This window comes from Camelus bactrianus, chromosome 12 (assembly GCF_048773025.1).
Source record: "Camelus bactrianus isolate YW-2024 breed Bactrian camel chromosome 12, ASM4877302v1, whole genome shotgun sequence".
Classification (NCBI taxonomy): domain Eukaryota; kingdom Metazoa; phylum Chordata; class Mammalia; order Artiodactyla; family Camelidae; genus Camelus; species Camelus bactrianus.
The window spans coordinates 12,825,955-12,960,041 of NC_133550.1; the positions used below are offsets into that span (position 1 = coordinate 12,825,955).

General features: G+C 41.8%; 2 protein-coding genes and 1 long non-coding RNA gene across 7 annotated transcripts; 1 reads left to right on the plus strand and 2 right to left on the minus strand.

Moving 5' to 3' along the window:
* Positions 1-9,361: 9,361 nt before the first annotated feature.
* NEUROD4 (neuronal differentiation 4) lies at positions 9,362-10,357 on the minus strand. Its single transcript, XM_010964434.3, has one exon. It carries the CDS (start codon positions 10,355-10,357, stop codon positions 9,362-9,364), a length of 996 nt encoding a protein of 331 aa, XP_010962736.1.
* A 21,795-nt stretch (positions 10,358-32,152) lies between these two features.
* LOC141579366 (uncharacterized) lies at positions 32,153-41,647 on the minus strand. Its single transcript, XR_012510572.1, has 3 exons — positions 41,014-41,647; positions 37,559-37,827; positions 32,153-32,307 (listed from the first exon to the last, which is right to left on the minus strand). It is a non-coding gene; the product is annotated as an uncharacterized LOC141579366 (long non-coding RNA).
* Positions 41,648-45,709: 4,062 nt separating this feature from the next.
* Positions 45,710-118,549, plus strand: TESPA1 (thymocyte expressed, positive selection associated 1). Of its 5 annotated transcripts, none has more exons than XM_074374703.1 (11): positions 45,710-45,921; positions 54,829-55,035; positions 55,948-55,990; positions 63,021-63,070; positions 63,949-64,002; positions 64,745-64,781; positions 65,058-65,156; positions 66,814-67,022; positions 68,756-69,579; positions 70,627-70,788; positions 116,780-118,549. In XM_074374703.1, the coding sequence occupies exons 2-11, from the start codon at positions 54,873-54,875 to the stop codon at positions 116,789-116,791; spliced, it is 1,653 nt and encodes a 550-aa protein (XP_074230804.1). In that variant the 5' UTR covers positions 45,710-45,921; positions 54,829-54,872; the 3' UTR covers positions 116,792-118,549. The 5 variants fall into 5 exon arrangements, with proteins under 5 accessions (XP_074230804.1, XP_045379580.1, XP_074230805.1 ...); XM_045523624.2 differs by lacking the exon at positions 116,780-118,549 and adding an exon at positions 80,246-80,436 and having other exon boundaries at positions 45,714-45,921; XM_074374704.1 differs by having other exon boundaries at positions 45,717-45,921; positions 70,695-70,788; positions 116,780-118,540.
* The last annotated feature ends 15,538 nt before the right edge of the window (positions 118,550-134,087 follow it).

Here is a 134,087-nt window from a genome sequence, read left to right on the forward strand (position 1 = left end):
TTTCAACTGGCCTGTCTGGCTTTGCCTTATAAATTTTTTTTATAGTCAAGTTTTTGTTCTGTTCCATGGCATAGTAGACACTGGGCAGACAAAACTCATGAAGTGTTTGCAGTCTTTTTCACTCACACAAATATTGGTGCAAAAATCACTGACAAAAAGCCATCACTCCCTTCTTATGAGTTGAATAGATTTGGACAATATCTGAACCTCCTTTCCATCATTTGTAAAATGTAAAGAAATAATGCTTTTCCCCCCAGAGTTGTATGAGTTCATGGGAATGTAAAGCTAACATCACAATTCCCAGCACATGATCAAGTGCTCCGCAAAAGGGAAAAAAAAATTGATTTATCTTCTACTTACTATGTGGAAAGGACTGCACTGGGGGGTGCTAATGTAACAGGAGGATGAAATGGCCTCTCTTCTCAAGGAGCTTGTAAACCAATAGAGGAGACATAGGTGGAAATAGTAACTTTACTTGTAGAATCAATTATCATGATTCCCTAAACATCAAAAAGAGGGAGGCAGAAATTAAATAAATATAAAGAAAGAACAGGCAATAATATAAAATAAACATAAAGATGAATAAATAAATAAATAAATAAATAAATAAATAAATAAATAAATAAAAAAAATAAAGAAAGTTGCAATAATTATTATAGGGATATTCAGTAAAGGCTTTATCAAAGAGGAGTTTCCACTAGGCTTTGAAGGATAGATAGAATTTCCCTCAGTCAAGATGGAGGAGGGAGCCCTCCAGAGAAGGAACAAGGCAAGGGAGCAATTTCACTTTGTGTTGATTAGAGGAACAGTAATCTAGAGAGGCAACACATGTGTAGATGGGGTGGCTAGATGGTGGGGAGAGTGGGACGGGTGGCTTCTGAGGAACTGAGGGGAGAATTAGTGATGTGTATATATATATATATATATAGACACACCAAGACCAATTTTGGTTCACGGAGTTTAAATGTTAGGCGGGGAAGTCTGAACTTCATTCTATAGTGGTTGAGAAACCAATGCAGGATGTTGACCAAAGACATGACATGGTAGTCATGACTAAGATAGTCAATCTATCTATCGGAATGGACTTCTGAAAGGAGGAGTCATTGTGTGCAAAGAGTTTAAAAGAACACTATTGCACGAGTCCAGACAGATGCTGAGGGCCCGACCCGGGGGAGCGGCGGTGAGGGTGGGCATGCGCGATGGGAGAGTGAGGAATTAGGAAGGGGGACCCGGTACGCGCATGCTCGTGCTGTCTTGCTCTATCTCCGGGTCTGTGTCGCCCTCTCTGTGTGGGCCTTCCTGGAACTCTGACTCTCCCAGATTCTGTTTCTTTCCATACTCATGTTTACTTCCTCTTGTGGAAACCCAGACACTGGGTCAGTGCCCTTTCTCAGAGTATGTGCTGGCAGTGAGGGGGGTCTGGGTTCTTTCTCCCAGAGCTTCTGTTCAGGTGAGAAAACAGCTTGCCTGGGAGCCGCTTGAAGAAAAGGAGACTTTAGAACTTCCTTTTAAGCCTGGCCCATTATCCAGACCTCTCCCAGCGCTTGTCTCCTTTGCTCCTCCAATGCTAAACAGTTCTGAATCCCCCTGGTCCTCCATCTGTCTGCATGTGTCCTAGATCTCTCTGGGCAGGGATTAGGTAATTGTGCCATTCCCATCAGCGTGCCCAGGGGTCTGGCAGGAGGGAAGCTGCCGGCTGGCAGCAGTGGGCTGAGCGGGAGCCAGGGGAGCGTCTGCTCCAGGAGTCCCTGAGCAGCTTGCGGCTGTGCCTGGCCCTCCGCGGGGCAGCCACGTGCCCGCCTGCCCTGGATCTGCCTCGGCTCGGAGGCCAGCTCGCAGAGGAGAGAGCGCTTACCTTTATCGGGCTGCCCCTCCAGGTCCAGCCCGGCAGAGACACTAGACCCTCCCCCTCTTCCTTCCTGCCGCTCTGCCTCGCCTCCTCTCTCCAGTGCTGCCTCGCCTCCTCTCTCCAGTGCTTAACCTTCTAGCTCGGTTAGTAACACGAAGTTAATGAAGGAAAGAACTCAGGCTACAGACGTGCCAAAAATCAAACGATCCAAAAAGTGTTTCTGTTTGACTTTAGAGTACATTCAAATGTGTGTGTGTGTTCTCAACATGTACCAATATGTATGTGTTAAATATACATATCTTTGGTAGGGGAGGGATAAATTAGGAGTTTGGGACTAACAGATACACATCACTATATATAAAATAAACAACAAGGACCTACTGTATAGCACAGGGAACTATCTTCAATATCCCATAATAAACTATGATGGAAAAGAACCTGAAAATGAATGTATATATGTATATGTATAACTGAATTTACTGTACACCTGAAACTAACACAACATTGCAAATCAACTATATTTCAATTAAAATCTATATATACCTTTAAATATATATACACATACATACATATATATCTTGATATGTTTATTTAAATATAGATACATTAATATGTGTGTATAAACACACGGCACCACACACACACACACACACACACACACACACACACCCCTAAAACTTGGAATATATTAACCGTCATATATGAAACAGGCTTCATATGAAATATTTTTCATCAGTCGTCTGCAACAGGAATTATTCATATGGATAACAGAGAACATGCTGTATTTGCAATCAAGTGAACAACATGACAACATCTTCCTACTCTTTCCCAGTTAAGGGGGAGGGGGCAGGGGATAACTCTAAGAATAACACAGTTTCTCGGTTTGACTGTTGATAAATTTACCTTAGCTCAGGGTAGATTCTGGGCCTTTCAGTTGCCAGACATGTTGCAGTAGTTGTCTCTAGAGAATAAGTTCATTGCCTATAAAATTGTCATCTAAATGGATAAATTGAACACCCAGTTCCTTAAGACATAAAGCACCCAACACCAGCTTGATTTTAATGTTACGTAGTCCACTTTGGCTTCATCTATTAGCTTTTATTCAATCACCACTCATTCACTGTTTTTCAAAATATACATAATCTGTCAGAGAAAATGGGCATTTGCTGCTCATGAAAATATTAAGATGAGAGAAACTTCAGGTGTCTAATGGCATGATCATCTCATTTTACAGATGAGAAAAAGTTCAGAGGGTTTACATGGCTTGCCATGGGTTCATGTTTAGTTACATATTTCTACACAGGTTTTTATCTGGGACTTCCTTCAAATGGCTTATTTTGAAGACTGACTTAATATTGAGAACCTAGCTTTGCAATGTATACCTGGTTTGTATGCCCAATAAACAATTTCTTCTTCCTTTCCTTGAGTCTTTAGCCATTGTTTTCAAAAATTTCCGTTCACATTTAGCAAGTTAATCCATTCATTAACATACATACGAGATACTGACCAAACATTTTATTTTAACGTGTATTACAATAGCCATAAAGGGATTCCTTTGATTTTATCAACCACCTCCCTATTTACTAGGCATCTCAACCTAACCTTGGCTACAATTTTCTTTGCTTTATTTAGTACTTGTAGTAATTAATTTTAGCAATTTTAGCAAAGCGACTGAGGCTCTGAGGGGGTAATTCATTTAACCAAGGTTAGTCAACCAGTAAGTTATCCAGAATTGTCATAAAAATCCACTAATCTCATTCCAGAAAATGGGTTTTATTTAACCACAAACAGAGCAGGACTTTACTTATCTGAAACAAGCCAAGAAACAGAACATTGTAATCAGATAGTCTCTGTCTTAACTTCTAACTCATTGCTTGACCAAGCTAATCAGTAAATGTCTCGAGTATCAGCGCCTTCCTCTGCCAAACAGCGTCTGTAATATTTGAACTGCTTGCTCCACATTGCTGTCGATATTGAATGATAACAGGGTAGAGATGCTTTATTAATTTACACACTGTCAAACTATAAACCTACAACGCACGGTCATATATTCATTTCTGAATTCCCAACACTTGGCTTAGTGCCTGGCCCATAGGAAATGCTCAGTAACTATTTGCAAAATTGAATTGAAAAAAATATATGTATGTATATGTCTGACTGAAACATTACGCTGTACACCAGCAATTGACACAACATTGTAAACTGACTATACTTCAGTAAAAAAGAATGTAGATTTTTAAAAATAATAAAATAAATAAAATAAAATAAAATAACAACAAAAAAAAGAAAAGAAATATGTAGTACTATGTATTTGGGAGATAATAGTATTCTTTTCCTCCATAGTCCTAGGTCAGATGACAGCAAAAAGCTATACCACAAGCCTTCTTTTAGCTCTATGCCAATTTCTAGAAAACAAAGAAAAATACAATGCTGCTTCTTACCCAAATTCAGGAAGTTTGCCTTTGAGGGTTTCTGTGTAAGATGCCTTTATGATGAGTTAGAAAATAGCACATTCCAGTGGAGGGAGTTTTAGTCAAAAGCCTTGGATTTTGATATTGGCCCCAGTCAATGATTTACTGTATAAATTCAAAGGATCTTCTTTGCTCTCTTGTTCTCAATTTCCTCATCTCTTCCCAGCTCCTCTCAGTAATAAAAATTATAACAGTAGTAAATTTCTTCCCTTGTGCCAGAACCTGAGATAAACCTTCACTGGCATTATCACCGCCTCTAATTCTCATACCAACTATGAATTTGGTGGAATTTTTATGCACTTTTTGTAAAGAAAAAAACTGAGACATTGTGATGTTGAGTAAATTGCCTAGTTAGCATCTAACTCAGCCAGTTAGCTTCAAACCCAAGTCTGATCGACTCAACTCTCTTAACTAAAGAACTCTATGGATTCCCTAAACCTGCTGCAGTCCCCATCAGCACTTGCCAGACATATATTGGAGACAGAGAGAAAAGCCAACATGAAGGTAATCAAATAACAATGAGTAGTCACATGGATGGTAATAAATACCACTTATCAAATACTTACTATATGCTTTGGGCATATATCTCAATTAATTCATCAGCATAACCCTGTGAGAAGTCATTACTATTATTGCCATTTTAAATTTGAGAGAACTGAGGTTTTGCAAGGTTAATCAATTTTACAAAAGTTATTCAACCAGTAAATTATATAACTAAAATATCATTTATTAGCTCCTGAAGTCAATGCTTGCCATTAATGCACCAAACTACACTCCAAAGTTAGATAGAAAAGAAAAAAATCTTGAAATAGGATGCTCCTATGTTGATAAAAGATTTTATTTTCATATTTATAATTCCTTGTTAAATTTTTTTTTCTAAAACTCTAAAGCTATGTGAGATGACAGCAGTGAAATGAATTTAAGCCTTCTGGCCGATGGGCACTTTTAAGGAACAAAGCATTGATCTGTGAGCTAGCCTGTATTTACATAGTCTATGTAGGCAACATACAATTGAAAGTTGAGCTTTTGTCAATAGAAAGAGGGTCTTCTCTCAGATTCTAATTCAGAACTTGGGTATGGGCCAGACTGGGTCATACACACCACAGGGTGTCATATGTCACATGGACAATTTGAGGGGTGTCGGAAAGTACCTCCACTTCCACCAGCTCTAGCCTTGTGCAGATGTGACATCGTTATGTACCTACCAGGCAAACGACCACTGAGATTCATTTCAAACCTTTTGGATAAACCAACTAGTTCAAATCCTGGCTCCACGATTCACCAGCAGTGTGACTTTGAACAGGTTACTCTATACCTTAGCTTCATAATTTGTAAAATGAGAATGATAATAGTGTCTCTCTTATAAGGATTGTGTGAGAATTGAGTAAGACATGTAAATCACTTAGAAAAGTGGCAGAGCATAGTAAGCATTCTTTAACAGCTAGATATGATTGTTGTTGGTACCTATCAGTTTATCTTTATTCCTCTAGAATGTTCTCTGCTAAGTAAAGTTTCTCTTAATACACATAAATGACGTGTACATTCAGTACTGCAAAAGATCAGAAAAATCTAAATTTTGTCATTTAATACCATAATTTATGGTTTTTGACATGGAATTTAACCAGCTATAACAAAGAATTAAGAAACTTTGTATGACATATGAAAATACCTAAATGTATGTGTTGAGGTAAACAAAGTATGCAGAACTGTGTTATATTATGCTAAGAGTGATAGAAGGAAAAAGAAGAGGATAATGTAACTTAATATTGGTACCTAATGTACCTAATGTTAATATTTGCTTATATATGCATAAAAGATCTCTGGTAAGTAGTAAACTAAAAATTCAAAAGTGGTTTCTAGTTGGAGAGTGGGTTCTGAACAGATGGAGGATGGGGTGGGAGGGTGACTTTCATTCTGATTTTTTGTTTCTTAAATATTTTAAACCAATTTTCTCCCTTGATTAACCAATTCTATTTTATTAAAGTTAATTTTTATCATCATTATTATTATTTCTTTATCATCAGTAGTTTATGCATGTAAGAAGGGTCCCTAGAAAATTTTAACTAGAGAAATCTGAAAGAAAGAAACCTAGAGAAAAAGATATTAAGAAGCAGTTGCCAAAGAGCATGCTTGAAAGTTGTTTGAAGAGTTGATTGGCCCACTGAAATTTTGGGTAACAGTTCATCTTCCTGTGGTTCACCCTCTCTGTAAGTCATCTAAGTAATATGTTTGATGATTTAGAATGCCCATAACCCTAGATTTCTGTAAATGAGATTTTTTTTCTCAATTCCAGATTTCACGGTTGATTATGTGAGTGGCAGAGATCAGTGTTTCTAGGCCTCTAGCTACTTGGTTTAGGCCTTTCAAATCTTCTGGCAGGATCAGTTGAAATATGAGATGTGCAAATCCTCCTGACGGGCCAGCTGGTCTTCTGCTGCTGCTTATGGGACTCAGAGTCCAAGAAAATTAATAGATGAGAGTCAGAAAAACTTTGAAGACTGACAATGCAACACAATGTCTCGTAAGACTCACAGCTTTATTTCTGCTAGGAAAAAAAAGGAGGAAAAACTTTTTTTTTTTTTTTTTTACAAAATGTTTAAATAATTGCTTTGCATTATCGGAGAAGGTCCCCCAGAAGAATAAGACCACCCTGGGTTGAAGAGTGGATTCTCTCCAGTTATACCGCATTCCCAAATTTCATTCAATTATAAATTGTTGCTGAACAATTCCATGCTGGTTCATGGGTACCATACTCCCCACAAGTATAAACAACAGATTCCCCCAAAATAACTGGCTCATCTTAGAGTGAAGGAAAAATATCTAAAAATATTAACTTGCATAGCCGTTCAAGTTATTGCTGTTTTTTATAAAATCATTACAAGTAACTCTGCACTTTCTCCTTTGCCCTCACCCCACAACTCAGGAATTCCAAGCCAAATGATGAGCTACTTTTCAAATGAAGTCTTAGGGAGGGTTTGCAAGCACATGTGGAGAACCCAAGGAATTTGCATGAAAGGAAGGGAGAAATAAATTAAATAAATAACATCTAATAAATAACTCAGACAACACTCATTATCTACACACTTAAATGCCGGAAAATGGTAGCTTCAAAGAGAGATCGCCCCGGTAGACTCTCACAAATGTAAGTGCCAGTGTATACTCAGAAAGCACACACGATGGCTTCATAAATCATTTCGCTTGTCTGTTCCCTCTCTAGGACAAGTCGTGGTGAGGAGAACCACTTTGATGCCTGAGGGGGTTTAAGATCTCTCTGCAAGGATAATTTCAAGTGGATTTATAAACCAAGGGTGCAAAATACAACAGGGTAGTGCTGCAAGCAATATGGAAAGAAAATGACTTAGACTATAAGGAGACAATAAATAGGAGGGTAAAAAAAAAAGTCAAGATACACAGATAGTTTGGCAGGTTTTAGAGGATAGCTGAGCTGTCGAAAATGACATACTAATCTGCCTTATCAATTTTATTCATTGGCCCTATTTGTGTACCCTGCCTGCTTCCTAAACTTATCCTCTCTGGCAGGAGCAGGATATGATCCACTATCATGTAAACCATTTAGGTTTTTGGTTTGTTTTAAATAATTGTCCTGGCAGGTTGAACAGGACAGGGAAATTTCTCGGGTCATATTTCCCTGGAAAAAAACAAACTTGACAAAATGATTGCTGATATAAACGAGAGAGGAGTTACATGGAGAAAAATAAACATCCTGCAAATCAGGATAAACCTGGGATGAAGACATAACTTGGTAAAAGCATTCACTGACCTTGGACTGGATTTCTGCATCCCTAAGTCTGGTCACTTGAAATGTTATCTGCAGTTTGTAATAACGTATTTCAGAAGTGAGGGAGAGGTAACAGTCAGCAGGGAAGGAGATAAGTGTTGGATATATGTAGGAAACATTCAAGTTTGGTCCATAAATTGATTGGCGCTTGTGCTTCTAGAAGATATGATACTAGTGTCACAAAGGGCAGTGGTTTTAACCATGTTTTCTTTAACCAAATGAAATTCATCTTGCCAAAGAAAATCCAGCAGTTTTCCTATCAGGGGTGTGAGCTAAAGGGAGTCCCCAAACTATAGTTAGTTAGTATCCAACAGCCATTGTATTGCTCTCGAATGTGACCTGGTGGCTTGCTGATTCCAATAGCAGCACCTTGGCTTCTTCAGAATTTCCAGGGCCCTCTGGTTATAGAGGCCAAGAAATGGTTCAGATGACTTCTCTAAGTCCCATTGGTCATAGGAGTCTGAGGTTTCAGTGACTTGCTTGCCCCACCTCAAGTACTGAGCAAAGTGCTTTTTGAAATGTTATTGAGAATCAAGTTGGTACAAGATCTCTATTAAGGTTCTCAAATTACTAAGGAAGATGAGTTCAGCTTTCAGCCCAACAAGAAATAGAGCCAATCTCTTAAAAAACATTATTCACAGTGACAGCCACATTAGAATTTTAGCCTCTGGAAGCTATTTTTAGGTTGATGCAAAGAAGTCCCATCACTAAGTCCCCAAGGGACACGCACCTTATCTCCTTTGGCAACTCCATTTGATCATTCCACACGCAGTGTCCATGTCATGTTATTCCTCCATCTTTCCAGCTTCACTAAGTTTATAGGAATAATCACCAAAGTCATAGAATTTCAGAACTGTGAAGGACTTTGGAAATTATCTAAACGTAGAACTGTTGCCTGATTTTACCAGTAAGGAAACAGAGGCCAGAAATGAAAAAAATTGGCATAGATCATTCAGTGAGTTTTTGGCACCACTATACTAGGATCCAGGGCTTCTGCTCTATTTTCACTGATTATAAACATTCAAATAACTTTACTTGAGGACCCTAAATAAAGGAATCAATGCAATTTGAGAAGGCGATGAGAAAAGAGGGCGCCAGATGTTGGAGGGCCTAAACAGACTAGGACTGTGGTGTTTCATGTATATCTGTAGGGTTCCATTAAGGTCGCTGAATCTTCAGCTCAACCACTTGAGTTATGGGCAGTGTGTCCACATCATGCTTTGAAATGTTGGCCTTACTGCCCTAATCAGTGAAGATTGTATTGAGTTGGGCTCCAATGCCATGGTGGGGGTAGGAATCATAGGACATATCTATGGGAACATCATAGCGGGGGGCACCAGCCTGAAAGGGGGTTGAATGCACATGCCCTGAGCTTAGACTTGCAGAAGGGTAATGTGGCATGAAGCTGTAGGATTTATCCAGGTCAGGGGAGCCATCTTGCTTCAAGGAGAAGTTCCCACTGATGCTCAGGGGTGGAGTAAGTGGGCCTTCATAAGGTGGTGTACTGCAGTCAGGTGGGTGGCTTCCAAAGGATGATTCTCCCAAACTCTTGAACACAGGGGGTTTGAGATTAATAAGATGTGTTTCCATGTGGCCATAAGGAGGGCTGGGGAGCCCAGGGGACTGATAGTTGAAGTTGTGGACAGAGATGGCAGAGTCACAAATAGGAGATTTCTCCTCATGCTTCTCCAGGAGGACAGACTGAGAGCCCAGCTGGAGGCACCCAGCCACCAGGTTGCTTGTGGGCTGAGAGAGCCCTTTGCAGAGCATCTCCACGAAGCCCTTTCCTTCAGGTGTTTGTCCAGTTTCCAGGACCTCAGACAAAGCCCAAATATAGTTCCTGGCCAGTCTAAGAGTCTCTATCTTGGAGAGCTTTTGGGTCTTAGAGTAGCACGGCATGACCCTCCTCAGGTTGTCGAGGGCATCGTTCAGGCCGTGCATCCGGGTCCGTTCTCTAGCGTTAGCCTTGACTCTTCGAGCCCTGAATCTCTCAAGGCGTGCTTTCGTCATTTTCTTTTTCTTGGGACCTCTTCTCTTGGGCTTCTCCCCATCCTCTTCCTCCTCTTCTTCCTCCTCAATACTGTCATGCTCTTCAGCCAAGCTGCCAAGCAGCCCATAAGCAGCTGGTCTTCTCTCCTCCTCCTTCATCTCATTCTGAGACCCCAGACCCTTGTCCATCCAGGATGCTGTGTTGACCAACTCTGTCATCTCCTTGGGTTTCACATAAGTTTTTGCCATTTCCAAACCCTGGAAAAGGAAGCAGCAATGGTTAGTGCCTGTTAATTTCTGATTTGATTTAAAACTAAACTTTCTTTTTATATCTTTGATATAAAGCACAGAATTTGCATTGGAATTCAATGTATAAGTGTCTAGTCTTAGTCCTCCATTCTAAGTAACTAATCTAAGACTCAAATAAATGCCCAGGTCACTCATTTATCTATGGCATATTATAAGAAAATCAGCTATAGAGAAAGGAAATTGACTTGATTATTCATTGTAGAGCCAGTACCTAATTCTTTTTATTCTCAGGTTCTTTATCTCATGGATATTTTATGCAAAAATAACTGATATACCATTCAAAACATATTTTTCTTTCTTCCTAGAATTCAGATCATAAAGGGAAATAAAATGAGCATATAAATTATTGTCCAAATAGAAAAACTAATGAAAGGGAAAGAATATGCTAATGTAGCTATAATTAGATGATATGTAAATAATAATTGTAATTATTGAAAAAATTTTTAAAGCATACCAAACAATAAAATAATTAAACTGTTGTATATTTACACCACACACACAAAAGAAAAACTCTAGTGAGATCATTCAGACTACTTTGTATGTCTTCTACAAAGGATGACTCAGTCTCTATTAGGACGTATCACATACATCTAACCTCTACATCCCATGTTTCCCACTGACTCTGCCAACTGTTGGCTTCAGGCATCTCTTAGGAAAGAGCTGTGCCACAACGGGCTGGTACACCACCTGATCGTGAAATATTTCTCTCTCCATCACCAGGAGAGCATTTTGTTTTTTCAATAAGCACCTCGTGCTCTGTCTAGTATTAGTGGTGTTAGAGGTGTTCGTGATGTGGTGTCTAGAAAGAATCAGGAAAAGAGAGAGAAGTTGCCGCTGATCATCTTTCAAATTCACCCACGTGTTAAAAGGGAGAACTCTTTTCATTGAACATGCATCTCACACCCACCATCAGACAAGTATATGGCAGCAGCTAGAATTACGAGCCAGAGGTCTACCCAACCTACTTAAGACTCTTTCCATGCAACTACTATCATAGTACTTCACTGAAAATAAAAAGTCTGGAATAGGTTTTGAACTTAACAGAACACAGTGACTGCAAACATAGCAAGGACTGCTTTAGACAAACGCACAAATAGTCTGACTGCTTTCATTCACTTGCCTAAAGATACTGTTTAATCAGAATTTTTCTACCAAAAAATTTGCAGTTTTGGCTTATTTGAAAACCAGAAGAGACTGGTTGTTTAGTCAACATTTTGCATTTAATTCTGGAAGAGTCTGAATTGTTTTGAGATTTGTTGAGAGATTTGTAGGTATATAATTTACCAAATAAAAGTATCTGATAAACTCCATCGGGGGCATCCAGGTTCACCAGCTACTCTCTGAAATGTTAAACCCCCATCACCTTTGTATATCAGAAAGGGGTGAGCATGATAAATGTTTTTTGATCCACGAGGCTTGAGCCACAAATCAATGAATGCAGGAATTAGTACACAGCTTTTGAAAATATAAATATAGGATTTTATTTGTTTCTGGTAATCTGAGCTTGTTTTCCTTGTAACCTCATTTACCTCCTATAAATAATTAATGTTACTGCTTTGCAAAAACAGCCTAGGTTTCATGTTAATCAGCACGGAAATCATGTCAGCTTGACTTACTCACTTAATAAGGCTTCCTGGGTAAGCAGCTTTATTGAAAACACACGTTGGAACCTATTGGTCAACTGGCTGCCCAGGCCAAGTCAGAAAATCCCACTTTTAATATGGATGATGGGGCTTGTGTGCTGAGCTGCACTTCTAACTCAGGCAGATATCCAGAGGGAGGGTGAAGGACCTAATTAACTTTCTGTTAACGTAACACTGACCTTTCAGAGGCAGGTGCACTCCAAGGCCAAAGACGATGGAGTGGGCTTGGGAAACCTAACGTTCCACATGCAATTATAATAACATTTGTGCAGCCTTATAGCAAAACTTTGGGAAGATGGGAGTGTTATGCTCATTTCATTGTCAAGGTCAGCGCAGGTCAGGTAGATTAAGTTATGGAAATGCAAAGACATAGAGCTGATAGAGCAGGACACACAACCAGTTTTTCTGAATTCAAATCCTAGGTTTTACATTCTTTCTCCTTTCTCCTCTCATCACAGCCATAGGAAAAAAGAAAGGCACTTTGACACTGGGAGCTGGGGCTCAGTGGTGCTAAGTCACCAGGAAGTGATCATTATCCAAAGGGAGGCTAGCGTACGTTTTCTCTGCAGTGCTTTTTAACTCATATTCCAAGATTCTTCCCTCTTCCAAATTTTTTTCTTGCTACTTTCACCCATTTATTCCTCTCTCTCTTTTTTTTTTTTACTCTGTTTCCTTCTCCCTGTCCTATTCCTTCTCTTTCTCTCATCTCTTCATCATCATCGCTATCGCTGGGTCATACTTCCACTCATGGAGAGGAAAGAAGAGTCTCCTGAATTGCCCCTGAAACCGGACACCAGCCTGGCCTCTGTATTTCAGCTTTTTTATCATCTTTACCTCCGCACCTCTGGACACTAGCCAAGCTCTGTCAATCCTCACACCCATCACAAAGGGGGATTATAACAGAGTAGACTACCCTTTGCCTTTAATGTAATTTGATGGTTTCTGTAAGAGTCAAAGAGCTGCTTTCAAATCAGCAGGTATAAAGGAAAAGAACCAAATGACTTTGGCAAAAAATAATAAAAAGGGCAACCAGTTTTCATCTTTGTTCTGTTACTAGCTATGGAAAGGATGTAGATGGCTCCAGGTGAATGTTCTCTTTTCCCGTAGGTGCTGGTCCATTAGCTCTGTGAGAATCCCATGAATATGTAATAGTGGTTTCAAAAGCATGGAAGCTGGAATAACACACACTCTCGTCCCAGCTGTTTGCATTCCTGCTTGTTAATCTCAAACACATTACATAAGCTTTCAGATCTTTCATTTTCTCTTTGATAAAATAGAAATAAGATATATTTTACATGGTTTTTGCAAGACAAAATATGAGAAAGGATTTTTGTAAACTTTAAATGCTATAAAACATTATCCATATATTTATTTGTCTTGTGTTTATTCTTGGGTTTTCTTATCTAATCCATTCTCATGTTTGCTTACTCAAAAATAAAAATTATTTCTCATGAGTGAATAGTAAAAGGAGATTGTATTAATTACTGTGCCTCTTATTACCTGGACAGAACCTCCTCTGACTGGCTCAGAAGAGCATCTGATGATTGCCTAATAACCTTCTCTTTTCTCAGGTGTGGCTAGACAGCACAGAGCCTGGAGTAAGATTACCTAAGTTCAAATTTCAGCTTAATTACTTACTAGCTATGTGACCTTAGGCAATAATCTTTCTGTGCCTCAGTCTCCTCCTCTTTAAAATGGGAATAATAATGGTCTTACCTCATTGGGTTATTGTGACTATAAGATAAACTACTATATTTGAAGACTTTGAATAGTACCAGACATCATAAATGCCATGTAGGTGTTAGGTATTATTGTTCCTAAAGTTCACCATGATTTTTTCTGGCCACATGAACAAAACACGTATAATTACAATCTATCCTTAATGTTGATTTTATGCCAGCAAAAGCCAATGGCTCTATTTCAATATCCATTTCAAAAAATTCTCTGATAAACCCACTCCCCCCAAACTCCTAGTGAAATTAAATACCAAAGCTCCCATTCTGTTACAAAGGCTGGGGAAGCAGAGCTCTATCTGCTGCCTCTACTGCACTGACTAAAACCCTTCCGCCACGTTCTAGAAGGAAGTTAGCCTCTTTCATTTGGTTTCATAATTGGGAGACAGTGGTTGGCCAGGCTCTTCCTCAGTCGCATGAATTTTCAGGTTCATGGAGTCTCTGGTGGAATGAAGACGACCCTCAGCACTTGAACATTTTTCATTTTGTCGCTCATTAAGCAATATTGGGGATAAGACTTTCCTACCAGAATCAAGTGCCAGAGGTCTGAAGTGGTGTCTCTCAAATAGAAAAAAAAGCCAGAACTCCTCAAAGATAAAGAAAAGAACTTTCCTTTGACTTTTCCCACCTAAATACCTTCAATGCATCAAAAGGTTAGTGGGGGAAAAAAGACAAACATCCAGTTTTCGACTTGAGAGTTGAAAATGTGTGTGGTGCAGTTCTGAGCTTTGATCAAGGAAACCAGCCTGAGTCTCTCCAGAACAGGTACCTAATTCTGCCATGGCCCGTAGCCTGTTAATGAACCAGCTCAGAGGTGTATTGAAAGAAGCATGAAACGGAAACCCTGTTCCATCACTCACTTATTAAATGAACAAAAAATAATTATTTTAATTCTTTTACCCTTGGGGCAAAATGGAAATAATATTTTTATCTTTCATATCTTATTTAAAAGTGTTTATGAAAAACAAGGAGACAGTGCAACACAAGAACTTTGTAGAGTTATTATGCAAGGGTAAGGGTTGAGGATTGTTTGATAGATGCTTTATGACAAAGTCTATAGCACTATTTCACAAAGTATCATGTTGAGATTTCCACAATCCCTAGAAAAGAAATTAGCTCTCAAAATATACATGAAGCAGACTCCAGTATGACAAAAATCAATAAATACTGGCTCTGAAGGCGCAGTACAACCCCCCCTGCACCCCCCCAAGCACATTCTGATCTTATAAAGTTCATTTTATTCTTTGACCTTGGAACCTGGATTTCCTTATGCATCTATACAATATAACAGAATGTTTCCCTTTCTTTAGGATCCTTTTGTGAAATTTCAAGATTAGCGAATTCTCTCAAATTTGAAATTCCCTTCCCCTTTTTTTTTCATTTTTAATCTGTTTTAGAAAAAAAATGCTTGTGTAGGCAAGGATTATGACTACCCATACTTTCATCACTGGGGCTGAGGTCACTGGGCATTACTATGGTGTGGAGCTGTCCTGGAATTCGTCCTATACTTTTCCTAATTTTTGAGTTGCAGAGAAGTTTCCACTGGTGAATAAGTGAGTCCGGAGCACTTGTGTGTGTGTTTGTGGTGATAGACAGTGTCTTTTCTTGTGAAAACTGATTGTACTAACTTCACCTCCTGAGCCTATGGCTAAATCCTATATACAACAGGAAGAGGACTATTCAGCCCAGTTTCTAGGGACCCTAAGGACCAGACAGACCAAACGAACATCTTGCTTGGAGTTGCGGAGTCTGTGCACTAAAGACAGAATGCAGACCAAGGTGCTTACAAGTTGTGCTACCTGGAAGCAGCCAGGGGCCGTTCTGTGCTCGTCCTGTTCAACCTTATATACTCTGCTGCTTCCCTCTTGATCACACACACACACACACCCCTTATCCAGCATAGACATATCATCCTTCAATTTTCATAGCCTCAGATCCTAACGGTTAACTCTGTAAACTGAAGTTACTCAGTCCTTCAGTTTTCCCTCCTTTTTCTTCAGCATTTCATCTCTGGTCCCTCTGTCCAAAAAAATGAGGCATGGGGGAGGGTATAGCTCAGTGGTAGAGTGCATGCCTAGAATGCACAAGGTCCTAGGTTTAATCCCCAGCACCTCCATTAAAAAGATTAAGAATTTTTTTAAAAAAAAACCTAATCACCTCCCCCACCGCAAAAAAAAAAAAAAAAAGGTAGAATGTCTTTTTTTTAAAAATGAGGCAGGCATTTTACATTTTTCAGTATTTTTCTGAATACGTTTTGTGGGGTGGGTGAGTGATGAGAGGCAGAAGAGGCAAAAATAGACGTGGACAATCTTTCTCTTCTGATTTCCCATCTGAAAAAGCTGAGGAAAAGGAAATGTTCCCTCATCCTATGCCAACTATCTCAGGATTTTGAGCAGACCAAATGAGGGCAATGGTAAGAATATATCCCCATGGTTTTTCAACACCTTCTCTCATTCCCTATTCTATTTTCATTTCCCTCCCCGCCACACAACACCCTTCACGCCTCGTGTAGCCTAAAATGCTGTGAGCAGAGTGGTGGACTGGCTCAATTCTTCCAACATATTTGCTGAGCCACCTTGGGAAAGCAGTTAAACTTTTTGGCTATTTTCTTCTGCATTAATAAAGTGGGAGAATGGGTTTGACGGGAATAGGGGTATATATAATTTGTAATCTCTATTTTATAAAAATGATCGAGAGTATCTCAGCTTTACTTTGGGTGATGGGTGCATTGGGAATTAGTGAAATTATTAAAATTTTAATATCTGCCCCTAAGTGTTCTGACTCTCTCTACTTCTCTATTCAACTTTCGTAAATCCTACTCCCTCCTCACTTAGCCCAGAAGAGACTTACCTCACCCCAGCTTCTCTTCTAGGTCTGTGAGAACTACCCACAGAAACTTTAGGAGTCCCCGTACCACCCCATCCGCTGGCTCACCTCTGTCAGTGGCAGTCCCTGGCGTGAATTCTGTGAATCTGTGTCCTGGAGGAGACTCAGAGAAGCCAAGTCTCCCTGAGCATCCAGATCATAGGAGGAGATGCTTTTAGCGATCCATGTTAAACCGGCCACTGCCTCTTAGGAATGTTTTCTCTGACTGCTACTTATTCTGCTCCTTCCTTGGAGTTCTGTGTTCTCCTCCAGGACGCCTTTGGGCTGATACCCCGTTGCAGCTGGTTTGGTCGGTCTTCAGTACCTCCTCTCTCTGGTTAGTTCCCCGGAGTGGAGCTTTCAGGACCACAGCCTCTGGGCAGCTCCTGCGCTCTGGCTGGAGTCTCCGAGTTGCAGCAGTTTTGATTGCTTTCCCAGCTGTCCAGGGCGGAGTAGTGCTGCCCGCAGCCTAACTCCTCCCCTCCCCAGCCGAAAGACACGCCTACTTCAAAGGGCTCCTCTGGTCAGGTCCAGCTTAGCCATTTCATTCGTTGGTTTAAATGGGGATGAAGGTTGATAGAGGGGAATACGGGAGGAGAGTTGTTGAAGTTGAGAGGTAAAGAAAAAGAGAACTGGAAATCTTTGTAGTTAGAGTGGTAAGAAATGGGAGCTGATCAATGTGGACAGGATGGAGAAAGAAACTTGGAGACAGACTTGGAGAAAGAGCTAATAAAGGCAAATGAAAATATTGGTCCACATCTGAAGAGTCGAAAAACGAAAAAGATACAAGCCCAGGACACAGCATCACTGACTGTTGCCTTACACATGTGGACTTTAAAACTTCCAAATTCCAAAAGTAGAAGGAATAAGAGTCTTCCTCTCTCTTCTTTTCAACCTGTCAAACTTATTCCCATTTAAAATCCTTTTATTTTAATTAGTGAGTATAGACAACGTTATAGCTGTATTTATTGTACTATTCTTTCAATGTTTCTGTTTGTTTGAAATTAAAAAAAAAGCAAATGAATGAAATCTTCCATTCTGAGGATGTTTAACTCCTCAAATTACAATCTGGGGTCTACTACTGTTTTTCAAAAATATACCATTAAGCATTCAGGTAGAAAAAATTCACCTGAGTGGTCATGAACTGGAAGGAAAGAAGGGTCCTATATAATTCCTAAAACTCTAGTGGCATTATGAAGTAAAATTAAATTGCTAGAAGAGAAAAAAAAAAAACTACATCTGAAAAGATTGAAAGAAAATATGTGTATATGCTTTATTACAGAGCACCGTGGACCAGGCTACCAAGTCAAAGTGTGGCTTCTTCACTGTAGAGGTTGTCAGATTTGGAACACTGCCCTGTGTGAAACTTGACCAAGATCAGATAAATACTTGTGAGTTCATTTTAAGGTGTAAAGGATTTTGCAATCTTCTAGTGATTATGAGGAGGAAAGGGAAGGGTGATTGGGTTAAGTAATTGATTGCTTGATCATTAATAGTTCAACTTCACTTTCAGCATCAATTATCACATCTGTAAAATGACCCGATCACTTAAGGTTTTTCCATCAGCAGCAAGATAGAATTCTGAGTCCAAGCTCAACCTATTTTTGAAACTGACTTAAGGCAATTCTCCAGGCTTTTTGGAAATCATGCACTCTATCAGTGTAGCTAGCACGTGTGTCTAATAGAGATGAAGAATTATAAATACACCTTGTTGCAAGGAAAGGTACAAAAGGTTAAAACAAAAGAGAGTGTTACTGCCAATAAAGTTGAAAGGAATAGCTTAGGTTTAAAATAATTAACTTTTTTTCTAATTCTGCAATGTCATATGACTTGTCCACAGAAAACCAGAAAATAGAAATTAATACTTTTTTGTCAGTGTTTATAGAAAGTTGTTCATAGGAGAATCTCTAAGCTCTTACTAATTTTTTTTGCATCCCTATCCAGAAAATATCCGCTCAGCAAAATAAACTTCATTTTCAGAGTCATTTAATAACACATGCTAGGAATGGTGGATTTCTAAAACCCGAATCAGAATCCACTACTGAGCCAGAGGAAATTTATCTATGGAGTAATTTGTGTTTAGAATAGAGCTGCAATGAACACGGGTAGAATGGATGACTCCCCTGTTTGTGTCTTTGACGTCACCGCCTTGGACATTTGAGAGTTGATGATATTGGTGTTGTTGGGATCCTGCCTGTGAAATGTTCAGAGGGCAGGGAGGAGTGGATTAGCAGAAAGGTGAACATATTAAGACAAAGATGAGGGTGGGGACAGAACATTCTGTGGGGCTCCTTGCTTTCTCGGGCAGATGTAAGGGACTGGACACAATAGGATTAGCTCTCAAAACACGTTCAATTGGGTCTGCGTGTGTGCCTGCGCGTGAAGCTTCGGTAGGGAGGCGAGGAGGGCACTGAATTTTCCTTAAGAGCTGCCTTTTTCAGAGGGACTGATGGACTCTATTTCATCAGGGTCACCCTCATCACAACTTCTCGATGGTTATACAGTTGGCTATTCAACTCCGAGAGAGCAGGAAGGGCGGGGGCGGGGTGGGGGAGGGGTGCCATCCGCAGAAGCAAGGGGGTGGGGACTGAATGCTGGGCAGTTGCCCTCAGTCTCCTTCCCCCACTGGGTTCCTAGGCCAGAGGGCCAATCCCCAGTCCTTCCTTCTTTCTCGGCTGCTTTTTTGTAAAGCTCTGAGCTAACCTGTTAGAACCATCTGCTGGGCGGGGAACAGGCAACCAGCGCTCAGTTGCCGGCCCACAGGCCTGACGCCGGGAGCCATTGAAGCAGAGAGAAGGGAGGCAACAGGCAGATTTATGGGCAGCAATCTGTTACCCTCCCCCCCAAAGCCCCTCTGCCAGGAGACAGCTTGATAATCCATCAACCCCACTAATGAATTAATTAGTATTCCCCGTAATCCCGACCCCCAAAGGAGACTGGCCTGCGGGCCCGTAAGGGGGCTGGAAACCGCCTTCTTTGACCAGACACTGAAGACCTGGGACCAATGCCTGACATTAGGCCCCAGGGTGCTGAACCGCCAGTCACAGACCCTGTTGTTAACGACCCCCAGATGTCCTTCCTTCTCACCTTCCCTCGGGAGACCGCTAGCTTTTGCTGAATTAAAACCAATACCACCAACAAATGGAGTCCAGAGCCATAAATTAGGGACTCTGGAGAGTAGGATGGTGAACTTCCAGAGAGCAAGGATTCAGACTGCCCATATTCAGGATAATGCAGGCAGATCTTAAAGCTGTTCTCCAAGGATTAGTACAGGGTTGGGGTGGGATAGCGATGAGGGCAGAAGGTAAAGAAACACCATTCCTAACCTCAAGAAGCTCAGTGCCTCGGTAGGGAAATGATACAGGGTCAAAAATCGTTGTGAAACAGGTTGGAGCAAAGTGATCTGTGACATGAATCTCTACTGAGTAAAGACAAGAGTGAAACGGAGGTGTCAGTTGAGTTTCTGAACAATCTGGAAACTGACATCTGGGAGATTCAATAACCCTCCCTTGCAACAGCAAACTCCTTCGTCCTTTCACAAAACTCTGTGACACAGTGGGGTGAAAAAAGCTTGGAAGTAAGGAAACTCGTGTTTTATTATTATTATTATTATTATTATTATTATTATTATTATAGTATAGGCAGTTTACAATGTGTCAATTTCTGGTTGTACAGCATATTGTTTCAGCCATATATATACATACATATATTCCTTTTTATATTCTTTTTCATTATAGATTACTACAAGATATTGAATATAATTCCCTGTGCTATACAGTGGAAATTTGTTTATTTATTTTATAATTAGTAGTGTCTGCAAATCTTGAACTCCCAATTTATCCCTTCCCACCCCTTTACCCCCTGGTAACTGTAAGTTTGTTTTCTATGTCTGAATCTGTTTCTGTTTTGTAAATAAGTTCATTTATGTCTTTTTTTTTTTAATTCCACATATGAATATTATCTTATGGCATTTTTCTTTCTCTTTCTGGCTTACTTCACTTAGAATGACAATCTCCCAGTCCCTCCATGTAGCTGCAAATGGCATTATTTTATTCTTTTTATGACTCAGTAGAATTCCATTGTATAAATATACCACAACTTCTTTATCCAGTCATCTGTTGATGGACTTTTAGGTTGCTTCCATGTCTTGGCTATTGTAAATAGTGCTGCTATGAACATTGGGGTGTGTATATCTTTTTGAATTAGGGTTCCCTCCGGATATATGCCCAGGAGTGCGATTGCTGGATCATATGGTAAGTTTTTAGTTTTTTAAGGAATCTCCCTACTATTAGGAAACCTGTGGTTCTTAAACCTTGGTCTACCTCTGACTGTGTGGTAACCATGAGTGATCTAAGCCTCACATCATCAGTCAATAATCAGGTTGGATTATGACCTCCTGGGTTCTTTCCAGCTCTACCATTCAGCGATGATGACATAGTTAAATGTTACAGTTCTGCTTTGAGGGCACCTGCATTTGTTGAAATCTGTTGGGAAACTTCTGCATCTTTGAAAGCTCTGTGCCATCTGCCTCCAGCATCCTTCTCTGCTCTTGGTCTCCCCACTTCCTAAGAGCAAAGACCTCTAGGATGAAGCTGAATCCTAACATTGCCGTTTACAAACCATGTGACTTCAGACAAGTTATTTATCTCTCTGAGCCTCGGGTTCTTCATTTGTAAATTAAAGGTAATAATGCTTATCCAGTAAACTTGCTGTGAGGAGTATATTAAATTTGCTCTGAAGAATTTATATCTCATTCAATATGAGCTAACGTGTGCAAAGTATCTTATGTAGAATCTGGTACTTAGCAAATGCTCAGTAAGTGGTAGTTATTATTGGTACTTTGTCTTAACCATTTAAATAATTTAAATCTGGCTTTAAATTACTTAGAAATAAGGAAAAAGTAAATATCAGATTACTTTATAGAAGTCTTATCTCTGCGCTTCTACCTCAGTACAAGTAACCCTTTTTTATAGTAATGACCACACTATGTTCATTTATCCAACAAATGTGTTTTATGTGCATATAAAGTCTTAGGTGCTGTACAAGATTCTGGGAATACAGAGCTGAATAAGATTTCTCATTCTTTTTTTTTTTAAGATTTATTTTTTATTGAGGTAACATCGATTTATAACATTATATGTTTCATGTGTACAACATTGTATTTCTACTTCTGTATACCCGACAGTGTGCTCCCCACCAAAAATTTAGTTCTCATTCATCACCACGCAGCTGATTCCCTTTACCCCACGTCACCCTCCCCTCCCCCACCCCATCCCACCCCACCCCCACCTCACTCCTTCCCCTCTGGTAACCACCACTCATTGTCCGTATCTACATGTTTGCTAGTGTTTGTTTCGGTTTTGTTTGGTTTGTTCGTTTATTGGGTTTTTTGTTTGTTTGTTCATTTGTTTGCTTGTCTATGTTCCACATATGAGTGAAGTCATATGGTGTTTGCCTTTCTCCATCTGACTGATACTATCTAGCATAATACCTTCGAGGTCTATCTATTTTGCTGCAAATTGCAAAATTTCCTCTTTTTTTAAGGGCTGAGTAGTATTCTATTGTGTATGTATCTGCCCTCTTTAACCATTCATCTGCTGATGGGCATTTAGGTTGTTTCCATATCTTGGCTATTGTAAGTAATACTGCAGTGAACATAGGGGTGTGTATATCTTTTCAAATTAGCATTTTTGGCTTTTCTGGATTTATACCCAGGTGTGAAATTGCTGGATCATATGGTAATTCTATTTTTGCTTTTGGGGGGAACCCCTCTATGCTGCCTTCCCTAGTCATACCAAGTTACATTCCGAGCAACAGTGTGTGAGGTCTCCCTTTTCTCCTCATCTTCACCAACATTTGTCATTTCTTGCCTTTTAGATAACGGGTGTAGGGTGATATCTCACTGTGGTTTTGCTATGCTTTTCCCTAACAATTAGTGATGCTGAGCATCTTTTCATGTACCTGTTGGCCATTGTATGTCTTCTTTGGAAAAATGTCTGTTCAGCTCTTCTGCCCATTTTTTTAATCAGTTGTATTTTGTTGTTGTTGTTGTTCTTGAGTTGTATAAGTTCTTTATCTATTTGGGATATTAACCTCTTATCAGATATATCATTTGCAAATATATTTTCCCGTTCAGTAGGTTGTCTTTTCATTTTGTTGATGGCGTCCTTTGCTTTGCGGAAGTTTTTTAGTTTTATGTAGTCCCATTTGTTTATTTTAGTTTTTGTTTCCCTTGCCTGAGAAGACATATCTAGTAAGACATTGCTAAGACCAATGTCAAAGGTCATATTGCCTACGTTTTCTTCTAGGAGTTTTATGACATCATATCTTACATTCAGGTCTTTAATCCATTCTGAGTTAAATTCTGTGTGTGTGTGACATAGCGGTCTATTTTGCATGTGGCTATCCAGTTTTCCCAACACCATTTACTGAAGAGACCATCCTTTCTCCATGATAAGTTCCTTGTTCATTTGTCATAAACTAATTGTCCAAATGTGAGTGGGCTTATTTCTGGGCTCTCAATTCTTAGTTAAGTTTTCTCATTCTTAACCAACTTTCAGTGTAGTGTCAGAGGCAGAAAACCAAATTATATCATTTTATATTTCAAAAATTCCACTTCTCCATTTCTTTCGAACATAATTACATATGTGTCCAAGGAACTGTGTACGGAGCAGAGATGCTCATTGCAGTATTTTTTTTATAGTGAAAAAGTACTTTGTGAATATATTAAGAAACCAATGATTTAGCCAAATAATGGAATACTATTTAATTTGCATGAGTTGGTCTGTTTATATTAAAAAGAGATTACTTTATGTATTAACATGCTGTGGGGGAAAATGTAAATCAATTTTTAAAAATACAGGTTCAACCTGATACAATTAATTTTTTAAATGTACACACATATATTAAATAATAGATATATTACACACATACACACAAATTGCTAACTAGTAGACTAAGATTAGGTGGTTATCAAAGAAGATTATTTCCTTTTCATACAAGTATAGCATATTAATGTATAACTTATGAAAGTAAAATTGATATTAAAATATAATATGCTATCTTTAAAATCCCATCCTGCACTCATAGAAAAACATTTTTGGAAGGATCTAATAGCCCTCCTAACCCCAAACACTGGAGTATGTGGTGCTGTGACTCTTCCATGGAAAGATTACTACACCAGCTCCCACCAACTCTGCCCTCATATACTCAGCCCCAGGAGCACCTGTCCAGTCTTAGTAGCAAACTTTAGGGTGATTTTATGAGGCTTCCGTCATGTGATTCTTAAGCCCTGAGAACTATCTGGTGGAAACAGTAGGGTTTCCTAAGAATCCAGCTTTAATTTGTACTCCTTGAAGAGAATTAGAATAATGAGATGAATAAGACGAAGCCTTCTGGGAGGACCAAGCAAAGCACTGCCCTTGGCATGCTCAGATCACAGCCAAAGCTTGGTTATGCTAAGTGGACACTGTGCTGTTACAGAAGTTATCAGTCTCCCTGCATCCATAGTAGCTTTCAGCGTTCTGCTCCGTTAGGCCAGTGCACCAAGCATGTCACCTCTCCTAAGCATTCATCTGCTGAGTGAGGTAGAAGTCAATGAGAAGAAACTAATTAGTAACTGTAATTATCACAGCTAATCCTTATAGAACACATAGCTTATGTTAGATGCTCTTGTAAGTGCTTTGCATATGTTAATTTATCTTCATCATCACAGCAGCCTTATGAGATAGGTTTTATTATTATTATTTGTTGTTGTTTTAAAAATAAATTGATCGGGGGGCAGGTATAGCTTAAGTGGTAGAGCTCATGCTTAGCGTGCACAAGGACCTGGGTTCAATCCCCAGGGCCTCCTCTAAAAATAAATAAACCTAATTACTTCCCCTACGAAAAAACAAACAAACAAACAAAAGGAATGTCCTTTAAAAAAATAAATAAGTAAAATAAATTGATCAAATACAGAAAGGTTAAATCACTTGCCCAAGTTCATGCAGGAAGTGATGGTGTACTAAATGATATGGTCCTGGAATTTGGATACAAACAGTCTACTTACACCACACGATACTGCCTTCCTAAAGCAGAGAACTGATCTTTAAGTATACACCCAGAGTCTATCCCCTGGATGCTCCAAGAGGGACACAAAGTAAAATGACTAACAGTGGCCTCCCTGGTGTCTCAGCCTGAAGCACCTGGCAGGATGGCATTCTCTCCTGGTTCCACCCTGTCCAGGATATGTTCAGAAGAACCATGTTTTTCCCACAGTACACCTGGCTGAGATTTAATTTCAGGAGAGACTTTTTACCACTACAAGTGTTAACACAATATGAGGAGATGGTCGTATCTTGGTCCCTAGAAACCCCTACAATAGGAGAGAAACTCCCCACTCACCTGGCCTTCCCTGAGCCCCACTCTATCCCAGATCTCATGCTCTGAGACAGTACTTTATGAATCCAGAGCAGAAAGAATAACCTCTCATGAAAATAAAACCATTGTGCTAACCAGAGTATCGAAAGAAGACCATTGTGGGCGCTAGCGGTAGAACCAGGCTGTATCCTCTTCACCAGCCCGAGACCTGCCTTCCGGGTGGGGTTTTCTCTTTCTCCCACTAATTTTAAGGGAAAATAGCAAAAGAATACCAGCAACATCCACATAGCCCAGTTCCCAAACTCTAGTGTCTCCTTCTGCAGTAAATGATTTTTCAACCACAAAGGTCTGGTTGAACTTCTCAGACATTTTCCCCTTCCTCCTCCTCTCCTATTCTCTCATCTACAGTGACCTTTGTTTCTGGATGTTTCAATTCCTAGTACAAGCTAGGAAGGCAGGGAATCAGGCAACAGAGAGAATACAAAACTACGCTGGCCCTTTAGGGTTCAAAGGTGAGTATTTTAAGACACCAGAATTATAATGTGGGGAAAAGGTAGGGATAAAGGAGGAAAATGACAATTGCAAAGTGTCCATACTATACAGTTGTTGAATCAGTAGTCTGCATATATCATCTCCTATAGAAATTCTCACAGCCAGCATTTTCTGAATGTTCACATTGAATTGAGAATTTTACCTACATTGCTTCATTTAATTGCTGCAACTCTTTGGTATAGGAGCTATTGTTATCACATTTTTTTAACAAATGAGGAAAATGAGGTCCATTAATTCATGCATTCAATAAATATTTGACTGCTTCTTACATGCAATAGACCCTGGGCTATATCAGCGAGCAAAACAGAAAGGACAAGTAACCTGCCCAAGATCACACAGCCAGGAAATGGACGCTGTGCTCTGAAAGCCTGCTTATTGTTATGTCCCTTTTATTTTTATTAATATTTTATCCTTTTAATCCTTAAACACTAGAAGGATAGATTTGAATGAGAAAGGAATAAATTAAGACTCCACCTCCTCCAAGGAGTCATATTGGCTAAGTAAAGAGAAGTAATGGTTTTAGGCTGTTGCCATAAAGATGCTCTGTGATGAGCTGAACAGTTTCTACATCCTCCCGTGCCTTCCCCTCAAACACACGCATGTGCACACACACTCACATGGAGGCAATACACAACTATAGAGTTCCATGCCAATTTATTCATGTCCAGGGTGACCATAAGTTCTGGTTTGCTTAGTGCGGCCACAGTTTGCATCTGATATAGAACAGTTAATGCCTGTTAATTATTTTGCAAGCCCCTTTCACATTAAAAAATATCCCAGCTTTGATGTAGATTGTTTGGTCCCTCTACTCACACTCTATATTGAAGCTGCAAACTTGCGCCTTCCTGGACTTTAGGACCTTAGTTCTCCCTGTTCGTTTTCCTTTACCCCATCATTGAAGTGGCCAAGGCTCCCCGCCCTTCCCCAGGCTCAAAAGATCACCATGCAGGGAGGTGGAGTGTTGTAGAGATATTGGAGGGTGGGGGCTTTATAAATAAAAGATGACTAAAATGAGAACTGGGAAAGGTGAAGCGAGGGAGGAGAGGTTAAAAAGCAAAGACAAAGACGAAACCTCTCTCTTCTCCATCCAGTGACCCCATGAAAAAATATCCCCAGGCTCAGCCTCTCGATATTCGGCCCCCACCCCTCCCACCTTCACCCAGCTGAATCTGGGAGTTAGAAGCCCCAATCCAGCTTTAAGGGTGGGAGCCATTTATTCCCCTAGGCTAGAAGGGATTTAATGTCTTTAAAGGCTAAATTAAGGCTCTGAATATTTTCTGTGGATACCAGCTGAGGCCAGGCTGAAACCACTGTGCTGGCCTCTAAGAGCCTCCCACAATAATTGGTGGGGAGAGCTGCCACCTATTATTAGGGGTGCTGATGGAGTCCTTCTCTAGGTATTGCTTCTCCCCTCACCCACCACCCCAGACAGTTACCTATTGGTGGTATTGAAAATTTAATCTCACCTAGATTTGAGAATCATTGAAATGCTCATTCAAGTTCCCTGAGGTCTTGGGATATTATGACGCTCTGACCACACCCCAGCCCACCCCGTCCTCATCCATCTTTCCCCTTACTCCCCAACTCTTCCAGAAAAACACTAGCCTCCCGAGATGCGGCTTCCTTTCCCTTTTTCTCTCCCTCACTAGCTCGCTCTCTGTCCTTCAGGCTCTAAGAGGGTCTCCCTCTCACTCTCTCAGCCCCTCCCTACTGTGTGCCCTCCTCCCCCTCCCATCTTTCCTCTTCTTTTTGCACATGTTCCTCAATTTGATTTACTTCTGTACATTGTGTAGCTTTGCAACGGTTGGTCCTTAGAGAGCCCTCAAAGGGAGCACTCCATCTGTCAGCCTTTCGCCATCCCCTCCCTGGCCTCCAGCCATCGCCCCCTCCCCCTCCCCCTTCCCAGGGGCAGTTTCTCAGGGAGCTGGGAAAGATTCAGGCAAACTTCTCTTACCCCATTTCTTCCCACCTCAGCCTTCACTTGAGCGTTCTCTTTTCCCTGCCCTTCCTCACCCTCCCTCAACTTGATTCCTGCCATCCCCTCAAGGAAGGCCTTTGAAGTCACAGAAATCAGTGAGAAGATAGGATCCAGTGAAGTCGCTTTGCGCCCCCTCTCCTACTGGGAAGCCTGATGCTATATAATTAAGACTTGCTGCTCCAACAATACATTGGGTTATCGGTAAATTCAGGATTAGGCACACCAACAGTAGGGAGCAATGGTGCAGAAAATCCCAAACTGCAGATAATCCAAAATTATATCCCATTCAACAAATATCTATTTGTTCAAATCCTATAAGGTGCCAGAGACACAAACATGAACAAAACAGGAACACTCCAGGGATTCCAAGGATTCATAGTCTAATGGAGGCGATTCACACGTGAATAACATTAATCAAGAAGGATGTTGAGGGCAAAATATGCTCTAGAACTCTGGGAGAGGGGGTCCTGTGGATCAGGGAATGGTTGCAGTAGGAGGTGGAACTTGAGCTGTGCCTTGAGACAGACAAACTTGGCTTTTGAGTGTATTCCGATTAACGTAGCACCAAATGGGAACTAGGCACTTACGTGCATTTTTCCCTAAAGCACCACATAATCTGTTTTATACACTGTGTCTAAGTAAAATCTTGGAGATTTATCTGTTTCAGGTGAAACTCTAAAATATTTTACTTGTTTTGTTTGTGATTGCTGAGGAAAATAAGCAGATTTACTCATTCTATCATTTTTGACTGGGGTTAATAATTCAGTAACTTTTTCCTGGAAGATGGGTTGCATGATTGTCATAGCTTTTAAGATTCTGACAGTTTGGAGCCATAGAGAATAAACAGCAAGCTCATATTTACAGAGAGCTCTAAATATCTGCCTTATTTTTTCCTCCCTTGGGTAGAAAGGCTAAATTATTTTGTACATGGGGGAAAAAAAAGAAAAGATAAAATACCCGTAAGGAGAGTGAACTTGAATGAGGTTGTCCACTGAGATCGCTTGACTCTGATGACTGGAGCTTATCTGGAAACAACCAAAACAAAACCAAAAACCACTTGCAGCCACGTTAGCATTCAGATCTGACTACAATTCTCGGATCCCATCATCTGTTTAAGGGAAAAAAATCTCAAATCAGAAATATCCTTGTGTATAAGTAAATTCTTCCCTGTGTTATATATATATATATATATATATATATATATATATATATATATATATATATAGGTTAAAACAGAAAATAACTCAATTGGGCTCAGCGGAATAATGAATTCAATTTAGGTAAGTTTGTGAGATAAAACTGCAGTTTTACCTGGTATTTCAAGGTTTTGAAGAGATAGAAAAATGGCAGAAAGTGAATAAAAAGAACATAAGATACAATATGTACACAATGTGATCTCAGTTCCCTGCAAGGTATGCTAAGAACTGAAGCCTTTCGACTTGACTTCCCTATTCAGGAAGCTCTTGCCCAGGAGGGCAGTTGTTTTGAATAACTTTACTGTTTATTTCAGAAATTTTGCTGGGGAAAAAAAAATGCCTAAGTGAACATTGAATGATAGTATATAGTGACTGTTTACCAAATTTCTCACCTCATAATCCTTGTCTTGCTTTCCTTCTCAATCCTGCAGTATTGTACCATAATCTTTATCCGGTCATCTTCGCACCTCATGTTGAAACACTCTTCTTAAACTATACCTCCAAATTATAAATATCCTGACGCCTGTGTCCCTCTAAAAACAAAACAAAATCCTCTTAAGATTGACAAGATAGTAATCTTCCTTGCCATGGAGAGCAAAAAAGTTAAGATTTGCCTTATAAACAGAGGAATCTAGCATTTTCAAATATTCAAAGAAAAAAGGCAAGAAAGAAATGCAACAGGTAACTTGGTTATCCCTTAGGCTATGTTTGATTTTTATTTCCTTTATTTTTTATAGTAAAAATGTTATGTTTACCAGTTTAAAATAAGTTATTAGTCATATGTATATTTCTTATAACATCCCTCCAATTTTCTTGAGATATGTTCCACACCATCAGGGCACGGAGCACATATGATTATTTTGAAAGGAATCCAACATGGTGGTTCAAAATACAGACTTTGAAATCCCAACACTTTCTAGCTTCCTTTTATAATTTACTTTTCTGACTCTATATGAACTCTACTAACACTAATCTACGTCTTAATCTCCATGATTATTCTCTAAAGCCATCTTTGCCATGGTGATGTCCAAGTATGTATCTTCAGTCCAGACCATCCTCTGGACTCCAGACCCACAAATCCGACTGCCACCTCAATATCACCAAGTTACGACTCAGAGACATCTCAAACTTAGCTTGTCCAAAGCTGAGTCCTTATCTCTCCCTCAATCTCGTCCTCCACCAAACTTCCACATTTCAGTTACCACTGGCAAAAGCCCTCTTTCCAGGCGCTCTAGCCAAAGAGCTTAAGGTCATTCCTGTGTCCTCTCTTTCTTTTACACTTTCATCAATCAACACATTTCTGTTGGTCCCATCTTCCAAGTGTAATCAGAATCCCTCCTGTTCTGCTACTACCCAGCTCTGAGTCATCATCAGCTTTATCTGGGTCATTGCCATAGTCTCCCCTGTGGTGGCCCTGTTTACATCCCTGATCGTTATAGTCTGCTAGTCTGTTCTCAGCCTAGGAATGAAGTGAATCAAGTCCACTATTTGCTCAAAAACCTCTAACAGCTTCACATTTGACTCACGAAGTCCTTCTAGTGTCTCACACATCCTCCCCACTTCCCTCCTCCCGTCCTGTTACCTCTCTGACCTGGTCTCGGTTCCCCTTTGCCTTGCAATCTCTACTGCAGGATGACTGGCTTCTTTGCAGTTCCTCAAATACTCTGATCTTCCCATGCTCCCTCCTTCAGCTCCTCCAACCCTTATTCATATCCGAATTATATTCAGATTAGATTTTTCTGCCTCCCAATAAATCATTCTCACTCTCTGTTAAAACCCATTCACTCTCCCAGTGCATGCCACCTCCTTAATGATGTTCCTTCTGAGACTGAACCGGCCTGTCCTTCCAGTAGGTAAAAGAAACACTTTTTATCTCCATCATAGCACTATCGTCATCTGCTGCATTATCACAAGTCGTGCTGTGTGTTCATTTCTCCTGTAGAATGTGTGGTCTTCTCCTGCTTAAAACTTGTCTGACTTTTCAGTGTCATCTCTGTGGCACAAAACATAGTACAGTTATTACACTTGTTGAACAGAAACTATGAGAGTTTATCTCAAGAATCCAGCATTATTGGCCGGACCACCTGACATTGTTACATAAACTTTGACTAAGCACCTATGATCGCCAGACACTGTTCCAGCCTAGGGATCTAGTGGAGAACTGAATTAACAAGTTTCTTTCCAGTTAACATGATATTATTGTTTAAATAAAAACTAGAACGTTTTTAAAAGCTAGTAAATTTAATTTCACAAGTGTTCTAAGGAATAATCTCCTGATGTTTAAACGCAGGATGCTCTACCGTGGTTTCAACCTGTTGTAGATTTTTTCTGCTCTGAGAAAAAGCTTATTTTTCTTTCCAGTGAGAAGTTCTTGTTGAAAGGCCTTGGGTTTCAGTTCTGAACTTTCAGTAACTCGCCCCATGACCTCTAACACCTCACAGCACCTCTCTGGGCCTCATCTGTGAATTAAGGACCATGAACAGTATGATCACTAACTTCCCATTTCTGATTTAACTTGCTAAGATCACATTGAGAGGACACTGAATAAAGAGATTTAAAAAATGTGAGCTGAATTGTGAAGACCGGCCTCCTGGAAGAGGTGACGCAGCAGAGCTAACAGCCAGGATCCAGATGAACCTAGGCTCTCTACTCCTCCGCACACCGTGCTCTTGGATAACTCATGCTCTGGCCGGGTGGATATGTGTTGGGGGAAGTGGCCAAGAAGAGCAGTGGAGGGATGAAAGGGGCCCAGACAAAGCAGCAGGTCTAGTAAACTGCAGAGGTCTGCAACATTTTCAGAGTTAGGAAGAAATGAATTGTATGTTCCTGTCATATTCTGAAGGCCTTGCCAGTTAACTGAGCACTTAATCATTCACATTGTTTCGCAGTTTCTCGGTGTTGTTGTAAGTAGCTGTAATATTCATCAGCCCTTTGTAAGGTAGTTTCTTGCAGAAACATATTTGAACTGCCTTTATTTACTCTATTTACAAGCAAACTGTTGGGTGTCTGCTCTGTCTCAGGTCCTGGGGACATGGTTACAAAGAATTCTCATGAATCATCTATGCTCTTAAGGAAATGGAAAGGAAATTAGCACATCCCTAGGCAACTTCACACCATTTTCTACTTTAATATTTATTTGTGATAGTTAATTTTATGTGTCAATTCGACTGGGCTAAGAGATGCCCAGACAACCTGTGAAACATTTCTGGGTATGTCTGTGAGGGCGTTTCTGGAGGAGATTGGTATTTGAATAAAGAAGGAAGAAGATCATCCTCCCCCATGCAGGTGAACATCCTCCCAGTGCTGAGCACCAGAACAGAACAGAGCGGTGGAGGAAGGACGGATTCTCTCTCAGCCTGAGCGGGGCCATCCATCTTCTCCTGCCCTCAGGCGCTCCCCTTTCCCGGGCCTTTGGAGCTGGACTTGGACTTGAATCATCAGCTCCCCTGGTTCTCAGGACTTCCATCTTGGGCCGAATGACACCATCAGCTTTCCTGGTACTCCAGCTCGCAGTCAGCAGATCGTAGGACTTCTCCACCTTCCTAATCACGTGAGCCAATTCCTATAATCAATACATAGATATAATTGGTTTTGTTTCTCTGGAGAACCTTGACTGCTACAATATTTCAAAAAAAATTATGAAGAAACATTATTTCATCTTATGTAGATAAGGACGGAGCAGTCAAGAAGAAAGTAAATAACCAAATGACACGTGTACCTATTCAGTACCATGGGGACCGCTAACCCACGCTGACCTGACTGCAAAGTTCATAATCTTCTAACCACCTGGAGAGGGTGAGAAGATAGATAAGGCCTGTGTGTGTGTGGAAGTATGAAAGGCGACTATAACATAAGACACATGCTGAGGAAGTGGCAGCATCCTCAAGGGCTATGGAATTTCAGACCCACAGCATCTCGTTCTGATACAGTCAATCACTTATGCTGAAGGAGGGCCTTACAAACAAGGGTCTGGCTGTCCAGTCGCAGCCTTGATCTCACGCGGACCTGCAGCTCCCTGCCCCACTCGGACAAGTCCTTCGACCAGCACTATGAGTACCAGCATGTCACGATGGTACCCAGCGCACTTCCCACACAAGCACCCCAAACTCATCTGATGTCTGAAGAAGAGCAGAGGAGACTTGGTGTCTGGACAATCCTGTTTGGGGTCCTCACATGATTCATGAGCCAGAACCATGTGTTCTCTTTAGACCACACCTAAAAGATCAACAACAAAAGAAGTACATCTGGGTGGGGGCAGTTAGATCTTTTTCAAATGTAATGTACACGTGTGCAGAAGATAGTGTTCAGAGAACACTTGAAAGGTGCAAATAGTGCATCCACACCTGTGTGTGAGCTGCGCTCACAGCAGCAGAACTCAGCTAAAGGCAACTGCAAGCAGGTTACCGTAAGGTGTTTAAGATCAATTTTCTTCTAGTCAGTTCTCTTAACGTAAGTTTGACTTAATATCAAGCCTGTTCAAATTTACCTATTGCTTTTGTTAAATAAAGTCTGTACGTTGCATTTATTTAAGCGTCTGCTCGGCCCACTGTCCCTTTCTGAGAATAGTGGCTCATTCTCCCTAAAGTTACAATTCAGGCTTCATCTGAAAATTGAAGCTCAGCAATGGAGCCGATTGTACCAAGGGTCAGAGGCAGACTTTGTGTCGGTTACGGGTGAAGGACGTCAGTCCCCTCTGAAGGGCCTGGGGCAGAACCCCAGTGGGACGCTTCATGTCAGACTTTGGTGAAGAGATCCAATCTTATCCTTACTTGGGGGATTTCTGTGAGTTTTCCCTTATTACCTGCAACACCCTCCCTGAAGCAATGGTAAAGATAGTTAAGCAGGGGGCAGTGAAGAGGGCTCAGGGACAAGTAAATGGCATGAGTCTAGGTGCATGACTTGGCCAACAGAGCCTGCTCAGAGTCTTCATGCACTAAACTTACCTTCCCATCTCTCCATTCATTCACCCCATCAGGTTCCACATGCACACTGCTGTATCAGCTGTCGTGCAGAGAGCTGGGCATATGGAGATGCATAAGACAGAGTCTCTTTCCTTTGGGAATTATATTTCCCTGGAAAGTCCAGAGAGGATGCCCATGCCAGCTCTACCACAGGAGAGCTGTAGGAGGCCATATCGGCCACAGAGAAATAGCCATTTACCACTTTCCTTTCCCCATATCACACTTACTAACAGCCCAGGCCACCGTTTTTCTGTGGTCAGAGGAGCAACCCTCATAAGTGAAGCACAGCAGCACATCTTAGTACCTGTCACTACCTGATCCAAGCACGTTTCATGCCCGTAATTCACTGCTTTATTGACGAACATTCGATTCTATAGCTGCAGGAAACTCTGCACACTCCCCTGGTCCATTCATGCCCTTTCTATATCTTTGTGCCCCTTTTAATGTTATTTCTTCCATAAGAACGTCTTCCTTCAGAGATCCCTTTTGACTAACTCTTACTTGGTTTTCTTAAATCAAAATTCAGTTTAATCACACCTCTAGGAAACCTCGTGATGCCCCTGGGAAGAGTTAGGTACTGGATGCAAGTCGAATTGTGTTCCCTTCAAAAAAGATGTGTTGAAAAAAAAAAGCTTCAACACACACACACACACAAACACTGTTGAGTGAAAAAAAAAAAAAAAGAAGGGAAATATAAATGAAAGAGAGCATGCATAATTGAGAAAAAAATGTGTTGATATCTTAACCCCCTTAGTGCCTTAGAATGTGACCTTATTAGGAAATCAGCATCATTGAAGATGTAATTAGTTAAGTTCAAACGAGGTCATACTGGAGGGGGTGGGACCTTACCCCTTATAAGGAACCCCTGGTGTCCTTATGAGAAGACGGCCACGTGAAGACAGAGATGCGCAGGGAGAACGCGGGGTGAGCGTGGAGGGTGGGAGGGATGCGCATCCAAGCCAAGGAATGCCAGAGGTTGCTAGCAAAGCACCAGAAGGTAGGGGCAGAAAAGAAGGACCCCTCCGCTGGCTTCGGGGGAGCTCGGCTGAGCTGACACCTTGATTCTGGACGTCTAGCCTCCAGAACTGTGAGACGATACATTCCTGCTGTGTTAGGCCACCCAGTTTCAGTGCTTGGTTACAACTGCCCTCAGAATCAAGCACAGCGCTTTCCCTCTGCACCCTCACCACACTCTCTTTTTAATTATCTCTGTTTCAGTCTATCTTCCTCTAGACGGAATTCCTCAAGGGGAAGGACTGTCTTACTCATCTATGCTCGATCATTTCTGGAAAAGTGCTTGATAAAGGGAAGGGCCTGGGAAGGTATGTGCTAAATGAACAAATGAATGAACGGAGAAGTAGAGATTGATGACTACGTGGGAAAACATCTGTGATCCAGTCAGAGGTTTTTGCTTTGTTTTCATCTTGTTTTATTTTATTTTTAGCAATTCTCCTGCCAGAATTTTTGCCTGCAGTTCTTTAGAAATCTTAGCTTCCTTTTTATAAACGCATCTCTGAAGGAAATAGTCATACGAGAATAGGACATTTTTTGTGGTGGGGACGGAGAATTATTACAAGCAAACTTGTGGAAGAAAGTTGGTGGCAAAGGAAAGGACCCCAATGAGCGGACCTCAGGTCAATGAAACGCAGTGTTGTTCCCCCTGAGCTAGGAAGACGTGGAGTGGGGGCCCCCAAAGATCCAGAAATAAAACATTCTTCTACTTCTCAAGACTCATCCTTCCAGCCAATGTTTTTGGCCTTATTCCTCACGCTTACAGGTCACGAATGTCAATGCCTTTCTTCCCTCTATATTCTCTGACTTCTCTTCCCAGAATTAGTGTCGTAACTTTCATGATTTTTCTGAACAACTTTTCAAAACTTCACTCAAGGGTCCCCCCTGCAGTAATGCCTTTGCTGACGCCTACCCCCAGCCTCTGCACCGGCGCTGCATCAGGCACAGATTTCCTGAAGGACTTACCTGCACATCTATGTGCAGTTAGACCGATCATGAGGCCCTGGTCTTCTTCAAAGCAGGAGCTACACCTTGCCCTCTTTAACATCCCTCTCACTATGGGGCGTGTGGTGAGTGCACATAAGTGTTCATGGAATAAGGAAATGAAAGGCTGGCAGACTTTGTCTCCAGGCAATTTGAAATATTTGTTATGCTCCAGCCATGAATGAGGAGAGACAAATCAGAAGGATAAGCTGCAAATCAGTATTCTGTAAGGAACGTAGCATCCTTTTCCATGAGACAGAAGGAAAAGGATTTAGCAGCAATCATTGCTGACGGGTGACAAAGACTATTTGGAGAAAAGACTTTGGAGGGGGGACAAGGGGAAGGACTCCCAACGGTAGGCGTAGCATCTCCTTCTTGGGAAAGAGTTCCGTGCCATTCTTTCTTCCTTGGCCTGCGGAGGGCGGCCAGGCACAGCTGAGCTGGCCGGCAGGAGGATAGATGGATTGAGGAAGGTCCTTTGAGTAAAACTCTCTTCTCTCATTCTGGTCTAATCTAATTCAAGGGGCCCAGATTGGTTGGGGAAGACAAAACCACCCAGGCAAGAAGAGTCAAATATCCTCAGCAAATATTGGCAGTGCTCATTTACTCCTCGTTGGCCCAGGACCCCAAAGGTGGGGGAAGAGAATTCCTGGCCCAAAATATAATTAGTCAGCCTGCTGGTTGGGGCTCTAATTTAATCTGGGCAGCTGTGCCAGGAGCCTGTATTAGCATGACACTGGGAGGCGGAGAATATAATTACTGAGCAATAGAGTAGGGGAGGAGAAGTGGGATGGTGACCGGTTTGTGCCTGTGTTAGAGGATGGGGGTGGGAGGGTGATGTCAACGGAAAGTGCGGATTCCCCTGGGAGAAGGGAATAGGAATGAGGCTTCTGTCAGTGGATGGACGGTGACTTTAATTTGGCTTTTGAGAAATTATGTGTGTGGTGCGCAGGATGTGTGTGTGCGCCCGTGTGTTGGTGTGTTTTGGGGGGGCCGGGGTCCTTGTAGCTAGTGGCGAGTCCACTCTGCATGACAAAGGTGAGACTGAGAGTTGATGGATGGGCCTTGTTGGTTACTGCGCTTGCTTGCTCCGGAGGGGAAGGGGCGAGGGGAAGGGAGTGTAGGAGCAGGTTACCGTTGAATTCAGGGCAAATCTTCGAAGATGCTTTTTCAGTGAGTCTGTCTAAATGGGGAAAGCAGAGTAAGGATTTTCAGTTTGCACACTCATTATCTCCTTTTTGTCTTAGGCAAAAGAGATGTGATTGAAAAAAGCATTTCTTAGGCAATTTCATTGAGACCAAAAAGCTACCAGCTACTAATTTTACTTCCAGGGTGCCTACTTTGTGCAGAGCTCTGGGTCAGGCAGCTCGTACTTTAATGTCTTAAGTTGTCCTTAGAAAGCTCAACAAGGTGTTTGGTATTATAATCCCCACTTAAGAACTGAGGAAACCGAGGCTAAGATGTGAATTACAGTGCACACATTCACACAGCCAGTTAAGTGTTGAAGGTATAATTTAAATCCACTAACTAAACACTATGCTATTAACCAACAACCCAAGATAGGCGTTATCCTCTCCATTTGTATTTGGGGAAACTGAGGCTCAGGGTGGTGACGTAATTTGCAGTAGCAACATGAGTTAGAATCACAACCGGAAACAGAACTTGGCTCTCTCACGAAGTTGCCTTTTTGCAGAGAGGGCGCGTGGGGAAAGAAGAAGATGTATTTACCAGGAAAAGAACTGGGTATCTTGAAAGATGCAGAAATAAAAGAATGGTTTTCCTCACCCTCAACCCAACACTCCTTTCATTGTAAGTAAAAAGTGTGATAATAAACAACCGACTTCCCTGCTCACTTACCACGCGCTAGGCGGTGTTCTAAGCTCTATGCACCTCTCATTTCGCTCCACAGCACTAGAGATGGGCATGATTGTTGCTCCGTGCTCTGTGAGACGACTAAGGCTTCGAGGCTGCGCGGTTTGCCCAAACTCAAGGAGCCGGGGAATGGCAGAGCGGGGACTCTATTCCCAACAGCCCCACATGCTCTTAATCCCCATCCCTCCACTCCTTCAGGCATCATCACATCCGTCCTTCCGTGTTCCCAGTGGACCAGCCAGGTTTATCCACCCCTAAAAAGTGACATAAAACATCAAAGATCCACAGAAATCTTCCTTTATTTCAACCCTAAGCCCGTCCCTTTAATGTTTCAGCCTGTTATTGGGGGAGTGGGGAGACATACAGGTATTTATCAGGTATCTTTTTTTTTCTTCACTCTTGGAGTTAATTTTCCCATTGGCTTTTGACCTTTCCCTTCCCCTGCAAAGTACCGCCAATTTGTTCTCTGTCCTATCCCTGGGGCCTCTTGTCTTTTAAGTGAAAAACAGAGGAGAAGCCTGGTTCTTCCTTTCCTTTTGTGCTTCGAGGTTCCATCACTCCTTCAGCCCTATTTTTCCCAGCAAAGACTTCCCACTGGGGCCTTAAGAGCCACTGGGATTAAGAGGGGAGAGAAGCCAGCTCTCGCCTCCCGAGGGAGGGAAGGAGGGAGGCTAAGCTGGAGGAGGTGGCCCTGCCTGCCTGGCCAGTCCTGCTTGCTCAGCTGCTCAGCATCTGCCCTGCACCCAGGAGTGGGTCTTCTCTAGGGTCCCTGCCAATCTCCTGGGCTCTGGCAAAAGGAGCCAAGGAGGGCGCAGATGTGTCCTGCATCCCAAAGCCTGCGGGTACCACAGGGCAGCTCGAGAGCCCACGTCCAGGAAGCCAGAAGAGACAACTTGACTTCAGAGGTCTCCCCACCCCTGACGTCCTCCCCTACTGCAGCTTGTATTCCCCACATCCTCTTGCTCCTTCCCCCAAATCCTCTCCCACCTCCTCAGAAGGCTCATGTTATAACGAGAAAAAGCTTTTGCCTGACAAAGAGGTTCGTTTTGTCACTAACTGTGTGGGCAATATCTTCCCCTATAAAGTGAGTCAAACGGCATCTGGCCTTTATTTCCCCCGAAGCTGGGAGGACAATGTGTATTAGGAAGCTGGTTCCATCAGTTACTGAGGCAATGACAAGGGTTTGCTCCTGGTATCACCATGGCGATGAGCGGAGTTACAAAGCAGCAGAAATGAGTCAGGTTCCATAATCAGCCAGATCAAGGGTGAGATCCTGGCCTCCCTTGAGGCAGCTGGAACTCAGTTTCTTCATCTACACCTTGCAAATAATGCTGCCTGCCTTGAAGGGTCACTGCAAGATTGAAGCGAGGGGATGTACAGTGAATCATCTAGAGGAGAGGCAGGTGGAGAGTGAGAGCCTGACAATGTTTGTCTTCTTCCAGATTCTAATGCTCCCCACGTCCAAGCCAGAGCTGCAGGCTCCTGTGCTTATCGCTGCGCGGGCTGTGCCTTGCACGGGGGTGTCTGCCCGAGGGAACACACACAGCCGAGGTGCGTGCTCTGACATCATGCAGCACTGGCCTGGAAGAAGGGTGTCTTTTCCCCTCTAACCTACCAAGGTTGTCATGTGCTGGCTCAAGGTTAAAAGATTTCTTAAGGCAGGTGAGGACTTGAGTACCAGACTTCTAGGCAGAAGGAAGGCAAGGTATAGGAGTTCGAGATAGTAAAGTCACACACACACACACACGCATAGTCTCAACTTCCAGAATATTTCTAAGCATGTCTCTGATTATACCCTACCCTACTCCGTGTAGTTTTGATGTATTTTTGACTCTCCATCATTAAGAAAATATAATACTAAAACTAGTAGGTGAAATTTGAGAGTTTGAATATAAATAGGGTATTTATATAGGTTCAAAATATTTAACAGACTTATTAGTTAAATAGGAAAATTATAAATTTAACAGTAAAATACAAAACAAAACAAAAAGAGAATGCCATCTTATTTTACCAATAATGGGGAAATTGATGCCACATGCTTCCCGACGTGGAGCACAGAGAAGGATGCCACATCACACGCCTCATCCTGATCCACACGGGGTTTCTGACCCAAAGTTAATCACATGAGCTGCAAACAAACCACCCTGAGGGACCCTCCTCAGAGCAGAAGGACTGTACTCTCCCAAAGTGTCAAGGTCACGAAAGAGAAAGGGAAGCTGAGGAGCAGTCCCAGATAAAAACAGACAAAAGGGACATGAAATCTGTGTGCCGTGTGCGATTCTGCACATTGTGGGGAAAATCATGAAATTTGAATAAGGTCTAAGTTAGGCGATAAAATTACATCAATGTCAAATTTCCTGATTTTGTACTAGACTTGTGAAAATCGTTATCTTTAGGTGAAGGGTAAAGGGGCATGACATTCGCAAACTATTCTCAAATGGTTCAGGAAAAAAGACGGTGTGGTCAAGCAAAATACTGACCATCGTAAATCAGAGTGGCAGATGTCCTGGAGTTCTCTTTACTCTTCTTACAGTCTTTCCATAAGTTTGAAATTATTTCAAGAGACAAATTTACAAACCAAAACAAAGTTCAAACCCTGAACTGTGACATCCAAGGATTTCTAATCTAGCCTCAACCTGTCTTCACCATCTTGTGGTCCACTCATTCTTTGCCATACAACTCACTTTGCACAACTTGAGTTTTCCCAAACATAACCGGTATGTCCCATCTTGAGATTTATGCTCACTCAGCCCTGCCAGCACAGCCTTCATTTTATTCCTTACCGTTTTGAGATCTCATTCAACTTTGACCCAAATAAAATTTTACCTAACCTGGGGAAGAAACCCTCATTTACCCAGTTAACCCCTATATCCATCCAGTCTCGTTTGGGTTAGGTCAGCCTTCTAAGCTGTGGGCTAGTCACAGAGCCCACCTAGATAAGGAACCACAAGCAGAACTCAGAGAACCGGTATAGGCTGCCACCTGGTGGTCTGTAGGAAAAGAACAGCTTGAAGAGTTCATCTGTGAGCACAGGGGTTTTTGCAGGATGGGAAGCAGCAGGACACGCAGATTCTGCGTAATGTCTCATTTAATTCATCTGCGAGTTACAAAATCCACTCTGTAGATTGCTTTGGAGACTAGAGATAAGACATTCACTCAATAATAATGGTAGCTAGTACTGTTAGAAGCGTCAAATATTACACTGGAAAGAACCTTAAAGACCATTTATTTTCATCTAATCATTTTATAGTTAAGAAACCTGAAATCCAGGAGAGACACGGAGCAAAGCCTCAAAGACAGGTTTTTTGGCTCCTCAGCCCTGTGCCAAACGTAGGTCAGAAGAGACAAGTTCATTGTGAGTTTAGCAAAAATTACAGTATGTAACTGTAGAGCACTTTGGGATAAATCTCATTCACACCCACCCCCTCATTCATGCCTACCTTCAAAGGTAGGCCTGGCCGGCTGCTGGCTCCGAGTAGGTAAGGGCAGCAGGGGCTCCAGAAGAGGCAAATGTGCCCTCAGGGAAGGAGGGGGAGGAGCAGGTGCCTTTGAAAGATGAGTGTTTCCTCCGTGAGGTCGACCAGAGCCTTTCGAAGTTTGGGTGGTTACCCTCCAGTTTTAGTTTCTCTTGCGTGTGAATCACTTCCTTTCACAGTCTCTCTCTGGGCTTCTCTCTGGTTCGGTTTCTCTTCTTTCCTCTCCTCCACTTCTTCCTCTTTCTTTGTCTCTAACCCTAACCAAGAGAACTCTCCTCCGAGCCAAGACTCCAGCACAGACCGAGAGCTGGGCTCGATGCTACGCCATCTCCCCCAGGGCAGCTCTCCCTCTGATCAGAAGGTGACGGTTATCCCACTTCCTCTGATTAACTGACACAACACTGATGAAACCCTGTAACATGTTAACATCTTTCCAGAAATCCTGGTCAGTCGTTCCCCAGTCCATCACGGGGTTCTGTCTTCTGCTTCACTCTCTCCTGCCCCTGTGTCCACTCTGCCTACCAGGATGGTCCACTGCAGCCGGGGACAGCTGTCTAACTTTGGTGCAACGGCCTCAGGGCTTCCCTTTAGCAGAGATGAGAGAAGGATGTAGGCTTAGAAAAGAGCCCCTTGCCCCCCACTTCCTCCAATCCGCTTACTTCTGCCTCCTCCTCGCTTATGGAGAACCCCAGTTCTCATGTTCTGCCCCCAAACCCTAATTCCACACTCAAACCCTACATTTTTTTCCCTTATACCAAATCTACAGCAGCCTCCAAATTCTACGTGCTGTTGGGACCTTTAATACCTATCCTTTTTAAGATTTTAGAGTCCTGAACCTGAAGACCTCAGCTTTAAATGTTCCCTAAATCCATGAGGTCACCTTCCTGCTGGACTTGCTCCATCGATTCTCTAAGGTTCAACCCACCTTAAATACTCTTTCACCCGAACTCCTTCCAAGAGAGTTTCAATTCATAGCAGCTTATTCAAAGCTTCAGGGAGCTGTGCCTTAAAGAATCAGGTTTTGCTTGTGTTAACCATGTAGCTCCCCAAGTTATTTGATCACCCAAGAGAGTAAGCCCTCTGAAGGGTAGCATTTGATACTGTCTCTCTGTATATTCCCCTGGATCTAGCTTACCTCTGGAGCTTAGAAGGCACCCAAGCGAGTACAATTTACATAGAATTCTAACTTCAGATCTCTAAAGGACTACTCTCTGCAGACCCATGACATACCGCTCTTCAGTTCTGCTAGACCTTCCAGTAGGAAGATACAGCAAAACAGAACAAAAACCTTTCTTGCAGTTGGGTTGAGTTGGGTTGAGTGGTTCAGGAGAACGGGTCTGTTAGAAAAGTCAGCAAACCCCGTTTCTTGGAATCCTGTACTTGCAGAACACAGAAGCAGAGAAAGGGGCGTGCTCACCTTGGTGGACCCCTTTCTGTGTGGAGAAAGTTCAGAAAATCCTTGATTAATTGAACTACCACCTCCTCCCCCAGGACTCCTTCCACGCCCTCTCCCCACTTTTGAGCCTTGAGGTACAGGAAGGAGACACATTCACTCAAATTCCCACATTAGGAATTGGAAGAAACAGACTCAGTGAAAAACAGCTGTTTGCAAACGCCAGGATGTGAAGGAGGAGAGAGCTGAGAATTGGAATGGAAACAGATCGCCTGCATCTGGGCCTGGGCGGAGGGGCCCAGCTGCTCGGCCCAGGGCAGGGCCGTGAACAGCAGCTTCTCCGCCGTCGGACAGCCTCTCTGGGCGGCTGTCCTGGCTCTGCCCCAGGTCTGGCTGGGCAGCCTGCCAGCTGGCTCTCAATTCCGTGCCCAACTCCTGCTCATCTGTTTGATGGACACCTCAGTGCTCAGAAACTGTTCTTACTTCTCTGTGTCGTCAGGTGACGAGTCTGGAGGATAATATCATTCAAAAGCAATTTTTACTTGTCTTTGCAAAGGACAACAGTTTGTTTTTTTTTTTCCCCAAACACGTTCTATAATACCTTGCTAATGATTTCTTAGCAAAGATCTGTCACGTAATATTTTCGTTTTCCATAATAAACCACACACAGTTACACGAGAGAAGAGAAAAAGAGTATGTGTACACACCGTGGATTCCTAGAGCCAAGCAATGTTAGAAAATACTTCTCTCCTTGTCAGACGATGAAACTGATATCCAAGGAAATGAAGTAATTGTCATATAGCTAGTGTTAAAGTCAGATGACTTTTTTTTACTCCTAGGTCAGTGTTTTTACAAATTTCATAAAGCCAGGGGGAAGCATACTAGAATGGCAAGCTGTCCAGGTGATAAGGCGTTGAACCGCCAAATTGCGTAGGCAGTAGAGAACTAACTCAACATCTCAGTAGTTTAAGGGGTTTTCTTTTTAACTAGGAAAAAAATGAACAAAACCTCATTAAAAAACAAACATACGAAACAACCTCTTGAAATCCTGAACTCATCTAGCAGAAAAAGGACAACTGGTTAAGTTTTCAGGAAGCCCATGGAATATACGATTAGAGAACTTCTCGATGTCAAAGACATAGAGGCTCTTCAAGTCGTCAAAGGACAGAGGAAGGCAGGTGAGAGAGAGACAGAAAACTGCTCTGCAGTCGGGGAAGAAGACAAACATAGAAGACTGCCCTGGGCTTCCTTGTCCTCCTAGGAATCATGGAGCCTTCATCCTGATCCTTCAGCCACTGCTTGTAAAGAAGAAGACATTTCTTTAAAAAAAAAAAAAAAAGTCACAAATAGAAATTTTCTTTTTTTAATTAACAAAAAAAAATCTCTGGAAATTTACTTGTGAAATGGCTTCTTTAAGGACTAAAGTCATTTTGATAAAGACAGATCTATAGCAGGCTGGACAAGTTGAAAAAACATTGTAATAAAGAGCCTTTTTTAAATGGCCAAATTTGTTGAGCATTTGCCACAGGTTAAGCCCAGGACTAAATACTTTGCATCCCTTTATTCCTATAGCTTTGCAACCACCCCTTTAGGAGGATTATCCTCATTTTGCAGATGGGAAGCTGAGTTCTGGAGATGTTGGTTAATGTGTCCAGGACTACAGAGCTGCCTAGCATCAGGGTCTGACTCCAAAGCCTATTCGTCTAACCATGAAACTACCCATGGTTAGCAAAGTCTTGGCATTTTGGCCAGAGCAGCCATTCCTGATGCTGCACGGTCCTGCGCCTTCCAAGACTTTCGCCATCTTTGGTCCTCAGGTGCTAAATACCAGAAGCAGCTCCCTATCACTCTAAAAAATTAAAATGCTCTATAGAGATGCTACTTTCCCTGTCCCCAACTCGTTGAAAATAACTGTTAAGAAAAATGGTGAATCTCAGAAACTTTAGGGTAAAAATAATTTTAAGAGTTCCATTAATTAGTTTTTGTAGTTAATTGGGGCAGGAAAAAAACCAGTGTTAAAGAGATCAAAGGAGCACTAGGTTTGGTTTTTTCACTTGTTGATTTTTGAATTAATTCTCAAAAACAGTATTATATTTAGCACCTACTATGTACTGGAAAATATGTTAGACATTTTTATCCCTATATATAACTGAATGTATCATGTGTGTGTATTAGAGAAAGACAGACAGAGAGAATTATTATTTTAATCATATTTATCCTTAAGGAAAATAATATTTAGAGAAATTAATTTACTGAGCAGAAATTTTATTTAGGCTTCTTTCCATGATGCTATAACTGTACTGTAAATATCCGATGAAATCCTATTGGCAATTAGAAATGGAATTTGAGAACACGGTAGAAAGAGATCCAACTAGTCACAGCCATAAAATTCAAAAGGAAAGAATGAACATGTGAAAGTCAGTCGCAGTTAGCACATTTGAGGTGTGTCTTGTACGATAAGTGTTGTGATAAATATTCATAAGTAAATGACACTGGGGAGGACCCAGAATAGCATCAGGAAAGAGAGAGAGGAGATAATTGAATGGTACAACATCAAACAAAGAAGACAGTATTAGGAGATATTGGGGAGGTGGGGAGAGGGATGTTGAGGATGCTGAAAGCTGGTCAGGGCAAAAGTGATAGAGAAATGGGAAAAAAAACTCTAAAGTCTGGTAAGTCTTCTTGGAACAAAAGTCAGTAAGTTGAAGACATCATCAGGGTGTGAGAGATTTTTGAAAATCTTTGGGAAAGCAATCACTTATTTAAAAAGAGAAATACTTTGAATTGGTTTGAGCATAAAAACTAAAACATTAAGAAGTCAACCCGGAGAAACAGTGGCTTACGATGGTGCAGTATTTGAAAACAAGCCTCTGGGGAATTTACCAGAGTGTGAAAGAGTCATGAAAATAGAGACTCTCAAGTGTGTGATGGGGCTGTAAGCATCTTCCCTGAGATAAATGTGAGATAATTTTCAGGAGAGAGTGTTACTATTTTTAGACACCTCTCCTCCTGGGGACAGACACTTGATTTGAGGCACTGAGGTGAGTTGAGGCTGTTACATGGTTAGAAGACTGCACTATACACACATCCTTAAATGAGCTGAACCCTTCCCTTAACAGGAAAAGATCTCCTGTTGTTTTGGAAAGACCAAGGCAGCTCTCTGACGGGAAGGGCTCCCTAGTGGTGAGCTCCAGGGACTTCAGATATTTTGTTCTTCAGCCGATCTGAGCTACAGAGTAGAGGATGTGGCTGGGGAAGGAGGCGGGGACTGTACAGATGTGTGTATCTGTGTGTGTGTTTTCTCATTTCCGCTTCCCCTTTCAAGCTGGCAACAGCAGTTAAATGAGGACAGAGAGAAAGGTACAATATGCAATATGATACTTTCTCACTGTCCTCCCCTCCAACCCGATACCCGGGAAGGGCGTGGTCCAGCTTGGACGGCAGCTTTGCTTCAACCTCGGCTCTCTCCTAGCAGACAGGTGAGTACGACTCCCACCTCGATTTTAAGGCTGTGCTGACTTAGGATGGTGCTGGGAGACCGAAGGAGACAAATCCGAGAAAAAGGCTGTGGGAAAAGGAAAAATTCAGGAGACATTTCTAACTTTAACCTTCAAAAGTTCATCACTGTATCTCTTGGAACAAGGAGGTCCCTTGAACAATTCACCTTTCTCACCAGAGAAACTCCTCTCTGTGTCTAGCTGTCCCCACTTTTGCTGTCATTTCAATCCGACTCAAACTTTGAAAAGTTCTCAAGGAGAAAAGTCTCTTAGCTTCATGCAGGTCTCATGCTAGTGTCCATAACTCTGGCTGTTGGGAATACCTAGCCTAAATCAACTTTGCTTTTTGTGGACATGACCTCTTTCTTCAAAAGCTGCAGAAGAAAATTGTTGAGGAGATAAACTACAGCCAAAGACACTGGATTAGAGATGAGGGAGAATTTACAGAATTGGACGACACCAGGCCAAATGAACTAGCAGCCTCGAGATAAATAACCACCCATCAGGGTGGATTTTCCAGTCTCAGAGATGAATAGATGAATATATTGACCATGTAGTAACCTGTGTAATCACTGAGGGGAAGTGGGCTCTGCTCCTCCAAGACACCTTGTCTTGATGGTAGCCAGGCTGAGCATGTCACCACCTGCATGAGTTTTGGGGAAGGTAGAGGAGTGGAAAGATGCTTTACCCTGGGGTTTTCCCATCCCTGCTTGCAACTGAACTCATCAGTGGGTGGAGGAGATGAGGCTGGTCCCCTGTGCAGAACAAGGACAAGATAAAATTGCTCCACAGAAGTGGCTTGATAAGACCACGAGGGTTTGGAAGAGATACTAGTGACTCTGTCTACCACCAATGGCCCTGAATAGAGAGGCAAGGGAACTTTCTAGATAGTCCATGGCAGTGCCGAGGATGGGAGGTTGGAGATTGCAGGCTTGCGACTTGTGTGTCCAAACTTCAGACTTAACAATTATTAGGCTTAGGTGATTCGAGTTAAAGATCTGGTGTAATTCTCCTGTAACATAAAGCATCATTAGGAAGAGGGTAAGCCAGGTTTACTGTCTCACTCTGCCAAGGATGCTGTCAGAGATAACATGCTGAAGACGTGACAAGAGGGATAGAAAGAGATCTCACAAATGATTTCTTATGCACAGATGCCCCAAGGAATTTAGACACTCTTTACAACAACTTTATTAATAACACTTTCTCATAACTCCTTTGGTCCCACGGAAGGTGAGACAGAGTCCTGTGATTAGGCATGATGTAGTGGAGACCCAATACAGTCATTTTTAGTTCAAGGTATATGATTCGTAGCTATTAGAAAATGGAGAGGAGGTTTGGTCCCAGCCCAGATTATGATTCGCACAGTAAGCAAAGAAGATTAGACATTTATCTAGGCTTGATAACTGCCAACTATTCTGTTTTCTGCCTAAAGGACGAGATGATGTAGATATAGTGAAAGTAAAACAGGGAAGAATAAACATAAGGGACAGAGCTTCATTACCAAGGCAATAGGACTGAAGAAGTGAAGACAAGCATTCACAGAACTAACTCAGTGATGGAGAAACCTACTCACTCTCTCCCGTTTCTAGACGGAACCGCCTGTAAACCAGGCCCAGTGAACTCATGTCTCTCATTCTTGCTGCCGCTATAGCCCAACCAGACAAAAACATTTAGTGTCTCCCAACACGGAGAGCACAAGATTCCTTTTTTTCTGAATGTAAAACTTTAATATTTCCTGTAGGAGTTGACAAGCTTTCCATAAAACTCATCCACATCAGAGAGATGGACGGAAGGAAGAAAAAGAAGGAGAGAAAAAGTGTAGATGGCCTTCTCTCAGGATTTATTTGGCTAAACTTATTTGTGAAAGGGAGAGGATGATAAGAGAGGGAAAAAGAATTATAAAACGAATTAGCATTTTTCTTGGTGTTATTTATCAAGTATCATCTGCCCCCCAACTTTTCTCCCCGAATAGATTGAACTATTAAATCTGTTAGATCAGAGAAGCCTCAGAACACAAAAACGCTGTACTCGGGGTAATTTCTGTTTTGATGATCTTCCAAACAGCTGTGATATGAGAGAGGGTTAGAGATTAAGAAGACATTCCCTATCTGAGGGAATGTGAGAGCCTGTTGTAGGTTGGGGGTATGTAGAATGGGGGGCAGTCAACTGCTGGCTGTCTTGGAATTTCCCACAACCCTTTGCAATGGCGATGATGCCTGGCTTGGCTGTGAACACGGATAAGATGCATAAGATGCGGAAGGTCTTGTAGGCCCCATCATGGAAACTCTGTTTCCTTTTTCTCTCCTCCCACGCTGGTTTTCACTCTCAGTCCCAAGTCACAGGCACTACTTGGGGGTGTAGGCACAATACAGACAGACGAGAAGAGAGGTCTGTCTGATACATGTCCTGGGAAGAGCCCCAGGGTGCTAAAGAAAGACCCAGGACTGGGTCTTAGAAACCAAGAGTGCAGGAGGAAGGCTGTGTGATGAAGGAAGAGAGCACATACGTGGGACTCAGAACTTGTGAGTGTGCATCTCGCTGATGACCATTGATGTTCTATGCAATTTCAGATATGCCTCTCTCTCTCTCTCTCTTTCCGCCTGTGTCTTTCTCCCTCTCCCTCTCCTTGTCTCTGCAAAACGAGTGACCAGGATTAGATGATCTCTCTGATCCCCTCGGGTATTAGGTAAGAACGAAGGACCGATTCATTGCCTGTTTTTCATCTCTGCTGAACAGCAACATCCCTCTTTCACCATCTGGATTTTACACACCCTTCTGTGCCTTGCTGCTCACCCCTCCTTCCTTCCTTATTCCTGAAAATATTCCAGATTTAGTGAATGGTTTAGACTGAGGGAAAATGAATAATAATCATAATAATAGTAATAACAACTTATTTATTAAGTACTTCCTTTATACATTGGGGACTTAATATGCATTATCTGATTTTAAACCCCAGTAACCCAACAAGTTTGGCATATTATCTATATTACGTATGAAGAAACTTAGGTTTAGAGGGGATAAATGTGCTCACCGAGGACGCATGTGCAGTAAGGAGACACTACGGTGATTTCAAAGCTCACTCTGATTCTACCGCCCACACTCTTTCTACAGTTTCCCTTCTCAAAAGTTGACCATCCTTTCTAGGTCCTTTAAAAATGTCCCCATAGTAAGATATCTGTAAGTAGAGCTGATACTTGACAGGTACAGATCAGTAGGCCCATTGTGGTTGTTAAAATATTAAAATTTCCATATCAGATTATAATAATATTCATTGCTCCAAGCCCTCTGAGTGCCCATCACTAACCCAGCTATCCCAGCTCTTCTCACGAGACTCCCCAGACTGGCACCAAAAACTCAGGGCCATGCTAGCCGTGTACTTGCAGGACTGTGACTGGTGTCCCCTCCGATTTGCCTGTGCTGCGCCATAACCATTGCCAGATGTTCTGAAGGCCACAATGATCAGAAAATAATGGGGAATTCCAGGCAGACATTCTCCCCTGAACCAGACTCTAGTTGGCTCCTTGCTGCTAAATCACGCCGTGAGCCCCGGGGCAGCAAAACTGCTTCATAATCATCCAGTTGGAATCAAGAAGGAAAGTGATGCTAATAACCAAACAAAGCAGCATCTCCTTCACCAAGATTGTCACAGAGTCAAGTATGAATTAGTTTTGATTTATCTGCCTCCTCTATACTGGACTATAAAATGGAGAGTTTATGTAGTGGGTGAAATACTAAATTACTAAAATAGTTTCTCCTTCTATTTTATCCTAATTACATTTGCTGCTGACACCTGGATGGTCATCTTAGGTTATTTTCTTTCTTTTTTTTTTTTTTTGTCTGAAAATAAGTTGTTGGGTTTCTTTTTTTTAATTGAAGTATAGTCGATTTACAAAGTTGTGTTAATTTCTGGTGTATAGCACAGTGATTCTGTTATATATATACCTTTCCATATTGTTTTTCATTATAGGCCAATACAAGGTATTGAATATAGTTCCCTGTGCTGTACAGTAGGACCTTGTTGTTTATCTGTTTTATAGACAGTAGTTAGTATCTGCAAATCCTGAACTCACAATTTATCCCTCCCTCCCCCCTCCCCCCCCTTGTAACCATAAGTTTGTTCTTCTGTTACTAGTGGAAAGATTATATAACTAGAGTCAGACCAATCTGAGTTTAAATCTCAGCACCATGAGATCCTAAATACATGACCTTGGACTAGTCACACATCTCCCTGAGCTTCAGATAACAATAATTAGCTCAAAGGAGATTGTCAGGATTAAGTGAAGTGGTTTATGGGAAGGTTTTATGGATAAATACAAGGAACTCAATTATTTTAAGTACCCATTGCTTCGACTTGCCTATGTTAATATAAAATGAATTTCTGAGTCTCCAAGAAAATGGAGACTAAAAGTAGGTGATGTTCTCAGTGTAGTAATAACATGCTCCTAAATGTTGTGTCTGCTACTAATGTAACTGCTTCGGCTAATGACTTTTGTTGGAAGAAATTTATGTCAAAGCTCTTAAACAACTCCCTAGCCTGAAGCCATTAAGGGTGATTTCTTGTCTAACTTCAATCCTGTCTGCTGCACTTTCTTCTTTTAACGATAACATCCTCAAAACAAAAAGAATCTTCTCCTGCTCTACTTGGTTGTAGGCAGATTCCAGACCACTTGGCAGACTGTGGAGAAATATTTGGGGAGTAAGCCTCTAGGGAAATGCAAGAAAGAAGAAAGGGAAAAGGACTGAAAATGACAGCAGAGGGGGAAAGAAGGCTTTGGGGTGATTCAGGCAAGTAGCAATAGAGCCAGTGTGGCATTTTTGTTGGTTTTTTTGGGGGGGGGGGTCGTGACTAGTGGAAATGTCAGGGAAGATATATCAGCAGTCATCAGACGTCTGTCCTCACAGAAGACAGGTAAAATATTATATTTTACTATAAACTAGCATCAAGAAAGATGGTATTCCAATTCCAGAAGGAACTTTTGACCAAGGAATAAAAATTTACAATGGAAATATTTTTAAGATAGGAGAATTTGATAGTTTTGGCTCATAAATTCAGCCAGACTTGTGTGGTCCCATGTTCCATCAATAAAGGATTGGTATATCTATGCCCCAAGCCTTTTTCCTCTTCACTACAAGGTATACGAAATATTTACATTAGGCTTTGAGACCGTGTGGAAAGTCAGAGCACCTGTCCCATGACATCCCCTAGAAGAGGATAATTTTTCAGCATCAGTGTGATTCTTGCTGCTGTGCAGATACAGTATTTATAGAACGTCTTCTGGTGCAAGGTACCCTGCTCTGCCCGGAGACAGGATTTACGGGAGAGGTTCCAAGTGATGGTGGATCACAGCAAGATAGGGGGCCACTGGTGTCTTGTCCAGTGGGGTCTAGGTACATGTACTGGGTGCTCCAGGTGGGTAGGAGAAAGGAGATGACTTGAGGACACCTTCAAAGGGTAGGTAGAATTTGTTTAGTAGAGAGGACAGTGAGTGAAACTGTATAAGCTAAAGCAAAAAAGCAGAAAAGTCCAAGATGTGCTGGGGGGTCAGTCAGTGAGCTCTTCTGATTGACTCACCCTCCTTCGGGCACCTTCTCAGTCTCCATCGTTCAGGCTCCCCACTCTCCTGGGTCACTGAACGCTGGAGGCCCAGGAACCCCGGAAGTCAGTGTTAATTTGCAAGGGAGTTTGTTACATGGGCAGGAACTCCAGAGGCCACTGGACTGGTTCCTAATTCTTCCGGGAATAATTACACAAGTGCATTTTTTAACAGATATTATTTCTGCAGATATTTGAAACTCAACTAGGATAAATTCATTAACAGTCCTGTTAGAGACAAACTTCCACAACACTGAGTCCCACCAGTTCATTTTGTAGAGGATGAAATCAGTGCCCAAACAGAAAACCGAACTGGCTGGTCGGGAGTCAGTTAATTGGACCACAAGGTCGGAAGAAGGCCCGAGGCTCCTGACGCCCCGCCGGTGCTGTCCTCACTGCGCCAGACTCCGTGGTGCAGAGGTGCGTGTCTTTGTATGACTTGTTTGGAGGAAATATCTCCATGACCTTCTCTCCATCACAAGCGCCCCCCAAGGCCTTCAAAGGTGCCATCTCGACAGCTGTGTGCCCCCATCCTTCAATTCTTTCTAACACGCTCACTGCTGATGAGCTTGTCCGACAATCATTTGCCACTTCCTCCAGATTTCCACAAAGAATACCCAGTTTCTTATCTCCCAGCAGCACGGCATCCTTATACCACTAACCGGACAAGTCTGTATCTCCCCACCTCAGAATATTGCCGGACTTATAGTGTCCCCATGCAGTGCCCCGCGAACAAGACTCTATAACCCTTGTGTGGCAGAGACGGAAAAATCAGTTAGGTCCTGTTTTAGGCAGCAAGGACACAGCAGTGAATGACCCAGACAAAAAGGTCTGTCCTCATGGAGCTTATATTTTAAGAGTAAACAATAAATGAGGTTAACAAATAAAATATAAAGTAGGTAGGGATAAGAACAATGAAGAAGAGAATTAAGCAGGGAAGGAAATCGTCTGTAGGCTGTGGGAACTGGGCCTGACTTCAGGGAGAAATTGGTTAAGGGATGGGCTTTGCAGGTTAAGAAACCCAAAGGCTGTGGGAGAGGAGGAGGGAGGGGGGGAGAACGTGAGAGAAGCCTAGGGTTCACCGGGACACGCACATTTTCAGGGAGCCAGGGGGGAAATTAGCCCCTGTGTGTGTGATGTATTTTCAAAGACGTAGGAGGAACATAGGGTAGATTCATTGCTGAAACCTGAGCAGGGGGCCCCATCACTCATCTCAGTGAGATTCTGGCACTGTGCTGTGACATCCTCATTAAGAAACTGAGCCCAGAGAAAGAAATTGAATTTTCCGAGGTTATACTTTTAGCAAGCGGCAGAATAAAGTGTGGGAGTCAGAAGATCCTTCTTTCCTTCCTTCCTTCCTCCTCTCGTTCCTTCCCTCTTTTCTTCCTTCCTCCCCCGCCACCACCCCCACCTTCCTGGCTTCTTCATGAATTCCCTTAATCACTAAAAGAAATTCTTCCTGTGAGCTAAAGAGTTCTTGTAATTTAGATGAGGCCCATTTGCCCTGGAAATTAAAGACAATAGGCAAGTCAGCCTTTGACATTGTCTTCCCCGGGCTGGTCAGTATTAAATATTCCGCAGGTGCAGGACGAGGTAAGTACACTCTAACAAGGCTTTTTAGACTCTTCCTAAATTCTTCACAGTGGCAGTTTCACCCTTGTTTTATCACCTTGCAACAGCTCTGACCAAAGGACAGCAAATCACCCCTGCCACCCTTCTTTGTGGCTTCACTGTGTGTCACAGGATTAATTCAATCATTCAGTTCCCCTCTAAAAGGCACAGGCAGTGGACAAAGGGCCAGATGCCCAGGGTTCATAAGGTTTCATAATGCCAACTGCTGTCTCTCCTTGGGAAAAAAAAAAAAAAAAACATGTCCTAGGCTGGACCTGAAGTAAAAGAATTTAGATCAGACGGCAGTAGTTACGTATGACTTCTCTCCGGATATGTTTTGTTTGTAACAGGCAGCGGCATCCAAAGCAATTTTACTGCCCTAGGAATGTGCTTTATGTTCAGGATGTTCTTTTCCAAAATAGCTATTTTAGTGCCTAAACTGTTGAATGCTTCACTGATGAGTTTAAGTGTTTGAAAAACAGAAGTCTCTGGAAACTGGCACTCTTCTTTTCTTTTCTCCCCTCCCCCCCTTTTATTTTCTCTTACTCCAGCAGTTAATGGTATAGCTGTGAGGCTGAAGCATTTATTGCAGCTCCAGGGAACCAGAGGGCTAAGACAGTGAGGAGCACTAGTCCCGCCTCCACCAGCACTGGCGGCTGTGATGGGTTGTGAGCACAGATGCGGGGAACAGGTGGGAAGATGGCGTATACGCCAGTGAGCTCTATTTTTAAATATAAGCTCTATTTGGACAATTCAATCATTCACCCCCTCTGTCTTCCTCTTTGAATAAGTGGCTCAGGCCATCAGAATGTCTCTTTTGGCAGAATCCAGAGGTGTTGATGAGGCAGTGTTAGATGAAATACTAGCACAGCAATGAACTGGGGAATTAAATAACAGCTCTAAAGAAACCCAAGCTGACAAATTAGGAAGTGATGATCCTCAAACACATCGACTATACATAGATAGATAGATAGATAGATAGATAGATAGATAGATAGATAGATAGTCAGGCAAACCAAAAAGAAAGTGATGATCCTGAAGGTGGAGATGGCTAATTGCTTCAGGCAAAGTCTCCTTGTTGTTTTCATCGTGAGATTCTTCCCCTACCCCATGCCCCCTGCCAGAGAGAGATCTTATGTGGAGCCCTAAAGTATTAAACAGGAAACAAAACAAAACAAGACCAGAGTGACGATCATTAAGAGTGACATCCTGGTTGTGGGACCTTAGAAAATCCGTTTAACCTTTGAGATCTGAGACTTCTTCAATATATCTTTATGAGGATCAAATAAAGTGAAATGTAGGCATTGAAAATTTAAAGATATTTCAATTTCAATGGAAGATTCTGGGAGACAACATTCTTAAAGATTAAGGAAAATGTTTTCTAAGATAGTATTTCACTTAGCATGAGAAGTATGATTCTTTAAGTCAGAAGAGCTTTCTCAATGTCCCTTCAGTCAGATGATGCTTGAAGTTTACGGATTTGAAAGACTTGCCCTGGTGGTTAGATTGTTCAGAGCATTTCTATTTTTGGAGGAGGGAGGAAGAACCAGATATCTCCTCCCTCTTCCTGACCGGCAGAGGGGTGATGCTCCTTTGTGCAGAGCTGGGAAGACCCAGGGGCAACCCTGAGAGTTGACAGTTTCCGAACAGAGGATGAGGGTGTATCACCGTGTTCCACCTCTCAGGACAGCATCGCTGTGGCGGGAGGCCCTGAAGTCTGAACAGGGCCATGGAGGGCTCTGTGCTGAGCCCCACGTCCTGGGAGAAACGACAGGCCTGGCTCCGTCAGAGCCGGCACTGGCAGACCCAGGTCCTGGAAGAGGAGGCTGCAGCTGCCCTGCAGGACGTCCCGGATCCTGAGCCTTCTGGTCTGGATGACGTTTTCCAGGAAGGTAAGAGGCAATTATACGTCAAACAGACTTGCACATTGTGCCATGCATGGTAGGAAATGTGGCAGAGGCACCCGTCTGCAGTGCGGGCAGCGAGGTCCTCAGCCAGGCTCATTTTGACTGGTTTAAAGGAACTGAAGGGAAGACAAGCAAAGTAATGTAAGATACGAATTATGTGAAAAAGAGACAGCATCAGCATTAGGAAAAAGGAAGAGGCACACTTCTGCATCGTCCTGAGCGGCTGCCTGCGAGTATCCGAGGTCAGGGTTCTCTACGAATGTTTGGAACATTTCTATTTTGTCTGTATGACAAGGTTACGTTTGGTCTCAGTGCCTGGATTGGCTGTAACTCAGCCGTGTGCCGTGACCTGTGGCCAGTCACTCACCTCTCTAGGACATACTTGCCTCGTTGGAGTTACTAGTACCTGAAGTAGTAATAGTACCTTTTCTACAGGCCTCTCAGTGCTTCTTTTAGGTTCAAGTGAGACTGCAGACGTAAGAGGAAAATATAAAAGATAAACTGAAAAATAAATCTTATAGCAATAAACCTATCCTTGCTTATCTGGTAGGAAACAAAATGCACAAAAGTAAAACTGTGCTTTTTTTTTGCTTTTTGTTTTTTAACTTTTTCTTTTCTTTTTTTTTTTTTCAAGATGAGGATCCACCCCTGTTCACAAACTTTGGGGTATTTTCCAAGTTCCTGGGAGAAGGGGGGCAGGGAGGTAGAGAGAGAAGAAATACCCACTATTTGTAAACATGGATATATTCCTCTTATGTTTTAAAGAAAAGTTTGATGGAAAAAAAAGGATTCATGACGTGGCCTCTATAAGGAGAAAATTGTGGGATGGGGTGAGTTTCAGGGACGAAGTCTGATCTCCTTCAGGTCTCACGGTGATCTGATGTCTGACTTTTCCAGGGAATCCAATCAACAAGATTGAAGACTGGCTGCAGGATTGTGGGTAAGCGCTGGCCGGGCCAGGGGATAGAACGTGGTTGATGGTTGGATGTGCCAACAGGCACCGACTCTTGGGAACTCAGAGACAGGGAAATGAATTTGAATAGGGCCTGCTGATTAGAAGTGAGGTTGAGAGAGAGTGGAACCATAAAGATTCGGGGTGAGTGTGGGAGTTGGGCCAGTGAACCAAATGCATCCTCTGGAGCCTAAGGTTGCTCACCATCAACCAATCAGAGGATTGTGCACAGCTGATCACATACCCTGGGACACCCTTCCCCGTCTGGCCTTTAAAAAGGCTCACCTAAAACCCTTTGGGGAGTTTGGGGTTTGGGGGGCTTGAGCCACATGTCCTCCTTGCTTTGCCCAGGAATAAGCCTTTCTTTGCTAAAAACAAAACAAAACAAAACAAAAAAAACAAAAAAACAAACAAAAAAAAACCTTAGGGTGAAGGTCTGGAAACATAGAATGGACCTGGTCTATAACCAAGAATGAGGGAAATCTGTAGCTAGAAGGAATGAGTGGGCTAAATTCCAGGTGCCTTCTGCATTGCTTTTCCCCTCAGACTGGAGTCTTACACTTCGCAACAAAGAGGAGTTAGAAACATAATTGTTCTTCGGATCAGAGTAATTCATCACCATGAATCATCATGTTGTTTATTTTTACTGCAGAGCACAGGAAGAGGGGCTATGGGTTTACCTCAGTCATTCAAATTGGAGCAGGCACTTCAAGGCAAAATGTAGTATCTCTTTCCTGAGAAACACTTTAAAATTTGAGACCCTATCAGCCTGCACCATTTTAGGCTCTAGCCACCCAGCCACAGAGGGAAAGCTTCCGTGACCTATTTAAGTGTGATCATTTGTGTGATAATGAATTCCCAGAATTTATAACTCCTGCCTGCTCTTTACTTCTCCTGCAGAAGTGTGTCTAGCTTTATATAGCTTTTAATCTAAACTCATTTATTAACACATAAATAAACCCATCCTGGCTTATTTGGTAGGAAATAAATAGCATCCAAGGTTGTTCATTTTAACTCTGCGCTGGAACGTAATGCCAGGAAGGATTTATTTTGTGTTTTTGTTATTTACAAAACATATTGTCATTATCGTCCTAATCTGGTCTGAAATTTATTGACTTCAAAATCAATTAAGGGTAATCAAAGCATCGGGAAGGAAAGGGATGGTGCTAATGGGAAGGTCTGCAGGTTTGGGTGTGAGAGAAATGTCCTAGGATTTAAAATGCTTCACCAGATACATACAGGAGAACCAGTGGGCTCTGTTACCATCTTTATCCCATTAACTACTCTTGAGTCTTATCAATTCAAGTCAACAATTATTATTGACGGTGCATTTGCTAACTGTCTGATTGGCTAAATGCCAGGTAGTTTCAAATATGCTCCCTGACCTCAAATATACCACATTCTAGTTGAAAAGATTAAATTCACAGAAATCCAAGGTTGTAAATTCCAGAAATCACCTTTCCCCACCTATATTCTACAAAGATAAACCCTGAACCAAAATTTATGATGCAAAAGTAGTCTGATGAGTGAAAAGTCTCCAAGATTTGAGCCTAATTCTTATGCTGTCTGTGTAGCCAGCTGTAAGCAAACAATTGAAATTCTCAGTCTCCTCATCTGTAAAGTGGAGAACTATAGGGAAAAGTTTCAACAGTTTTTTGTGAGATTAAATGAGGTGATATGTGCACAAATGTTTTATGCTCTGTAGTAATACGTGAGTAGTGAGTGTCAGGGAGGAAGAAATTTTCCTGTACCCTTCTAGATTCTTCTGGCTGGTCTAAGAATTAAATTGACAAGATGCCTTAACAGGAGGAAGTCAAACAAAAGTTTAATAACATGTATCCATGGGTGAGACCCAGGAGAAGTAACTCACAAAAATGCCATCCTCACCTTAAAAATCATCCTCGGCTAATGGCCAAAGAGGATATTGGGCGGGGGTGGGGGGGACTTCAGAGGGGAGGAAGGCAATTCACATGGAGATGGAAAAACAAATGTTTCGTAAGTAAATGTTTGGTGGGCCATGTAAAGACAAAGGGACACAGAGTGGACTCAGCTCTCTAAATTTCCCGCACCACACCTAGTACACCTTCTCCAGTGGTATCTTCCTATAACAGGTCCTCTACCCAAAATCTTTAGACAGTTGAGGTCAAAATTTCTTCCTAAGTCTTTTGAGCCTTGAGTCTTTTCAGCTTTTCAGCTTGAAATAATCTGCATGCCAGACAGACATTTGGGGGTGGTAAATTTTGCCCCCCTACGTGAGGTTTGTAATGGATGGGCTTTATGCTACTTTAAAATTCTCGCAAAATTTCTGTTTATCTAGCTTTATCTATCTGTATCTCTTCATTTATCAGGAACGTGTGTTCAGACATGATACATATCAACTCTAAGAGCTACCTCTAGGAAGGAAGTTAGAAGGAATGGGAGCAAAATGAGGCTTTAGTTATATCCTTAATATTTTATTTTATAATATTTTTTTATTAACAGACATCTGAAGCAAACATGACAAAATGTTTACACGTGTAAAACTAGAATGGCAGTGCAAGGGTTATTTGTCATGTTGTCTTTATGTTTCTGTGTCCTGAAAATTTTTCAATATTTAAATATCAAAAAAGCCACAAGAAAGCCTGTTGACATGCCTTCTTGAACATTTGTCTCTGGGAAGGGAATTATTAGGTTCCTAAAAGATTTCTGGAACATGAATGTGCTATTTGTGAATCATCAGAAGTAAGGTTGGGAACCCAAAAGTCATGTGTGGACATTAGCTTAAGTCTTGTCAACGAAAAATTAATCAAGAGTCAATCTAAGGAGAAACAGAAAATTGAATTCATGCCAGTCTGAGAACTATAACCCTCATGACAGTCTCTCAGGGAGCTCTGAGGACTGTTCCAAAAAGGTAAAGGGGGAGGTCAGTCAGTAGATGTGTGATTTTGGAGAAGAAGGTACAAGAATGGAGCAGACGTGATAGAAGTTACTGCCAGTCACGAGGAACGGACATCTTAGTTAATGGCTTTAGCGCTTCTTCCCCCCCCCCCCTTTTTTTTTAAGCGCAAATATGGGAAGATGCAAGAATCAGTTTCATAAAATTTTCTCATAAAAATATCCAACGATCTGAGGGCCAGTTCTGTCAGTTTTCCCAGAGCACGAAGTGCCTCGTGCTGATCTTCGCCCTGAGTTCCTTTCAGGGTATATGGCAGGTCGGCAACTACACTGGCTAATGACTTGGTTCTTGTAGGACTAGAAGGTGGGCAACACTCTTTATTTTACAATCCCTTCCCTTTCAGTCTTAATTTCAGCCAAGGTTTGGGAGGCCTTTCGTGATCAATTTGTCCCTTGGCACTAGGAAAGCTAGTTCCCAGGCCAGGCAAGGATTTTGTTGATAGGCCGCTCAACGGGCGATTACTGGCCTGGGCCCTGTTAACAGCAGCCCAAAGCCCTGGAATGCCTGTCCTACTAGTCTGTTATGGGCCAGGGAATGGTTCCCTCTTGTTGCTTCTCCCCATATCTAGAGTTATACTATCACAATCATTGATCTTATAGAAACTCTATATTAGATCAATCAGTTCAAGTCCTCTAGTCATCATTAACTTGATCTGAGGCTCAGACGTACATTTGATGACGCAAGAAACAGTAATCTTGTAAAAGAAGCAGAATACAAGTAGTAACATTAACAGATCGTAAGTAAGTATTTAAGCTAAGACCTTCTATTAGGCACTGCCCAGCATCTCCTAGGTCTGTTCTGCACCAACTGCTGTGTTTAAGGGAAATGATATTCTGGCACTGTACGAAAAGTTCACAGAGATGTCTGCACGTACAAGGCAAGTGGAGGTCCCCCGTGACCTCTTACAGGTTGGATAAAGGAATGTCATCCTCTGAGGAGTTCCGTGACTGGTGCCAGAAGAGAAAAATTGCTCTTCATGGTTGAGCGGGTATTTCCGCCACTGGGGAGGCCTGGTTAACTCATAATGCAGATGCACAATGCACACTAGAGGGGAAGGAGCAGGCCAAAACGGCAGAGAAAATTTTTGTGTTTAAATGTTTATCTTGACTTAAAATATGAATTTTTATTTCATCAGTCTCTGCAGGCAGAATCTATGGAGAGGACTGGAAGAAGCTAAAAATAGCCACATGCTGCTTCTCACAGCCCCATCATCCCCCCTGCTCTGGTTTATGAACTGGGTATACAGGAAGAGCAGTAGCTTGGCTCTTCTGTGTAAGACTTGAAATGATGCTAAGGGACCTCTCAGTGCCGATGTGGAGAGAGAGGAGCAGCTGCGGATCTAGTCGCTGGGCATCGATTTTATGTCCTAAGCAATAACCCATGAAAGGCCTGGGGCTTGGGTGAGGGCCGTGAAGTTTCAAACCATCATACTCAGTGTGAAGGCACCAATAGGTCCAGGCCTATGTCCACATTTCTGTGGTATGTCCCACATACACATAGAAAAGCACACCGTCCCCAGGGTCAGCCTGAGCTGGTCCTCCCTCATACAGAGACTATGGAAACGCCCGCTGGGGCACACCTGGAAAACAGAAATGTAGTGTGCGCATCTGACAAAACCTTCGGTCTAACGAATGGCACCAAAGTCTGCTTTGGACAAATGAGGAATTTTATCAGTGCTAGTTTTTAGTGTAAATGTTTTGAAGTATCACATACATATCAGTAGCATTTTTTAATATAAATTGTAGTACAACTCAATGGATGTAAGTGTCAGTGATGCTCGATGAGTAAGTTCCAGCAGTCTGCTGTACAGCACAGTGCCTGTAGTTAGCAATTTGGTATCGTGAATTCCAAAATCTGTTAGGAGGATAAATCTCATGTTAAGTGCTCACAGGTAAACAAGGAAACCCTGGGGGTTGTTGGATGTGTCTGTTACCTTGACTGGTGATGGTATCGTAAGTGTTTAAATAAGTCCAAACTCAAGTTGCACACATTAAATATGTGCAGTTCTTCGTATGTCAATTATACTTCAATAAAGCTGTTAAAATAATGGCACTATAAATCGTATTGAAGTGTAAAATATTTACTGAAAAATGAAAGAGTGTTAAATATATGGCTCAATAAATTATCTCAAAGGGACTATACTGATGAAATCTGAAGTGGAGCACTGCCAGCTCTCCAGAAGTCCCTTCTGTCCCTTTCCTTTCACCACCCTGCTTCCCAGGGTAACCAATACCCTGACCTGCATCATAGATAAATTTTGTATTTTTTTAACTTTATATAATCATACAATAGGCACTGTTTTATGTATGTTTCTTCTTTTCAGTCTTATGTTTGTGCTATTTATTCATCCATGTGTTTGCATCCAGCAATAGGTCATTCTTTTTCATTGTTGTGGAGCATCGTCTATTGGTCATGTAATTTATCCATTTTACAATAACGAGGGTTTTGGGGGGGGTCTCCCAATTCTGAGTTATTATAAATATTATTTGGTTTTGGTGAACATAGAGGCACTTCCATTGATTGCTTTCCCAGAGGTGCAACAGGAGTGTGTTTTATTGTACTTATAGTACAAGTAGGCTTCAGGAGTTGCATGACTGTAGCTGCAGCATAAGCATTAAATGCAATAGTAGATCTCAGCGATCTAGTAGTTGACTGTCTCGGCTATCATAGTGTTTTTTAGTAGTAATAGGAAATATTGATTTATACTAGTATTTGTAATGTTATATTTACTTACACATGTTCATAGTATTATAATACATATTTTATTTAATTATACATTAGGAAGAGAAGTATATATTTGTAGTTCTAGTCATGTTATTAGAGTTACCCACTCTTAAATAGCTTAAGTATCATTTCACATTTTATAACATACATTAATGTACAGTTTCTTTCATGAGAAAATGTAAAAATCCAGATTTTAGAAAATATGGTCAATTTTTTTCACTATTGAAAGGAAAGTACCAGCAAAAGATGTCTATATATGCAGTGATTTGTTTTGTAAAATTTAAACACAGCTTGATCTAAAGGTGATGAGTCATTGAGCCCATTTTCATTAGTAAACATTTCACGAAGCGCTACTCCAATAGCGTGAGAGTTGCCTGGATCGCTGGAGGCTGATGGAGAAGGGTCGTTTAAGACCAGCTCCAATGGATGGACTCTAGTCAGTCTCCCTGTTAACTCACTTTAACATCCCTTCTCTGTTCCCACCTCCATTTGAGACTACACTCAAAAGCATCAAGTGCCACTTCCATTTTTGAAACTTTCAGGAAAGCAAAGTATAAAAACTCACAACACATCAGTGCTTAAAGTGAACTTGGGTAACAATTTAATACCTAGGCATCTAAATCCCATTACTTAATGCTTGAGAACATAGCAGCATCAAGGGGCCAGGACTGGGAGGCAGGCGCTCTGGCCCCAATTCAAAGCTTCTTCACAGACCGTGTCATTCATCTGTTTAGAAAGCGAATTTCTTCCTTGTGTAAGTTGTTTCTCACCACCACTTGTGCTGATTTCCGCCTGATCTCCTGAAGCATATAGTAACTGTTTGATAAGCCCTTATCTCAAAATGTAAAAGTGTAATCTCTAACCAAGATGCAATTTCTGCTGCTTCCTGAAAGACACGATGTTCAGCAAGAATGTGGCTCAGAGACAAGGAAGGAGGGGTGGATAGATAAGATGACCTCCTGAAAGTTTATTTTTTTAATTTCAATATTTTGTAGTTGTGATGTAAAAATTATGGCACCCAGACCCCTGCTTTTATAAATATATTTCTCCAATTTTGTTTCGATATTTTTTCTTTCCTTTGTCATCTAGCTCCTGAAGATTTATTGCTAGGCTGATTTTAGACGTGTGGTCAGCACAAAGGCAGCACCGTCTACAGCACAGTGCACTCCAGTCCCAGCTGCCCCCGACTACCTGAGAACTTGTCAGTCGAAATCATCACTTAGTTTTCTTCTACATAAAAGCAATTGAAAGACTACCAACTCTCACTGAAAAATTATGAGAATTTGTGGGAGATACTTGAAGAAAAGCTCCTTGGGAAATTTAGTGATTTAAGCCTATGACATTATTTTTGGTTTTTAGATATTCTGAAGAAGGGTTTTTTGAGGAAGCAGGACAGTCGATCTGCAATGGTAAGTTGAGGCGCTGTTCTTTCTTCCATTGTTCTTCTACCTCAGATCGCGATATGACTCGTGTGTGTGTGTGTGTGTGTGTGTGTGTGTGTGTGTACGTGCACACACGTATGTATGCATAAGGATGCTGACTGTCTTGTAACTTCCTGCAAAAGACCTTATTCGTGGCCATGAGACAGTCCGGGAGGCCCAGAAGATAGAGTAAGCGTTGGCTCAGAGCTACAGGCTGACTAGTCCTCAAAGAGTATCTTCTGTTAGTGGCTGCTCAGCTGACAACCACGGCTGTGGCAAAAGGGCTTCATAAAATGTGTGCGTTTATCTATACTTAGCAACGCTGTATTATATTCTTGGCAGTTGCCAAGAGAGTAGATCTGAAATGTTCTTACCATTGCCAAAAGACATGACAGTTACGTGAGGTGACAGAGGTGTCTTAACTCACCTTACTTTGTGGTCATCATTGCACATTATATACATGTAGCAAATCATCATGCTGGTGCATCTTAAAGTTATACAGTGTTATATGTCTATTATATCTCAATCTAGCTAGGAAGAAAAAAAAATATATATATATAAATAAAAAGTGTGTGTTTATATGTGTATGTTTACATATTTACATTGTGCTTATTCTTTGGCAGAGGATTGTGTCCATGACTGTGTGATATAGGGGAAGGGCTAATTATAGATGAGTGTTTATGTGACTATTTCTGAATCAAAATATGAATGTGATTTCTGAGGTAGTATAGGTGTAGCTGGGGGTAGTTTTGCAAACATGTGGATGTATGATGTGACTGTGCAATTGTAGATGTGCATATGGGTGTGTGTGTGTGTGTGTGTGTCCAAGCCTGATTTTCTGTGATCTTTGCCTTATTATTGGACAGGGTGCCCCAGCCACGGAACCAGCTTTGAAGATGACTTGACCCTTGGAGCAGAGGGTAAGTGGCACAGCTCTGTGAGGTGAGGATCAAGGAAGAGGCCATCTATTGGATGAATTAAGGATGGACTGGAAGGGGAGAACTGCAGAAAGGCAGTCTATCCCCAGCGTCTTATCTGTAGGGAAAGAGCAATCTCACATGATCTCATGTAAAACTCAGAAAGCATCACTTACCTAGGAATACTTCCTCACTAGCCTATCAAAGTATCTGTGGGTCCATCACTGGAGCTTTCCTTTGGCCCCTAGGAAGATATCATACAAAATCCCCACAACACTGGCTGCCCAGAGAGCCTTGAAATGGTTTTCTGAAGAGGAAGCGCAAAGCAGCCTGAGTACGGGGTGTAAGAGAGAGACTGCATTGCAGGAAGATCATGGCTGGAATAAAGAATGGAGGTGCCCCAACCTACCAGTGTCCCTGGGACCTGTACAGACTTGTGTGGTGGGAGAGGCAGGAACACTAGCCTGGAGGGCTGAACGACTGTCTTCCTCAGAACAGAGAAACTCTTACCAAGACACCAGGCATGGTTCAGAAGTTCAGAGGCTCGGGGCCAGTTTTTTTCTGCCATATCTGTCCCCCTTCCAGGTCTGTGTTTAATCATCTTTAGTTACATCCATAAAGGACAGAGTTCATGGGGTTCAGGAACCTGGCAGGGGGGAACTGAAGGGGCTGAGTTTTAAGTTTGAAAGAGATGATTTTCATTTCCCCTTCTAACGTTCCCTTTGCTTTTCTGTTCCCTATCCAGCCACACTGTTGGCCACCAACAGCAAACTCTTCTCCAGGTAAGTGTTGTAGGTTCAGCCATGCTGAATGATAACTCCTTCAGGAGCTGCTGAACTGGGGTAGGTGTCAGGGTCAAAGAGATTAAAAACGGAGAACTGAAGAGTCACAATAGAGAATGAAATTTTCCAACCATGAATGAGACCATAGATTGAGTTTTTAACAGTAAATGGTTCAAGGGTACCGGGCTGGGAGTACGTATGCCCAGCAGGGCATGTCTTGGAGCCAGGGTGCACACTGCTTACAAGGTTAGTATGACTTACCTCTGATCCCTGCAGGAGTTTCCTGGAGACAGCCCGGCCAGGCCAGCGATTCAATCTTGGCTGCAGTTTGGCTTCCAGCAGCATGACTGGTGGGACCAACAAAACTAGTTCAAGGTAGGTATCGAGTAATTGTGGGGAAGATGAGAGGCAGGAGAGAATGGAACTGACCATTGCCGGTTTTTTTCTGGGATATCTTACTAGAGCTTTTATGCAGTCACATATTTGACAAGTATGGCCATATTTGCTTCAAGAAGAGTAGGGGATGCAGAGGAATCTACTGCTCAGAGCTGGATACCACATGTAAAGTACAGGTGGTCCCCTCTGCTGAGTCTTGTACCCAAGGAAGTGTAGTGTTGGTTGGTACCATCACAGTTCCTGGACTTACAATAAGTGCACAGTAAACAATAAATAAGTATATTGATTAATTGATTGACTGATTGATTGAAACAATACAATATTGATTTATGCAATCAATTTTATATCCCCTAATGCAGACCAGGCAATGACTACGTGGAATTTGAAAAGGTGAAGCAAAGAGCTTGCCCTTGGGAGCTCAACAATCCTATTAAGTGAACAAAATACACACAGAAAGAACTTTTAAACCAGATGGAAAGTGATGAAAACTAGTGTCATATAAGAAAAATCGTTTGGAATTTGGAGTCGAAGTTTGAATTTGAGACCTGTTCTCAGGCTTATTAGCTTATTAACTATCTCAAGTGGTTTGTCCTCACAGAGCCTTAGCCTTGGCCACACCTCAGTTCAGTTAACACAGAACCTATGGAGATGAGACTCAAATATCTGCATTTTTTTAATGCTCCCCAAGGTGATTCAAAAGACACCCTACGTCTTTTCATTGGAGAATTTAGTCCATTGACATTTAAAGTGATTATCGATAAATATGTGCTTGTTGCCATTTTGCTGCTTGCTTTCTGGTGGTTTTTGTAGTTCTTATCTGTACTTCTCTTCTTCTTTTAGTTTCTTCCCTTTTGGTTTGATGGTTTTTTGTTTTTTTTGGTTTTTGTTTTTTTAGTGGTATACTTGTGTTCCTTTCTCTCTAGTTTCTGTGTCTCTATTACAGGTTTTTTGGTTTGTGGTTACCATGGCTTCATATATGTTGACCTATAACTATATTTCCTTGTTTTAAACTGGTAGTCATTGAAGTTCAAACACATTCCAAAAATATGTATTTTTTTACCTCCCCTGCATTCTGTGTTTTTGATGTCATGTTTTACATCTTCATATGTGCCCATTAACTGTTTACTTTAGTTATAGTTGATTTTACAATTTTTTTGTCTTTTAATCTTCATATGGCTTATGTCCCTTACACACTCATGGCCTCATTGTTCCACACAACTGCTGGTGCAAGTTAGGTAGCAAGTTACAAAAGCACTTGGCAAAAGCCAGCCATGTCATAGTATGTGCCAATGGGAACTGTCTGGTTAATAATACAACCACAAGATTTATTTGCACTCATACTGCTTTTGATTTTTCAGATCCCTCTCATAGCAAATTTTCATTCATCTGGAATCGCTGTGATCAGTTTTCAAAATACTGTGATAGACTCTCATTCAATTTTTAAACCAGGGCTAGATTATAATTCTTATGTTTCAGACAGAGTTTAGGTTCAGAGAAATAAAAGCTTTTCTCTGTCACAGTGGAAGGGAGAGAAATGGCCAGAAAGGTATCTCAGTCTCCTGACGCTTTGATTAGATACTCTGGATTACCCTGTGCGTCAAAGTTGCCCCTGTTTACTCAAACTCCCTCTTTTCAGCATCTCAGAGATTCTGGACAAGGTGCAAGAAGATGCAGAAGATGTCCTCTTCAGTCTGGGCTTTGGCCACGAGGACCACAAAGACACTTCTCGGATTCCTGCCCGATTTTTCACCACCCCTTCTCAGGCCAAAGGCATTGATTTCCAGCTCTTCTTGAAGGCTCAGGTGCGGAGGATTGAGATGGAGGACCCATGCCTCATGCTGGCCAGTGAGTGTTACCACGATCCATACTCTGCCTCTCTCCCAGCCTCCAGTCATTCACGGGAGGGATCATTGGCTCTAAATCGTACCTCCTCTTGGTCAGCTTCACTCGATCCTTTCTCTCGGGTCTATTTCTTCCTATGTTGTCTTCAGTAAAGACCGAGAACTTTGATTTCTGCTTATCTCTCTTGAAGACTCTCTCTCATACCACTGTTACCTTTTTTTAGGCCTTCTTTCCTTTAGCTGAATCACATCGTAACTGTGTCCTTAAATCTTATCCCCATTTGCTGTTTCTCAGTTGGAATTACTGAATGTCCCCCACTTACAGCCACTACATTAAAATCATTTCCATTTAGGGCAGTGGTTCTTAGTTAAACATGTTAAGTTGTTGGGGAGGGTATAGCTCAGTGGTAGAGTGCATGCCTAGCACACATGAGGTCCTGGGTTCAATCCCCAGTCCCTCCACTAAAATAAATAAGTAAACCCAACTACCTCCCCCCAAACAAAATTGTTTTAATTAAATTAAATTTAAAAAATAAATAAATAAAAATAAGTTAAATGTTCAAAAATTAAAAAATATGTTTGTTAAATTGTGCAGGAGTTTATAAAACATTCATATTCATAGGCTTTTCTTCCAGAGAAGGTGGGGCTCAGGAATACTTATTTTAAACAAGCACACCCACGATTCTGATGTGTAATCCTTAGACCACATCCTTAGACCATACACTAAGGAAAGCTACGGGAAGGCTTCTCTACCTGGATCGGGGGTAAAAGACTCTTTGATTCTATATGTTAGAATATATTTCAAATTATATTCTTTTACAGCCCCCTAACATGATGGTGTTTTTGACAGTGTTGTTTCAGATTCTTTGTATCAGTTCAACTTAAAAGTTTGTTAACACTACCCTCCTGAGCTTCACCTGCTGAAACAAGGATTTTGAGTTGGAGTATTTTGACAAGCACTTTAGATGAATCTTATGCACACTAAAGCTTGAGGATGATTTATTGAATTTATTTTATGGGCCAGGTACATGATTAGATGTTACATTCTGAAAAAACAGCAGCTAAACAACAGGAACATGATTTTTGCCCTTAAGACGCTTACAGTTTAATGGGCATGTGGTTTATCACAGTGCTTTTCAAACATGGATGTGCATAAGAATTACCAAAGGGTATCGTTAAAATGCTTGGGACACAATCTGAGATTCTGCATTTATAGCAAGTTCCCAAGTGGTGCCGATGCTACTGGACTACTGACCACACATTGAGAAGCAAAGTCTAGTAGAAATGATATAGTCCGTGTAAATTTCTCTACCCCTGTCCATTGCCTAGTAATTGTCATCCCTCAAATTTGCTGCTATGAGAAGCTCCTGTAACCTTAAAGTTCTCTTACTTTCTAAGAAAATAATGCTAGTTTTGCCCTTTTTGGCATGTTTGTCACCCAAAGCAAACACAATGAGAGAGGCTGTTGTATACTGGAAGCAGAAAGGATATGCTAAACCAAGATAGAGGAAAGTTTCTCATCTTGTATAGAATTAATGTTTGAACTACTTGAGATCGGGAGTCAAAAAGTCAAGGAAGGGAATCCTGGGTGGGAGAAATCTAAATGGGAGAAATACTTGTGGAGACACTGCAGCTTCTTTCTGAATGTTGAGCTTCAGGGAGGCTACTGAAGGGAAAGATTCAAGAAATAATTTGCTGATGACCCCTAGACTCACCATCTTCAACCCTTGTATACAGGCAGGTTTAAGCAGGTGCAAACACTGGCCGTCACTGCAGATGCTTTCTTCTGTCTCTACTCCTATGTGTCCAAGACACCTGTCCAGAAGTTCACACCATCCCACATGTTCTGGAATTGCAACCCATCTGATGTGCCATCCATCAAGATTCTGGCCCCTGAACCTGACCCTCACTCACCCAGAGAGCGCCTCCGGAAAGCCATCTCCAAAATGTGCCTGTACACATGCCCCCGAGATCGGCTGTCACCACCCAACGATACCCCCAAAAGGAACAGTCTAGACCAAGTGGTGTGGGAAGTGATGGACAGAGTGAGAGGAGAGAAGATGGTCCTCCAGCAAGACCCTGGGTTTGGGCCAGGCCCACACGGATATCCTGTGCCCCCTCTCAGGGGTACAAAACTGCCCACTTCTTCCTGTCCATGTGTCCTCTGCCCTGAAGAAGAAACACAGCAGGGGATGGCTACCTGGGCACCATCACAAAGTCTGGAAACTCTGGAAACTCCGGATTCTAACCTCAAGATACCCTGTTGCACACATCCTCTGCCCAGAGCAGATCGGCAGTGGAGCACAGACTCTGCACAGGTAAAGAGAGAGCTGTGGGGTCTCCAGGCCACCAACAAGGAAGCCCATTCAGCCAAGGATGAGATCTTCTGGAAAAGAAAGAGCAAAGCAAGAAAGAGTCTCTTTCAGAAGAATCCCCTGGGCAGGAAGGTTAAGTCATTGGATCTGTCCACCATTCAACAGAAATGGAAACAGAGCCAAGGGAGAGCAGAACTGCACCGATCTTACACCCAGCAGCTTCAGGACGCACTTGACTCGGAGGAGGTGAGTGGGTTGGAGGTGAGGGAGAGGCTGGCAGAGAAAGGCTCTGGGCTCTTGCCCTTGCGTAAAGGAAATCCAGGCTCCCTTTCCCTTCCAGATATACCAACTCTTTTAACTGCATTCAGAAAACTTTGGGCCTGGGCTAATATAGAAGGAAAGAGAAAGAGAAATGGGCCCATTTTCTTAAGAAGGTCCAGGTTTCCAGCATTATTTTTTAACTCCTCATCCAACCTGATCTTCACTGAAGTTTCTCATCAAGCACGCTGTCATTTTTGCGATCCACATGAGTACAGATAGAGGTCAGTTGTACACGAAGTGAACCATTATTAAATAAAATATCTTTTCCACCTTGACAAGTGTGTAACCAGAGAGACTTGGAAGTGCAGATTCAGGTCTAGAATTCTCACTCTTAGAGGACTTCAGTGCTAGAACGTGGCAGTGTGGGCAGAGCCACTCCCCAGCCCCTGGCCTGTCCCCTTCTCTTCCCATGCCCAGATCTGTCCTGCACCACGAGGGATTTTGCACAAACATGTGTGAACACCCCAGCCTGTGTATCCAAATGCCAGTAACACCTTACCCACACAAATAACCATCCGTTGGTCATCATGCAGGCCTCAGAGTGCATACACTAGGAGAAAGGTCTGCCCTTAAGAGAACAGACACCAGGCAAAGCCAGCACATCTCCCCGAAGCAGTCTTGGGGCCATTTGAATAGCATTTGGGGGGATTCTGGGTATGGTCTAGAGGGGTGGTGCAAGATCAAAGAGGACACATCCCCTAGCATCACCAATTCTTTATCTCACAGACTCTCTAAAGCTCAGGAGTCCTCTTGCCTGGGTCTGTAGACAGTACTGCCACCAAGTGCTGGTGTCTCGAGGAAGAGCTCTCAAATCCTTGCCACAAAGACAGGCATGATGATTTGCAATATGATTTGCATGTGTGTCACCCGTCATTGAATGTCGAGCTGCTCCTGCCTTTTTCACTAGCAGGTTCCTACCACAAAGAGAAGAGGCCAAGTCGCTCAAGTACACTCAGCCTCTTTCTCCTACAGCTCCCTGCCATCCTGCACCTTCCCCCACCACTGGTGCTGACTGAGTTCTGCCGGCGTCTTGGTTACAGGTGCACAGCAACTGTGAGGAGGAAGAGAATCACTGGCCCAGCAGATGCCGGTCCCCCCACCTCTACCAGACTTTTGCTGGCAAAGACTCAAGAAGTAAGTGCATCTCTCTCTCTCTCTCTCTCTCTCTCTCTCTCTCTGTCTCTCTCCCTCTCCCTCTCCTCAAACCTGGCTGCACATTATAAGCATCTGGAAAGATTTTTTAAAATACTCACAATAAAGAGTCCCACATCTTGCCCCCTTTTAACTGGTATGGCATGGAGACCAGGGACTGATATTTTGTTTTTAAGTTCCTAAGGTGATTCTATTATGGCTGGATAAATACTTCTCTAGATCAGTAGTTCTCAGACTTTAGTATCAAAATCACCTGGAGGGCTCATGAAACTTCAAATGGCTGGGCCACAACTCCCAGAGTTTCTGCCTGAAGAGGTCTGGACAGGGCCTGAGAGTCTGCGTTTCTGAAAAGTTCCCAGGTGATGTTCATGCTCCTGGTCTGGCGATCACAGTCTGAGAGCTGTTGTTCTGGGGGAAATTCTCTATAACTTTAATTTCCAAAATGCAATCTACAGACCAGCAACATTAGCAATCACTTAGGATTTTGTTAGAAAGGCAGAATCCCAGCCCCTCCCCACCCCTGCCCTGATGAATCATAATTTTATTAAGATCCTTAGGTGACACACTTGCACATTGAAGTTTGAGAAACGTAGTTTTGTAGCAAGTGAGGACCAACCATGGAGGCTTATACCCCTGCGCCTGCTTGTAGCTACTTTCTAATCAGCCCACATCATGGGACTTCGGGAAGACGTCTCAGTGTCTCTCCCGGCTATGCTCATTTAGGCTCTGAATTCCTTTCTGCAGCTGTGGTCTGATGTACAGGGCTCTCCTTCCCTCCTCAGAGAAGCACAGTGAATCTCACATAGGTAGTTACTGCAGTTATAATGTCTTTCTTCTAGATGTGAATTTTGAGTATTAACTCTTTAAGAGGTATCCTTTATTTTTTGAACATTTTAGCTAAAGATTTATTATTTAGACTAAGCAGAAATTAGTCTCCTGGTGTTTTAACCACCTGTCCTCCAGGACCTCAGAGAAGAAGACGTCAGGGTCAATAATTTCTGCAAGATAGTAAGAACTGAAATCCCTCTTGAATAAACAAATCATCTTGCTTGGAGTTCCCTCCATTTTAAATGTCTTAATACTATTTACTGTACTTCCTGGCCTGACAGCTTTTGGGTTAACACCAGAATTTCATTGTTACTGGTCCAGAATCACAAAGGTCTTTATGATTCTAACTCCTTTCATTCTAGTTATCTGTGGTTTTAGGGCTCTCACCACTCTTCTTTCTCTCTTATCTATCTTACCTTACTCATCTTCAAGTACATAGATGGCATGTCTCAGTCACTCACCAAAGAGGTAAATAGCAGAAGGCGGCAAAGCACTATTTGTAGTTGAAAAGTTTAGGATATGAAGTCAAATGATCTACCCATACTAGCTCAGTAATCCTGTGGAAATCACTTCACTTTTGTTTGTCCCTGTGAAACCTCCCAGGGAGCACGTGAAGGTAATGTAACGTACTGGGATAACTGTTGTGATGCTGCTGCTGCTGCCTTTAGAAAGCATATTCATGGGCATAAAATATTTAGATCAGTGATTCCCAATCTTGCAAGCTTTTTTTTTTTTTTAATTGCTACTTCCTGAACTCCACCCAATAGAATTAAATACAACTCTCTTGGGTTTGGACTTGGATATTACCATCTATTCTTCTGTAAAAGCTTTCCCAGTGTCATCAGTTTCCTATTGCTGCATAGTAAACCAACCAAAATGTAGTGGCTTAAAGGGAAATTTATTTACTATTCCTCACTATTTTGTAGATTTGCTTAGATTCTTCTACTTGTCTCATGTGGGTTCACTTACGCAGCTGCTTTTGGCTAGTTGACTGGGCTGGACTAGAAGGTCAAAAATGGGCTCCCCCTACGGGTGCTGACCCTGGTGCTGACTGTCAGCTGGGCGCTCTCTCCATGTGGTAAGTCATTCTTGGCTTTCTTACATGGGTGTTCAGCAAAAACTCAAGTCACAATGCTTCTGTTTAAGGATGCGCTGCAAGTTGCACATGTCTCCTCTACCACATGTTATTGGTCAAATCAAGTCACAAAGCCAACCCAGATTCAAAAGGAAGGAAAACAAACTTTACTTTTGTAATAGGAATGGCAAAGCCACACTGTGAAAAGATATGTGGAAAGGAAGGGTTGTTGTGGCCATCTTTATAAACAGTCTATCACAGACAGTGATTCTGGTGCCCCATGGCGTTAAGAACGACTAGTTTAATTAAAGGGATTTATCCTCACATATTAAAGATGCCTTGAGGGTAAGCTCTCATCCTAAAGCTCACTAAAACTCAGCCACAGCATACAAAATTTGAAAGGAAATTAACTGCTAGACTTCAAATTCAAATGGAAAATGTGGAGTATATACTCCACAGCCAGATTTTCCTCCCCCCAAATTTAATTTACTCTAAAATGCCAAGCTTTGCTCAAGTGTTACTTGTCCAGCAGATGTCAGCCTCACACAAGAAAATGCCAGGATGTCCAGCAAAGCAGGTTGTGCAGGATCCATATGATTATATCTTTCTGGACAATCCACGTAATACCCAGAACACCATTTCCTTTCACAAATTTGTCCCATCTTTGATTAAATGTCAGTATACAGAAAGGCTGAAATTGAGTTGCAGGGAGGAAGTTTCCAGGAGTCATACATTTCAAATAAGTAACTAGATTCCATTTTCTCCCAGGGTGTCAGGATTTCATTACAGCAGGAGTTACTGTGGTTAGAGATGCTATATTTCACTTACTCTAAGATGTTCATTTTTATATTTGTAAAATAGAATTAGTATAACAATTGGCAATGTCAGCCAATATAATTGCATATATATGTATATGTATACATAACATATATATTTATATTTGCCTCCTTAGTGGAATATAAAATAATTGTAAGTCAATGGCTTATCAGATTCCATGAAACACAATAATTTAGAAATTGGATGCATTTATCCTCTCAGGGAAATGAGGAAGCGATTCTGTAGGTTTTCCTTTTCTGATTCCTTAGAAAAATATGAGATCTCTTTGCTGGCACAGCCTTCAGCTGAGGCAGGGAGAGGGGGTCACAGTGGTTCCCAAATCATTCCAATGTTCTATGAGTTTGTTTAATAATCTTTTCACAAATCTGTTACCTACCTCTCTCAATCCACTCCTCCATCATCCTTTAAGAGATCACAAGGAGTGGGGAATAGCTATGAAAACAGCTCAGTACGGCCAGGATTAAAGACTGTATGAGAAACATCGGTGGGGAAACTCACTCACCACCATCAAAGGCAGAACTAGATGGGACAGTCTTTCAGATCTACTGCCCCTTCCAGAATCTATAATTATCTCCCAGAGATTCATTGTCTCCTGGGGTCTCTGTGTCTAGTCCCAGGTGTTAACCTGTCACCTGTTATCAGGTATAGGAGAGGTGCAAGCACAGACAGAAAGTGGTCGCATCACCCAGCCGGCCACCGCGTCTAGTTGCAAGGTCCTCATATGTACAAAGTCACTCCTCACCTGAAGAGGAAAATAGAGGTTGGAATCCAGTCTTCGAAAATCTCAAGGGTCTTTGGCTTCTGAAAGGGAGTTTCTTTTTTTTTTTTTTTCTTTTTTTCCTAATTTATCTACAAAAAGTGAGTGCCTTTCTGTAAATAGCACAAGAGTTCCTTTTCTGTTAGAAGAGTATCTGGTCCCCAGCTATGAGCTTTCTTCCCTCTCACTCTATCATTTTAGTCTCTGCCAGAGAAGAAGTCTTAATCTTCCTCCAAAGTCCTGGGAAAGAATGACTCTCATCATTCCTCATAATGTGCACCAGGCTTAAGATTTTCAAATTCACAGGCCTTTTATTGGGGTCCTGTTGCTGAAATTTAAATCATTTGAACTTTACCACATTTATAAGAAGCAGGGCCAAGAAAAAAGCTTTTATTTTTTGCTGTTGTATCTTTTACTAGACCTGAGGTGGCACAGGCCCATACGTAGCCTATTTGTGAAGTGATCATATCTAGAAGTGGGAGGGCAACTCTATTGGCAGCAGTGGGAGAAGAGATGGGAAAGATTAGGTGGGGAGGCTGGTGCAGAGCATGAGATAAAGAGGAAAACTAGTCTGAGATAATCCCACATGGTGGGTAACTCAACACACTATCTGTTTGTACTTAGTGGAACCTCTGTGAGCCAGGTAGCTACACACTGGCTCTATAATGAAAGATTTTACCATATGATAATATTAACCATAACAAATACTTATATATAGTGGTAATTACATGTCCCACACTATCCTTAGCACTTTATGGGAATTAAATCATTTAATCCTGTGATGTAAGTTGTTCTATTGTTCCCTATTTTCTAGATGATGACTCTGGGCACAACTATTTTTATACCAAATAAATTCTGAAGTGAGACAGGAAATGGAGGGGGAGGAGAGGGAAAGAGGACATGATGAGAATGTGATGATTATTTTTCTGCCTCATTTACAATTCTTAACAAGGTTGTTTGTGTCTGTTGGGGAAATACAATTAAAACCAAAATCTTCTGCCACCCCAGAAAACCTCTCCAGAAAGGTATAAGAAAGAAAACCGTTTTGGTTTTGAATAAGCAGCAAGACAGAATACGATGTGTGTCACAGGCAATTCACTAAAGAGACTGCAAAGGCAGGAAGAAATCATCCCCTCTCATGTAGCCAAGGAGATACAACCCTTGACATACATGTTGTCAAAATAAACAATAACCAGTCCTCAGGCAAGAGGACTTGACAGCACCATTTTCCACACAAAGTTCATCCTAGATTCACCTGGTAACTGGGGTGGCCAACTGTGTTAGCTAATTGCCTTTATCAAAGAAATAATAAATACCTCTCATATTTTTATGTCAGATGGTAGTTTTGCAGTTGGAGCCAGGCACCTAAGTTAGATCCCTACCCTCCCATGGAGACTGGGAGATAGGGATGCTGTGATCCCTGATGATTACATGTCAAAGCAATGGCTTCCATATCCTTGAGAAAAACATCTCTGAATTGTAAAGATGATAAGAGTTTTTATTTGGCCTTTAAAAAAGATTTACATACATTTCAAAGAGACAAAGAATTTACAAGTTTTCTATAGAAACATACTTTACCTGGTCTTTGTACTCTCACTTGGCCTTGCTACAGCCTACCGATACCTCCCAGAAAGGTACTTACACAATCATCTGGAGCCCAGAATTTTGCAACATTCACTAAGGGAACACCTCCAGGTTCTTGGTCTGGAAGCCAGCAGTGTCTATAATTGCAGTCCTTTAGGACTGTATATATTTGCATATCTTGAAAGCTGTGGCCTGAGGGTCTAACTTCCAGTGAGTCCAAATTAGGTGTTGACTGAGATCCCTGCCTCTGGAATACTCACAGGTTGTGGTACACCCTCAACAACTGGGACCTAACAAGAATAAATCCAGACAAGCACAAAGTTTTGAGGCACAACCAAGAGCTAGGGCAAGGTTAAATGATAAGGTTCGTCTCCTACACAAGGCTGTTCCTTCAAGATTGGGAGATACAGCTATTTCACCTAATACATAGAAACAAAGAGGGTCAAGCAAAAATGAGGAGACAAAGGAATGTTTCAAATGAAAGAATAAGATAAAGACTCAGAGATAAAAAACAATAAAATGGAGATAAGGTATTTACCTGATAAAGAGTTCAAAGCAATGGTCCTTTAAGTGTTCACCAAACACAGGAGAAGAATGGATAAACACAATGAGAACTTAAACAAAGTTATAAATAAAAAAAGAAAGTACAAAAAGGAAGTCACAGATATGATAAATACAATAACTGCACTGAAAAGTACACTGGCAATGCTCAACAGCAGACTAGATGAAGCAGAGGAAAGAATCGGTGAGCTGGAAGACATGACAGTGGAACTCACCCAAACAGAGCAGCAAAAAGAAAAAAGAATTTTAAAAAGTGAAGATAGCTTAAAGAATCTGTGGGACAACATACAGAAGAATTTGAAGAAATAATGGCTGAAACTATCCCTAACTTGGGGAAGGAAACAGACATCCATATCCAGGAAGCCCAGAGTGTTCCAAACAAGACAAACCCAAAGAGACACACACCAAGATTATTATAAAAATGTCAAAAGTTAAAGATGAAGAGAGTAAAAGTAGCAAGAGAAAAACAACTTGTTAGGCATAAGCAAGCCCCATAAGACTATCAGCCAATTTCTCAGCAAAAACTTTGCAGACTGGAAGGCTTGATATAGTCCATGTGCTCCAAGAAATCAACTTCCAACCAAGCAATACTTTACCCAGCAAGGTAATCATTTAGAATTGAAAAAAAGATAAAGAGCTTTCCAGCCAAACAAAAGCTAAAGGAGTTCATCACCACTAAACTGGCCATGCAATAAATGCTACAGAAATTTCTTTAAGATGAAAAAAGGGGCACCAATTACTAACAGGAAAACAGACGAAAGTAAAAATCTCACTGGTAAAGGTAAATATGTATTAAAGGTAGTATGAAGTTTAAAAGACAAAAGTAGTCAAAATAATTAGTTAAGAGATACACAGAATAAAAAGATGTAAAATGTGACATCAGAAACAAAATTGAAGAAGAAGGTATAGCCCAGTGGAGCTATAGAGTATGAGCTTAGCGAGTATGAGCTTAGCAAGCACAAGGTCCTGAATTCAATCCCCAGTACCTCCACTAAAAATAATAAATAAATAAATAAATAAATAAATAAATAAATAAATAAATACATACATACATACATACATACATACATACATATATACATACATACACAATATGTGGATGGGGGTTAATTTAGGGTTTAGAATGCATTCAAACTTAACTTACTATCAACTTAAAAATATATATATATATTATTTATATATATAAAAATATTTTTTTCAATAGCCAAGATATGGAAACAACGTAAGTGTCCATCAGTGAATAAATGTATAAAGAAGATGTGGTATATGTATATCAATGGAATACTATTCAGCCATTAAAAAAGAAATCTTACCATTTTCAACAACATGCATGGATCTCAAGACTATTATGCTAAGTGAAATGAGTCTGACAGAGAAGATAAATACCATATGATTTCATTTATATGTGGAATCTGAAAACAAAACAACAAAGCAAACAAAACAAGGCAAAATTGATTAAACAGAGAACAGATGGTGGTGGTCAGAGTAGGGAGGGATTGGAGCGTAAGTGCAATGGGTGAAGGGGATCAAGAGGTACAAACCTTCACTTATAAAATAAATAAGCTATTGGGGTATAATGTACAGCATGGGTACTATAGTTAATAATATTGTACTGCAAATTTGAAAGTTGCTAAGAAAGTAAATATTAAGAGTTCTTGTCACCCTCCCCTAAACACACACACACACACACACACACACACACACACACACACAAACATGCTTTAGAAAGTGTGGGGGTGGAGGTGAAGCCTATTTCTCAACAGGGAAATTTAAACTTCTTCTTTTGAATTTGTACTTGCCATTATATTTTTTTGTATCTTTGTCTCTCTTCCTTTGCGTTCCCTTTATCTGTACTGCCCATTTCCACTCACTGTGGAAAGTAGAAAAGTAATTTCTATATGCACCCCATAATGTTCATTTTCTGAGTTATAAATTTCAAATGTTCCAGTGGATTACCAAGGCCATATCCAAGGGTGTCAAGCCACACAGCTTCAGGTGTCAACATTCCCGTAGACTGTAGGGTAAGCATTGCTCCTAGAAATATGCAGAGCAGAGTCCCTGTCTCCATCCCCACGATTTTACCCAGCCCTTCAGGTAGATATCACCTCCAGTGATTATATGGCATTTTCAGAGATACTATCTCATATACATCTTATAACCATACAGATAACAGAAACCATTTTATGCTTAAGACTCAGAGAAGGAAAATTATTTAGCAAGATTATGTAACTAGTTAGTTAATATCAGAATCAGAAAGAAAGCCTAGGTCTCCTGACTCCTGAACCAGTGCTCTTTTCATCAGAGCACACTGCCCTGAGTGTGCGGAAGTTCAGACTGCAGCTGTGGATCAGAGCAAGCCTCATTGCCTGCACTTGGGTCTGACCATCATTAACTGTGTGCCCTAACCCTTTGAGCTAAGCACCAATAACCTGACTACCTTTGTCCCACTAAATTTTGTTTGCCTTCTTATGAATTCACTGGCAAGATGAGCTTTGTGCCAGTTAAGAAGGAATGCTCACAGGATACTTAGAGCTCCTAGGTTAGTGAAAGACATGAAAGGAAAATCAATAATTACTTTGATCTAATCTCATTAAATGCCCTGGGGACAGAAGAATGAACTTCCCAGAGAATGTGTCCAGGTGAGTCTGGACAGATGAGTAAAGGTTGAACAGGGGAAAGGCACTGGTGGGAGGGATTTAGAAGAAGAAACAGGGCATTGCTATCCCAGGTAGAGAGAAAATATGTTCAAAGGCAAAGAGGAACAGAATATCACAATATTGTATCTCAGAAACTACACCTTGTGCCTAGTGGGAGAAAGGGGATCTAAGGGAGATCAAAATTAAGAATAGGAAAGATAAATAGAAATCAGAATATGAAACAAAGCCTTCTGTGTTATTTTAAGTGTTTTAATTTAGTCTAGGAAGATAGGAAACCAGTTAAAAATTTATAAGGAAGTGACATGATTAGATTTATCTTTTAGAAAGAATATTTTAGCAGAAGTATGGGAGATGGACTAAATATGGAGCCAGTGGAATAAGGAAAATCATTAAAGAGTCTACCACAGTAGTTTGATACAGCCACTACGGAAAATAGTATGAAGATTCCTTAAAAAACTAAAAATAGACTTGCCATATAATCCAGCAATCCCATTCCTGGGCATATATCTGGAGGAAACACTAATTTGAAAAGATCCATGCGCCCCAGTGTTCATAGCAGCACTATTTACAATAGCCAAGACATGGAAGCAACCTAAATGTCCATCAACAGATGACTGGGTAAAGAAGTAGTGGTACATGTATACAGTGGAATACTACTCAGCCATAAAAAATGAAATGATGCCATTTGCAGCAACATGGATGGACCTAGAGATTATCATACTAAGTGAAGTAAGCCAGAAAGAGAAAGACAAATACCATATATCACTTACATGTGGGATCTTAAAAAAATTACACAAATGAACTTATTTACAAAACAAAAACAGACTCACAGACATAGAAAACAAATTTTTGGTTACTGGGGGGAACTGGGGAGGGAGGGATAAATTGGGAGTTTGGGATTTGCAGATACTAACTACTATGTATAAAATAGACAGACAACAAGGTCCTACTGTACAGCACTGTATTCAATGTCTTATAATAACCTATAATGAAAGAGAATAAGAAAAATAATATATATGTATGTATAACTGAATCACTATGCTGTACACTAGAGACTAACACAGCATTGTAAACCAACTATGCTTCAATAATTAAAAAAAAAAAAAAACATGATGTGGTTCTTTCTAATTCCCATTGCAGGCTGTCACCACCACCACAGCAGCACCTGCTCTGACAGCAGTGGCTTCATAGAAGAGCCTAATTCCCACCTCTTCTTGCAGGAGGTTGTACAGCCTCCAACATCCAGCTGCGGCTCCCTGGCCCTGCAGACTCCCGATCTCAGTAGGAGAAAAGCAGCGTGGCGCACTGGGCAGAAGACCAGGGTGGGAGACTGGGAATCTGCGTCCTGATGCTGTCGTGAACGGCAGGCCCAGAGACAGACCTTAAACAGTCACTTCCTTTCTTTGGTTTTTCTACTATGCGGGTATTAGATTCCATGCTCTGCATGATGTGGACGGTGTAAACTGAACAAAGACTTAATTTTCTCCGCAGCTTTGACACTGCCTAGGGCAGTTAGAAGATTTAAGGATGATCCAGTTTGAGGAACAAGGTTTGGAACTGGAATATTCTCAAAATGCTCAAGCTAAGTGAAAAAGGACAAAACCCGCTTTCAGACTCTGAAACCTTGGTGCAACCTCAGTGGGACTCCCTGGGACTCCCTCTGAGCCTCTGCTCATCCCTACATATTCCCGTTAAATTCCAGAAAGTCTTCCACCACATCAGAGTCCTGTTTTTCTTCTTGAGGCCTCATCCAAGGAAATTCACATGTACCCCCCCCCCCATTAAAGCCAGCTTCTCCCTCAGTCCCAAATGTTGTATCTTCACAGTGAAATAGATGCATGGGATTCAGTCCCTCCTCTTGGCCACTGCAAAAAGTTCACAGTATTTTCTGCTGGCAGAAAACAATACAAATAAAAATATGTTTTTAAACCTTGGCATTTTTAAGAGAGAATGAACAGTTGTGATTTGGGTCAGATGGAAAATATTTTTTAAAATATTAAGCCCCATTAACCAGTGGGGCTTAAGCCTCTACAGTGCTCTACCAGGCAGTACGTGGTGTAGAGAATCTTATACACATGCCACCCCCAAGAAAATGTCAGTAGAGGGGGAGCGGTCTCTCAGTCTCTCTCTCTCTCTCACACACACACACATTGCACACACACACACATTTACAGGAATGTATAACTTGCTTGCCTAACACATTGCAAAACAGCCAACACCAGGAGAGAAGGACTAGAGGGAAAGCATAGCCATGAGTGTTAAAGAAAAACATCATACCAGGCATGATGAGTGAACAGAGGTCTGTTTTATTTCGCTGCTGTGGCCAGCAGTAGCACTTAGAGCCTAGGCCAGCCTGATTGCCTCGCCAAGTGGAAACAAAGGGCTGGAGAGTTTTTAAGAGCTGGAGTGGCAGCCATCTTAGGCCGTCTACATTTGCTAATTGGCCCTACCCAATGGCAAAGTAAACTTTTCCGGTATCTTCTTGACATGAGGTAGCTTTGTGACTTGGAGCCAGCCCTCCTCCTCCTCACCCCTCAGTTGGGCTCCTACCTCCCACAGAACCTGGGAGATGTGGGTGCTAATTTCCTTGACACTGACATTTCAGAGAAATGGTTCTTAGGTCATAGAGAATGTGGTTGTGAGAGTGGAATGAAGCTGGGAGAAGATTTCCACCCCAAAGGGGACAGAGAAAGATTTACAATAACAAGCTTTCTAAAATAAATGCCCTAAGAAGAGAGGTCAGGTCCTAAGGAAGGAAGACACCTGTCCAAAGTTTAATCAAGCTGAGGGGAATAGTAAGGCCCTTGATTATGAGAGAGACCTGAAGGATCTGAGATTATTTCATTTAAAGAGCTTAGGAGACTAAGCATATTTGACCCCATCTCCTTGAAGAAATGGCTTGGGTGCTGCAGAAGAAGGCAATGTTCACATTCATCTTTGCCAGAAGCTGCCATTAGGATCAGGAATGAATAATTGAAGACTTCTAGAGAGCTCGTCTGGAGGGACATGGGGACAGGATTCTGGAGGCAGGGTATGGATGGGATAACCCTCTCTGTTCCCTGGAGCCACGTGGGGCTCTGGTCCCTCAGGCCACACGGCCCAAGAGCTTGGAGTAACTGACAGATCCACACAGGCCACACCTCGGAGGGAGGAAGAGAAGCGTCCCCTTTCCCTCCCAGGCAGACTCTGAGGAACTGGGAAGGTGAATCAGTATCATTTATGGAAGATTCTATTATTAACCCCAGGAACAAAGCTTCCCCTGCTCCTCTCACGCCTTAGCTCTCTCCCGCGTCTGCCTGGGCTCCAGCTCCTGCCTTTGGCAAACAAGAGAATCAGGCCCCTCTCCCAGCCTCCTCAGCCACAAGCCGTCCCTGCCGTGATGGTGACGGGGGGCGGAGCGGGGGTTCACACTTCTAGGCTTGTTGCAGCCAGATGGACCTGCTAGTTGTCCCTAGGCTGGTCTGCAGTTGTCGCCTCTAAACAGTGGTGAGAGGGGTGGGATGTGGAGGGCAGAGCCAACGCAGCACTTAGGAGAAAGGAATTTGTAGCAATTCGTGGTGATTCAGTGGGTCATTAATGGAGCACAGCCATCGAAGTCCCAGTGGTGCTCCCAGATCCCAGCTGTACTCCTCTTTACAAGCCACCCCCCTCATCAGGACGGCCAAGCTGCTCCAGCCCTGTGAGCCCAGCAGGAAAGGGGTTAAGATCTCCATTCCCACTGACAAAACTGAGGCCTGAGAGTCAGAAGATCACAGCTTGAAAGGATGAGTCCAGTTGTCTGACGGTAAAGAAAAAAAGGCCCAGAAAAAGGAGCTGAATGTATGAGCAAGATCACGCACTGGCAGCCCAGGCTGGAGCTCCGGTTCCCCGACGGCGAGGGCGGGGACGTTCGTCTATTAGGTCCACTCGCTAGCCAGCCGCCATGTGATGTAGTGAAGGAGTTTAACCTCCCTAAGTTCCCAGTTCTAAAGCTACAATACTAATACCTGTCCTGTCTGGTATATTGGACTGGAGCAAGGAAAGTAATGGTATCAAAGTGTTTTTAACACAGCAGTGTTCATTCTAGGAAGGAGTCTGATGAGACAGAACGCCCTGACTCATAGCATCAAAATGGCCGTAACCTGAGGAGGCAGGACTCGAATCTAGCCACTCGCTCACTGTGTGACCTTAAACAAGTTACTCAGTTTTTCTGTGCCTCAGATTCCTAATCAATAAATTGTGGGTAATGTCAAAGTAAAAACTGTATCAAAGTTAAACAGGCAAGAAAGACTTTATTCGTAGCCATTGCAATAGGGGAGAGAGGCCAGAACTAAGCCTGAGCTCAACACTGCTGGAACAGGATCGACAGTTTTTAAGGAGAGGAGTGAGGTAATGAAAAAGCACCTGACGACCTCAGGAGGTGGTCATAGGCCATCTGAATTTCCGGACTGGCTTTATCCAAAGGAAAAATCCCTCTCACATCTTTGTGACAGGAGATAGGTTTTCAACTTGGGGCTAAGTGTCCACTGAGGCTACTGGCAGGCAGGGTGCTAATCTGCTTTGAGGATTCCATGCTTTGATGAGCCTTTCCCAAGAGATGGCTCCCAGGTCCTTGTGAAAGACAGCCCTGAGCTGTAAAACTAAGAGACTGGGAGAAGATTTACATCTCAAAGGGGTACAGGAATAATTCACAACGGCAAGTTTTCTAGAGGAAATGCTCCAAGTGGAGGTCAGGAGCCTAGAGTCAGGAAGAAGCCTGCCCAAAGCTTAGCTAAGCTGAAGGGGACGTTAAGGCCGTCTTGTTCCATAATAGTAATAATGCTCACTTCATAAGCTTGCTGTGAGCATCAAATGAGTTTTCCTTTGTAAGAGCAGAGCAGAGTGCCTTCACTTATTACTCATGAGAGAAGGGTTTGAAATTATTACTATTCTAAGTGATGTCTGAGATGTCTTCCGTTTCTGAGGTTTGTTCATTCTTTAGGACATGCTGACTTTAATACAGGAAAACAAAATTTTTTCATGAAACAACCATAAGTCTTGGCGTCGGTTTGTATACTTAGGCAGTTTCCCAAGGTGAACGCTCAGTCTGCAGTCACTGTCCTGCCCTGGGTCTGCACACATTCTGCTGCCTGTTCTAACACATGCACACGCCCTGAGGTCTCGGGAAATATAAACTGACTCCACAGTCTTTATAAACCAAAGCAAATTTGTGACGTGAATCTTCTAGGGGTGCAGAGGACTATTGTTCAGTGCTTATTAAGATCAAAGCCAAAATGACTGCTGTGTTATCAGCCGACTGGCACCATTTCCCCAAGTCCCGCCTCTTTGTTAGTGTGAGGATGGGAAATAGTAGGATGAGGGTATCCTAGGAAGACCTCTGCTTCATCCATTCTTCCTCAGTCCTGTCTCCATGAGGACGTGCTTCCGTTCAGGGCTATGATGGGAGACCTGAGCTTGGATAGCAAATGGCTCCAGAAAATTCCAATGACACTGTTTTGTAAAGATCTTTTAATCTAAGAGCATTTCTTTCTCAGATGTTTAGTGCATGATATAGTTACCATTCCTCAATACAACCTTCTCCCTCCATACACGCTACTATGGCCGTTCTTGGTCACTGGTTAACAATCACATGCAAGCAGATGTTTTCTATGCATGAAAGCAGACGGGCACCGTGGCCGCAGGTGTCAATTCCCCTGGGCACATTACCTTGTGCACGCATCATCCCTCAATCAGACTGGTTAGGGGAGAGTTCCTTAGTCCCAGCCACAGAGGCTACTTACTGCTGTGTGAACTTTACCATTTACTCTCTATGGACCGCAATGTCTTCATCTGTTAAAAATGGGAATCATGTGAAGGCTGCTTTCCTCTCAGGTTGTTGTTGTGAAGATCAGGTGAAAAATTAAAAGCATCAGTTGCAAACTATAAATCATATATATACTAAGTTCTTTCCATAAGTTGCAGTTTAAGGCACAGCTATTCCCTTTTTATATCCTACCACTTCCCAAATGTACCTGTAAAGTCAACTTTTATACTATACTCAAAGTCAAGGTGACTGTATTTATAGTATTTAAAGAAAGGTGCATTGTTCAGCATTTTTCCCTGCTGACTCTCATCAGTGTGAGTCAGGACGCAGTAACCTTTATCAGAGTATCTTCTGATCTTGGCACACACACGGGGAATAGAGGACTTGGCCCAGGACTGAGAGTGAGAAACCTTGGTTTGTGCCTCATCCTAGGTTTATGCTGCTGCCTGACCCTGGACAAGTTTCTTTCCCTCTCAGGCTCACAATCCTCATCCACTTCCTATCACCGCTGTAGTAGCCGCTTTAATCCACATCCCCCTTTCCTGCCATAATTTTTCTGTACAGAACTTATGCTATTTAGCATTCTATATTTACTTGGTTAATTTGTTTAATGCCCCTTTTTCCTTAACAACGTGTAAGCTCCATGCAGGAAGATGCTTCATCTGTTTCATTCACTGCGCTGTCCTTGGGTCTAGAAAACCATCTGATGAATAAGAATCACTCTATTTTTTCCCATTTTTTTAAATTGAAGTAGAATTGATTTACAATGTTGTGTGAGTCTGTGGTGTACAGCATAGTAATTAAGTTATGTATATAAATATATACATATTCTTTTTCATTACCAGTTACTCTAAGCCATTGAATATAGTTCCCTGTGCTATACCATAAGACCTTGTTTATCTATTCTGTACATAGTAGTTTGTTTCTGATAATCCCAAACTCCCAATTTATCCCTCCTTCTCCCTTCCCCCTCTGGTAATCATGAGTTTATTTTCTATGTCTGTGAGTCTCTTTCTGTTTTGTAAATAAGTTCATGTGTGTCATTTTTTTAGATTCCACATATAAGTGGTATCGTATGGTATTTGTTTTTCTCTGTCTGACTTACTTCACTTAGTATGATAATCTCTAGATCCATCCATGTTGCTGCCAATGACTATTTCATTCCTTTCTATGGCCGAATAATGTTTGATTATATATATATATCACATTTTCTTTATCTAGTCATCTGTCGATGGACATTGAGTTTACTTCCATGTGTTGGCTATTGTAAAAAGTGCTTATGAACATTGGGGTGCATGTATGTTTTTTTTTTTTACTGGACAGGTTTTATTACTCTTCCCATCTAGTACCACTTCTTGAAACTCTATGCTACTCGTAACACTTGGAACAGGCAATAATTCATCACTTTCTTGGCCAACTTGGCCTGTGTCAATCCTGATTTATATCTGTTCCAGCTGTAATTATTTTTTAATTCTATTTTTATATATAGTGGCTAACATTTGTAAATCTCAAACTCCCAAATTTATCCCCTGCCACCCCCTTTCCCCAGTAACCATAAGATTGTTTACTATGTCTGTGAGTCTGTTTCTGTTTTGTAGATGAGTTCATAATGTCCTTTTTTTTTTTTTTTTCAGATCCCACATATGAATGATATCATGTGGTATTTTTCTTTCTCTTTCTGGCTTACTTCACTTAGAATGACGGTCTGTAGGTCCACCCATGTTGCTGCAAATGGCATTATTTTATTCTTTTTTATGGCAGGGTAGTATTCCATCATATAAATATACCACAACTTCTTTATCCAGTCATCTGTCAATGGACATTTAGGTTGGTTCCATGTCTTGGCTATTGTATATAGTGCTGCTATGAACACTGGGGTACATTTATCTTTTTGCATTAGAGTTTCCTTTGGATGTATACCCAGAAGTGGGATTGCTGGATCATATGGTAAATCTATTTTTAGTTTTTTGGGGAATCCCCATACTATTATCCATAATGGCTGCACGAAACTGCATTGCCACCAACAGTGTAGAAGTGTTCCCTGTTCTCCATGGCCTCTCCAGCATTTATCATTTGTGGACTTTTGAATGATGGCCATTCTGACTGGTGTGAGGTGATACCTCATTTTAGTTTTGATTTGCATTTCTCACATAATTAACAATATTGAGCTTGTTTTCATGTGCCTGTTGGTCATCTGTTAGTCTTCTTTGGAGAAATGTCTATTTAGATCATCTGCCCATTTATTTTTACTGCACTGTTTGTTTTTTGAAATTGAGCTTAATAAGCTGCTTGTATATTTTGGAAATTAATCCCTTATCGGTCACATCATTTGCAAATGTTTTCTCCCATTCCATAGGTTGTCTTTTCATTTTGTTTATGGTTTCCTTTGCTGTGCAAAAGCTTATAAGCTTAATTAGGTCCCATTTGTTTATTTTGGCTTTTATTTCCATTACTCTAGGAGATGGATCCAAAAAAATATTGCTGTGATTTATGTCAAAGAGTGTTCTGCCTGTGTTTTCCTCTAGGAGTTTTATAATATCTGGTCTTACATGTAGGTCTTTAATCCATTTTGAGTTTATTTTTGTATACGGTGTTAGAGAACATTCTAATTTCATTCTTTTAAATGTTGTCTAGTTTTCCTGGCACAACTAATTGAAGAGACTGTCTTTTCTCCATTGTATATTCTTGCCTCCTTTGTTGTAGGTTAATTGACCATAAGTACGTGGGTTTATTTCTGGACTTTCTATCCTGTTCCATTGATTTGCATGTCTGTTTTGTGGGGGTATTACTGATTACTGTAGCTTTGTAGTAAAGTCTGAAGTCAGGAAGCAAGATTCCCGCAGCTCCATTCTTCTTTCTCAAGATTCTTTTGGCTATTCGGGGTCTTTTGCATTTCCATACAAATTTTAAAATTCTTTGTTCCAGTTCTGTGAAAAATGCCATTGGTAATTTGATAAGGATTGCACTGAATCTGTATATGGCCTTTGATAGTATGACCATTTTAATAATATTGATTCTTCCAATACAAGAACACGGTATATCTTTCCATCTTCAGTTTCTTTCATCAGCATCTTATAGTTCTTGGAGTACAGGTCTTTTGCCTCCTTGGGTAGGTTTATTCTGAGGTATTTTATTCTCTTTGATGTGATGGTAAATGAAGTTGCTCACTTTATTTATCTTTCTGCTATGTCATTGTTAGTGTATAGAAATGCAACAGATTTCTGAGTCACTCTTTCTTAAATAAACAAGAAAATGAGGAAAGAGGAGATCAGATTAAATGACTGCAAACCTCAACTGTTGAATCTTTGACTTAGTCATGATATATTTCACCATTTGGTTTCATTCCACTTTGTATCATCCTCCCCCAAATGAACTGTAATAAATATTTCTACAATCTCATGAACTTAACAATAGCAACGAAGGTTCAGGTTAGATAGATATAAAGCCCATCTCATACATTCAAATAAATTCTACCTTAGCTCTAACACCAGAAGTGGCTCCCAATGTCTGTTAAAACTACCAGAAGACAGGCACTGGGAACTTCTCTTCATCTCTACAAGCAAAGGAAAACGGTAAACAATTTGAAAGTAGGACTTTAGCGGCTATCTAAAGATACAGTATGAGGGAAGTCTCCTTGAGGATCCTAATACTTTAGAAGGAGGAAATAATATTGCTCTTCAAGGCAGGAAGTGATCCTGCGCAGATGCAGAGAGATGAGTGAGATGAATTTTCTAAATTGCCTGTTGCCAAAAGTGCCTTTAAAATAAATTGAACTGTTTCAATGTGTCCAGTGGGCATTAGGATGATTCAGCTGAAGAGAGAGAAGACTGAGTGAGAACTGAGTCATTTCTTACATGTCTAAGCCACGTTGCTACCTGTGGAGAATGGGGACCAATTGTTCTTCCCTGCTGAAGAATAGGAGAGAAATGAGCTAAGATTTCAGCAGAACGAAGTTAAGACTAAACCCAAGGTGGGGCTAACTGTCAGTAATAACCACAAAGCAACATAGGAATGATGACTTAGCAAGATGCTGCAATAAACTTCTGCTCTGGAACTCCTTGCAAACAAAAACAAACAAAAATTCTCCAAAGAATTCAAAGGACTGTGAACTCAGAGAAACGTTAAGGATTCATGGCAATTAAGAAATGTCCTTAAAGATCGTAGATGCTTGTAGGCGGGGAGAAGTATTGGAAGTGGAAAGGGGTAATTAATGCCAGATGACTGATTTCCCAGGTCTTATCCAAGAAAGGAAATTGATTGAAACCCTTTGCTCCCTCAGTGTGGCTGTACCCCTTTAGGATGCCTATGCAGGAGCTGAAATATGAGAGAGGGTTTTATGGGGCATGAGAGAAGCATCAGTTGTTTAAATGTCAAAGGGGACACAGTCAAGAAGCCGGGGGGTCTTCCATTGAGACATGAAATGTGTGTTTGCAGGTGCTGGCAATTAAGAGGTGAGCTGTAGGCAGGTAGGAAAGAGAAAGCTCAGCTAAGTCTCATTCGAACCCATGCTCAGGCTCCTAGGTCACACCCACATTCATCCACAACCTGAAGACAAAAATGATCATCATTTTCATTGGTAATGTTTACTACTGTTACACATAATAATAACTAACTATTATTACTAATAGAAAAACATTTTCAAGACAGATACCTCTACCACATTCCAGTCACTATTCTACAGGCTGGTAAGTGCTTTTTTAATGCCTTATGTTTGTACAACATTGTACACCATAGAAAGGGTTTTAATTGTATCAAAAAATCTCAAACTGTCTAAAATATTAATGGAAATGTATTGTCTCGTGTGCCCAGAAAGTACAGAGGCAGAAGTGTCTTCAAGCGAGGCTTGAGTTTGCAGCTCAAATGATGGGACCAAAGCAGTTTATTCTTTCCATTTCTTGTCTCTGCTTCTTTGATGATGGTTCTGTTTTCAATGAGTTTTGCCTTTCATAATCCAAAAATGGCTACCACTCAGTCCTGGGCTGAATGCTTCCCCGAGTACATATGACATGAAGAGTAGATCTCTTCCCCCTATTTCAGTACAAAAGTTTTGGGCTTCAGTCTGATTGATTCAACCTAGGTCACTTGCCACTCAACAATTCAGACAACCTAGAAGAAACAGACAAATTCTTAGAAATGTACAACCCCCCAAGACTGAACCAGGAAGCAACAGAGAACTTGAACAGACCAATTACCTATCATGAAGTTGAATCAGTAATTTTAAAACTCCCAACAAACAAAATCCAGAACGGATGGCTTCACAGGTGAATTTTACCAAACGTTCAGATACGAATAACACCTATCCTTCTCAAACTACTCCAAAAAAGTTGCAGAGGAGGGAATGCTTCCAATGAAGCCAGCATCACCCTGATACCAAACCAGACAGAGATATCACAAAAGTATCCCAGAAGTAAATCCACACATGTATATTCAATTAATCTACAACAAAGGAGGCAAGAATATACAATGGAGAAAAGACAGTCTCTTCAATAAAGGGCGTTGGGAAAACTGGACAGCTACATGTAAAAGAATGAAATTAGAACATTTTCTAATACCATATACAAAAATAAAATCAAAATGGATTAAGGACCTAAATATAAGATTTTAACCATAAAACCCCTAGAAGAAAACATAGGCAGAACATTCTTTGACATAGATATAGGCAGTATTATTTTGGATCTTGCAAGGGAAACAAAAACAAAAATAAACAAATGGGGCATAATTGAACTTAAAGCTTTGGGACAGTGAGGGAAGCCATCAACAAAACAAAAGGCAATCTACTGAATAGGAGAAGATAATTGCAAATTATACGTCTGAGAAGAAAACTCATACAACACAATATTTAAAAAACCAAACAACTCAATTTAAAATGGGCAGAGGACTTGGATACACATTTTCCCAAAGAAGACACACCAATGGCCAAAAAGCACATGAAGAAAATGCTCAACATCAGTAATTATCAAGGAAATGCAAATCAAAACCACAATGAGACATCACTTCGCATTTGTGAGAAAAGCTAGTGACAAAAAGACAAGAAATAACAGGCGTTGGCGAGGATGTGTAGAAAAGAAACCATAGCACACTGTTGGTGGGAATGTAACTTGGTACAACCGTTACGGAAAACAGCATGGAGGTTCCTCAACAAATGAAAACCAGAACTACCATATGACCCAGGAATTCCACTCCTGGGTATATATCTGAAGAAAATGAAGATACTAATTTGAAAAGATTTATGTATCCCAATATTCATAGCAGTATTATTTACAGTAGCAAACATACGGAAAGAACCTAAGTGTTCATCAACAGCTGAATGGATAAAGAAAATGTGCTATATTTATGCAATGGAATATTACTCAACCATAAAAAGAATGAAATTTTGCCATTTGCAATACATAGATGGGCCTGGAGGGGATTATGCTTAATGAAATGAGTCAAAGCAAGGCAAATACTGTATGTTTTCACTTATAATGTGCAATCTAAAAAATAAAATAAATGAAAAATATGACAAAACAGAAAAAGGCTCACAGAAACAGAGAACAAACTAGGGGTTACCATTAGGGAGAAAGGTAGGGGAAGGAGTAAACCAGATGAAGAAGATTAAAAGGTACAAACTACTAAGTACAAAATAAGTTGAGATACAAGGACCCAATGTACAGCACAAGAAATATACCCAATATTGAATAATAACTTACATGGCATATAATCTATAAAAATAATTGAATTACTATGTTCTTTAACTGAAACTAAAATAATATTGTAAGTCGACAATACTTCAATAAAAAGATTTTTAAATATTAGTCATGTTGAAAAAAAAGAAAAAAATCTCAGCAAACCAGGAACAGAAGATAATTTTTTCAGTCTGCTGTATGTCATCTACAAAATAGTACAACTAAAGGTATATATAATAGAGAAGAACTGAAATCCTTCCCTTAAAATCAGGAATTAGATTTAGTAAGGATTTCTGTTCTTATCAATTCTATCTAATATGTTTCTGGGGGTCTTAGTCAGTGCAATAGGCAAGAAAAAAAGTAAAAGAAATGTAGAAACTTCTATCACATGAACAGTCAGATCCTATGGGCTCATGCCTGGGACCGGTTCTCAGTAAATTGAAAGGTTTCTAATTAGGGCCTAATAAAATTCAAATGTCTACCTGGTGATTTTGTGCGAAGAGGCTAACAGGATTCCTAGATCAGGAGTATGATTTTGCCAAAACCAGAACAGTCCTGCTGGTCTCTGACCTTCTCGCTTACTAGCGTGATCTAAAAAGCATGACCACACGCTGCAGAGCTTGGGCAGTGACTCTGGTTCTTCCAACACACGTGGTTCCCAGGAATCTCACAGGTGGAATTAGGCCTTGAATATTAGCTGAAAACCACTACCCTCTAGTTATCATATGAATAGTAAAGGCCTTAATCATTTTGAAGTTATTCCTCTGAGGAAGCAATTATCATGCTATGTACTAATTTGCCCTTAATGGTTAGTAATTTTAAATCTTGTCTGACTAGATTATGGAAATGTGCTAATTACTCAAATATTCCTGTGGCAAAGCAATGGACGTAGAATTCCTTCGAGGAAAATTCAAATTGTGCCTGTGTGGACTGAGAAAGTATTACGGAAAAGAAGGTGTTACCTAAATCTGTAAGGGTTCGCCAATCCTGTCATAAGAAAGAGCGTCTAACTTCACATTGGCTTTGTTTCTTTTACTTTAACCTTTGTATTAAATTGCCTTTGCTGCAAGTTAATCACTAATGGGAGGCTGCCTATAGCTTAAAGCAGGCATCATGGCCCATCTTAGGGAACCCTGCCCCCCCCCCCCATGCCTGACCGTGAAGCTAAAATTCCATTGTTTTGCTCAGAGCAAACATCCTGACCTGGCCTACCTGTGAATGGCTGCAGGAAAGAAGAATTTGGACACATCCCCTCCAGAAACTAGCATCACAACCCAGACAAGATGGCTCTTTAGGACTTCGGTTGGCCATCTCCTCGATCCGCTGGCTTTCAGAATAAGTCACTGTTCCTTGCCCCAGCACCTCATCTCTCCGCTGACTGGCCTGTTGTGCAGCGAGCAGTGAGAGCTTGGGCTCGGTAGTGGTCTGTTGCACTTCCTAGATAGACTGTGTCATATCAAATGCAGCTGAGATATTCGGGGGACGCTCCTTGTTTAGCCTTAATAGTCTCCACTACCTGTGATTAGGTGGCATTTAAGAGAATTGTTTTAAAAAAGGAAAAAAAAAGATTTAGTAAGTGTCAAATTCCAACCTCAGTCATTTCCTTAATCAGAGTATTAATGTTGCTCTCCTTGAATTCTGAACTGTTTTGTATACAGCTGGTGAGAACTCAGGCAATTTTAAAGGTTCCCAATGAGCAAGACTTTCAAAACTGGGCAAATTTGAACCTAGCAAATGTCCAAAGTGAGAAGTGCAAAGGTACCACACCTTGTTCTTATATAATGTCCATCCGAATCATGTGTTCAGGTGTCAAAGCCCTCCAACCAAAACCACGAGGAAGACAGCAATAGTGGAAAAGGCTGGGTTTAGTACCCACTGCAGTGGGGAGAAGTAAACCACAGGGAATCGCAGAGACGTGGTGCCTTCGTCCCGGGCTGAGAGACAGGACTCGTTACAGGATCTGGCCTGTGTGAAGCAATTTGCGGGATGCTTTAGGGAAACAGTCGTCAGCGCTGGATTGGATGCTGTCAGGGAGCAGGAGTCATGCTGTGATGGGCGGCTTAACTAACCTTATCTAGAAGGAGAAGGGACTAGAGCGATGCTAACGCTGCACTAGGTGGTGAACTGCACTCGCTCATTGTCTGGGAGAGGGGGTATTTGATTTGTTATGATTTGCGCACTAACCTTGTTTTTGTCTGCACTGAAACAAAAATATGAATTGATCAAAATTTTGAAAGTCACAGACTGCCTTGAGTGATGTTGGTATTTTGTGAGATCAGTTGTGTCCCACAAGAGAGCACCACTTCCAAGCTACGAGCCTAGGACAACCCCTAACAATTCTGAAGCCCACGTGTGTCCGGCCGGTTCCCAGACCTCAGGAGATGCTTCTGTTTTTCTCACCTGCTAAGTCACTGCTGATAAGAGAATCATTATGGGTCAGGTAATAGTAGAGTCTGGTGGAATCAAACTGAACATTTGTACCTAGGAAATGTTGATTAGTGCATTCACATAAGAGAAAGTTCTAGTCATGAGTGACTTTGCTGATGTCATGAGTGGTATACCAAAGGATTCTGTCTTGTTTTTAAAAAAATCGGATAACCATGTAGGAAGTTCATTTATTAACAATAACACAAGGAAGAACTAGGTACAATTCAAAGTATCTGTCACTTGAATTGACTAAATTACTGGACAACCACCACCCAAACCCCTAAAAAAATACACTATTTTGATGCTGCTCATTATTATTTTATATTTGAAAGCAGATAAACTGATTAGAGATAAGCGAGAGATGACAGATCTGGAAAGTAGTTGCATTAAATCAAATCAAGGGGCGTTCTGGCCCAGCCCAGCAGGATCCAATGCAGAAGGCCGAGGCTGATTCCATCTCAGTGATTCCTCTTAGAGGGTAAATCGCTTAAGCCAGTCGAACAAATCTGCGAGAGAAGAAAGATACAATCAAGAGGATTCCAAAAAAGGATTAAGGGTGTGGCTTCATTCTCCAAAATCTGTCAGGAGACTAAAAAATGTCAACAGACACAGGATTCAGTGGAGTCAAAAAGACCATGAGATTTATCTCCCTGGAAGATAAATGACTGACTCCTGTCCGTGAGAAACTGGATGTGCAGCCCTGGGTGGAAGACGAGATAGGCTAGAAGCTCAGAGAAAACAGTCAGAAGACCAATACGGATTAGTTTTCCATATACTAAGGCACAAAGCAATCCAGCCTTCTTAGAAGAGACAAATTTTCCTTTTCTCACCCACAGGCCACTTAGGACAGACCCGTGAGCCCATGCCAAGCATGGCTCAGACTCTGAAAGAGAATAAAGCGTTATTGCAAAAGATTCCTCAGGCCTTTCGTCATTTATGTCAAATCCATCGCTTTTCTTACCCCCTATACATCCAGGGGAAAGTTTCTATAGTAATTTTTCCATTTCTTCGTCTTAAAAGTGTTCATTTCATAGAGTTACTATGAGATTTAAATCACATTATATGTGTGAATTTTATACCATGATGCCTGTCATATATTCAGAATCAGCAACTTTTGTAATTGATTTTACCTGAAAGTTGAAGGAGAGAGAAAAATGCACCAGTAATAGGAAGACTGTAGCAGGATCCTCAATGGATTTCCAAATTCACAGAAATATTCTGAATCACGCTCAAAACATTCTGCTTCAAGGAAACGTCATTATGAAGCTATTTTCTATTTTTTAAAAATTATTTAAAGGAACAAAGAATGTTCTGGTTAAAAAAAAAAAGAACTAATGAAACAGGTTCCTGGCCAAATGGAGGCTATACATACATTGATCTTTTTAGTGACATTTCTAATAAAGATGAATTTTCCCTATTAAGTGCCAGTATTTCAAGAGTCATTCAGGCAAAATTGGTAAATAAGATGTTGCAAAGTCCTGGCTCCTTTGATGTCTCTGTTGACTTGACTATTAAGTCCACAAGGAATTAGAGAATAATGAAAAAAGAAAAACCATGGCTTTTCTCATGGCTTCCTCTCCCTCCCCCCAGAATGTAGTCCACTATGAGGATAGGGGACACAGGGAATCCAGATCTCCATAAGGAAAGCGCTTGGATGGGGCGGTCTTACTAAATCGAGTGGTGGTGCGAGCAGCTGTAGTCACGGTGGGAGCAGCAGCGGTTTCCACGGCAGCAGTCGTGGTGCGAGCGGAAGTGGTCGAGGTGGCAGCAGTCGTGCCTGGAGCTTCGGTAGCTGAAATTAGGAGGAACTGTTCCACTCAAGACATTTGACTCTCCCTCAGGGAACAAAATTTGTCCCACCCAATCCTGGATGTGCCTTCCTCATTCTGAACTCACCTCTACAAATGTCATCAGTTCTGCCCCACATTTACCCTGGCCACCCACTCTCCTGTGGCCTCATTCTTCCTAGCCCTGTGCTTGGCGGTGCAGAAAGAATGTAGGGTCTCCCCGCAAGGATAATGAGACTGATACAAGAGACAGGCAAATCTTTCCCCGAGGCAAAAGACCAGGTCCGCATGTATCCCTTTTCACAGGGGCTACTGCTCAGAGGCAACAAGGAAACCCCTCGTGGACTGACATTCTGGTAACTTCCTACTGAATAACGTTGAATGGAATGGTTTCCATTGCAGCATGGATGGGTGGGAGTAGAGGGGCAAACCCTAGAGGAGAGGAGAGGGGAGGAAAGAATGAGACGATGCTTCTCAGGTTTACAGCACTAGTATCTCCTTTCTTCGAGCGCAGTAAAATCCCTTCCCGCAGGGTCTGGCCTGAGAGGAGGCAAATTTGTCTCCCTCTAGTGTCCATCTGGACTCCTATTACAGCCGAACCGTCAGAGCCATGTTAGACATACTGGGAGAGATTGGTACTATTCTGGTAATAATAAAAACAAGCAAATGCTCCATCAACCACCCCATATTCAAAGGGAACTTGGCAAGATTTATGACAATGATCACTCCCTGCAGAGCTACTAGCAAATAGCAAGACTCAGACCCCACAACTGTGAGTTAAATCCACCTCAACTACTGGGCAGCACCGTCTCCACACCCACACTGTAGCCATGCTGTCTCAGCCTCATACAGGAAACAGAATATTTTAAAATTTATCTACATGGCAGATGGGACACAGGGCACAGCTGTGAGGTCTGACCAGAGTCAATTCCTTGATGACCAGAGGACACGAGTCCTCGAGCTCTGGAGGCTGAAAAGAGAGGTCTTCAGAAAGCCTGCATGAACACAACGCACGCGGCATAGAATGGGCAGGACGCTGTGGAGGAGCCCAGGATTGACTGGGAGGTTTGGTCCACAAACTTGGGTTTCAGGTTAAAGAAGAAAACAAACTTCAGCCTGGGAATGAGGCACAGATGCCATTACAATGAGCAAAGCTGAGAACCCTTCTCCTGCTGGCCCCCACATTCCCCAGCCTGTATCCCACCCTCTTGTATGGTCCTAATGCCCTCATTTCTGCATCACCTTCAGGAAGTACATTCTCTTCCTTCAGTCTGGGGCCAACTGTCTTCTCATTTAAACACTGGCCATATACTCAGCCCTTCAATTTAGGGTAACCAGAGAGACTTTACAGGCGTCTCCCTGTAAATTCTCAAGCCACATCAGACCACATTCTCTTATTCTTCTTGCTGGAGGAAAATAAATGATTGACCCACAATTTACATAAATCCACGGCTGGAGATTCATGTTCTCTCATAACCTGTATGAAATAAGCAGATACATAAATCTGGAATACCGCTTTCCGAGGCTTGTGCTTAGAATTCGTTATAAGCTATCCATTATGGAAGCTTTAACACGAAGCTGGGATTGAAAACGGTCTTTGCAGGAAGGAAATAAAGCACAAGTACAGACTCACCAGCAGGGGTGTCAGGTGGAGCATTTGTTGTATCCTCTGAAAGAGAAAAAAGCAGGATGTAAGGTGAACACCAGTTTTGGATGTGAGGGGGAAGAAGAATATGCACAATGATGCAAACTTCCACAGCTGAATAACTTTAGTCTTTGGTGCACAAGTCGAGGGAGAAAAGATGCAGAGATAGTATAAAACCCCACAAATACATAGTATGTGGTTACTTTGGCTTTCCTGAAATAAACTCTGATTTACATTCTTCAACAGATTTTACTGACTCTAACCATGAAGCTGGGTTCCAAGTTTAGAAATGAACAAAGATCTGACTGAATTGGGAAAAGCCTAAGGATAGAGTCAACTCCATCATGAATGGTCAGTGAAAATGGTGATGGAACAGGGGAGTGGACTAGGGGACAGGTGGTGCCAGCGTTCCAGGCTCCCCCAAACCCACGTCCACACCGAGTTCACATCCTGATGTACAGTCCTCCAAATTGCACTGTCAGCTAAGAATTTTTACTTACGGCCAGAAACCAGGAAGGTGGAAACTGCCACCAGCACCAGGATCGCCAAGAGCTTCATGATGGGAAATTGAAGCAGGGAGCACAGATGGGAAAGCTTCAGAGCCCAGAAGGAGGCAAGACTCGGACCCCAGGGTTCCACATCCTGACATTATATAGGCAGAGGGCACCAATCAGAAGCTGCCAGACCTGAATCCTGGTTAGTTAATGCCAGGAATGTTGGAACTTAGAGAAAACACTGGAGAATCAACAACACAGCCAGAGGCTTTTGGAAAGATCATAACTTCAATCCCATGATTCTGACACAGGCTCTAAATCAAGAGTTTCCTATATGACATATTTCACAGACATCAGCATCGCTTCCAGGCTTCCTCTTACCTTATGGACAGAGCGGCTCCATGACTACCAGCTCTTCTGCCAAGCTGGAGAAGCCCCATACCCAGCCTTCCTGATTCGCTCTGATCTGCAGTGTATCTTTCATTGACTTTCGTACGAAGCTTACTCAGCCCTGTGTCACCTCCAAGGGATATAACCAGGGTAGGGCAGCCAGACCAAAGAAGCATCTTCTATAAGTCAGCTGTGCATTCCAAGCTATGGCCTCCCTCCTGCCCATGTGGAGAAGGTCAGCTGACACTCACACAGAGAGAGAGCCCAACACTTATATGATTTCTCTGGATTTGAGCATGTCTTGCAAAATTTTTCAAAGTCAAAGAGAAAGTATATTCATATATCTCAATATCCCTTACCCCATTCCAAACTTTGCTAACATTGCATCATGTATACAATTTTTGCAGTTAGCAAAGTGTTTTTAGAATTCTAGAGCTTCTTTCTTGAAAGCCCAGGACAATTATGCTCTAAGACTCTCTCTGACTCCTTGTCAACATCCATCTGATACCGTGCCAGGCTCATCCCGGAACGCTTCAGAAAGCCCCCTTCCTCCTAAAATTCTTCTACCCTGACACTTTGCCTGTCAATGTTCGATCATCTCGTTTGCTGCAGGATACAGGTAGTTTACTCTGCACCCTGACAAGATTTTTCTACAAACTGCCTCAGGTGCCATCAGATATTCAGGTTGTTTTTCTGTCATCACTGCTGATCCTTCAGAAATCATAGAAAGGATTACAGGTTTCACTAAGAACAACTTTTGAAGCAAAAGTCATTCCTAACTATCTAGGAAGCACCAGATCACATCTCTAAGCAGAAAGTCTGCACTGCACCAAGTCCTGAGTATAGAATAATTTCATAGTAAGTTTAGGGAACAGATGTATTTATTGGAAAACTACATAAATTGGCCTCATAAAAGTTAATCTTCTACCCTGAGTAAGACTGGGAATTCAACTATGGCTTGGAGTATATGAAAACAATATATCCTTGATATCAAAAGCTAAAGCCTGAAAAAGATATTACAGTAAATTACAAGACAATTATTTTTATGATCATAAATGTAAAAATCCTAAATCATGTATTGCCAACCTAAATCCAGTTATAAATAAATAACAATGATAGCACAATGCAGCCAAATTGAATTCATTTTAGGAATGCGAGATAAGATTAACCGTAGAAAGTCATCGATGTCAGTCATCTAATTAGCAGAGTAAAGCAGGAAAACCATATGATTGTCTCAAGAGATGCAGAAAATTTTGTCAAATTCATCAAACATTAGTTTTCAAACATTTAGAAGAATATAAATAGGAAATAACTGTCTTAACCATTAGCAAAAGTCTGCTAAATGATGAGGTGTTGAAAGCATCCCACCAAAATGAGAAAACTTCAGCAAGAAATAGAAATAAAAGAAATTAGGAGTGGAAAGGTAATCAAGAAACATGTTATTTCTCATAGATGACATCACTGAATTTATAAAACATACCCAAAAAATCTGTCAATAAATTATCAGAATCAAAAAGCAAATGTATCATTGTTGCTGGACACAGGACAGTATACAAAAATCAACTGTATTTAGGGGGAGGGCATAGCTCAGTGGTAGAGCATTTGCTTAGCATGCACGAGGTCCTGGGTTCAATCTCCAGTACCTCCATTAAAAAATTAGTAAATAAACAAATAAACCTAATTACCTCCTCCCCCCAAGACAAATTAAAAGAAAACCTACAAATGAAAATCAGTTGTACTTATGTGTACTAACAATAGAAAACTAGAGCTGCTTATATGATACCATTTAATACCACTAATAAAATTAAAAAATGTATTAATCCACTTAAGGCAAGATGGACAAGACTTCCACACAGAAATTATGACCAAGAAGTGGAGAAATCAACCATGTAAAACAGCTTGGAAGATAGAATATTGTAAGGATTAATTATCTCCAAATTGATTTATAGATTTGAAGAAATTCCAATCAAAATGTGAACAGCTTGTTATTTTTTTAACTGACAAGTAGACTGTAAAATTTCAAGGGTGTGGTAGGGAAAATTTTTTAAATGGCCTCCACAGATGGGCCACCTTCATCCCCAGAGGCTGTGAATTTGATGAGCTATCACACCTGTAAATAAGTTAAGATGGGCAGATGATCTGGGTGGGCCTGATCTGATCACAGGAGCCTTTGAAAAGAGCTTTCTCCAGGTGATGGCAGAACAGAAAGTAAGAGAAAGGGAAGTGAGAGGAGTACGCTATAAGCCTTTGCTGGGCTGCAGATGGAAGGGACGTGTAAGAAAGGATGTGAGTAGTTCTCAGTTCCCCTGAGAACTGAGTGGCCTGCAGCTGACAGCCAGCAAGGAAACAGGGAACTTCGATCACAGCCACAAGGAACAGGATTCTTCCTGAGAGCTCCTAGGTAGGAGCCCAGCCAGCGAATGCCTTGAGTTTGGTTCTATGAGACCTTGAACGGAGGATTCAGTTGTGCCATCCCAGACTCCTGACCTAAAAATCAATGGTATGATAAATACATATTGCATGAGCTGCCAAATTTGTGGTTATTTTTTATGCAGCGAGAGCAAATGAATATGGATTTAGGTACCTAGAAGAACGGTACTGCAGGAGCAAGTGCCTAGAACTGTTAGAGTCATTTTGGAATTGGGCAGTGGGTGGGCACTCAGAGGTTTTTGAGAAGCATGATAAGAAAAGCCTAAACTGCCTTAAAGAGACTCACTAGAAACAAGAATGCAGAAGAGGCAGCTGTTGAAGACTTAGAAGAAAGTGAGGAACATGTTATTGGAAACTGGAGGAAGAAGGATCCCCGTTCTGGAGAGGCAGAAAGCTTAGCGAAATTGTCTCCTTCAGTAATGAAGAAAGCAGGATTTGTAAACAATGAACTCAGATACTTAGCTGAGGAGATTTCTAAGAAAAGTATTAAAGACACATCTGGTTTCTCCTTGCTGCTTACAGTAAAATGCAAGAGGAGAGTGAGAAATTGAGGGAAGAATTATTAAAGAAGAAGAAACCAGGAATTGATGAGTTGGAAAATTCTTGCCTACCCAGACAGCAAAGATCCAAAGATTAAGAGATTGTTCCCAAAGCAGGCATAGAGAAAAAGCCGATTGTGTGACTGTACAAATCTTTGCTGAAACCTCAGAAGGACCAGAAGTTTGGAACATTCGGTCACACAGAATCCTTCTAAGAAAGTAAAAATGTTCACCACAGATCTCAGCTTCCCTTGTAAGGGGAAGTTTAAGAGCCTTGACCTTCAGACATCTCGGCAGAAGCCAAAGCTAGAGAAGGGGTTATCTCGGAAAGATTTGTGGACGTGTCTTCGTACAAATAAAGTGGGTCCTCATCTGGATTGGTAGCTAGGCTATAAAATTGTACTCCTAAAAAATGGGTAAGAATAAACAAATAAATAAGCAACAAGGTCCTACTGTACAGCACAGGGATCTATATTCAATACTTTGTAATGGCCTATAATGAAGAAGAATATGAAACGGAATATATGTATATATATAAATGAATCACCATGCTGTACACCAGAAATTAACACAACATTGTAAATTGACTATAGTTCAATTAAAAATGATAAGAAAAAGACAGATGATCCAATAGAAACATTGGGAAAAGCTTAGAATAGGACTTCATGGACTGACTATACCTCAATAAAAAAAATTAAAAAAAAAAAAAGACTTCATGGGGTGGGGAGGGTATAGCTCAAGTGGTAGAACACATACTTAGCATGCTTAGCATCCTGGGTTCAATCCCCAGTACCTCCAATTAAAATTAGATAAATAAACTTAATTATCTTCCCCACCAAAAAAAACATTTTTTTACATTTTTTATTGATTTATAATCATTTTACAATGTTGTGTCAAATTCCAGTGTAGAGCACAATTTTTCAGTTATACATGAACATATATATATTCATTGTCACATTTTTTTCTCTGTGAGCTACGATAAGATCTTGTATATATTTCCCTGTGCTATACAGTATAATCTTGTTTATCTAGTCTACAATTTTGAAATCCCAGTCTATCTCTTCCCACCCCCTACCCCTTGGCAACCACAAGTCTGTATTCTATGTCTATGAGTCTATTCCTGTTCAGTATTTATGCTTTGTTTGGATTTTTTTGTTTTGTTTTGTTTTGTTTTTTTACATTCCACATATAAGCTATCTCATATGGTATTTTTCTTTCTCTTTCTGGCTTATTTCACTTAGAATGACATTCTCTAGGAGCATCCATGTTGCTGAAAATGGCGTTATGTTGTCAGTTTTTATGGCTGAGTAGTATTCCATTGTATAAATATACCACATCTTCTTTACCCAGTCACCTGTTGATGGACATTTAGGCTGTTTCCATGTCTTGGCTTTTGTAAATAATGCTGCTATGAACATTGGGGTGCAAGTGTCATCCTGAAGTAGGGGTCCTTCTGGATATAAGCCCAGGAGCAAGATTCCTGGGTCAAATGGTAAGTCTATTTCTAGTCTTTTGAGGAATCTCCATACTGTTTTCCACAGTGGCTGCACCAAACTGCAGTCCCACCAGCAGTGTAGGAGGGTTGCCTTTTCTCCACAGCCTCTCCAGCATTTGTCATTTGTGGACTTTTGAATGATGGCCATTCTGACTGGTGTGAGGTGATACCTCATTGTAGTTTTGATTTGCATTTCTCTGATAATTAGTGATATTGAGCATTTTTTCATGTGTCTATTGATCATTTGTATGTCTTCCTTGGAGAATTGCTTGTTTAGGTCTTCTGCCCATTTTTGGATTGGGTTGTTTATTTTCTTCTTACTGAGTCGTATGAGCTGCTTCTATATTCTGGAGATCAAGCCTTTGTCGGTTTCATTTGCAAAAATTTTCTCCCATTCCGTAGGTTGTCTTTTTGTTTTACTTATGGTTTCCTTTGCTGTGCAGAAGCTAGTAAGTTTCACTAGGTCCCATTTGTTTATTGTTGCTTTTATTTCTTCTAGGAGAAAATTTCTGAGATGTATGTCAGATAATGTTTTGCCTATATTTTCCTCTAGGAAGTTTATTGTATCTTGTCTAATGTTTAAGTCTTCGATCCATTTTGAGTTGATTTTTGTGTATGGTGTAAGGGAGTGTTCTAGCTTCATTGTTTTACATGTTGCTAAAAAAAAATTTTTAAAACAACTTCACACACAAAAAAAATCCAAATAATCAGTAAGCATATGAAAAAGTGCTCAAACTGTTATCAGAGAAAAGTAAACTAAGACAATAAGATAACACTATACTTCATCGAATGACTAAAAATTAAAAGATAGAGAATACCAAGTTGGCAATGAAGTGGAAAAACAAATACATGTGGAACACATCTACAAGGAAACTCTTCAACTTAAGGAGTATGAATAAAGGAAGCCAAAATACATAGAGAAATATTCATGAACTGGAAGGCTCAGTATTGAAAAGAGATCCATCTCTCCAGTTCTGCCCAAATTAGTCTGCACATTCAAGGCAAAGCTAGTCAAAAATCTCTGAAGATTTTTTGGTGTGTACCAAATGATAAGCTTTTTCTAAAATTTAAGTTATAAGACAAAAGACAAAAAAGAGCTAGGGTATTTGTAAAGAAAATCGAACAGGGGGGACCTGCTCTGATATCAAGGTTAATATAAAGCTTTAATTAACAGCTAAGACAGTGTGGCGCTGTGCAAGAATAGGCAAATGGGAAAACACAACATAAGGCAGACAAATAAAATAGAAGAATTATACATTTTTTACCACAAAGATGGCAATGCAGAGAAGTCAGAAAATAATGTACATTTGTGTGTTTGTTTTTAAGTAAGTGATGCTAGGACAATTGGATATCTATATGGAATAAAATGAAACCTGGCTTTTACATCACTGCTCACAAAAAAATAAATTTCAGGAAGATTTTAAATTTAAATGTGATGGCAAACAGAAAAGCTTCTGAAGATAGAATAGAAGAATATATTAACAATTTGAGATGGGGACCTTAAGAAGGCAACAGAAACATAAAAGGAGGAGGGAGGGGAAGCAGAGAGAGGCAACTGCCCAAAGGCTATCTAATGTGGTATATTACTTGGCTGGAATATTACTCGGCTGGAATATTACTCAGCTATAAAAAAGAATGAAATAATGCCATTTGCAGCAACATGGATAGACCTAGAGCACATGCTTAGTGAAGTAAGTCAGACAGAGAAAGAAAAGTACGATATGATATCGCTTATATGTGGAACCTAAAGAAAAGAGAGAGAAATGAACTTATTTACAAAACAGAATTAGACTCATAGACATAGAAAATAAACTTACGGTTACCAAAAGGCAAAGGTAGGGAAGGATAAATTAGGAGTTTGAGATTAACAGATACACACTACTATATATAAAGTAGATAAACAACAGGAACCTACTGTATAGCACAGGGAACTATATTCAATATCTTATAATAGCCTATAATGGAAAAGAATCTGAAATAGAATATATGTATAACTGAATCATTTTGCTGTACACCTGAAACTAGCACACATGGTAAATCTACTATACTTCAATAAAAAATGTTTTTAAATAAGGCTATCTACAGTAAAAAATAATAAAATAAAAGATACACAAATTAAAAAATAAATAAATAAAAGAAGCCTACCTAAATCACATTCCATTTTAATTTAAAAGTGACCCAGTAGGAAAAAGAAGTAAAAATGTTGAAATAACTTTGGTCTCCGATTGTATTTGTCATTAAAACAAAGTGAATTCTTTCTGGAAGTTAACAACACGGCCTCCCAGACACTATATTGCATCATGCATAGAAGAAGCAAATGGTGTCAAATAGAGTAAGTTCTTTATTTCTGTAATGCTGTCCTATAATTTACTTTCATTTTTATTTTACAATCCCAGGAAATAAAACTTTGTGCTACCAACTGATGTGTTAATTGCATTACGCACAGTGTAACTGCTACATTATTTAAAGGAATGTAAGCCAATGTGAGTCTCCCAGAAAATGAGAAATTAGAGTTTTTGTCTTTCTTAAAAAAAAAAAAGTAATTAATTGAACCAAAGAAATGCAGTGAAAGCATAACCTATCATTAAGAAGGTGATAAAGAAAATGGAGACATACAGAAAGGCTTCTAGAGAGCTAGAAGAGAATGTAAGGCGTATCTGGAAAAGACTTCCATGCTGTTTTCTTCCTTCCACTGACTCCAAGCCTCAGCAGCCATTTGTCCTCACGTAACACACTTTGATCCGTGTACGTGCAGACTGTCAAGAGTTTGCTCTGCTAATATTTCCTAGTGTTGCCCGATGCTGGCAGCGACGAACTAGGGTAAATTTGGGTATGAATTTGGTGGACAGAATGGTTCCCTAAGGTCACCCGAAGCCGGAGGGCAGGCTTCTAACTCTTCTAAGCCCTGAGTCTGTGTTGATTTTCTTGAGCTTGAGAAACAGAGAACTAGAACAATTTGCGTCAGCCTGTGGTGTGACTTTGTTCAATCAACGTTTGTCAAATAGAGCCCCAGGGTATGGAATAGGGAGCTGTGGTTCAACAAAAGACCACAAGGGAAATTGAAATAGAGTTTATTACAGGTCCTGGAGGAAGGACACAGCACACCTCAAGGGGCCACACAGGGAGGCCAAGGCAGGATACAGGCAAAGAGGGGGCTGCAGGACCTGCATTTGTGGGAAGAGTAGTCTGGGCTCCCTGGACTAGAGCCAGACTGGCCAATTCAAATCAAAAAGTGCAAGGTTTTGCTGAACTCTACAGGGACACCAAAGGAAGGGCTCTCGGAGGCAGGGGCGCCTTGCTCAGCGGGGCTGCAGGGAGGGCCACCTCAGGAACTTACGTTTGCTTGTGGCTGTTAGCTCAGGTGTGCGTTTGCGGGAGCGGTGAACGTAGGTTCAAGGACCCTCAGGCTGCCTGGCCACACATGGAGTAGTTAGCTCGGCTCTCACCCATCCACCTTGTGATGCCTGGCACCAGGAATAGCCATCCCTTGTGTAGCAGACACATTAAAAGACAGAAATAGTGTTTTCTGAAGCTTTCTCCACTTTTCACCAAGGCAATAATGTTGAAGCCTAGATGAATAGACCTGCTATGGTTTGAAATCCAGTTCTTAGCCTTTTCCCCCAGGTGGATGGAGAGTGCCCTGAGAACTAATCAGGAGCCCCAGGTGAGACAGGGGGAGGGAGGCAGGGCGCAGCCATTCAAGGAAGACACAGCAATTAACACAAAAATGGTGGAAGATTCAACTCCCAGCAGGCCTTGAGGATCAAGATGGCGGGAGAGTTGACTTCCAGTAGACCTTGAGCTTCATTATACACTCATTATAATATATTAGCACGATAAATAACATGCCCACAGGCGCCATGACAGTTCCAAGGCTGACCATAAAAGGTCAAAGAGTGGGTGGTGGCCCAATTCCTGGGAATCCCAGCCCCTTCCCCAGGGTAGTTGGAATAGTCCTCCCACTTGTTGGCTTGTGAAGCTACCAAGCCCATAAAAACTGGCAACAGTGCCTCACAGCTTCTCTCGCTCCCTCTTCTTCGGAGATGGCCCGCACTCTGTCTATGCAGCGTGTGTCTACTTTCATTTTAACCTGAGCACCCAAACCCAACATATGGTGGCCTTTCCCTCGCCTTCTGAAACAGCCTGCACTCTACGTAGTATATATGTCTCTAAATAAATCTATCTTTACTCAACTGTGGCTCACTCTTGAATTCTTTCCTGCGCAAAGCCAAGGACCCACCCTTGGCAGGGCACATCCCAGGGACTCAACTGAGACCTGGGACACGGCCCCCCTCTTGCCCCACATTCGTTTTTCCTGTATCATAGGGAGTATGGGAATTTGTTGAAATATTTGAGTTTTATTACATACAACCTGAATATTTTGAGACATTTTCCGGGGGTTGGCCTGTGTGTGCCGAGTTGTTAATATACATACAACAAAAGGATCCCGGTGAAGAACAGACTCCACACTGTCAGCCAATAGGAAATCGAAGGCCAGTCGATTATCCATCACCATTTGTGCTAGTGACTCATGCTGCTGTTGCATCAGATGCAAAAGTATGGCGTAGTGTGTGCACGTGGCCGGACGGGGTGGCTGATCATCACTGGATCGCTTTTAATATTTGATCTTTCTGGGCTGGGGCGTTAGCACCTGTTGCAAAGCCTGCTGGTCCAGTCCCAAAAGGATAGGGCTAAGAATGGCTCTTTTGGAAAGGTGTCAGGAGAGTAAAAGGTGGCTGGAATATTGACAATAACAATGATGCGATAATAGGGGTCACCTCCTCGGATAGCTTGTGGGCAGGGCCGGGTCGAGAGCACTTGCCCCTGGCCCCTTGAGTCAGGTCCACAATAGAATCTGAACGAGGCATTCTTTACTGTTACAGGGTCATGAGAATGCAGGGTGTGGTCGAGCCTTTGTGTCCTAGTACAGTTGGTAGCCTTTAGATAGGACCGCTGTAGGCAGTTAATTATCTTACCACTCAGATACCTTGTCCTGAGTGGTAAGAATTTGGTTTAATTCAATTGAGGCTCAAGGTGTTTTGAAGGGAATTAACACAAGGGGCCAATCACTGGGAAGAGCTGTGGTACAGGTAGTGACCTGTGGCTGTAGGTCTGACCTTGTGTGGGGACAGATCCAACCCTGTTTCATTCTGGGGAAGGGGGTTCAGTTGGCAATTTCAGGTATGGAAGAGGCATGGGCTGTAGTGGTGGGAATGACAGGAGAGCAGAGTCTGTCTTGGATTTGTCCGGGGGGGAGCCGAAGCGGTGATCTAGCACACTGAGCAGCGAACACAGCAGGAAGAGCTCCCTAACCATGAGGTCTAAGCAGCTCAAGTTGGGGTGCTGGGAGGAAGCGCCTTATTGCGGTGAGGGTGGTTTAGGATACAGTGTTCGTGATGTCCAGTGCTGCCAGGCAGTTGGCAGGGAACTTACAGTTTTGCCATTATCATGGAGTTACTGTAACATCCCACGACTCCACTCCCAGGTCTCTGCCCAAGAGAAATGAAAACACATGTGTGTGTGACGTACTATCTCACTATGGTCTTGATTTGCGTGTTCCAAATGACTAATGACGTTGCACATTTTTTTCATATGCTTTCTTGGCCATGTGGACCTCTTCTTGGAGAAGTTCCTGTTTAGGTTTTTGCCCATTTTCAACCATTTTGCAGTTGAGGTCTTCCACACTTCAGCATTTGTACAGCACACAGTTAGCTATTTGAGAAAAATAATGTTCTGTAGGGTCCTGAGGGTCCATCAACTGGTGGCATATAAGCAACACAGCCTCTAGGCTGACTGTCACCAGTCATTTCCCTCCTGGTGCAGAGGCCATGGGGTGGGGATGGGGGGCTTGCCAATGTCCAGCAGGGCTGGGGAACTTTGTCTTCCTCATCATTCTCCTGGTTGTGGCATCACCATCTGAGGCACAGTCATCTCCAACAATGAGCTCTTGGATGACGTTGTCTGAAGCACTGGTGTCCTTGGGAGTGATGGAGGCCAGCCCGGGGGAGGGAGGCCTTCCCAGATGGAGACCCCTGAAGGGCAGGAGTGGCTGGCTGGCTGGTGTTAAATTCTGAGCGTATACACCAGTGGCCTGGCTCAGGGTGGGACCACTGCTCGCTGAGCAGATCTCAGTGTGCGCTCATCAGGGGTGCACCCTGCAAAGGAGCAGGCGACGTCTGTGACCGAGCTTTGTGGGGACCCCATCCACAATGCTTCTAGATTCTGAGCACACTGATGGGCTAATGTAGGGACACTCTGTGGACGGCAGCTTTATAATCCAGAGATGGCCCCATTAAAACTATAGCAGGATCATTGGAGCACAAACCTGCCAGCCAGATGGATCTGCTTTGGTTACATGGGGAGGGCCCTTCTGCCTGGAATATAATTTGAGACATTAAATACAGAAGGAGTAAATCCTTCAAGCATCACTTCCATTGGCAACATTTAATGTAGTGGGAGGTACACTCTGGGTCAGAATCCACACCCTGTGAACCGTGGCTGAAGCCCTCAGTTGAGAATTAGTCTTCAAAGGATATATTCTTTTTCTTTTTTTTTTCTTTTAATTTTTATTGAAGAGTAGTTAATTTACAATGTTAGTTTCAGGTGTACAGCAAAGTGATTCAGTTATACATATGCATACATACATATTTTTTCTTTTCAGATTCTTTTCCGTTATATGTTATTACAAGAAATTGAATATAGTTCCCTGTGCTATACAGTAGGTTCTTGTTGTTTATCTATTTTATATATAGTAGTGTGTGTCTGTTCATCCTAAGGGATATATTAGTTTTCTATGGCTGAGTAAAAACCTCAATGGTACACAACAACATAAATTTATCATCTCACAGTTTCTGTAGGTCAGAAGTCTAGGCTTGGCATGAATCGTCTGCTCCAAGACTAACTGGGCTGAAATCAAGATGTTAGCAGAGTTGCAGTTTCCACCTACAGCTTGGTGTCTTCTTTGGAGCTCAAGGACTGTTGACAGGATAATTCATACCAATTCGCTTAGCCAGTTCTCTGAGAACTAAAGCTATTTCCTTAAATATTACTGGTAAGCTTTAATATCATTACTTTTCCTCAAAGCTTATTGCCACTTGTATTAAAGGTGGATAAGTGCAGGGGAGAGTGTAGCTCAGTGGTAGAGTGCGTGCCTAGCATGCGTGAGGTCCTGGGTTCAATCCCCAGTGCCTCCGTTAAAATAAATAAATAAACCTAGTTACCTCCACCTACCAAAAAAAGAAAAAGAAAAAAAGAAAAAACTTTCCAAAAAACACCAAAACATCTTCTTGGGGAGGGTATAGCTCAGTGGTAGAGCGTGTGCTTAGCATGCACGAGGTCCTGGGTTCAATCTCCAGTACCTCCATTAAAAATAATAATAATAAAATATAAAAACAAAAGAATAAACCTAATGACCCCACACACACAAAAAAAGAAAAAGAAATTTTAAAAAAAATTTTTTAAACAAGAAAAGTAGTGAAGCAGTGGGGGTAGGGTATAGCTCAGTGGTAGAGCACATGGGTTCAATCCCCACTACCTCTGTTAAAAAATAAATAAACCTAATTATCTACCCCCGGTAAGAAATATTTTTTAAAAAGAAAATTAATGAAGCAATGTTAGTAAAAGCCTCCTCAGAACTCAGACTACTTGAATACAGAGCCTCTATTGGCTGTGTGCACCGTGTGTCCAAAACAACTACACACCATCTCTGTACATCCATTTCTACTTCTTCAGAATTTGCTACTTCAAAAAGCTGGTGTGAGATTAAACTTGTATTTATTGTGTGAAATATGGAACACGGTGCCTGGAGGAGTCTGAGATTAACAAATGTTTATACTAAATCAATATGGTGGTGGGAAGAGAAAAAGTAAACCTGCAAAGCAGACCTAAATCTTGACCTTCAATAAGATTTAAATATTTGCGATGTACCTTGAAAGACTCTCAAAATTATCTGGTCCAGACTTTTGCCCTGAGGAATACCCACTATAAAGATGCCTTCTATTCCTCAGGAAATTCTCCAAAGGAAAAGCGAATTCACTGGTTGTAGCTACCACGGCTAGGTACATGGTCTTTACAGCATGACTTCTGCTAAGGAGGAAGTTGGACAGACTGCACGCTAAAGGAAAGAGTAAGGCAAGGTGGTAGCCAATAAGTACGTACCCCGTGGTCCCACTACTTTCTGTCTACTGCTGTGGGAAACTGAAAGAAAGCAGAAAGCAAGGAGAACACAGGGAATTTCTCATATTTCTCCTGCCTCAGCAGACATAGCCCACTGTGAAATGGGGAACCCAGGCCATCCAGGAGCCACATAAAGAAACCTACTCAGAATGCTGGTGTTAGCAGGTAGAGTTGTGGTAGTTTTGGCAGCAGTGGAGATGTCTACAGAAATTGCAGAAATTAATATGAAAAGCTCAGGGTGTAACTTACGATGCTTTTCATGGAACAGGAATTAGCCCCCCACTGTCTTAAGCAGACGTCTCTCACGCATTCTCTCTGTCACCTTGGCTAACATAGATGCAAACCAGCCTACCGAAGCCCTTGTGTAACACATTCTGTGCAGAGTATGATACTGACAGCAGGAAGAAAATAAAGATTAAAGACGTGTGTCTCAGATCAAGTTATAGTTTCGCCTTCCTTCCAGTGCCATGTGTATGTATGACAGCTTCTAAAACGGTTGAGATCCCTTTTATTGCTCAGCAATGTAAGAAGAATGGTGAAATGGTGAAATTAGTACTATGAGCAAATACTAATCGCCCACCAATCGCCCCAACTCATCAGAACCACGTCAAAGATCGGTGACAATCATTAAGCCCTTTATCTTACACTGAGACTGCGGCACATAGCAACCCTTAACAAGAAGCCCTCACCTTCTAGATAACCCCACATCCTACACTTGAGCCACGTTCTCTTAGGTTCTGCATCGGGAAAGAGAAGATTTTTTTTTTTTAAGTGGACCCTCATGCAGTGAGACACCTGACACCATTCCTGAAGTCTACGGTGCGAGCTAGTGCTCTCAATCCTCCGGGTATTTTATAGGGAAGGGAAGAAGAGATTTTATAATCTCTGCCAGCACAGCACACACACCAAGCACGCTGAAGACACAGGGGGAAAAGTCCAAAATGACTGGAGTCTCCGTCAGCCACCGTGGCTGCCAATGGCCGTCCTCCTCCTGACTGGGCTGGGTACAAGCACCAGGACGAAGAGAAGCGGTGGCTAGCACGGCAGGGAACTTAAACATAGACGTCTTCTTACACTGAGCCCCCAAACCCATCTCCCACCTGACTCTGACACGTGGCCCTAATGCTCTTGAAACTGTCCTTCATCTCTACGTGACATTCAGGAATTTTGTCCTATCCTTCACTCTGGAAACAATTTGCCTCACTTCACATAGTAACTATTTGTTCAGGCCTGCAAACGGTGGTCAGGGAAACACAAAAATCATAGAAAATAATACTGTAGTAGTTGATTATTATTACAGGTCAGTGGCAATTATTCAGATTATGAACACGGGTTAAGCACGACTTAATACTATATGCAGATCTCAATTTGATGATCCCGGATTCATTTATTTTATTCCTCAGTTTCACAGTATCACTTGAGAGATGCAATAAACCCCCTCTCTGTTTCTTCTGACAACTGATACCTCACTTTTTCTCTGGGAGGAAAGAGCACTGCTCTAACTGGTCAGATTTTTGAGTAAGTGGGAAGATATGTTTTTTTTGTGTGAATAAAGGCAAGAGAGAAATCTTCACCTTGGCTCTTTCTCCTTGAATATTTGTAGGTGTAAACTCCTCATCCCACTCGAGTAGTAATTTCCAGGATTCAGTCTTGGGCAAGGGAAAAAGGGGGCCATCTGGCCAGGAGTCAAAGAAGATACCCAAGGGGTCTAGCCCAGGGATAACTAACATCTCACTCGTAAGCACCCTAAAAAATTACGGGAAAACTACATACCCTCTCACACAGTTTTAAATCAACTTTTTAAATTTTTAAAGAAATTATTTAAGTTTAAATAGTCATAAGTGATAGAACTTCCAGCACATTAAAATGCTGACATTTTAAATAACACTGTTATTTCACTCTTTTAAAGGTATCCAATGGAATCTAAATGCCATAGCAATTTGACACCCACTATCAAACATTTTGAAGACAAGATATTTTTAAAGTTAGAAACTTTACAAAATTCCTTTTTCTCCTTAACCTGTATTTATACCCAACTCCCCCACAGAACTTCTTCCTAATGTATTCTTATGCTTGAAAGTGTTTTATTGATCACTTTATCATATTCTTCTGTAACACACGTATGTATATTATTTAAATCTTTTCTGTAGCCATAAAATTCCATGTGTTAAAATTTTACTGCTGAATTTTGTTATTGTTACAATTTTAATTTATTTACCATTGATCAAAATAGTACCTGTAAATTCAAAATCTTGACAAATACCAAACGTAAAACTATATCGTTGGAAATGCATTCTATAGATGGTCTTTTTTCCAATAAGTTCATGTATCCAAGAATGAAAATTACTTAATGCTACAGGGTTCAGTAGCAATACTATTTATATTTTTGTTTTTATTTGTGAGTGCTGATAAATTTTTTCAAATAAATTAGTTGATGGAAAAGGATAAACTTTCATTTTAACAATGTCACCCAGTTCTTTGAATTCTTTTTCAGTTATATGTTTAAAAACACATAATCATCTATTATCAAAAAATTAATAATGTGACAAATATTTAGAAAACACTTGACTTGGAAAATGATTGGCCGTTCAGTTATTAGAGTCATTCACTTTCTTAGCACTGGCATCATATTTCAGATATCCCTGTGTTTAATGTCCTAGAGGTTTTTTTTAGACATCAGGTTAATGCATCTGTTCTGCATGGATGAGAAATAAGATTTTCTTTTTCAAGTAGAAGGGTCATTGTGAAAAAGAAGGTGGGAAAAGGCAAGCCTTCAGGATTCCTTGACCACAAGCTGGTTCTCAGGCAAATACATTTTTGGGAAGAATTGTGGAAATTGAGAATCTGGAAATTTATTCCCTTGAAACTATCTGTATATTTCTAAGGTATGGTGACGGGATTATTAATCTAACCCAATTTACTAGATGGCCCTAATTTAGGAAAGAAAAACTAGATAATAGTCAGCTCAATTGATCTAATTCAATAATTGCTTACTAGCTGACCACTAATTAGCAGGTTGTAAAAAATGGACAACGAAGAATAAGAAGGATCTAGTTTGGGCCCCTCCAGAGTGAGGTAGTTAAAAAGCTGTCAAAGGACAAATAGAGGTAAGATCATTGGGTGATGGTGTCAGAGATTGAAACCGAGAGGACTGTGAGCGAGTACCCAAGTCCTCAGCGTGTGACGGGGAAGTCTGAAAACGAGGACGGTGAAGGCGGGTACAGGTAGATGAGGATGCTGAGTTTGAACATGAATCATGGAATCATGAACAGCCTCCACCTGGGGAGGCCACGAGAATAAGCCGCCAGAAGAGAGAGCCAGGTCTCAGGTTAGGCAAGAAAGGAGGGAAACTGGCGTTAAACACAAAGGCATTTCTTAACCACTTACCAAACCCCTTGTGGCTTTTGCTTTTCTTGATTTCTTTATAGATTTACCTCCCTACGGAGCTCTGTTTGAAGAAAGGTGGCTTGACCAAGGCAGAATATTCTTGAGTTTCTCTGGCATAAAAAATCCTTCTCCTTAGAGGCTACAGCAGCTGCCATAAATGACAGGACCAGCTTAAAAATCCTCAAGGGCTTTCAGGAAATGGAGAAGCAGAATGAGCAGGACAGGCTATGGGCAGCTTGAGATGGCAGTGGTGTCGGTCGATGGCACCCACACCAACCTGGGCACCCAAATGCCTGGACTCCTGGAGCCCAAGGGAAGGAGAAAAGCCAGAATTTTAGGTCTCCTCTATGGGCCTTAAGGGGGAAGAGGAAGGCCTCAGGAAAAAACCCCTGGGGATGCAAGATAACCATGTTAGTACCTCGGATGCAATTCTTTGAAAAATGAAACATTTTATTCTCCTAATAATTAGATGTGTTTAAACAGTAATTTTGATGTAGATGCTGAAAGTGAAACTATAACCAGTAGAGGCCCAGGCTGGGCACAGCTGCAGAGGAAGGCACCAGGTTCCAGCCAGGCCCTGGGAAAGAGTCAGGTGGCTGCAGGTGAGAAGCAGAAAAGGAATATTCTTGACAGTCAATTTCTCTGTGGGACCAAGGGCAGAATATTCAATTTAGAGACTTTTTTTTTTTTTTTTTGTAAGGAGGCATGAAAATGGAAGGAAACCAAAATTGTCGGAATCACTGGCATGGTATTAAATTTGGTTTATACTGCCATCTGGTGGTCATTTTAAAACTGTGCAGTGACCACGCAGACACTGCCTCCCAAGGTAAAAACTGGAAGAGGGCGGGTGGAAGCAGAGGCAAATTCTTATTGCATTGCATTGGAACCAACCGAATTAAGTTCTACACAGTTCATAAGCTTCTCTGGCAACATCAAAGAAGCTTATGGTCAGTGCTTTGGTCTCAGGTGGTATATATGTGATCTAGCACTGATCTTCCACAACATTAGCAACCTCACCGTCAAAGCCAGGCTGCCTGCATTTGAATCTCATCTTGGGCCCTAGGAGATCTTAATTTCTCTTGATCTCAGTTTTCCACATCTAAAGAATGAGGTTAATAATAGCATTAATAATTTAAAGGGTAAGTTTAAGAATCAAGTTAATTCATAAATGTAAATTGTTTAGAACAGTGTCTGGGGCATAAGTGATCAATGCATGTTAACTATGACTTCTCCAAGAGGCTGGTCATAGGTTTGTTCAACTCAAAAGAAAAGATGGAGGTGAACAATCTCCACATCACTCTTCACTCTTGCCCAGAAAAAGAGGGATATGGTTAGCATTGGTCAGATTTTAGGACACTAACTAGATCCGTTATCCAGAAGACAGAAAATTAGCGTATAAACAAGCTTCTACTATTACATGCCACTAGTGCCATTTCTACTGATTATCTCAGTGTGGTTTTACATCATCAGGGTCCTACTACATAGCTTCGGGCTGTGGAGGACCCAGTTTTAAAACCTGCAACAGCTTCTCTTTCTCACAAGCCTCACATGATGTGGCGTCCGGCTACTCCTCTGATCTTATCCATTCCCTCTGCCCCTCCCTCACCTCTCCCCAGCCACAGGACCAGATCGCTCCTCCCAGGATATCCACAAGGCTCCTCCCTCACTTCCCACAGATAATCACTCAGAGAATTCTGCCCTAAGGACACCAGCATAACAGAAAACATCACCTTCCATCTGACCTGCCTTTCTTCAGCCATCTGGCCTACTCTAGACTTACATATTTACTTGTTTGATTGTCTGTCTTCCTCCACTAGACTGGGACCTCCATGAGGGCAGGAGCTGGATGTTCTGTTCATTCAAACAAAGCCAAACACAGACCTTTCCTGTTTTGCCCGAACCTGCTGACAAAGCCAGACTCACAACCACCAACTTCTCATTTCTGCCTCCTAACTGATGAGCTACGATTAGAACCATGTGCCCCTAAAAGTATCCAACCACAGAGGAAAACATTTCCTGTTCAGATAACTGACTGGATTCCCCCTTCCTTCACAATGTCTTCAACTGTAAATTGCCCCATCTGCAACTCATCTCCCCCTCCTGATAAGAGCTAGAGCGAGACCACCCTGCTGAGACACTCTGACCTTAAAGTCTGGGTGTGCTCCTTGCCACAGCATGAATGGACTCAGTCTCCTTACTGATCTGGCTGCTGTTGACGACACCTCCTATATCTCCATCATGTAAAACAGCTTAGGGTACAGAGTTACACTCAATGAAAGTTTGTTGAAGGCATAAGCTATGGGAGAAAGAGTTCTCCATGAGATTCTGCCCAACTCACTGGAGTTCTGTCCTGGAGTTGGCCACCAAACCCTGGTTCATTATGAAGAATTGCTTTGATCTGGGTTTTGATTTTGACTTGACCTAGCTTTTGCATTTGTTTTTCTTCTCTTGTGTACAGATAACCCCGTAGTATCTCCAAGGACTGGAGGAGTGACTGGATTGACATAGGATTCTGGCTTTGCTGGTCTTCCTCGCATAATTGCATCTTAATAACCTCATTGTTTCACCATTCCAAAAGGTGAACTGATCTAAAAGACAGAGAAGTTATTTTAAATATTCTAGGAGAGGTATGTACCTGATGTATATCAGGGGCGCTTTTTTTTTTTAATCACCAATCAAGTTATAATAAAGAATAAAAGGAGTATGAATAAACTAGGGAAATGATACAGGAATCCTTTGAGAAGCATTGGAAAAAAACACATAATGTTCTCAATAATCAAACTTCAAACCAAGGCTTTACAAGAATAATTTCAGAAGATGCTGCCTTATAGTTTTGAGTCTAAGTCAAAAATTTTAACAAACCTGCTGAAATGATTACTGTGGGCTGATGACCATTTGCAGTTGTTAAAATTTTTTTAATTAATTAATTAATTTTTAATGGAGGTACTGGGAATTGAACCCAGGACCCCATGCATGCTAAGCCGGAACTGAGCTATACGCTCCCCCGAAGAAGGATTTTTTAGATTTTTCTCAAACTTAATCCTGGATAAGATGTTCCTTCTAGAAAATATGCCACTGGATTATATTTTCCTGGTGCTAATCAGTGTTCTGCTTCAGTATCTGATGCATCCGACACCTGGACAGCAAGGTGGGTCGGTGATAAATTCATCTTGCTGTCCTTCAGTTGCCTTCAGAGACATGTCTGGGTCTCACGCAGCTATCAGTGAAGTTAGTTGCATAAACAGTTTTCAAGTGTAAAAGCAATAAGGAAACTTATGCAACTGGAACCATCAGGCTTGGTTCATGCCCTCCTGTTGTTTGTTCAGAAAGTAGTAAAGCACAGTGTAATTAACACAATTACTGGCTGAAAACCGAGAAATAATGAGCCACTCTTCACCATTTTTGTGTCTGTCATAGGAGATACTTTAGAAGTTCTTTGTCATGTAATTATGTTCAAACAAAATGGCAAACGGCTATTATTTGTTCTTAAAAGAGCCAGGACTAACTCAGTGGAGGTGGAAAAGTAAAGGGCAGAGGAAGGGTGAATGAAGAACACAATATTGGATACGTGGATTCTGAGATGCCTTACAAACGTAGAGGAGGAAGAAACCATGTAAATACTTGGATATGTTTATGTGACGCCCGTGAACTCCACTCACTGATCGTGGGTCTGTCTCACTGGCAGCAGGTAACACGCCCGCCCCCTCTCCCACAGGACGTTCTACAAGTGACAGCAGATACTAAGCTTACCAAGAGCTGCCAGAACATCCCTGCCAGACGAACAGCGGAGACTAAACCTTGGGAGGGTAGCACTGGAGAATCAGGCAGACAGTAGACTCTCCTCACCTCTTGTCTGGAAGTTAGGAAATAAGAATTAAGAAAAATTATACAAAACATGGAAATAAAACCAAAGGATCACTGTGTACCTATACAAGGTCTTACTGGGACATTGTCTAACAAGCCCACTTCAGGACCATATGATCATTAGGGAGGATAGTGTTTCAGGCTTACTATTTGTTATGGGTCTCTGTACAGTTAGATGTTAATTTGGAGAAGATTGGTAAATTGTGAATGATTTTCTATCCCATAGAAAATATAACCCAAAGACTGAGTCCTGGACATTAACCAGTTTTGTATCTAATTTTGCAATCTGATGGTACCATTTTTTCTTTAATGTAACAAATATTCTAGTCCTTCCTATCTTGCTGTTTCCCTCATTGACGAGTTAAGTAAATCATTTATGTGTTCTCATACTATATCGTATGAGGGTCATGTTTTGGGTTTTTTTGTTTGTTTGACTTTTTTAAAGATATAGTTTGGTGGAAGGAAAGAAGGAAGAAAGGAATTTCCTTATCCAGTTACTCTCAGTAACAAGTAACCCGGACACCTTCCTCCCCCCTCACCTCGTCCCTTCTCCCTTTCCATCTCTCCTCCAGTCTGCAGGCCTTCCCTAGTAAATCCATCAGACAAATTGAAGAGTAATACAAAGGCACTTCCTGCTGCAACGCTACGGAGCTCTTGAGACCTTACTCTCACAGGAAGGATTCTCCGTGCCTAACGGAGCAAGAAGAAAGCACGCGGCGTAATCCTAAAGGCGGGACGTCCCCTCTGGGCTGCAGTTACCTCCTGTGTCAAATGAGGCATCTAACTAGAGAGGCTTTGCCTAACTGCGCCCTGGGCGTTCCCCTGCGCCCCCTGCAGGAGCGGAGGCCGGACTGGGGCGAGGGCTGTGTGAGGGGGCTCTGGGTCCTCACCCACCGGGGCTTGCGTCAGAGGAGCTCAACTGTCAACTTCTTCAAATACCGCACTTCTGAGTCAGATTTAATTTGAAACAAAGGATATGATGGGGCTTTATTTCCATATATATTTGAAATGTTTATGACATTTAAATGCTTCAAATATTACTTTCTATGAGATTTTTCAATGTGGTATAATAATTCCATTTGACTAATGCATTCTGTATAGAGGATTTTTAATCTACATGGAATACAGACACATCTCTAATTAAAATGGCCAGCACCGTATTGCTGTTATCAGATCTACTGTTATTTAGTATCATAACTGGACTAACAACTTGTTTAAATGCATTGTTTATGTACTGCCACGGAACACTGAAACACCGAATTCACCTCTTCTGCCCATTTATAAATGCAGTATATGCCTGATGTTGAAGAGAAGCTTGCTCATCACAAACACAGAACACTGGAGAAACCGGACATCACTGGGGACAAATTAAGCCAGTGTCAGGGACATGGCTGTGTAACTGCCAGTCAAGTTGCAAAGCAGCCCCATCCCCAAATCCTAAGGAATCTATCATGGGCTTTTACTCAAATAAGATGGTCTCCCAGAGGAAAGAAAACACAGCTTTGTTTGCTTATTATGTCTCTTGACAGTCAAATTGAATACAAACCATTACTCAAATCCACACTTTCATCTTCTCTATATACTGCCTTCTCTTCAAGTTGTTTCCTTTGGATGTTGCTGTTGGTTGGCTGGTTGGTCATTTAAAAAACTGCTGCAGTGGGTTTTTTAATGATTGTATAAACTGGGGAGGAAATGTCAAGGTTAGATCCACAAATACATTTTTTTTCTCTCACATAAGCATAGGTAAACCACGGCAGTACTGGGGCCCCACAGGTCCCAGTAACCCAGCTGCCTTCTGTCTAGTTACGCTACTATCCCCATTCTGTGGCTTCCACACTACCTCCTGGATGAAGATGCCTCGTCTACTTCCAGCTCACATGCTTTCATTCTGGCCGTGGGAGGGAGAAATGAAAAAAAGAAGGGCACGCCCATGCTCCCCTCCCCGGACGATGCATCAGCCTCTTCTGTGTACATCCTCTTGGCCAGAACATTGTCCTGCAGCCGTAATAGCCCCGGTGGGAGGTGGAAAATCATCTCTAGGTCCAGCAGCCAAGTATCCAGCTAACATATGGAGGTACTGGGACTGAGGAAGAAGAGAAGAATGGATACTGGGACTAACTTGCAGTCTCTACCACCGTCTGTCTTTTTGGCCACCACATTATCTGTGTACATCCTTCCTCTCCCTAAAGGACACATACACCCGCTCTTCAAAAAAGACAGCAGCCAAGTCCCCACCAGGCACAGCCTCCAATCAGAGTCTGGGTGATGAACTCTTTCACAGTCCAGTCCAGAGGTGGCGACCGATAACTGCAGGACTTCATCCGCTCCAAACACACCCAAGATGCGATGGAGGAGTAAGAAACAGATTAAATCTACAATTTAGTAAAGAGGAGCAGGGAAAATACATAGCAGTTGCTAGTCCATAACAATTCATTAATTCCATCGTTCTTCGGTAGTAAAGCCCTTTTTTAAATTTTATTTTTATTGCAGTATAGTTGATTTCCAATATTGTGTTAGTTTCAAGTGAACAGGAAGTGGCTCAGTTATACATACACAAAGGTATCTATTCTTTTTCAGATTCTTTTCCACTATAGGTTATTACAAGATATTGAATACAGTTCCCTGTGCTATAAACTAGGTCCTTGTTGTTTCCCTATAGAGTAAGTCCTAGTTTTGACTCTCTAATTTCCTCTGGGTCTGGTCCTGGGCAGTAACTCCCTTGTCCACTGTCCCATTCAGTCTGTCCTTCCTCACTCATCATCTACCTTCGCCAAAAGCAACTTTAGAAACTTTAGAAAGCGCCACCTTCTTAGGGGCTGCACAACTTCCCGCTGTTTGTAGATTTTCCAGGTGGAACAATCATGGGCTTTTACAGCCAGGCTCACGGTTTCTTTATCAGTATAATTCCTTAAAAATTTGGTAGAGACCTGATCTGTTTGTACCTGGGAAGTTCCAGATATCCCACCTGCAAATAACCCACAATCAAAGAGCTTTTAAATCTGAAGACTGGTCTGTACTGACTGGTCTTTCTCCTCTTCCAGTCCTCTGTCTATTAAGTAAACGGCCACTAGCTAGAAGTGCTCAGAAAGGAAAAAGTAGTTTTAGCATAAAGGCAGCATCCTTATTCTGATCTCTGCTGTTGCGCTGGGCTCCTATTGTCTGGCAGAAAACTCTTTCTAGAGGATGCTAAAAAAAGGCTTGGGGCCACAGTTTTATTTGCAGCTTTGGCTGTTTCTCCACAGCCTCTGATATAACTGCTTTATTTCAAGATATTCTGCTGATGATCTTTTCCAAACTTCAAGACTGCAAATTCCAGACTTTCACTCAATTTAAATCGAAGGCCTCAGGCAGAGAGCATCTCCCAGAACACCTTCTCCTATCGCTGCTCGCAGACTGATAAGCTCTTGCCTGAATTCATCTCTCCTCCAGGACTTTGACGAAAGTGTCAAGAAACAGCCAACCCACACCGATGCTGCATTTTCCCGTCATTTTCGCTAATGCCGCACACCCACAGTGGGCAGGCGGTTAGCTTTCCGACTCTGGCAGTTTCCTTTTTGCAAATGTGTTGCCACTGAATGACAACGGTCATCAGACTTCCCCCTGCAAAATCGAGTCCTTGCTGCCCACTGGTCAGTCACCAAACCAAGGTTATATTTTTCGTTTCTGTCTGATGCATCTTCCCATTTCTGGGTACCAAGATACAAATTAGTTAGGGTTGGATCCAGCAGGAAATAAACAAATAAATAAACAGTGGCTTAAACATGATAAATATCTCTCTCTCCCTCTTCCCCCTCTCTCGGAAAGTCTGTAGTTGCCATGACCAATCCATCATCATAAGGGACCTGGGGTTCTTGCGGGGGGTGGGGTGGGGCGCTGATATAGAGCTATTTTAATGGTAGAATCTAGCTATGAGGGTGAATATACATTCAAAAAAATCAGAAAAAAGTTGATAACAGAGACTCTAAGGAGGAAAGGAATTAATTTACCTTTAGAAGGATTTGTGGAAAATTATATTAATCAAGCCCTTGTTATGTGCAAGGATCTATATTGAGTGTGTTTACATTTATTATTTGATTTTTAACTCCTTAGTTAATGCTATCTACTATTTACATCCACCCTTGAGTTTAATTTTTTTTAGCGGGGGGAGCAAACAAAGTTTATTCTAGGAAGAACAACTCATTGAGAGATAAAACCGTTTGTCCTTTGGTCCTGCTGCTCTGCCATACATAACTGGGCATGCCGAACCTAAGTCCTGCCCTCACCTCTCTCTTGAAAGTAAGTTGCTTGCAGAAAATGCACAATGCACTCTGCTCCTTCGTGTTCCAAATTTTGTGGAGATATTTTCCGACCTGGAGAGCCATGAGAGCTCAGCGCTGTCTAAGACTGTGTGTAGATCTGGGACTCACCCTGGAGACCAAAACTGGAAAGCCCACTTGCCAACACATGTGTCACATGCTCACAGCAACTTTATCGATAATAAAGCTAATAATTTCCTCTCCATATGTCTAACCTTATCTTTCTCTAACTGGTTCAGAATCTGAGCCTATTAAAAAAAAACAGTACTATTTATTTGACCCATTTTCAACACAGCATAAACAATGGGATGTTCATTGTGAAAATTTCAAGCAATAGAAGCAAAAGTAGGGAAGAAATTAAAGATCGACAGGAATCCCAGTTCCACCATTTTAGGATTGCCATTATTTTCATTTTTACAGCCATGTTTCATATGTTTTTATGCACCTGTTCACATACATGTATGTATGATTTCACACAAATAGGCTATCATACAGTTTTTCTTTGGTCATTATTTATTCAAAAGTAACCAACTGGAAAATCACACTGGGCAAAGTTAAATAGGCAAGAAAGACTTCATTCAAGACTCTTGCGATAGAGGAGGGAGGCCAGAACTCAGCCTGAGTTCAGATCTGCTTGTGGGTGGGGAGAGGAGCTGTCATGTCTAGTCAGGCCGAGAGGAACACTGGGGCCATATTGGTCGACGCTTTCTCGTCCTTCTCCATAGGCAGATTATCATCACAGGAACATGCTTCATCATTCTCAACTGCTGAAACAAATGAGAAACAAGACAAAAAAGGAGGGCACCTGGAAATCCAATTTCACTTTTGTCAGTGATAAATTGGAGATATAGCTTGCATTTTTGAGCAAGCAATGAGAATAACCCCAGATTTAGACCCATCACTAATTATCCCACCACCCACACGACTGCCCGTCAGAATTCTGACACGGGACTGGAGCAGAGAACCCGTGCTCTCTTCAGGGAGAGCTGTTCTCTGACATTTTCTTACAGCAGCTGGAGAGTTGACAGAGCCACAGTCCAGGACTGAAAGAAAAGGAGTTTGAACTTAGAATTTTATCCAGCATGTTGTTGCAGGAACCATAATAAAAGTACATAAACACATTTTCAGGCATCACTATGCTGTATGCCAGAAATTAACACAACATTGTAAACTGACTATACCTCAATAAAAAAAATAAATAAATTTTAAAGAAAATTTTAAAAAAATTCAGGCAACATGGCATCAGAAGACTGTTACACAAAGATCCATAAAGAAAACATCCGTAGAGGGAATAGTCAAATGAAAAGAAATAAATGCATGAGTATGATACAGGAGATAATGGGAATTTTAAAAAATCAAATACATTGTTAAAGTTTATTATTGACTTAATAATAATAAGCTAGGGAAGGAGCCAATATATTAATAATTTTAATTAATTAATTAATTAATTAATAAGGAGGGAAGAAAATAATATATTCACTCCATTTCTTTCCTCCCCTTTACAAAAAACTCCTCAAAGGAGTTACTTATTCTGGACACAGGTTAAGCAAAAAAACAGATTCCAGTATATATATTCAGCTACTTCCTTGACATCGGATCAACATCTTTAATCAAACTATTCAAGTCCAAACTTCTAAAAGACACTTCTAATAAAATTATCCAAAACTAAATTTCTGATTTCCTGTCAAAAATGAAATCCTCCCAGCCACGCATTTCACACGTGAACATCTAGCCGACTAACAGCGCCCTCTGCTGCTCCAAATAGGCTATGGCCAACAATTTACAGGGCAAAATCAACGCTAAAGCCAGAAACGTCTCCCACACACTTTCTTCCACTCTCGCAGGAAACAACTTGTGCACCAGAAATATCATGTTTAAGGAATCCAGAGAATGTGGCAAAAAACATACAGTTTTTGGAAATTATTCTCTGCAAGGGGGTTCTCCCAGGCAAATGAGGAGCCAGTAGCTTGAAGACAGTTACCCGCAGGGCACACACCTGGAGAGAAGCCTGTCCGGGACCTCTGTGTGTCGGTGTGTCTAAGGTAAGAGAATGCAGAGGAGGGAGTGGGGCAGAGAGGGGCAGGACTGGATGAAGATCAAGGCCAAGATCTGAGTGGCCAGTGGCCTGAGAGAAATCGGATTCAAGCATTTTCTTCCCAGTGACGAGTTCGAGTTTCAAAGAGGAAGAATCTCTCTTCCAAAGTCGCCCAGTGACTTGGAGCCACATGAAGAAGGGCTTCCAGGGCAAGTAGGGACCAGGCACATGGTGTTGCTCCGTCTTCATGCAAGAGCCCTAATCAAGCTCCCTGATTATTTCCATGGACGCTGCCCTCAAGCCCAGTTCACCTGCTCCCCTCCCCCGCCGTCTTCACCATCCGCCACCTCTAGTGCGTCAGGGGGCTAGAACAGAGGTGTCCTCCCTTACTAGGTCAAAGCTCAAAACTGCTTAGGGTTTTGCACTGGGGGGACAACCTCCCCAGGCAGAGGCAGCTGGGCGGACAAGCCTGCGGAAGGGCTTGCCTTGTGTGCATTTCCTATTGCTGCTGTAACAAATTACTGCAAATTGAGTGGCTCAAAATCACACAAATCTTCCAGTTCTGGAGATCTGATGTCTGAAACAGGTCTCACCGGACTAAAATCAAGGCACCTGCAGGGCTGTATTCCTTCTGAAGGCTAGAGGAGCGTCCATACCCTTGCCTTTGCCAGCTTCCAAAGGCTGCCCACACTCCTTAGCTCGGGGCCCCCTTCCTTCTTCAAAGCCAGCAATCACTCCAACCTCTGCTTCACATCTCCTTCTTTGACTCCAAATCCTCCCCTCCCTCTTTCACTCGTATGGACCCTTATGATTACACTGGACCCACCCAGCTACTCTAGGATAACCTCCCCATCTCAGTATCAGTTGGGTAGCACACTTAATTCCACCTGCAACCTTCATTCCTCCTTGCCATGTAATGTAATATATTCACGGGTTCTGGGGATTAAGATGGGGACATATGGGAAGAAGGGAAGCATTCACACTCAGTCACAGCCAGTGCTGCCTTGAAGAAAAGCAGAGCTCAACTCATGGTCTCCCCCTTAACCCTCCCTGATCTCAGTCCTTCCTCTCTCTCTCTTTCACACACACACACACACACACACACAGTCCAATTTCAGAGCTCAGTGCTGCACTGAAGAGGTACTGGAGTCCCAGGAAGGAATAATTACCTGAGCCTGCAAGGCTTGGAGAAAACCCAGAGGAGACGGCTGTTACGCAGGACCTTGAGAATGGCTAGTACTTTGATAAAAGAAGAAAGAGGAAAGAGCATCCCCGAGAGACGTGGTAGAACAAGTCAGGGTGAGGAGATGGGAACATCCTTGGAAGGTTCAGGAGTAGTTGAACACTCAGTGGAGAGAAGGGTGGGAAACGAGGCGAAAATGAAGTCTGACTTGGGCTGTGACAGCCTTGGCTGTCGATCTGAGTGGGTGTCCTGACTTCTGCTGTCTCTGTATTTCCTCACTCCTCCTTCTTATGCTGAAGCCTGGCGCGGGGGGCTTCTCAAGACAGGAGAGGACTGACTGCAATTTCAGGAAGGGATTCCTGCTCTGCCCTTGGTAGACGAGGCCCCCGCCCCAGGCCACTCGGGCCGCTTTGGTCTCTCCCTACCTGAGCAGAGTGTGGGTAGGATGGCTTCCCTGAGTCCCCCTCCCTCTAACTGGGCCTATATCTATTTTGGAGCTTGTCACTTTCTTTGTTAATTACTTCTTCGGAATTGGAGGTGGAACGCTGCATGGAGAAGGGCAGGAGACAAGCGGGACCCAGGCTACATGGCATGGTGGGAGGATTTCTGGACTCAGTTGCCACCTAGAGTTTCAGGAATCATAAAAGGCATCAGAAGAAGTTGCTTCATCTGTGCTTTATCCCCACGATCCTGATGGGACCACCATGACATTTTGGCCCACTCTTTCTCTTCTCAGGGCTCCCTGTGGCATTCCCACCCCACTCTGCCTCTCTTACTCCTGCTGACAAGCTCCTCATCAATCTTTCCTCAGGCCTCTTCCTCCATGAAGCTTTCCCAGACTATCCCCACACTCTCGAAAGTCTGACGATTCCTCTGGGCTCCCAATGATTCCTTAGGACTTAAAATCTTAGTTTGCAACAAGTCAGCTGAGGATATTGTCTCTCAGGGAAGATGGGGTCCTGAGAACCTTGTGTTCTGTTTGAATTTCTGTTTAAATGGCTTCTGCTTTTATATCTATTAATTTCCTCCTTTTTGGCTTATTCTGCTGTTACATTCTAGTCTCTAAAGTTAAATGTTTTGTTCCTTTACTTTCCATTCATCTCACTTTGCAATAAAAATTACCAAAAATGAAGATTCTCTGAGAACCACATTGTACTGAATTATTTTGGAAAATAGAACCTGTATGTTTTCAACCCTCTGGATTTATTGAGATTTTCTTTAGTGCCTAATATTGATCAGTGTCCCATATTTAAGGCCCCATGGGAATTGAAAATAATCTTCATTCTTTGATCCTTGTGTGCAAAGCCATAATAAAGCTTCTTCGTCCTCATTCTTAAATCTTCCACGTTGTTGAAGTTTTTTGAGAAAAGCATTTTAAATGTCTCCTGCTATGATTGTTGTGTTTTTTCCTTATATTTCTGACATGTTTTATTTGTCTTGGCGCACAGTAGTTTTGATATATAAAAGTTTGTGACTGTTCTAGCTTCTTGGTGAATGGGGCCTTTTATTTTCCCCCGTATATAAAAAGCATTCTTTGTTCCACTTAACAATCTTGGCCTTGATTCCACTTTGTCTTATACTTACATGGCTAACCTTGTTTTCTTTTGGATAGCATTTACCTCACATATATTTATCCACCCATTTATTGTTCAACTTTGCTGTGTTCATTTATTTACGGAGCATTTCTCGTAGAAAACATTCAACTGGATTTTACTTTTCAACTCTGCCATCTATCTTTTGTAGCATTTTTCCCTTCCTTTTTTGTATTTTTCTTTTTTTTTCCATATTGACCATGACAAGATCAATTGAACATTGTTGCTGTTGACGTTTCTATTTTTCTTCCAGTAGCTTCAAGGATGTCTGCATCAATTAGTACTTGATTCCAGTGAGTAAAGCAGAAACCCTAAAATAAGAAAAGCTTAAGAACATCTATTCTCACTTGTAAGAGAAGCCTGCAGGGAGGCAGTCTAGAGCTGAGATGGAGGCTCCACCACCTCAGGAACCCAGGCTCCTACTCTTTCCATTCCACTATTCACACAGAGTAATTCTCATTCTCCAAGTCATAAAGTGGCTGCTGGGGCTCCCACCATCATGTTCAAGTTCCATGCAGCAAGAAGGAAAAGAAGGGAAGGGCCAAAAAGGGCATGTCTCAGCTGAATCAGCTCTATTAGAGAAAACTTCCCTGAAGTTTCACACAGCACTTACCTATAATCAGCCAGAACAGAGTCATGCAGATGTGACTCACCTATTTAGTATATACTTGGTATATACCCAGCTGCAAGGGTGGCTAGAAAATGTGGCCTTTCAGCTGAACATAATAGCACTTTATTCTATTCCAAAGAAGGGGATAAAGGTACTAGGTAGGCAACAGAAATCTCTGCCAAAATCTATGTACTCTCGCCATTCTGTTAGCCATTACATTTAACTTTTTACCAAGCTATTTAAACAAGCAGTTCTCTATAAATATTGATAAATCACTATGATCTCCCCTCAAAATAAGATATGTATTATGTCTTTAACATTATGTCTTTCCCAATCATTCCTCCCAAACAATAGTGAAGTATTATTTCTATATTATAATCAATTATTATACTACATTACAGGAATCAATTCTTAATAAATGTATGAAATACAATAGTAACCATAATTATTAAATTTAACTATAAGTTACAGTAGTTTCCTTGTTTACCAACTGTGACTGTGATCTACATTACCTTCTTTCGTGAATTTTTCACCTGTTAGTCATTTTTTCAGAAGTGGTATATGTGGCCAGTATTTTTACCTAATTCCTGTATGATATTATCTAAGCACAGAAATTCAGTTTCTTGATTCTTTTTCCTCAAAACCAAGTGGCCTCTGCCTACTTATCCACTGGCATTTAATCTTGTAGACAACAAAGCTTATTCCATTCCAGTTCATTTTCCTTTACGTAGTTTTTTTCTTTTTTCTGGAAACCTGTAAATGATTATTTTTAGCCCTAAAATTCAGAATTCAGAGGTTTTACCTCTTTCTTCCTACCCTGAGTAGGCAGTTTTGATCAAAAGTATGAAGTGTATCTTCTCTTCTGAAATTTTTCTTCTCCTCCTCCTTTTCCTTCTTCATGTTATTTTTTAAAGTTAATTTTATTTGTTTATTTGTTAGGTTTTTTTGGATGGAAGAGGTAATTAGGTTTTTTGTTTGTTTTTTTTAAATGGAGGGACTGGGGATTGAACCCAGGACCTCATGCATGCTAAGCACGCGCCCTACCACTGAGCTATACCTTCCCCCAACTCTGTCATATTCTGATCTGTTAATCTAACTTCCTCTTGAATACAGATCTGATCTCCTGGACCCTCATGTCTCTTACCTTCATTTTCATAATTTCTATCCTCTTGTCTTTTGGGCCCACATTATGGGAGCATACCCTGATTTCCAAGTCAGTGATTTATTTTATTGCATCCTTCTAATATTTAAAACTTTCTTTTGATAAGCTGTTGTTCTAACATGAAAGAACTTTTTTGTCTATGATTGATTTATGAGCATAACATCCTCTCAACATTCTCTGATGATCGTAATTATCATTTTTGAAGGTTTTTTCCCTATTTCTTTCTTCTTAGCTGGTTATCACATCAATTCTTCTTGGCCTTTCCTTTTAATGATGTCAATTTTCCTCACATGTTTGCTGATGCTTAGCTTCAAGGGAAGTGCTAAATTGCATGTACAGTGCCCGGGTATCGGATCCTTCAGCATTCGTACAGGAGGACTGTCTGACCAGCTGTGTGTGGATGGAGAGCTAGCAGACAACTCGGGGACAGTTTTGCTCTAAGGGGCTGGCTTTAGTATATCTTGTTCCTCTATAACACAGCCGTTTTTCCCTCTGTGACCACCTTGAAGACCCAGAGTTACATCAGAGCGTGTCTGCCTTTCTCTGCCCTCTCTCGCCAGCTGTTCCCTTTACATCGGCCTGGGAGCAACCCTTGAACCAGCCACTCCATAGACAAGTGAGGGGAGGAAGAGGAGAGATCTGGCTGTCCCAAGGACTCTTATTTGCTGAATTACCCTTAAAACACCCCTGTGGGTTATAAGGATGGGGAGATCCTCCTCCCTGCCCTTTCTGATGCCTGACTTAAAAATTTACCCAGGTTCCTCTGTCTTTTGATATTTGTAGTATCTTCTGACATAACTTTTAAATCTGTGCATAATCATCAATGCTTGTTTTCTTTTTTTGTTTCTCTTGGTTTTATCTCTTGTATAAGATTTTTTCCACCCTCCACTAAGGTATTTTCATATTCTCATAAATGTTTGTCTTTTTGATTTGTTTTTGGTATTTATTTATTTATTTATTCATTTATTTTTGGCCAGGGAGGTAAGTAGGTTTATTTATTTATCTTTAATGGAGGTACTGGGGATTGAACCTACGACCTTGTGCATGCTAAGCACACCCTCTACCACCCTCTACCACTGAGCAACACTCTCCCCTGTTTTTGCTTTTAGATTTTCAGACAATGTGGAATGTACCTTACAGCTAAAGCAAGGTTAAAAACTACTTTCTTCTAGTCAAAAAGCCAACCATACTTTTATTTATGACATGAAATATATGACATCATATGTATATGGCATTATTATGTCATTTATTATGTGATTATTTCACGCACTGAATTCCAACTACCGGTTGTCTGTTTATTACTCTTTTGACATTTTGTGCATCCAGCCTGGCAAAGTTGCTCAGGCAGGGCTGGTGGTTTTCTCAACAGAAGGCAGGACGGTTCCCCTGCTGTGAGGAGCCGAGACACTGGTAAGACACGTTTTTAGCTCACTGCATCGTATTACTGAAGTCATCACGAGTGGTAACATGGGAAGGGGAGCAGGTGGAGAGCAAGGAAGGCATCAGGGATCAAGTGGCTTTGGCACTTAGCTGCATCGTAATGATGTTTTATAAACATCACAGAGTCACCTGGTTTCTTCTTGCAGTGTTAGAATGGGTACTTAGGAGAGCGTGGGAGAGACAGAGAGACAGAGACAGAGATGTTATGAATCTGCAACTGGGAAAACAGGTGGAGAAGTGAAGGATTTCAGCATTGAAGGAGTCTCCCACTTCCTGGAGTCCCAGGGAAAACTGGGCCGAGGACCACGACAAGGGTCTGGTTGGAAAGGTTTCAAAGCTGCAACAGTAGTTGAAAGGTCAACCCTGCCAGGTCTCTGATGCTAAAGTTAGAGGTGGGATCTTGGTATGAGGATGGTTGAGTACGCATGGTTAAGACCAAGAACTTTGAACCTTCAGATCTCCCTGAATCTCCTTGTCAAATAAGAGCAGCTTCCTGCTCATCACTCTGGTCTTAGCTCATGGTTTGTTTGAGGAGTTTGGCCTTTTGGAGAATTCCTTGATTTTTGCTAGTCCAATAATGCAATAAAAATTATACATATGATCTGTGCAGGCTCTGCTTGTTTTGTCAGGGGGGAGCGTTCAGAATATCTGCTCTATAATATTGTCCCCCATTCTTCTTTGAGTTCACTCTAGTCCCCCAGTGAATACCCTGGGAAGGCTCTTGTCAAGATCATCCGTCACCTTTTGATTGATTCATCCCCACTTTGTCTTGCTTGACCCATCAGCAGCATATGACACAGTTCATCACAGCCTCTCTGACACCCTGCATCCCCGAGGCTCCCAGGCCACCTCACTCTTGGTTCTCCTGCCTCCTCACTGGACACTGTTGCCCCGACTCCTTTGTTAATTCCTCCCATCTTTCTGACCTCATCCTCTTCTCTCTCTGTACACGTTGAAGGTGATCTCATCCAGTCTGTCAGCTTCAAATATCATCCAACCCAGAGATACCCCCTGAACTTATATATCAAACCGCCTGCTTAAAAGCCCCACCAGCATCTCTAACAGTCCTCTCAAATTTAAAACGGCCAAGACAGCACTCACGATTTTCAACATCACCCTCACCATCTGGGCTCCCTCAAAAGTCTTTCTCAATTCTGTCCATAGATACTCCCGCGCTTATCGATGCTCAAGCCAAAAAATTTGGCATCACCCTGGACTTCTCTCTTGCACAAGCACAACAAATAATTTTCCAGCAAATTTTGTCAGATTTACCATGAAAATAGGATAGAATCTGAACACCTCCAACCATTTCCTTCACGACCACCTGCTACAAGCCAACATTATTTCTCCCCTGGATTATTGCAACAGCCTCTTAACTGTGTGGGAGGGGAGATTAATGAGCATCCAATTTCCATCCTCCCTTTCTTCCTCGGTGACAAAAACCCGAACTCTACGTGCAACAGGTAAGCTCTATTTCCCAGCTTCCCTTGCAGCTAGGTGTGGCCGTGTGGTGCAGTCCTGGCCACACAATCAGAGGTGCTGCGTGGTACTCCTGAGAAGACTTATGAAAAGAGAATAAGCCAGCCCTTCCTTGTCCTCATCCTTCTGCTGCCTGCGGAGTGCCCAGCGGCTGCGGCTTCAGCGTTCATTATAGAACATGATGCGTCTGTGAGGATGGAAGCCAGGCACTCAGGACAGTGGAGCAAAAACACAGAAGAAGCTTGAATCCTTGACGGCTTCTTGGAGGTGCCTTACCAGCCCTCAACTGTGTGCTTCTGGAGTTTTTTAATATGAAAAAAATAAACCCATTTTAGGTTTTCTGTAACACAGCAAGCGTGGTTGTTAAAGTGCTCTCTCTGCTTTTATAACCTGTTCTCCCCTCAGCAGTCAAGGTGATCCTCTTATAATCTAAGTCAGATCATATCACTTCCACATTTGAAATCCTCCTGTGGCATTCCTTGTCACTCAGAGTGAAACCGAAGTCCCCACAATGGCCTGCAAGACTACAAAGGATCTGCACCCCACCTGCTGCTTCTCTGGATGCATTTCCCACTCTTATTGCCCACGTGCTCCCTCGACTCCGCTGTTCTGCTTCTTACTGGTCCCCAGTGCGCCAGGAGGCGCCAGCCTCGGGGCCTCTGCCCGGCAAGCTCTTCTCTTCACCCTCTTCTGCCACCTGTGCTCCCTCACTTCCTGCAGGCAAATGTCACTTGTCAAAGAGGTCCTCCCTTACCACCTGCCCCCAGCAGGTACTTCTCTGTCACCTATCTCCATCACAGGTATCAGTACTTCTCGTATATTGTGTGTGTTTGTTTATTTTGTGCCCCGCTCCCCCTCAACAAGGAAACAAACTCCTTGACTACAAGCACCTCGTCTGTCTGATCACTACTCTCTCCCAGTCAGGGCTCACCTAGGAAAAGAAAAATCAATCTGATTATTTAAAAGAGGGAATTCAAAGCAGGGAATAATCACTCAGATGAGAAAGAGGTTGAGAAACCACCCACAGAACAATGAAAGGGAGAGAAGAAGGTGAAGATACTTGATGGGTGAGTGTCAGCGAGTTTGCCCCGGGCTTCATCCATGGCTCCCAGAGAGGGAGGCAGTTTGGGGAACCGGGCAGCAAGCCCTCGGAGGAGCCATCCGCCCTCAGGCTTCCAAGGAGCATCAGCAGAGTTGCTCAGGTCCTTCCACAGTGTGTGTGTCTCTCTCAAATCCAGAGAGAGCCTGCTGAGGGAGCCACACTCAGAGTGTCAGCTCCAGATCACACAGACAGGGACAGGTGTGCCCAGACACCGTCCATCTCACAGCTACCAGTGGTCATTTCTCAGCCATCCCTCACTAACCCTCCGAGACATGGAAACCATCTGAGGCTCCATTCCAACCTCCACCCCAGCCAGGGAAGATGGCTTCATGGCTGCCCTGGATCTGTACTTCCCTGTCATCAGAGTAGGGAGGAATCTCCCTGAAACCTCAAACTCTTCCCTCCTGGGGACAGAGGCTGGGTCACACCCCTGGGAAGAATGCCTCACGCCGTCCCCACCCTACATTCTCTCCTCTGGCCAGGTAAAGCCCACTGCCTTTGGTAGGTTGTCTACTGAGACCCAGTTCTAGCCTAATTCCCAGGGAGCTTGAGAAGCTTTTCCAAGCTGCAGCCACCAAGGTTGACCCCAGTCTTCCGTCCACGAACCCAAACGTGAAGAGGAGGGAGTTTCTCAGGACAGACATGTGTGTTTGTGTGTGTATGTGGGGGGGGGTGGTGGTGATGGGTTTATTTCATGATGTCTTGAATGATGCAATTTATATTCTCAGAAGGGGAAAATAAATGTGTTATCTGAGTATAAAATATTCCATTGCTGATTTGAAGTTCAAAGTGATGAACAAGTTCAATCGTCAGTATCATTAACAATAAATCATAGTCAGAGACAGGCAAGGAGATGCCTTTGAAATTAGGATGTTAGTGCCACGAAGACAATAAATAATCAGCATCAGAGGACAACTTCAAACGGGTCTGTCTGGGAAAAGGATAGGACGTTTGATGCTGCCATTCACCGAGTGACAGAAGTCCTAATGAACACTGCCACGGCG

What these genes read in the sequence shown, in the direction of transcription:
- TESPA1 (XM_010964433.3), top strand. Translation starts at nt 54,873, where the DNA reads ATGGAGGGCTCTGTGCTGAGCCCCACGTCCTGGGAGAAACGACAGGCC. An exon ending in CCCATGCCTCATGCTGGCCA is followed by an intron (nt 67,023 to 68,755) that starts GTGAGTGTTACC and finishes CCTTGTATACAG; the next exon opens with GCAGGTTTAAGCAGGTGCAA. An exon ending in TGCTGGCAAAGACTCAAGAA is followed by an intron (nt 70,789 to 80,245) that starts GTAAGTGCATCT and finishes TTCCCATTGCAG; the next exon opens with GCTGTCACCACCACCACAGC.
- NEUROD4 (XM_010964434.3), bottom strand. Translation starts at nt 10,357, where the DNA reads ATGGCAAAAACTTATGTGAAACCCAAGGAGATGACAGAGTTGGTCAAC.